The sequence below is a fragment of the Nannobrachium achirus genome (genome assembly GCF_963921795.1).
Source record: "Nannobrachium achirus genome assembly, chromosome: 11".
Classification (NCBI taxonomy): Eukaryota; Metazoa; Chordata; class Actinopteri; order Myctophiformes; family Myctophidae; genus Nannobrachium; species Nannobrachium achirus.
The window spans coordinates 61318552-61454211 of NC_137820.1; the positions used below are offsets into that span (position 1 = coordinate 61318552).

The window sequence follows — 135660 nt, forward strand, 5'->3', positions numbered from 1 at the left end:
ATGTGGTATTTATCTTAACCACTGGGCTATTGGGTCGCCCAATGCACTTAGCTCCTGCTATTTCCTTCAGGTGCTTTCATTTGTTATATACTACTAGCCCTTACCCGTTCAAAGATATGAGCTCCGAAATGATGTGCAGTGTGTGGGTTATGGGATGTGCACTGTGCATACAGTATATATGAGGGATGGAAAGTAACTTTAACTGGTGCTTGCATGATAATATGTAGGAGCATCAATGTAAGAAATACCCGTTTCGTTTAATGGCTACAGACACACACACACACACGCACGCACGCACGCACGCACGCACGCACGCACGCACGCACGCACGCACGCACGCACGCACGCACGCACGCACACACACACACACACACACACACACACACACACACACACACACACACACACACACACACACACAGAGCTGGTTAAACATTTTGCCTCATGCTAGATGCAGAATAGATGTGCCTCAAGCTAGATGCAGAATAGATAGTAGATACACCATAAAAATGCTAATATACAGCATACGATTTGTGAAAGTGACAAACGGGCTTCACAGTTATGTCAGGTGTGTTCATATGCTAATGGTGATGCGATTTCAGATCAATTGCTCCAGCCACTGAGGAGAAACGCTGTTTCAGACAGACAGACAGACAGACAGACAGACAGACAGACAGACAGACAGACAGACAGACAGACAGACAGACAGACACTCACTCACTCACTCAGACATTCGCAAAATTATAGTATAGATGTACAGTAGATCTAATGTGTCTCTCATGAGCATCTGGCACTAATCCTTCTACAGCTAAATGGATGAATCAACGCCATCCAGCATTTGGGGCCAGACTGGTCTGCAGAAGACACATAGGGGCCTTTTCCACTGGCAAAGACCCGGTTTGGGTTCTTTCTCCCGCCTATGGGATGGCAACTTTCTTATCACTGACGTGCCCGAAGGAGTAAACTCTATGCCCGACTACCAACAGAATGGCTGGAGGATGATTTTTGTGCTCCTCCTTTCGGATGTATCATCCAACATTTTACTCCAGTAAACCGTGATGTTAATAAAGATCAATGTTGACAGCAGGGTTCGAGTTATGTGGGGACCAGTGGGGGCCATAGATAAGGTCTGGGACCCCATAGTCAAAAACCCCTATGGCGTCTCTTTTTTTTCCCAAGTGTTTTTTTTTTTTCTTTCTTTTTTTTTTTTTTTTTTATGTTCCATTGGAAGAATTTATATTATTTATGTTAACTAGATATACTAAATAAACATGTTAGACAGTAAGACTGAACAATGACATCACACCGTTTAATCCTACTATTAATTTTATTATTATAAATCAGGCGCATTTAATGTGGGGTGTGAGTCTTCCTTTACCGTCCGGGTTATAACACACTCGCTGCAATGGTTCCTACCTTTCCCCCAGGGCCGAGGAGGCCCTGGATGCAGACCTACCCAGCTGCGTGGTCTCGCCATGGCCTGGGCATGGGGTAAGCTAGGAACCACTGCATCGAGTGTTTGTTCTAGCCACGGCCCGGACGGCAAAGGAAGGCGGACACGCCGGACAGCAACAAACAACCAAACAAAACAACGCTGTCTTCTGAGCAAGACTGTAGCCTTAGTGTGCCTGTGCCCGTGACAATGTTTTTTTTAGTAAATAAATATGAACCCGACCCGCCTTGTTTTGAGAAAGAAAAATACCCATTTTAGCCGACTTTATGCTACCAGAACGGGAACTTTTGGCTGGATGGCTCAGAGCTCAGATGGAGGAATTGGGAACTGGAGGCTGAGCAATAATGGTGAGTTAATATGAACAGAAAAGACTGCCTGGAGTTGTCAACATAGCCAATGTGAAGCCCCAAAGACACCCGAATTAATATTGTGAAAGGAAAAATATGATTTAATATAGGAAAATACTCGTTTTGGCCTACTTTATACCCGAAAAATATCCGATTTAATATGATTTAATATAGGAAAGTACCCGTTTTAGCTGACTTTGTACCCGCAAAATAACCGATTTTTTTTCCGCCGCCGCCGAATTCTGGCGGCGCCGAGTATAACTCGAACACTGGTTGACAGCTATCTTGCTGAAAGGCAGATCTACTCGTTGGTAAGTTTCTTTGTTCAATTAACAATTTAATTATTATTTTAAATTTTTATAACTTCATTGGACAGTAGACTGACCGGAAATGGGGAGAGAGATGGGGAGTGACACGCAGCAACGGTCGTCGGGATCGGGATTCGAACCTGCGACACGTTGTCAGAATGGAATTGCAGCCTAAGGAAAATGATACGGCTTGTGATGACAACGTTGTGCTGTCATTGTCACCTATCGCCAAAATAAAATGCCTGGGTTTCCGAGGCTAACCTCACCCAAACAGAGCAACGGATACGTTTCAAACCAAATAGGTCTTCCTCAGCATATATGTATACTGTATGTAAGCCTTATGTTCAGTCGCACAATTGGCTTTGCGCTTATGCAGCCAATCCATCCCTTCATTAAAACTTCACGGAAGAAAGAAGCATTTCAATGGACCAGATGTTTTCTATGGGGAGGCCTTATACAAATTGTAATTATATTAGCCACTTGATGTTGCTCAAGTGGCTCATTGAGGGCTTGTTAAAAGCCTAGCAGACAATTAATACTATGACACTTTTATATCTAAGCAGGAATAGCCTTTGTCTACTTGGATCAAATCCACACTTAAGACTGAAGAAAGGCAGAAAGGCAGATGGGTTTCATGGGGAAAATTAAAGCAAATAACTCTCATCCAGATTCAGAAGACAGACAATTCTCAATGAATTGTCAATTGTCGAAACTGTTACTTTTCAGAAAATGGAAAAAAATAACCTGTGTTCCAATGGATCAAATTATGTTATTTAGTCATTAGCACTTTTTAATACTTTTCATTGGTTCAATATTTATAAAACCCATTGACAAACGTAACCACTTTCAAAAGAAAAAAGAAAATCGAAACTAGTAGATCTACAAGCTCACAACATGTCGCATTGTGGAGCATTGTGAGCTTGTAGATCGGTTATTTTTCTACTTGTGAGTGACACTGTAGTTCGACGGTATAGGGCATTAACTTACCACTGTGGGACCTTTAGTTTTAGTGGCGTGTATATGTTAATCTCGGACACTGCATGGTTTTGTATTGATTTTAGATTTTATATTGCATGTTGTTTGGTGCCAGTACTGCGTTTCTCTGTCTTTCTCCATTAGTCATTATGGTACTGTGTGCATGGGTAAAGTGTCTTGTTTCATCAAAGTAATCTTGCCATATTGGGGAAAAAAGGCCTTTTCCCTAATTCCAGTCTTAGAATCTGACTTTTTATTTCACAACACATTCCCCCACATCCATTGGGATTTATGGGGCGAATGAATGAGTGTGGCAACAACAGAGTATTTGGTTTGGAACAGACCCATCTTGTCTCTTTCTGTCATTAGTGGCATTGTCCTGCATCAGATCATGTGTCCCTATCCAAATCAGGTTCTCCAATAGCCTCTTCTGTTTCTTTGTCCCATGATATTTTTAGCCATTTGAATTCATGTGTACTGTAGCTACTTTCTATTTGTATAATAAAGTATGTTGTATTTTTGCACTATAAATGCCTCTTGAAAATCCTCCATGTTTAGGGGAGAAATACTAGGTCACATTACACCTTGTTGAACATTCTATGCATTTAAGGGCTCATCACACACGCACGCACTCACACGCACTCACACGCGCGCGCGCGCGCACACACACACACACACACACACACACACACACACACACACACACACACACACACACACACACACACACACACACACACAAGACCTTTTGAAGGAATAAACCATTGTAAACTGAATGTTTTAATGGAAGGGGTCTTCAACGTGTTTCAGGCCAAGGACCCCATAGGAGAGAGAGAGATGAAGCAGGGACACCCACTACATATAGTATACAATTATGTTGAAGATTAAACTTTTTCATAGATGTCATAGTTACCTTCATAGACTTGCTTAACAGCACTATCATCAACATTGTGAGTTTGTATAGATCAGACATTTTCAACTAATGTTCAACTCAGAATAGGAGTGCTAATGGGTTGAAGTGTTTAATGTAAAAAAAATATATCATATTCTTTATCCCACAATTTTTTTTTATACATTTTTCATCCAGTGCCAATTGCCTAGCCCTAAAACGTAATCCTGGGCGCTACTCTCCCTCTGCCAACCTGGGGAGAGCCCCGAACTGAGCTCATGCCTCAATGCATGAGGAGTAAGCAGGCCACTTCTTTTTACCTGACAGGGGAGTTTCCCTGGTTGGACACAGCGCATGGAAGGAACATTTTATTCCAACCAGTTCCTTTCCCCTCCATCAGGTGCCCTGGCTGGCCAGGGGGAGGCAGTATAGAGACCAGAATGACTGCAAGTTTTTTGTGAGGGTCTCCATAACTGGTCTGATATACATCACTGGCCAGATGGCCAAGACATGGCGCGACCTCAAGGTTGCTTGTCGCCCTTAGACATCTTACTGGTAGCATCAAAATCAGTTTAACCTCTTTAAGCCTATATGAACATAGGTTATTTGAAAATAGCAGATCTACAAGCTCACATTACAATGTGTTGTGAGCTTTTTTGGCTAATGTTGATGTTCATGGGCTTGCTAAACTGATTTTGATGCTATTAACCAATTTAGCTGCATGGGGACCCTCTGGAGGCTGGACTCATGGACCCCTGGGGGTCCTCAGACCCCACTTTAGACCCCACTTTGACAACCAATAAAGTAAGCCACAATATCATGCATCCTCCAGCTTTAATTTCTGGGGCACATCTGGGCAATCTGTCAGAAAAGGTTATTTCATTGAAACCTGGAAAGCACAACAAAAAGAGAACACGTTGCCAAAGTTGTTCCTGTATAAGCAATAAAATGTTTTCTAGTTTCTAAACCATTGGTTCTCAAAGTGGGGTCTGGGGACGCCCAGGGGTCCTTGAGGAGGTTACAAGGAGTCCCAGCAAAATGTGTTAATACATATTAACCCCTTTAATAAAGATCTGTGCACTATAAATTACATGGGAGTCTATGGAGATTTTATGGCAATAATGCCATTAGAAGGCATATTTAATTTGGCAGTAACTGAGTTAAACAAGCTACCAAAGAGTTAAACAAAGACCATTTTTATATGTGTTTGTTTTGCTATTTTATTCACTGAATAATAACATGAAATAATACAATGTCTAGTCTACCTGTCTACCTGAGGAGATTCAGCTCAAACAGGAGAATGCAGCTCTACTGAGTAAAGCCTGACAAGGGCGACATCAGATTTGTTTTGCTTTGAAGCCTATTTGATTTTTTCATAGGCATGTTGCATATGTATATATTTTTATTTTACTATTATACATTTTTACTATTTTTACTTTTTTACTATTGAGAAGCAGACTGTTTTATAGATATAAATCCGATAATGCTGCTATACATTCCCCGTTTTCTTTAACTGCTTTTATTATATTTTGACTCTTGCTTGGCAATGTAAAAAGATGTTTTCTCATGTCAATAAGCCAATAAATCACCTTTGAATTGTATTTGAATTGTGTGCCATTACTTTTTGCATAGCTTTTCGGCGTCAAGCCTTTCTCAGCGTGGGAGGAACTTATCAAGATAATATCATAATAATAAAACAAAGCTTCCGATTGTTTTGCTAATAGTGATGGTTGGTTTAATTGTCTGGCTGTCATTGCCTGCGCAGTGGGCACAGTCAGATATAGACAGGCTACAGGGGGCGCCGCTGCAGCTGCCGCGCTTTATTGGACATAAAACATTTTTAAATATATGGGCAACCCAAGGGGGGCACCCTCAGCCATTATGGGCACCAGCCGGCCCTGCCCTTTATCCCTATTTCATATGTTGACTATTCAAAACTAGCAGATATAGGTCTACAAGCTCACGAGTTTGTAGGCTTGGCCTACATCTGCTATTTTTTTTTTTTTTACATTTTTCAAATATTTTTGCATTAAAAAAATTAAAACGTTTTAGAACCAATGTTCTAACTTCTAAACCACCCCACCCCATTGTTAACGGCTATTCAAGAAACTGACACCGACGTGCGTAAAACGCGCGCAGGTGTGGAGCCGTTAAGTGCAGCCCACTAGTGCATGCATGTGATTTGTGAGAAAATCCCCTGCTGGTCTGACGGTCTGACAGACAGACAGACAGACAGACAGACAGACAGACAGACAGACAGACAGACAGACAGCTTCCCTCCCATAAGAGCCACTTCTGCGCTCAGTAGGAACTGGGGGGGAAATGTCTGTTTTCTGTTAAAAAGTCTACAGCAGCTGCCTCTTTCCGTGACCGTCGCTTGTCTTGTCCAACATAGAGGAAAGGAAACACAGTGGCGTAAAGTCGAACTTCGTTATCTCCTGTTCCCTGCTGACGCTATCAAAGGAATTGACACATTACGGAACACAATTGACAAACTCCTGAACAGCATTTCATTCCGTGTGCTTCATTGTACCGTGCGTGCGCCGCTGGAACTTCAGAGACGAGCTGCAACTATCCGCTCCGTGCGGTCGCTTCATCAGAATGCTTCCACTGCTCTTTAAACCCAACTGTCACAAACATTAGAAGCCGAGTTTGGAGGAATCATGTCTCAATGTTAATCTGTAGAGACTAGATCGACTGATCGATCATTCTTTCTTCTCCAGAGGAATTTTATTTTAATTGACAGACTCTTTTTTTTTTTTTTTTTACGAAATGGGAATACACTTGCATTTGCTGCTTTTGCAGTGTTTTGCTTGGAGTTTTGTGTGCAACGCGGTGGCTTTCGTTGAGGATCCGCCTGCAGCCGGCAGGTCGGACGGGTACTGCGGTCGTATCCTCCGGGCGCAGACCCAGGGGACTCGGAGGGACGGGTACCATGAGTTCAGACTCAGAGTGGAGGGGGACCCGGAGACCTACCAGCCCGGTAGCACCTACAGGGGTACGGTTCAAGTACTCAAAATGTTTAGTAAAAGTATACAGAAATACTCTGCTACAAGTAAAAGTCTGGAATTCTACATTTACTTGAGTAAAAGTAGCCTACAAAAGTGTTGTTATTAAATTGTAGCCTAGGCCTACATAACTAGGCTACCAAAAGTAGAAGGTATAGCCTACACAATATGCAGAATGTCCCATTTCACAAGCTTTCAAATGTAGGCTATACATTATTTTTAAATATCAGGTCTACAAGCTCACAATGCCTTGCCTTGTAGTTGAGGTTATATGTTTTGTCATAATAATCAAAACCTATAAAGTTTTCAAATAAATGTAGTGTAAAGATACAATATTTGGATTTGAGATGTAGTGGAGTAGAAGTAAAATTATTGAAAATTAGAAATACTCCATTAAAGTAAAAGTACCTCAAAAGTGTACTTAAACAGTGTACACTTTTCAACCTGTCTTCATATAATAGGTCCTCACTAATGTTCATGATAAAATAGCACAATTATTTTTCTATTCAGTCTGGGTCTCATAGGAGAGCTGTCAAATCCTTCCTACCGGTGACATCATCGTTTGACAAAAAGAAAATTAAATCATATTTTTGAAAAAAAAAAAAACGATTTTTATTATCACGAGAACAATGGCTTCCACTTTAACATTGCAACTTTTTCAGGAATAGAAAGCCTGCAGTTTCTATTAGCTTGCATTTCCCATTGATGATGTCACCGGTAGGAAGGATTTGACCCACCCACAGCTCTCCTATGAGACCCAAACTGAGTAGAAAAAAATTGTGATATTTTATCATGAACATTAGTGAGGACCTATTATATGAAGACAGGTTGAAAAGTGGTGGAGTGCCCCTTTAAGTACAGTACTAGAGTAAATGTAGCCTACTACACCGCAGCCCATACTGCACTTTGGTGCTTAAAATTTTTTTTTTAACATGGCTTTGTAAAATGCAATGCACAATAAAACCTCTGACAGTGTACAAACAGCATAACCAAATGGACGACCGGACGGATTACACATTACTTTCTGAAATGTGTTTGCTTTTCATTTTAATGTGTGTTAAGCAGAAATGTTGCATACTGTAGCTCTAACAGCAGCTGAAGGACATTATCTGTCACTGTGTTATCTTTCTCTCTCTCCCTCCCTGTTTGTTTGGGTTTCCTCCTCATGCTCCCTACAGGGAGGGGTTTGGCCTTGATAGGGGCCACTTAGTGATATCCTTTCTGACCTATATTTCTTCTTCTTCCTGTCAGTGGATGAAGATAGCTACACGAAAAGATGCTGTCCTACACAAAAATGTCATCATTTACACCAGGGGTCTTCAACGTTTTCAGGCCAAGGACCCCTTACGTTGAGAGAGAGATGAAGCACAGGGACCCCCACAACCTTGTCATAGATTCCATATCGTTTCATCGTTTGACAGCACGATCGTCAGTGTATTTTGGATTCATGTCAATTTGTGTTTTCAGATATTCAACCACTTGAACTGTCAATACTTCTCCCCTCTACACCATCCTCTTTGCTGAAAATACTTCTCCCCTCTACACCATCCTCTTTTCTGAAAATACTTCTCCCCTCTACACCATCCTCTTTGCTGAAAATACTTCTCCCCTCTACACCATCCTCTTTGCTGAAAATAGACGATCTACAAGCTCACAACGCCTCGCAGCGCTATTTTTGGCTAAAGTTCTCAGAATCTGGTTAAGAATCGGCTAAAAATGAGATTTTTCTTTTTCTTTCTATCAAACAAAGATTTGGAGGACCCCCTGTAGTAACTCTGAGGACCCCCTAGGGGTCTCGGACCCCCTGTTGAAGACCCTTGATTTTCACAAATCCGTATCAGACAGTACACTCAGTTGGGCGTGAACTTGAAAACCTTTCCAACTTGAACACACATACTAAAGGCCTAATTGAGATTATTTAACGTTATTTAAGGCATTTTCACTACCTTGTGGTGGTCTGGTCACATCTTACAGTGAAACATGTCTTCAGTCCAGTGAGTCACTGCTGGAGTGATGGCTTCACAATTATTAAAATGATAATATTACTACAATGGATGGAGCGTCCAGATTATGAAAACGTGGCAGTGTGCTTCAATCTTTTTGTGGCTAAATCTATTCATCACAATTTAGCCATTTAATATTTGTCAAATAGCAAACTACCGTACAGTTTACTTAGTTTCCACATGACTTAGTCAGAATGAAATAGTTAATCTATTTTGTAAAATTATAAATTATTGTTTTACATACATGAGCAGCTCTCAGTAATTGACTAACATGCAGGGTGTGGCATATACTGTACTGTACACAGTAAAATACTCAAGTGTTAATTTAACTATTTGGTTAAATTTGTACACTTGTCTTCGAGTGAAATCAACACTTACTGTATATTATACAGTGTGCTTTCGTTAACTTCTGTTATGCCTCTGTCATTTCTAAGGCAATTTACAGCTCTATTTATACAGCAACAGACTGAGATGTCTTGGCACCTCCCCCTGCGTGTTACAAGAAAGAAATCAAATGGTGTGAATCTTGTGACACATGGGAACCGAGTGTCTCCACTGTGGATTTCAGACTTTGTGGCCAGCCTGTGATGTCAGTCGTTCATGACATACTGTATGATGCTAGGGATGAGACGATATGAAAATGCCATATCACGATTATTGTGACAAAAGAAATCGCGATTTACGATATTATCGCGATAATCAAAATCCATTATCCTGGGGCGGAACATTAATTTTGCCAAAAAATAGCAGATATACAAGCTCACAACACGTTGTGTTGTGACGCGTTGTGAGCATGTAGATCGGCTATTTTTTGGCAAAGACATTTGATAGTGTGGGGGAAAAAAGACTGTATCAAGTACGTATATTATAAGTACCTTTTACCAATTTAAGTGGTACCGGATAATGCAGCTCGGCAAATAAAATGTGAATTAGACCCATGTGCAAGACGGAGGACGATATCAAATAATTAAATCTCCACGATACAATTATCGTGATCGCAATATAGGTCCCATCCCTATATGATGCATGACTCTAAGTTTGGTTAAGGTTCTAGCCTGATCACAGTGCCATTGGCTTCCATTGTAAAATGAAAGTATTTCAAAAAGCATAAGATATATTTGAAAAACAGGTGCTAAGTGCAGGTGTTTCTGGTGCCTACTTGGAGTGCAGGGTTTCCTGCAGGAAAAAGTCTTGACCAGGGGGGGATCATTTTTTGATAATTAATTAATGAATTCGAGTAATTAATTCATTTAATTTTTAATAATTCTTATTTTTGCCCTATAAAAACACATGAATGTGCCCATGATGACGGAAAACACAACTACATGCTATCATCCACATTTATTCAACATTGAATAACTACGTTTTTCACAGGACAGTGTAACTTGTTTTTTTTTCCCCCAGGTTAATCAACCAGCACTCGTGCCATATAAATAGAAGTCTACAGCACAGTAAAAAAACAACATTGGTGTAAAGTAACTAAGTAGATTTACTTAAGTAGCCTACTGTACTTATACTGTACAAAGGAGATTTTCAGGTATTTGTACTTTACTTCGTTGTGAGTAAATGAGAAGAGGTCTCTCTCTCTCTCTCTCTCTCTCTTTCTTTCTCTCTCTCTCTCTCTCTCTCTCTCTCTCTACGCAATCTACGACTCGCTGTGCAGCTGTGTCACTGTCAAGTTGACCTAGGCTCGGCTCTCAGAGAACTTCAAAAGAAGTTAACGACCGTCAATTAAGCAGCTGCATGCGCTGCTCTGCCAGTGAGGCACAAGTAACTTCACATGGCTGCCATGTTTGAAAGATAGGGTTGGTATGGGGGTTAAACATGCAATTTCGCGATCGCGATCATGCCTAGTACATTGTTGGAGGTCCAAAAAGTTTTTTTGAAAAAAAAAAAATTTTTGAAAAAAAAAAAAAAAAAAATTTTTTTTTTTTTTTTTTTTTTTTAGACCCTTGGGGGGGCGGGGGGGTTTTCAGGCCGGGCGGGGCGCCTGGCCTGTAAAGTGCTGCAGGAAACCCTGGAGTGTGCACAACACATTTGGTGCTGATTGGTCCAGCAGTTTGTCAGATCAGCTCAGGACACAGACAGACAGTAATCTTTACACACAACTAGACTCCTGCATAGCCGTAAAAAACAGCATTGTATGGTGTCACCTTGTATCCTACAGAGTGTCCCTTATACTTAACTGTGCGCTGTGTTGTGCACTGATTTATTGCTGATCTACAAGCTCACAATGCATCACAATGCAACACATTGTGAGCTTGTAGATTGTGTTGTAGAGTGGCTATTTATTGTGTGCGACACCGGGACTTAGTTGTAAGTAAGTGTATCAAGCCTCTACATCTCCATTGGTTTTTGGTACTTTATTTATTCCTAATCCATGTTACTGTTTACTCCTATTATTTATTTATCGTATTGGTATTGTTTTGCTGTATCTGTCAGGGAGAGATGCAACACAACGGTAACAATAAAATAAATGAAACACAGCACAGATACATCTGTGTGTGTGATATGTCCTGCGTTTCACTGCAATGACAACTGAATTTCTCCTGTGGGATCAATACAGATAATCTATTTATCTATCTTATCTATGGTGTCACCCTGCGTCCAACAAAGTGACCCTGTAACACACACACACACACACACACACACACACACACACACACACACACACACACACACACACACACACACAGATGTATAGACTAACCTATAGACCTTTCGTGGGGAATCCCTTTAACCCATGCTATGTGTGTTGAATAATGCAATGCCAATAGTAACATGCTGCGTTATATCTTCTACTCACAGTGACGCTCCTGGCCTCCAGTCCTTCCTACTTCAGAGGTTTCACACTCATCTCTCTAAAGGAGGGCAAGGAGGGAACCACAGACGATGACTACGCTGGCCAGTTCCAGGTAGGGCAGGGGTGGGCAACTTTGATGATGGCGAGGGCCACTATATTTCCACCTTCACTCCAGAGGGCCACAATGCATATTACTACGTCCTACTTTGTCATTCTAGTATCTCATACAAAAGAAGCAAAAGATAGCAGATCTACAAGCTCAAAACGCATCGCGCTGCGATGCGTTTTGAGCTTGTAGATCAGCTATTTTTTGCTTCTTTTGAATTGGAATCCTGAATCATTTTTTATTATTTTTGAATAGGAATCCTGAAATGTTAGCCTACTTCCAGACCCTGAATCGCTAGCCACACCCCTTTAATTTTTTTGTTTCGACGATTCAGGTCTAGAATCGCTCTCAATGAGGAGGCCTGCCTCGGTTGAAAATCCAAACGGGCGAATCAGCGTCGTGAATCAGCGTCTTGTGATCAGGGTGGGTGGGGGTTTCCCAGAACTCATGTGTGTTTCCAAGTACACCAGCGCCGCCGCCGTACCGCACCGCACATCGTGTCGCGGTAAAATGCGGTAAATTGCGGTAAAATGCAATCGTATCGATCTCGCTATGAAACACCAGTAGCAGGCATGTTATGTTGTGTTTGATTACTAGTTCGTAGTGCTCCTATTCTGACTGTTTCTTTGGTTAGCAAGTAGCACTAGCAAGCAACAGGTTAGCCACTAGCCAGCCAGGCACACATAACAACACTATGTCATGTGTTGGTCGGTGAACCAATCGCTGAACAGTGTCTCATTTTGGCAACGCCCAATCATCCCTGCAAACGCCGTGGGCGGAACTGACTTCAGACTGAATAATGAAGTGAAACGAAATGTCAATTCAGGCTGAGTGTCAGGCTACTGAAATGTAACATTTTGATTTAATTTCAAAGACATTTAGTTATACACTCATGTTAACTTTATGAACCTAAATACAAATACAAATACATTGGAAATAAAAAAAATACATTTTAGTAGTACTATACTAGTCATTAAGCTACTAAAATTGACTGACGGAATTAAAGCAGGTCATGTTGGAATTGTAACAGCTGAAATCAGTAATATATCAGTATTCCGGTATTAACCTGCGGGCCGCATTAAGTGAAGGTGGGGGCCGCATGTGGCCCCCGGGCCGCCAGTTGCCCATGTATGAGGTAGGGAATAACACCTGGTCACTAGATGGCCACTAGATGGCCACCCTAGAACAGTGGTTCTCAACCTTTTCAGGCTGCGACCCCCACCGTTGGGTATCCGCGGGTATCAGGCCTGTTGCAGGACTCTGGTTGGAAGGCCATTCAGAGGCAGGTGGGGGCTGGTCGTTTTGAATGCAGTCTCTAAGAACAGCTGAGCCGCGCAACACCAGGAACTGGATGGAAACATGCCAATGAAGCTCTATTGAATTAAATTGATAAGTCCCAGAAAAGACGCGCAGTGATTGGCCAGTAGTCACTTTGACTGGCAGCGTTGCCTCGGTTTTTCCGGACGTCCGGCCTCCAGTTGTTACACGTCGCTCCAATAAGCTGCAGTGCTGGATGAGGTATCTAGCTTTTTATATCTTTACCCAGGCCTGCTACTGGTGGTCACCCAGTGGTATATTGCAGCTCATGCTACATACAAACATACAGTACATACATAGACAGATAGTTACATACAAACGCATTCAAGCATTGGAGATGGTTGTCACCGCTCAAAAAGACCAGACATCCAAAGATGCATGGTAGCGCTTGCCAACGTTTAAAAAACTGGACAAGGACATGCAGTGCCTCAATATCACCAATTTATTTTGGATGATAAATACATTTGTGTTATCTATCTGTATAACCCAGTGCCAGGTGTGTGGAGTAGGCCACCTACTGTACTTGTTGACAACCATAATTACGTTATTTAAAGCAGACTGCACACAAAGTAAAATACAGTAGCACAAGTTTTTTCCAATGTGTACACAAGGTTAGTAATTGGGAAAAGCGCCATACTGGGGCAATGGAGCTAGTGAGGACCATAACCCAGCAGGGATAGGCTGTGCTTCGAGAAAAATAAATCTGTGTACCCACCTGATATCATTTATCTGACATGTTCTAATGCACACAGGACTCTGCTCTGCTGCTTCTTGTTGTAGGGGGTAAAGGAGTTACTGCGGTCTGACGCTACACACAGCTCTGCTGGATGAAGAAGCTTCCCATAGATAGACTACAGAGTTCTCCTGTTGCAAAGTGGGGGGGGGGGGGGGGGGTTGAGATAGAAGAGAAGAGGAACTAGTTCTCTTATTTGTCGAGTTCTTCTGGGGTGAGACAGTTGGAAGCATCATGTCATGCATGCCTCCAGCTGAGAAGTGTATTTCTCCAGTGAAGGGAGAGCAGGAAATAGTGAGGATGGGTGGGTGAGCAGGATGGTGGGGGGTAGTTGTGTGTGAGAGAGAGAATGTGATCTATTTTGTTGAGTATTAGCTCTGCTCCTATTGAGCTGGAGAGCTCCTGAGGAGAGAGAGAGACAGACTTCCTCAATTACCGCCTGCTCAGTGTAAACAGGAACACACATCTCTACCTGTTTTCCACTCCCTGGCCAAATTCTTACCAAGTAGAGACTGTGGAAACCTCTTTTATGTGGCCACAACAACATCAAGAGGGCGATGGGTTGGAATATTAGTTCGATTTGATCGGAGGAGTAATGGAGGATCTTGTTTTACAGAACATTTGGTAATTCTCTTGCGCCTAATACAGAATGGACATCAAATGCTACAGTAATTATTCAGCCCATTCATCCCGAAGCTCAGCCTTTGAGCTGCACTTTTTTTAAGCCAATTTCAGGCAAACAGTATGGAACATAACTGAAATCGATCATGGCTCTGTGTTGCTTAGATGCCCCTCAATATGTGATATGATTACAATTTGGGCTAGACCGCGCTCACAATTTGTTGTAAAATGGGCCCCTACAGCACATTTTGGAAGCCAATCATAACCAATCAGAAGGGAATATAAAAATAGGAATGTTGCAGATTCCATCTCTGGAAACAGAGATGATGTGTACCGATTTGTGTGAATTTTGGATCGTGGAAATCGGCTTGGCCTATTTGTGGAGTCGCGTCATGTTTCATTATTGGACCTACAGCAGGGGTATTCAACTAGAGTAGGCAGGGGGCCACAATTGTAAAATCACTTGAAGTCGTGGGCCATGAGACTGACAAATGAACTAACCGTTTGACCGTTGTTGTGTGCTATATGTCTGATAGGACACAACAATGGACATGTACGGTATGTCCAACATGGTAACTTATTAGGGCCTGCTTCATACTGCATTCATGCATTTTGATGTTTTGTGTGCCAGTCCTTTATAGAGCACAGGCTTATATATTGATATTAACAAAAGAGTAGATATTCAGTAGATATTTCAGTTTGTTCTGCATGGGTCATTGGCATGGAAGTGTCTTTGCGGGAAGAGTATTTGAAGTAGGTTGGCAAGGTGAAGTGTTTACATGTTTGTATAAATGAAAGGTTTTTGCTTTGTTTTGAGCACCCATCTTTCATCTTCTCCATCATCATGATGATGGAGAAGATGGACACAATCAAGGTGAATTATTTCTTAGGGGGAAATTGACAACATCCACTCAAGACCTATCCTCGTAAACCAGCCTCCTCCAGAAATCTACATTTTCATTTGCTTTGAAAGCAAATGCAATTGTAGATTTCCCGGGAGAGGCTGGTTCAAGTGGCTACTCAAGAAAGACCCAAAAATAGTTTCAATTGAATGGATGAACACCAAACCTCTTTGCCGAAAATAGCCGATCTACAAGCTCACAACGCCTCGCAGCGCGAGGCGTTGTGAGCTTGTAGATCTGCTATTTTTGGCAAAAGTTCTCAGAATATGGACACTAGGGTTCAAATGGTTAATATGAAAAAGGAGAAAAAGGTTTTTACCACTCAAAGATTTGGAGGACCCCCTGTAGTAACTCTGAGGACCCCCTAGGGGTCTCGGACCCCCTGTTGATGACCCCTGGCCCTGACCTACAGCATATGAAAGCTGCTACACAGTTGGTGATAATCAATAACAAGGACGTCTGTTTCGTATGAAGAAAGTTGAAGGAGGTTTTTAGAACATCCACTTCGTCACATCAGGAACGCAACGCGCCACATGGCTGCCAACTTACTAGGATAGCTTGATTTAACTAATTGAAATTCAATCCATAACAAACATGTCCGCCCACTCGTCTCCACTGGATTTCCAGTCTCTGTACTGTATGTCTCAGTGGGCCTCCTTTGAGAATGAGTCACAAGCAAGCAGAAAAATTATTCTCATTTTGTCACTTTTGTGTACTCTTAATTACTTGTACAGTCTGCAAAGTGTTCTGTATCCCATCTCCACAAAAGACTGTATAACACTGAGGTATTCTTTATTCCACCTCCTGAAAGATTGTAGAACATTGATTTACACTTTACAATTTAGGTATTTAGCAGACGCTCTTAATCCAGAGTGACTTACATTAAGCAGGTAATACATCAATACAATAAGCAAGATAATAAGCAAGATAACTCATCAATACATCAACAACAATACAACAATTGCATAGGAATATCAATCTAGAACAATACTGTAGGTAGACCACGCAGCTAATCAGTAAAAACTGTAAAACCTAAAAAATGCTATCTACAGTAGCACTAGCTTTCATGTATGGTCATCGAGGGTAGGCGAGTGCTACAGTAAGTGCTATGGGTTTAGGTGAAGTCTAAAGAGGTGAGTCTTCAGTCCACGGCGGAAGCGAGTGAGTTTGTAGTTCTAAGTGCGACAGGGAGTTTATTCCACAGTTTGGGGGCCAGGAGGGCGAACTGTCTAGGCCGAGTGGATTTTTGACCTGGGGTTATTGCGGCCGTTAGGTCGCAGTTTAGTATCAAAACCTCCACCGGCCGTCCGTCCGTCGGTCACACGTCACACCTTTGCCCTGCTCATATCTCATCAGTATGACATCACACTGCTGACATCAGTATGACATCACACCGTACACAAATGACCCTTATATAAGACCGACAAGAAACAGTGGTCTAAAACAGTGGTTGCTATGGTAACCAGTTGGTTGCTAAGGTAAAAAACATGGTTGCTATGGTAAACAGTTGGTTGCTAGGGTAAACAGTTGGTTGCTAGGGTAAGAAAACATGGTTGCTATGGTAAACAATTGGTTGCTAGGGTAAACAGTTGGTTGCTAGGGTAAAGAAAATATGGTTGCTGTGGTAAACAGTTGGTTGCTAGGGTAAACCGTTGGTTGCTAAGGTAAAAAACATGGTTGCTATGGTAAACAGTTGGTTAGTAGGGTAAACAGTTGGTTGCTAGGGTAAAAAACCATGGTTGCTATGGTAAACAGTTGGTTGCTAAGAGTGTAATAATTGGTAAAACAAACTTTTGGCCTATTTGTGGAGATAAGCGACCAACGGTCGCTTATCTCCCGATTAGGGAGTCTTACTGGTGAATAGCGTTATGTATCCACCTCATTCAAGACTTTATAACACTGATGAAGTGTTCTGTATCAAGTAGAGGGAAAGGAGTGCACTTTGTGTTACTAGAGAGTAACACAAATATAGTGCAGATCCGACCGATATGTCTGAGTCATAGTGCTGGGGTTGGGGTACCCGTTGTACCCTGTCCCTTTGTGCCAGCTGTCTGTCTACCTGTGTCCCTTTTATGCCCATACATGAAGATATCTGTGTCAGTCCTTGTCCCTTTGTGCCCATATATGGATATCCCTGATGTCATCAGTATACTGTACTATAATGCCCATTTACTGTATAGGAGTTCCCATATTGGTTGTGTCGGCGGTTCTGGATAACAACTTAACGGCGGGCACCGCACTGCCTCGAATTCTACCCACTGTGCACGCCGAGTTTGAAGTCCATCGGTCCCATACATGCACATGACCATATTTGGGCATATCAGTCGGACCTTTGGCTCTGGACAACCAGATCTCTGTATCTATATATGGAGCTGACTGATTTGTTTGCGGCTGATGCCGTGACGATAACACATTGAGTTAGGGAACACACTCCATATTTGGGCGTAGCTGAATTAGGATCTCACTCCATTAGATTAGGGCAGGGCAGGGATCTTCAACGTTTTCAGGCCAAGGACCCCTTAGCTGAGAGAGAGATGAAGCAGGGACCCCCAGATTCCATATAGTTTCATTGTTTGACAGCACAATCATCAGTGTATTTTGGTTTCATGTCAATTTGTGTTATCAGATATTTAACCACTTGAACCGTCAATACTTAATAAACTTAATTGACCTTTCTGCTATTTTTGGCTAAAGTTCTCAGAATATGGACGTTAGGGTTAGGGTTTAGTGGCAATACTGCTACTGCATGTGCATGATATGAGTGACTGCAGGGATAATAATCTAAATTACCCCAATGTATCAAACTCAACATGCATTATCAGAGTGGCTCAAGTAACAATATTAAAGAAAAATTCAAGGTTATATTTGGCAATTTTCTTGACTGTATTTCCCCCAAATCTTTGTCTAGTTTTGCAGTGTCATGATACTGTAGATTGCAGGTTGGTTGCTCCAAGTCCAGCTCTCCTCTCGTTTTGGTTTCTCTTTGTCAGTTGTTTCTGGCATGTCCTCTGGAATGTGCCCGCCTGTTATCTCATTGACACGCAAAACACAAAGAGAAGAAAACCTTTCACACATTAATTTTGACAGCCACACACAGAGTTCCTGGTTTATTCTATGTTCACCCTTTATTTCACTCAGCCATTAAGACTTGCATTAATGCCTTAGACCTGTGTGCGTGCACGTTGGTGCATGCGCTCTTGCGTGCTTGTGTACACTATAGTGGAGTAGATGTGTGTTTTTCCCATGCCATCATCTTACTCCTTGAGACGGTGTGGTACATGGGTCATATTTATCTAGGCTAGTGACATGTTATTGCCCAGGGAGACAAAACGGAGCTTGTTTGCCTAAGTGGAGTGCTAAGCACTCATCGGATATTATCTTCTTTTTAAAGCTATATAGCATGGGTCTTCAATGTTTTCAGGCTTAGTTGAGAGAGAGAGAGATGAAGCAGGGACCCCCACAACATTCTCATAGATTCCATATAGTTTAATTGTTTGACAGCACAATCGTCAGTGTATTTTGGATTCATGTCAATTTGTGTTTTCAGATATTTAACCACTTGAACCGTCAATACTTAATAAACTTGACCTTTCACTCACATTCTGCTCTTTTTCCACTCTACACCAAACCTCTTCGCCGGAAATAGCCGATCTACAAGCTCGCGCTGCGAGGCGTTGTGAGCTTGTAGATCTGCTATTTTTGGCTGAAGTTCTCAGAATATGGACACTAGGGTTCAAGTGGTTAAAAGGAGAAAAAGAGTTTCTATCACTCAAAGATATGGAGGACCCTCTGTAGTAACTCTGGGGACCCCCTAGGGGTCCCGGACCCCCTGTTGAAGACCCCAGGGTTCTGAGTTTAGCCGGGGATAAACAAACACAATCAGTTTGAAGTGCCTGAGCTAAAGTCGTTCAGTACGTTTTTGAGAGATTCAGACTATTGCATAAGCCCAGCAACACTATATATACTGCTGCCCAGAGGATCTTTAACCCATTTAGGCCTGAGCATATTGACTGCTTTAGCTTTTGAAAAATAGCAGATATACAAGCTCACAGCGCGGCACCGAGTGCCGCGCTGCGAGCTTGTAGATCTGCTATTTTTGAAAAAGTCGTGAAAATATGTGCAAATCTTTGAATATATGTATTTTCAAAGCAAACGTTTGTAACTCACATTTTGCTTCTGGGTGGTCCCCGGAACTAGATATTTTGTAATGGGGGGTCCGTGGCCAAATAAATATAATTTTGGGGGTCCTTCACATGAAAAGGTTTGAGAACCACTGACATAGTAGTCTCTCAAGAACAGACTAGCTGAGCTCCAGTTAAGTGAAAAGGACCTTTTCTTTGACGATGGCTGGCCAGATTGCTGACATAGAAATATAGGTTTTTTTAAAAATCACACCCGTGTGAACTGAGCGGTGGTCGTGGAGGCTGCGCAACAGCAAAACAAATATATAATAATAATTATAATTATAATAAAAAAGATTAAATAAATATTTTTAAAAAATATTTAAAATAATAATAATAATAATATGGGGGGGGTGCTTGCTTGCGTGTGAGAGAGAGAGCCATCCATCCATCCATGTCACTCAGGCCACCACTGGTATTGCAGTTGATGCTCAGGGCAGACTAGACTCAACAGCACCTCTCTGGTCACCAGGGGTACTTAGGCTACATACGGACCCACCCACCCACCCACCCACATACATAGACGGATACACACACGGCCACGCTATGGAGACGGTGTGACCACCGCTCAAAAACCTTAGAAGGATTCAAAATTCAAATAGCAGATCTACAAGCTCGCAGCGCGGCACTCGGTGCCGCGCTGTGAGCTTGTATATCTGCTATTTTTCAATAGTTAAAGCATAAAATAATGAAACACAAATTGTGTACCCGTTCTGAATGGGTTAAGGAGACAGACTGAATGTACTGAATGCACAGCTGAAATGACAGTGACCTTGTGTGCCAACAATAGTTCTCAAACAATAAGCATTTCCCCAGCTTCCAGCTCTGAGATAAACAACTCAAGATTTAGCACCAATCAAACACGCAAACACACACACAAAAAAAACAACATCACCACCCAATGCTCATTTGCTGCTCGTTGTCCTTTATGGACATGTTTATGTTCAGACAAGCAAGGGTGTACTCTACTGGTGCCATAGTTTTGTACTTTTTCTGGTTTTCATGTGTCTATAGTTTGACGGTAATTCATTAGACCCACTGGTGTGGTTGTTATGAGCAATTATGTATTCCCTTTGTATTTTGGGTTTCTTCCTCGAGGCTGCCACCTTGTGGGCCAAAAGTGCCGAGCTGACATCATATAATCATCCCCTCCCCTTTTACCATTCACCCAACACTGTGGGTGTGGCTAACTTCAGCTGGGTTACTACCCACCATGACAACCAGGCATACTTAATGAACTGGTGGGTGTGGCCACATAAAAACCTAATTTTAACTCTTTCTGTACACTTTTTTGGAAAAGAATCTTCCTCCTAGTATAATCATAATACCTGATAATCATGTTTTAGGGGGGGGGGGAATCATGGCACCCCATCTTTAATGTCTTTGATTATATCCAGGGCCTATATTTGTTATTGTTAATACAATTCTTATTCTCTTATTCTTTGATGCACAAGGATATAAGAACTTTGGCCAGATCAACCCTGCGGTTAACTAGATAGAGGATTAGTGCGGTTCTTTGACTATATAGATCAGCATGCTGGCTTCAATGTGTAACTTGCATGGTAGATGTATTTTATTGTTAGGAACTTGGTGTGTGTGTGTGTGTGTGTGTGTGTGTGTGTGTGTGTGTGTGTGTGTGTGTGTGTGTGTGTGTGTGTGTGTGTGTGTGTGTGTGTGTGTGTGTGTGTGTGTGTGTGTGTGTGTGTGTGTGTGTGTGTGTGTGAATAATTACATGCTAATTTATGTAAACTGGATTGAAAGGGCTAAAGAAAACGTAATAGTTTTGTTGTTACAGTTTGCCATTTTGTCCTTGTCTGGGGGTCACAGTCATCAGCGCTCAAGTCATTTAGGACTGCAACGTCTGAGCAAGACGTCAACAATGTATTCATGCTGTTCTCTTTGACAATAGCCTAAACAAAGAGAGTGAAAAAAATCACACCCGTGTGAACTGAGCGGTGGTCGTGGGGGGGGGGGGGGGGGGGGGGGTGCCGCCTGTGTGTGTGGGGTGAGTGTGTGTGTGTGTGTGGGTGTGTGTATTGCAGTTGATGCTCAGGGCAGGCTAGACTCAACAGCACCTCTCTGGTCACCCAGGGTACTCAGGCTACACCAGAGGCTACATACAGACACACATACATACATACATACACGGATACACGGCCACGCGGTGTGACCACCGCTCAAAAAGACAGTCTGGAACTGAAGATGTGCATGTGCAAGAGCACACGCACGGTCGCGCGCACAGTATATACACGGTTACATGCTCACTGGTTTGAGTAATATACAGCAAAACTGCAAAAAAGAAATCAATTAAAATAATTACATAAAAATGTCAGTGTCTTTAAATCAACCTCCAATGCATTAAACGGGAAATAAATTCACTGTCATTAATAGTAAAAATACAGACCTGGGAGCAATGAAGTGCCCACTGTGCCCTCCACAGACAATAAAATTGGACATTACTGTATTACATTGCATTGTAAAACAAGATCAGTTTATTTTTCTTTTCTTTTGTTTTCAAAATGAAAGCCAGAAGGTATGAAGGCTTTTGATGGGTACACACAGAACACACAGTTACAGATTACTTTAGAAAGGGGCTTAGAGATGTACTGTAGCACTACTGTGGTCATTGGATGGATGACACAAGCTGTTAGCCTTGATTTATACTTGGTTAACTTGTGCACTGTGTCACGCATGGAAAATAGCTGTGACCCATTGTGAGCTGGTAGATCGACTATTTCCGGTATGTATCAGGATAAGATGTAGATTTCCTTTGTAAAAGCACATACACGAGAGTGTCGTCTTGGTGACGAATGGTGGACACAAGGGAGCTGGGGTTAGGTTGTAATTTTGGGACGCATCATCAGCAGTGTTCTCTTGGTTCTTGGGGTGTTTTGGCCTTTTAACACTATACACCCTCCCCAAAGGCGACCAGCTACAGGGTGATCAGACCTGAGCTTTCGTCCCATGCCCAAATAGTCACGAGAGTCGCCTTGATGTTGAATGGCGTCCCACGGCACTATGCATGGCAGGGGGGGTCCTTTTCCCTGATTCAAGCCTAAGCTTCTTTCTGCTGCCTCCAGTGCAGCTTTGATGGCTGAGCGCTGACTCTGGCCTCTGACTCCCAGGTCTGCAAACAGCTAGGGATCATGGGACAATATGAAAATGTCATATCACGATTATTGTTACAAAATAAATTGTGATTCACGATATTATCGGGAAAATCTAAATCCATTAACCTGGGGCACAACATTTGCCGATCTACAAGCTCACAACGCGCCGCAACGTGTTGTGAGCTTGTAGATCGTCTGTTTTTTGTCAAAGACATAGAGAGTGAAAGGAATACTGTATCAATTACATACTGTATATAAGTACCTTTTACCAATTACAGAGGGTTTAAATGGTACCGGATATGCAGCTCCGCAAATAAAAGGTGAATTGATCCCAGTGCATGACGGAGGACAATATCGCGATAAATTAAATCTCCACGATACGATTATCGTGAGTGTTTTTTTATCACGATAAACGATAATATCGCTTATTGTCCCATCCCTACAAACAGCCTGGCGGTAGATCTTGCCACACAAAGCCTCCACTGGGTGGACATCGACTAAGAATAAGTCAGTTTTTATATGATGTAATAAGGTGGCCCCAAGATCTCAGCATTGATCTGAAGTGATGATGTATGTATAGGCCTTTATTGATTGAAGGTTCAAGGCAACATGTTTGTGCCACAGAGGCTTCTATCAAGACAAGAGAGTTCTCTCACTTCAGGGGGTCTTCAAATGTTGACGTGACATTTCAGTCTGTCTGTCTGTGATTGTGCGTTCTCCAGAAAGAGTTTCACTCGCTCTTCGGACCCAGAGGTTTGATTCACTGCTGGGTAACAGCTTTGCATACAAATACAAAGCTGCAATGCATGTGCCGCCACAGGGACGTGCTGGCCATTGGGAAAAGCGGGACAACTCCCGAACGGCCGGTTCATTCCCTGCCGGTCCAGGCCGGCCATTAGGAATAAAAGTAAAAATAAAATGTTGGCCTTCGTTCCATTTTGGGGGCTCGGTGGCCAACAAAGTAAATCGTCACTGTCGGGCAGAAACTCCCAAGTTTCAAATTTGTCGATTTTTTTCTGCTTCATCATATAAGGCCGTCGCGCAAAAGTAGTGAAAACAGCAGATCTACAAGCACACAACGCCTCGCGGTGAGAGGCGCTGTGTGCTTGTAGATCGTCTGTTTTCACTAGTTTAGATCATTTTTAAAATGATAAATACAAAACAAACGGTTTTGGACATACAAGGTTTCCACCTGACAACAACGAAATATAACTCATGTAATTGGCCCCCTGCATGGCTTGTCACTTGTCATGATCTGAAATGGCAAATCTTTGAGTAGCAGCAGCGCTATAGAGAGAGATCTCTCTCTATAGCGCGCAATGAGGGCCTCTCCAACTCTTTTTCCCGGGCTGAATCAGGGGCCCAGCACGTCCCTGCGCCACACATTTCTACACGCACGCACGCACATGCACAACCAAGTTAATATGATTCTAATTGTTGATTTTCTCCAGAGATCTTTACTCTGTCCATCTCCCCCCTCTCCCTCTTTCTGTCTTTGTGTGAGCTTTTGCATTTGCTTTAGCAGACATCTGTGTTTACCATCTCCGCTGACAAAGACAGTGGGATGAACTCTTGACACTCACACAAGCACCTACACGCACGCACATGCATAGACATACCAGCAGTCGCAATTAAAACTTAGACTCATATACATTACTATGCTGTCTGTTCATTGCCTTCTCTTCACTTCAACCCTCAGTCTCCAGACGGTCAGAGACCAAACTTTAGGGACTGAAACTTAACCACTTAAATGTTGTATACTTTGTTGTGCAGTATGTCAAATCGTGAATCTAGCAGATGTACACACAATGTGTCACATTGCAATGCATTGTGAGCTTTTTAGAAATTCTATTTTCACCAAACGTTTACCTATATTTGCAGAATAAACCGTAACCAATTCACTGATTGTCAAATCCCGCCCCATTCTGCTCTGTTACTAAGTAGTACAAATTACCCTGGCCAGATTGTTTTTATAGTGGCAGTGAATGGGGGGAGGGGGTATTTTCATTGCCTCATTATTGCAATTTAAAGTACCAAAGGAAAAACATCTAGGTGATATTAATAAAAAGGGAAGACAAAGGTACAGTAGCTACATTGCAAAACAGGGGGTTTCCCCCGAAAATATATGTTTAACTTTTAATTTGTTTAATCCCAGTGGGACAGAATCACCATGGCAGATTCTTTTATAGTGGAAGTGGATGAGGGAAAAAGATTTTTCATAGCCTCATTACAGCTATATAAAGTACCAAAAAAAACACATCTACGTGATATTAATAAAAAGGGAAGAAAAAAGTACAGTAGTTACATAGGAAAACAGTAGTTTCCCCCCGAAAATATATGTTTTAACTCATTCTGTGCCAATGACGTCTCTTGACGTTTTTTTTCAAATGCCCTGGGTGCCAATGACGTCTCATGACGTCTTTGGTGTTTTTTGTATAGAAAAAAAAATCATTTTTTCTTTTTTTTTAAGATGTCAAAATGACCTGAGATCAGAGAGATGCTTTTCTCTGTTTGTGTGTTGGCTCCCTCGTTTAGCTGATTGAGAAAATGTGTGTTCATTCTAGTGGATGGACACTTTTTTTGATTCAAACAGCTCTATCTCTGGAACCATTTGTCTGATTGACAAAATTATTTTTGCCACTGAATCACAACAACTGTGTCTGTTTCTGTGGGGGAAAAAATTATAAAAAAAAAAACATATTTTTTCATTGCATAGTAAAGAAAAACATACAAAACAGTGGCACAGCTACCTTGGAGCCATTTTGGCATTTGGCACAGAAAGAGTTTAATTAGTTTAATCCTCTGGATCAGGCAGAGGAGAGAAATAGAAAGAGAAAGTGCAGTGCATCTTGGGTAGGAAGATGACAGCCAGCCTATAGTTCTACTCACATAATAGGCTGGCTTTCGTAATTCTGCCCATTTAAAATATATGTACCCAATCGAAACTCTTAGTTACATTGATAAGGTCCATGTGAACTAGTCTGTTGAAGCTTATTCATTATAATGAGCGAAATCGCTATCACCTCGCAGGGCCGTACTGCACGCTCGCCGTATTCCACAGTGCGCACCGTGGTGGAAGAGCTGAAGCAACATTCTCCCACTGCAGAACTCCACCCCCGATAGCAAAAAGTGAATGATTTTTTCTGGTTGGCCAGTCAGGGAGTCTCAGGGACCAATCAGAAGGCTGACAAACGGTGGATTCTGCGTTTGGTGGTATACTGTAACAATAAATCACTTTCGTTAGTTCAAAACCGAACAACAGCATTTAAATCAATTTTATATCCAATCTGTGATGATATAATTATTTCAGAAAACATATCAATAAGCTAATCAATGATGATTAATCAATTATCTTTAACACCCAAAATCCAGATCTGATCCTCTCAGCTAGGGATTAAATTAACTCTTTGGCTTAGTGCAGGGGTCCTCAAATACAAATCTTGAAGGTCCAGAAATATTTTTTTGAAACAGGTCCGGGTCCGAAAAAAAAGGCGAAGGCGAAATAAGGCGGATACATTTATACAGTATGTACTGTATGTATGTATGTTTATTTTATAATCATTAGAATTGTTTATTTTAATTATTATTATTATTATTTGGAACTTTGGAAATCTCAGTTGGAACTGTTACCCCTGCTACCCGATGCTGGATAAGCGGTTGAAGATGGATGGATGGATGAATGGATAATTATTTATGCATGTAGAGTAGGCTACATTATTTACATTTATTGTGTAGCAATAAAACACTGGCTTATAGTTTAATTATTGGAAACTAAAGAGCATGAATGCAATATTAGGCTTGTCGTTCAGAATGGAAAATAAAGTGAAACTTAGCGTGAGGGGGAGAGGATTACTTGACATTCAGTTGACACACGTACTGCACAAGCCAGACTGTGCTTGTTGCAATGTCAAATGGCCAGTCAAATCAGGGTTAACGAGTCATAGTTATTAACCTAACACAGCCTAGGATAGCTGGCAATAATATGCGACGACACATCACATTGTTAAAGACGCATGATCACGCATCGCGAGTTTCGCGACCATTTCTCGTCTAATGCAAGCAGTTGGAGCCTTACATCGTGGATATTAATGTGTTGCTGTTGTCCTCTCCAATTGAACAGCCAAAGGTAGAAGATCTCTAAGTTATTAATCCAGTGGGAGCAATGGTTTCCAAGAGGTTTTAGCAACTTTTTCAGGCAGCGAGCGGCATGAGTGTGTGGAGAGGGGAGGGGAGGGGGGAGCAGCATGGAGAGCGCTGCTTCGGAGGGAAGGAAAACCTTTGATCTACAAGCCCACAGCACGTTGCACCCGCTACGCTTTGTGGGCTTGCAAATTGGCGTAGGGGTGTGTCTTGTGAGCCTGTGTACGTGTTTGAGCGAATGAGCACATACACACCCACGCACACACAAACACAAATCACACACAGTCAGTCCGATCGTCAGATACAACTGTGCGGAGATTTCTCAGAAATGTGCCGCGGTCCGGACGGAGGTGCGCCTGGGTCCGGACATGGACCGCGGTCCGCCTATTGAGGACCCCTGGCTTAGTGGATTGACATTTTTTTTTTTTTTTAAGATTTGTTTTTGGGCTTTTTTTTATGCCTTTATTCGATAGGACAGTAGACTGACAGGAAATGGGGAGAGAGATGGGGAATGACATGCGGCAAAGGTCGTCCGGATTGGGAATCGAACCGGCGACGCCAGCAGGCATCATAGCCTAGTATATGGTACGCACCTTGACCACCAGGCCAGCGGGCGCCCCAGTGGATTGACATTTTAATCGTTATCTTATCTTTTATCAAGATAAAGACACTCGAAATAATCGCATCGTGGAGATTTTAATTTAGCATGTATTGTACTCTGATACACTAGTGACTAGGATGAATAAGCTTTTGTTGGCATTTTAAGTTCCAAGCATATTTTGATTATCACAGTAATATCAAGCATTTGTTTTGCACGAAAAACACTCCTCCAAAATAAAAACAATCAATCAATCCACTGAACAGAACATCAAAATGTGAATATTAATTGACGAGAAAGTCCATATCGTGCTTTGAAGATTAGATATCTGTTACAGCAATTTATTTCCCTGTGTGTTTTAATCCGTTAAAAAAAGTAACCTAAAAAGTGTCAACTCTCTCTTTAAAAAAAGAAAACATATCTCTGCCTTCTCATACAAAATTCTGCAAATTGACCCATTTTCTTTATTCATATTTAGACTACTAGCCTTAGTTTGTGTGGATGTATGCAAATAGATTGAGCCTGTGGCAAAAGTAAAAATGATGTCTTACTATAGTTTTTATTTTAACATATTGTGGTGGTAGATCTCGGCTTACACATTCAAAGAAAAAGTGCTCATTATGGGCTTGAAAAGGTTGGTTGTAGGGATGGGACGATATGAAATTGTCATATCCCGATGATTGTGACAAAAGAAATCGTGATTTACGATATTATCGCGATAATCAAAATCCATTATCCTGGGGCAGAACATTGCCAAAAAATAGCAGATCTACAAGCTCACAACGCGTTGCAACGCAACGCGTTGTGAGCTTGTAGATCAGCTATTTTTTGGCAAAGGCATTTGATAGAGAGTGAAAAAAAGACTGTATCAAGTACATATATTATAAGTACCTTTTACCGATTATAGAGGGTTTAAGTGGTACCGGATATGCAGCTCAGCAAATAAAAGGTGAATTGATCCCAGGGCATGATGAAGGACGATATCACAATAAATGAAATCTCCACAATACGATTATCGTGAGTGTTTTTTATCACGATAAACGATAATATCGCGTATCGTCCCATCCCTGGTTGGTAATGCAAAGTGTAAAGCACTTTGGCTAAAGGTGCTCTGCAAATGCACCATTTACTGTAACAAAGTATTTATATTTATATACCCAGTAAGCTTAACATAGTTGAAATAGTATACAATCCAGTGCCATTATAGATCCAGAGAAGTATTTTTCTTACATTATGTCTAGACAGCAGCTCTCTTTACACTTCCAGTGCAGGTTTCCTATCAATTTGTCATATCTTGACTCTGATCTAATTCTATTTCTGTGTGTGTGTGTGTGTGTCTCTCTCTCTCTCTCTCTCTCTCTCTCTCTCTCTCGCTCTCTCTCTCTCTCTCTCTCTCTCTCTTGCTCTTTTGCTCTCTGCATGTCTCTCTGCTGTCATCTCTCATCCTTTGTTTGCACCTAGACTTAACTGTCAGAACCGTAGTCTGGGAAAAACAGAAATATACAGCAAAATGAATAATGAAGTTCGTGGAAGTAGATACAGAGATACCGAGAAGATGAGGTTGGGGGGGGGCGGAGTGCGAGTGAGGGTGCGAGTGAGTGAGCTTTAGACCTGTCACCTATTATTACATATTGCCTGTTGCAATTATTTGAGATAATCGCAATTATTTTCCCAAAAAAAGCAAACATTTTTAGAAAATAGTAGAAAATAGCCGATCTCTTCCGTGTTGCATCACGACAAGTTGTGGGCTTGCAAATTGTTTCCACTATTAAAAAAGATTGATAGACTAGACCGATACCGATCACCCATCAACTGGAATCAGTATCTGCCAATACCGATATTCCCGATCACAGCGTCAAATCCATAAATTCTTCTATTAATTGTGTTACTGTAGCATTATATATTTAATGATTCTTCTTACAAAACATTGACATTGTATATTAAGTATAAACATTAGGAGATTGCAGGCTGAGGTCCTTTAGTGTCCAATTCAACTTGTAGGAGTTGAAGCTGATGTTACATTCAGCCCACAGACAAATATTTTGAAAATAGCTGATCTAGCTGGTAGATCGGCAAAGCCGATACCGATCAAAGCCAGTAGAGGCATTATCGGCCGATCACGATCACTCACCGATCAATCTGCACATCTCTACATGTGACTAATTTCTTTGTTTATATAAAAGTTATTTGCCATTTAGATTTTTTGTTTACGATGCCTTAATGCTACACAGGAATGCAATTCTAGAATCATGACACCCCTTGCGTGCGTGCGTGCGTGCGTGCGCGAGACAATGTGTGACAGGGGAATGTGTGAAGTGAAGGATCGTTGTGAGTCACATAAAAAGTGTCTAGAGAGAAGAGAGAGCTGTTGTCTGTCTTTATATCCTGTCAGACTGCAGCTGGAGCACATTGAGTAGAAGGTCATTGTGTGTGTGTGTGTGTGTGTGTGTGTGTGTGTGTGTGTGTGTGTGTGTGTGTGTGTGTGTGTGTGTGTGTGTGTGTGTGTGTGTGTGTGTGTGTGTGTGCGTGTGTGCGTGTGTGCGTGCGTGCGTGCGTGCGTTTATGTGTGCATGTGTGCGTGCACACGTGCGTGTGTGAGACTATTTGTCTGACAAGGCTCAGGTGCAGAAGATGGGTTTGATAGGTTTTAAATATACCAGGCTGACATATTATTCTATCCAAAGTCTAACTCCGGGGCTGAGCGTGTTCCTGGGGGCATGGGGAGGGTACAGATAAAGCACGATCGAATCCAACTAAGCCTCGTAGCCGGCAATTTCCAAAGGATTCCGAACACTGTAGCGTTATTACTTTCCTCTCAAAAATGTTGTGTGCCCATAAGAAAGCTGTCATCACTGCTGCTCTGCCACGAGCCTCTGGATCTGGTGCCTTTCATACACAATATAAAGTTTCCATAACTACTGCTCCTAAAGCCAAAGGCAGTATGCTCTGTATAGCTTATTTTCCCACGCTGCATCGTGTTGGTGGGATTAGATTTGCGGCCTGTTCACACTATCTGTGGGACCAGGAATGAAGAGTCAGGAAGTGTCTGAATAAACTACATGACGTTTGGCGTCTACACAAGCCAAATGCAACAGTTGTGCTTATAGCTCTATTGCTGTGCTTCAAATAAACTCTTGACTACAGTATGGAGCCATTGCCAGTGGGGATGGATTCCTGTGCTTTCCACTGAAGGACAATTGACCATCAATACCCAATGGATAGAACACTTCCATATAGAGCTATTTCACTACATTCATAACCTTGCTCAAAGACGGCTAAGTTACGGAGGAGTTCAGTGATGCCTTGATCAATACTGTCTTCACCAAAGGAAAAGATAGAAGGGTCGGCCTCCTCTCTGCAAAATACCAGCCAACTGGGCTAATTTGATGTGTTCAAAGTAGTTAAATGGTGCATTCATATAGCGCCTTTATCCAAGGGGCACATTACATTTACACACCAAGCCTGGGATAGAACTGGGAACCCTTCGGGAATCCTCCGACCACCTAACCCTAACCCTAACCTCAGTAAAACTAACGCTGGTGAATGCTAACCTGGTGAAATGCTAACCTGCCGACGCTGGTGAATGATAACCTGGTGAAATGCTAACGTGCCGATGCGGTCAATGCTAACCTGGTGAATGTTAACCTGGTCGGACTAGCGGGAGGTCGAACCAATGCGCAGTCCCCGATCTATCCCTAATTGTTTGATTGACTGTGTTTCAGTCTCTTCTTAAAAAAAACTTGGTCTTTCTTGACCCAACCAATGCACTTATTAGAGTCGCAAAATATATTATAATGAATTCTGACACGGGGGACGTTTCCACGCTTGTTTTGTTGGACTTGATTTGACACTATTGATCGTAACATTCTCATCAATAGATTATAGCATTGGGTTGGCATATCTGGGATAGGGCTGTCAACTGAGCTCAGACATCAAACATATAATTTTCCGAATGTCTGTCTGTCCGTCCGTCCGTCCGTCCGTCTGTCTGAGTGTCCGTCTGTAACAGTGTTTCTCCTCAGTGGCTGGAGCAATTGATCTGAAATCGCATCACCATTAGCATATGAACACACCTGACATAACTGTGAAGCCCGTTTGTCACTTTCACAAATCGTATGCTGTATATTAGCATTTTTCTGGTGTATCTACTATCTATTCTGCATCTAGCATGAGGCATATCTATTCTGCATCTAGCATGAGGCAACATGTTTAACCAGCTGTGTGTGTGTGTGTGTGTGTGTGTGTGTGTGTGTGTGTGTGTGTGTGTGTGTGTGTGTGTGTGTGTGTGTGTGTGTGTGTGTGTGTGTGTGTGTGTGTGTGTGTGTGTGTGTGTGTGTGTGTGTGTGTGTGTGTGTGTGTGTGTGTGTGTGTGTGTGTGTGTGGGGGGCGTGGGGGGGGGGTGGGGGGGGGTTGTCTGGCCCTGTTACAGATGTTGTCCAAAAATCATGCAGATCGGTACACAGTATCTCTGTAGCCATTAAACGAAACGGGTATTTCTTACATTGATGCTCCTACATATTATTATGTAAGCACCAGTTAAAGTTACTTTCCATCCCTCATATACTGTGTGCACAGTGCACAGTGCACACCCCATAACCCACACACTGCACATCATTTCAGAGCTCATATCTTTGAACGGGTAAGAGCTAGTTACATTAGAATTTTGGTCTTACAAATTGGCTGATTCTCAATTGTTATTCTATTATATTTTGCATAGAAAATGGTGCACATGCATACAATGTCAGAAGTGGTCAGTATATCCATAAGAGAGCGCTCCCTGCAGATTGTCAACTGTAAGCCGCTGTAGCTTTGTGTGTGTGTGTGTGTGTGTGCGTGCGTGCGTGCGTGCGTGCGTGCGTGCGTGCGTGCGTGTCTGTCTGTCTGTCTGTCTGTCTGTCTGTCTGTCTGTCTGTCTGTCTGTCTGTCTGTCTGTCTGTCTGTCTGTCTGTCTGTCTGTCTGTCTGTCTGTCTGTCTGTCTGTCTGTCTGTCTGTCTGTCTGTCTGTCTGTCTGTCTGTCTGTCTGTCTGTCTGTCTGTCTGTCTGTCTGTCTGTCTGTCTGTCTGTCTGTCTGTCTGTCTGTCTGTCTGTCTGTCTGTCTGTCTGTCTGTCTGTCTGTCTGTCTGTCTGTCTGTCTGTCTGTCTGTCTGTCTGTCTGTCTGTCTGTCTGTCTGTCTGTCTGTCTGTCTGTCTGTCTGTCTGTCTGTCTGTCTGTCTGTCTGTCTGTCTGTCTGTCTGTCTGTCTGTCTGTCTGTCTGTCTGTCTGTCTGTCTGTCTGTCTGTCTGTCTGTCTGTCTGTCTGTCTGTCTGTCTGTCTGTCTGTCTGTCTGTCTGTCTGTCTGTCTGTCTGTCTGTCTGTCTGTCTGTCTGTCTGTCTGTCTGTCTGTCTGTCTGTCTGTCTGTCTGTCTGTCTGTCTGTCTGTCTGTCTGTCTGTCTGTCTGTCTGTCTGTCTGTCTGTCTGTCTGTCTGTCTGTCTGTCTGTCTGTCTGTCTGTCTGTCTGTCTGTCTGTCTGTCTGTCTGTCTGTCTGTCTGTCTGTCTGTCTGTGTTCACATGTTGAACACGATCCTTTTCCACTAATGCAGTCAATATAAATGCTATCCAATATAATGGTTAGAATATCAGATTATCTACATGTCAACTAACTGAACTGCTGTCTTAGGTTAATAATGTATTCGGGTCATTTCATGTAGCTTGCAGCCAATTCCAATATTATATAAAGGCCACATTCCCCAAACTAATACAATACATTAAATCATCTATTTGAACCCTAGTGTCCCTATTTTGGGCATGTCATAATAGGCGTAAACCTTTCGGTGAAGATTATGGGGAAAATCACACCCGTGTGAACTGAGCGGTGGAGTCTGTGCGCGTGTGTGTGTGTGTGTGTGTGTGTGTGTGTGTGTGTGTGCGCGTGCGTGCGTGCGTGTGTGTGAGTGTGAGTGTGCCTTGCCTGTTCTGGCCTGGCCTGAACAACAGCGCCCCTCCCTTAACATGTGTGGTGAGAAAAGGTACTACACCGCTTGAGGCTACATACAGACCCACCCACCCACATACATACATACATACATACATACATACATACATACATACATACAAACAAACATACATACCTACACACACGGCCACGCTATGGAGACGGTGTGACCACCGCTCAAAAAAATAAGGCAACCAAGGATAGACCCCTAAGGGACGCTGGTCAATGAAGTGCATGGCGTTTAAGTAGTTACAAATCATCTCAACTTTCTCCACACCTTATTTCTGTGTCAGAAAGCAATGGCAAACTCTGTGTCATGTATCCCCAGTCTCTCTCTCTGTCAGATCATCGTTAACATTTGTCCTATTTATCCTATTTTTATCTCTTTTATTCTGTTTGCTGCTGCTACACACAAGTGAAAATCTCTACTTGCATACTGTATATCAGGGGTCTTCAACGTTTTCAGGCCAAGGACCCCTTAGTTGAGTGAGAAATGAAGCAGGGACCCCCACAACCTGTTCATAGATTCCATATAGTTTCATCGTTTGACAGCACAGTCATCAGTGTATTTTGGATTCATGTCAATTTGTGTTTTCAGATATTTAACCACTTGAACCGTCAATACTTAAATAAACTTGACCTTTCACTCTGTACTTAGGCTGCCCTTTTTTCCCCTCTACACCAAAGCTCTTTGCCCAAAAATTGCTGATCTACAAGCTCACAACGCCTCGGCGTTGTGAGCTTGTAGATCTGCTATTTTTGGCTAAAGTTTTCAGAATAAGGACACTATAGGGTTCACATGGTTAATATAAAAAAGGAGAAAAAAGTTTCTATCACACAAATATTTGGAGGACCCCCTATAGTAACTCTGAGGACCCCCTGTTGAAGACCCTTGCTGTATATCCTATCCAGGATCATTGGTGTCGGTATTTTGATTATGTTAATGTGACCACATCTAATAACCTGACTTTCGCCAGATGGTGGCAGCATTGCGTATATAACGCTCTGCTTTACCATCTGGGCTTGCTCGGCCAGAGTTGATAACACTCGTAAAGTCCCGGGCCGGACCAATCAGCGGCAGCTATGGGCGGGCTCTGAGCGGCTCTGAGCCAATAGAGTCTGATTGCAGACCACGTGGAAACCCAGGAGGCGGATTCTGGGTGCAACGTCATGCATGAGGCCAATATGAGTGTATGGAGTTGGCACTCTCAGACTGTGATAGAAACGGCCACATCCAATCACCTGCTACAGAAATTCAAAAAATGGCCCGCCCCTTACATCGAGTCTGCCCGAGAGAGCCCAGATGTAAGGCAGAGCGTTACGCACTGCTGCAACTATCTGGCGAAAGTCAGGTTACACATCTAATGCATTCTTGAACCAATCTTAAGTTCAATATTAATTGAACCTGTCCCTCCTTCTCTTCTCCTCCCCAGATCATTGATGAAGACGACACCCAGTTCATGACCAACTGCCCCCCTGCTGTGACAGAAAGCACCCCCCGCAGGCGCACCAGGATACAGGTGTTCTGGACCGCCCCACCCACTGGGACCGGCTGTGTCATTCTAAAGTGGGTTATTGTCTACTTTGTTGCCAATGCCATAGTAATGTACTTACACTTCTAATCTGAAAAGATGCATGGTTCATCTTTTCCCTATTGGTGCAAACCATTATGAATTAATGGGGTGATAGATGATCCAGTGGAGTGCCCAGGATATCAGCCATGCATTGGATGCTGCACAAACCTTCATAGAATATGGCCCCTGTTGAAGCAGTAGTTTTTGTTTTGTAACACTGATTATTGATTATAGCAGTGGTCCTCAACCTTTTCAGGCCGCAACCCCCCAAATAATCATATTTTAACTGGGGACCCCCTCACCCTACGAGCACTAAGAGTTGAGGCAACAGGCTATTAGACTAATGTTAACTCCATATACAAATACAAAACAGAAGAAGTACAAAACTATGCTACCACATCTTTAACCATATTGTAGAAATGCTATTTCCCGTCCCAAACTTCCTTGAGTCCTGCCAGCCACAACCCATGACTGACATAGCCCTGTGTAGGCCACCCGACCTGGCTCAGGGGAGCACCCTTTTCTAGTTTGAATTGGATTGCAAAACATTGGAACAGAGTGAACTCTGTGTTTAGCCCCTGGCCCATAATACTTTGACGGCCATGCCATGATGGACACATTAATTCTTAATGTTGTTCTCACAAAGAACACCTCGGGCTGTTGTGGAATTAGAAATGAAAATCGCTAGGTAGAAAGGGAGAGATAGAGGGAGGGAGGGAGGGGGAGAGAGAGAGAGAACAGTACAGAGGGAGGGAGTATGGTTTTGAGTGAAAGCGAGCGAGAGAGGGCAGCAGATAGATTAAATGATATACTGACACTGGTACTTATAAATAATGTATTTTACTCGTGATGACAATGATTTATGATTGTACAACCATAACACGGATAGCAATTTGATGCCGTGCTACGATTGCCTTGCTTTATCAATATTTTGTCAAGTATACAGCAAGTGTGATTCAGGCCACCTCAGTAAACAAACAAAGCTCGCAATGCTCTCCCCTACTTCACCGCAAGCTGTAGCCTCGAATACAAGATGTGACCATGAGATACTGTATATCAGTGAAAGAGCTTCAAATTTTGTGCTTTAACTATTGAAAAATAGCAGATATACAAGCTCACAGCGCGGCACTCGAGCTATTTTTGAAAGATCATGAAAATGTTTCAAATCTTTGAATATTTCAAATTCTTCTACGTTTTTTTTTTGGGGGGGGAGGGGGGGGGGGGGGAACGATGTTTCTATGTCAGTGGTGCTCAAACTTTTTCATGTAAAGGACCCCGAAAATTATATGTATTTGGCCACGGACTCCCATCTCAAAATTTGGATCACAAATGTTTGCTTAAAAAATACATATAGGCCTATTCAAAGATTTGCACACATTTTCACGAGTTTTCAAAAATAGCACATCTACAAGCTGTGCCGCGCTGTGAGCTTGTATATCTGCTATTTTTCAATAGCTAAAGTATAAAATAATTAAGGCCCCTCCACCTTGGGCCCTAGCAACTCAGTCCCCCCCCCCCCCCCTTGTGATGCCTCTGACAGTTAGTATAATCGGTCCATCTCAGTCTTCTGTCTATCTCACACCTCTCTTCTCATTTCACACCTCAAAGGGAAGACATAACCTCTTTGTTAGACACGGTAACTCTTCCTGACTCTCCCTTACCTCCGCTCTTTGACAACATAGACTGACAGCTGTTATTTATAATATTTGTCTCACAGATGGCATACAGCCATTCATTCCGCTGTTTGTTTTTCCTATAAATCCAGCCTTGCGTAGGCGAAAACATCTGCTATGCAAATCTCGGCTCATATTGCTGTCATGTTCGTCAGCTTACAGCTTCAGTATTACCTCATAGAAGCTGCTCTTCGTCTCTCTACCTCTTCTTCTCTCTTGTGGACTCATGTTCGGTCTCCGGCTACCTCAATCCCTCACTCACATTTTCTCTCTCTCTCTCCCCAGCTCCCTCCCTCCATCCATCACTCTCATTCTCTCTGTCTCTCAGGTCAACTGCCTCTTCTCTGTTGCTCTCACTCCCTCGCCTGCACTCTTTAATAGACAGACATCTTGTCTCTCGCACCGTAAAGCACACGTTTATCAGCTTAGTTCCAGACACGTCAAGACTATAACTCCAGTTACTTTGTCATTTTTGGGTTATTTATATATCGTCGTTGTCGGGTGGAAACCTTGTATGTCCAAGACCGTTCATTTTGTATTTATCATTTAAAAAATGAACTAAACTAGTGAAAATAGCAGATCTACAAGCACACAACGCCTCGCACGCGGTGCGAGGCGTTGTGTGCTTGTAGATCGACTGTTTTCACTACTTTTGTGCGACAGCCTTGTATAATGAAGCAGGGCTTTACTTGGTGAAAAAACTTTTAAACTTGGAGATTCAAGGTTTCTGCCCGACAGTGACGATATTTAACATAATGGTTTATTGCAGGAATCCTTGAGGTTGTAAATAGACCTTTTTCAGAGCAGACTTTTTCATAAACAGTAAACACTGCTGAGGGTAATGGCATTAGTTGTGGTTGTGCTTCATGTTATCATGCTGGCAATTAACCCATTTAGGCCTGACCTATAAGTTTTCTGAAAAATATCAAATATTATTCAAAAATTAAAAAAACAAATATGTTGTTACACACTGTACAGTACATGTACTGTACACAAAAATGTGTTCCCGGCTTGATACATACCAAAGAAAAGTTAAACTACAAAAAAAAAGTAACTATCATTATTGGACGAAGATCTGCCAATTTGAACGTTGTTAATGTCATTGATGAGACAGTGGATGGCACATTTGTAAAAACATCAGTAAGTGAAAGACAGAATTTTCTATAGAAAAGTGACACTCGCTTAATTGAAACCCATTCGCTTTATTAAAACCCCATGATTTTTCAGCCAGTTAGATCTCACCAAAAATCTTTTGCGTGTACATGATGTGCCTCTATCCAACATCCTCAAATGTACTTGTGCATACGCAGGTTGATTGACAGTTTTTGTGCACTTTCTGTGTGCGTAATCCATTCTCTGTGTTAGGTCTGATGAGCTCAGGCCAAATCTGATCTTTGATCTCCGGAAAAGCCTCTCTTTAGGCTAGACAGAGAGAGAGAGAGAGAGAGAGGTAGAGAGAGACAGAGAGAGAGAGAGACCAATTTCGGTGTTGTTGTGCAGCAGTCCTCCATCTCTTTATGCTTTATGCTTTAATTCCTTCCAAACCTCCCGGGCCAACCATAATGTTGTTATGCCTTTCGGCCTCTGTGTGCTCTTTGACAATTGCGTCTTACAACTGCACTCTTTTAAAGGGATATGAAACACAAAATCACCTTTTCTATAAATATATATTATATATATAATAATTGAGTCACTTGTGATAGGGAGCGACGATATGGTTAAGTTTGCCCATAGGTGTGTGGATTCAGAGCTTTCTGCTGTCTCTGTAGCCATTTCTGTGTATTTCTAGTTTCTGGGTAGAAAATAAATATTTGGCGCCACTCATTACATATTTGATCTCTGCATTCCATTAGTTCGGCGTGACGTGGCATATCTAATTAATATTAACGTTTGTTTTATATAGATTTGTATCAAGGGGGGGCGTGGTTTCACTGTATGCTACATTCAGCCTGAGAGCAGAGCCAGTGACTCCGTCAACAGACCGCCCAGTTACACTGTGGTGGTGTGGTGCACTGGTATCTGCGTTTCCTGGTTCTCTCTCACAACACAAGTCAAGTCACAAGTCAGACAGTTCTTTAGATTTTAGGGTAGTTACCACTGTGTGTTTACATGCCGTGGCCCGTGGAGAACGCTGTGCGCGCGGCTGCTGTCTCGACCGTGGGGCAGGGCTGTTGCTGTTCGACTCAGTAGTGGAAAGTAACACTTACATGTTGGAAGTATATTAATATTGCGTTGTAGAAACACCCTGTTACAAGTAAACATCCAGGATTCAAAATGTACTCGTAAATGTAAAAAATAGACGATCTACAAACTCACAACACGTCGCGAAAGTGTCGTCGGCTATTTTTTGTGCATGTGGACGTTGTGTGTGTGTGTGCGCACTGTAAACACACACACACACACACACACACACCACACACACACACACACACACACACACACACACACACACACTACACACTACACAGTCAAGAAATAGCCGACAGCGTTGGCGTCCATTGCATCAGCCTCCGGTTCTCCCCGCGGATAAGACAGCTCGACGTCCACACACAGAGCACGGCGGGAGAACGTTTAAAAACCATGCATAAAAGCTCAGACAGCTTGTTTGTAAAAGACTTGCACATTTTTACCGGTAAAATATACTGGAGTTGCAATATCTTTATCGTTTTTCCACCTGCAGTGCCTAGTTTTAATTATGGTTTCCGAAATGCAAACAGCAAGTGCGGACAGCTCAGTCACTCTGTGGCTCCTTCGTGTGTGATAATGATATGCAGTATGCATGCATTTTTTTCTCACCTAAACAGGTTTTTGCACTTCTTTTCATTACATTATTTCCCCAAGCTTAATTGTGTTTGATAATGTTAATAATAAAAAAATAAACCCCTAAAGGGTGAACCAAGTCATACACGAAGCAGAGGTCCTGCTCCACCCTGAAGGGTTCATATTCCAATAATGTCCATCTTACATTATCCTGCTTATTACACAGCTACTTACAAATGAAATCAATAATTAAGTAAAACATTATTATATTGGCCGGACAATGTTCTGTTATACAGATGTAACAGACCACAGAATGCCTAGATTGAACGTTCAAAGTCAAGTATTCAACAAAACATCTAATAAAAGAGTACATTTATAATGGATTCTTAGATTCCCAACTCTATGTTTGAATATAGACTGGATTTGAACAGGTATTTGCTGGAAACTCTGCTAAACATTTCTACTACAGCACTTATTTTATTTCCATTGTGACAGGAACAGCGAGTCACTTTGATATGCTCTTTGACAGTACATTATTCTAGCACTGCTTTCATTTTGGGAAGCTTGGTTTCATTTGAGCAGCTGTATTGTGAGACACTGTTGCATTAAAAAGCATGAACAATGGCAGCAACAAGAACACACCTCTTAAAGAACTGGAAGGAGGATTAAGCTTAATTTATAATCCATCGAACAATGCTGTCGATGACAGATCTACAAACTAACACTAGCCTCGTTTACATGCACACGTCTCTTCCAATCTGATTAAAATAAACCTGATTGAAGGGTGAGATCAATCCGATCTGGTGTTTACATGTGCCCACTTTTAAATCAGGTTAACTGTGTACAGTGGTGGAAAAACTATTCAAGTATTTACTTAAGTAAAAGTATCAATACTACAATATAGAATAGCTGAGGCCAAACTGGTCAAAAATCATCAATTTGGTGCACTTGGTGAAGAGTTTCTGATTTTTGGTATGGTGTTAGGTATGGGTATAAGGTTTTCAAAAACCATCGCAAACAAGTTGGGCTCGCCCCCTAGTGGTCTGTTTGCAATGAATCAAATATTAGATATGTGAGTATATGGTTCAAACCCCAAATAATTGATGAACGAGATTTATCAATGGATTCTGTTACTATTGGGTATGATAAACAACATACTAAAAATTCAGGAAAAAATAACTACCGGAAAGGCACCATTTTCAAGATGACGTCCACGATGGCTGCCGGGAGCTGAAAATGACTATAAACTGGGTTTGAATGTGTAAAAAAATCATAAAAAATATGCACTTGGTGAAGAGTTTTTGAATGTTGGCATGGTGTTAGGTATGGGTATAAGGTTTTCAAAAACCATTGCAAACAAGTTGGGCTCGCCCCCTAGTGGTCTGTTTGCAATGAATCAGATATTAGATAGGTCAGTATATTTTAGACCACTAGGGGGTGAGCCCAACTTGTTTGCGATAGTTTTTGAAAACCTTATACCCATACCTAACACCATGTCAAAATGTAAAAGCTAGTTACCAAGTGCATATTTTATATGAATTTTTACACATTAAATAGGCATTTTTAGCTCCTGGCAGCCATCGTGGACGCCATCTTGACAATGATGCCTTTCCGGTAGTTATTTTTTCCTAAACTTTTAGTATGTTGTTTATCATACCCAATAGTAACAGAATCCATTGATAAATCTCTTTTATCAATTATTTGGGGTTTCAACCATATACTGACATATCTACTATTGAATTCATTGCAAACAGACCACTAGGGGGCGAGCCCAACCTGTTTGCGATGGTTTTTGAAAACCTTTTACCCATACCTAACAACATACCAGAAATCTAAAACTCTTCACCAAGTGCCGATTTATTATGAATTTTTACACATTAAAACCCAGTTTATAGGCATTTTCAGCTCCCAGCAGCCATCGTGGACGCTATCTTGAAAATGGTGCCTTTCCGGTAGTTATTTTTTCCAGAATTCTTAGCATGTTGTTTATCATACCCAATAGTAACAGAATCCATTGAAAAATCTCTTTCATCAATTATTTGGGGTTTGAACTACGGACATATCTAATATTTGATTCATTGCAAATGGACCACTAGGGGGCGAGCCCAACTTGTTTGCGATGGTTTTTGAAAACCTTTTACCCATACCTAACACCATACCAAAAATCAGAAACTCTTCACCAAGTGCACCAAATTGATGATTTTTGACCAGTTTGGCCTCAGCTAGAAATACTGTATGTACTCGAGTAAAAGTATGAAAGTATTGGCATTTAAATTTACTACCAAATGTAGGCTACCAAAAGTAAAAGTATAGTCCTACAAGCTTACAACGCGTCACTTCGTGAAGCGTTGTGAGGTTGTAGATTGGCTATTTTCAAATAGCCTAAAATATGTATATTTTATAATATTATAATTTATACCTGCAAAGTAACTGTACATACAGACACTCACGTGCGTGCACGCGCACGCACACACACATAGACACACACACAGACACACACACACAGACCCATTTGTAGGCAGCTCACTACTAAAAATACTATTTTTCATGGTTTGACACACAGACAGACATCTGTGTGTCCATATCCATATATACTGTATAATGTATATCAGTTGTGTTCTTCAATTTCATGGCCAAGCAGTCAAAGCTATATGGAGTACACTGTGCCACTTATAGATGTATGTGGCCAATACAACAGATAACATGGTAATATCCCATCATCCTCTCTGGAACGGATGTTCTGTTGGCATATCCAATTTTTATGTTCTGCTATCCAATTTTTATGTTCTGCTATCTGGTGCAAAGTGTTTCTGGACCGAACACAGCAGAATGCAGCAGACTGTCATGCAGAGACTGTTGAATTCAGATTGTGTAGGGCCATGCATTACTGTTGTGCACATTCAGAGTCACTGAGGAGGATCCGTGAAAGGACGCAACCTAGTGTTGGTAGTCCCTATACATTCACACCCTCTTTACTGAGTTTTATTTTGACCTCAGTAAAAGACATGAAAATCACCCTGGAAGATTCAAAATGAAATCCCCTTTTAACCAGTTTCTATTTGAAGCCATGTTGAGACAAAAAAATAAAAGGCTATGTTTCAGTTCTATGTGGAGGCTATGCAAATATGTTTGGTATATGCCAAACATAACACCTACCTCCTAGGTAATGCCTACATTCCCCTCAACTCCGCTCTCCCCTCTCTGCATGGACATCGGTTAGGTTTTATGTCACAGCTGCGTGATAGCGTGTCACGAGGGGGCAGAGAATACCACACGGCATCTGTGAAAAGATGTGCACTCCAACTCCATCATGACACCCCAAGGAACCCATTACCTTTGCCTGTCTGGGAGAAAACATGCTTCTGGGGCCGGGGGGACAGACAAGAACTGTGGTATTAGTCCTCTAATTCCTCCCTATTGTCTTATCCTCCCTTCCTCACCGCTTTCCTGTCGATTTATCTCTCTCGCTCTCTCTCTCTCTCTGTCTGTCACTATCTGTCTCCAGGGCCAGTATTGTCCAGAAGAGAATTATCTATTTCCAGGACGAGGGCTCCCTCACCATTCCACTGTGTGAGAAAGGTAATGACAGCCGTCCGTCACCCACCTGCCATCATTGCCCATTCGCAGTGTTATGCTGGTCTGCTTGTCATCTGTCCATTATCCCTCTGTCATCCCTTCTTTAACCCATTTATAACAGGTACACTGTATTGTGTATCATTGTTTGATGTTTTAACGATTGAAAAATAGCAGACATACAAGCTCACAGCGCGGCACCGAGTGCCGCGCTGCGAGCTTGTAGATCTGCTATTTTTGATTAAGTCGTGAAAATGTGTGCAAATCTTTGAATATATATATTTTCAAAGCGAACGTTTGTAACAAAACTTTTGCTTCTGGGTGGTCCCTGGAACTAAATATTTTGAAATGGGGGTCCGTAGCCAAATACATATCATTTTGGGGGTCCTTCACATGAAAAGGTTTGAGAACCACTGACATAGTAGTCTCTCAAGAACAGACTAACTGAGCTCCAGTAAAGTGAAAAGGACCTTTTCTTTGACGATGGCCGGCCAGATTGCTGACATAGAAACATAGGTTTTTCAAAAAACCTTAGAAAGATTCAAAAGACACTTATAGAATCGGGTCAAAATTCCAAATTTCACGATTTTTCAAAAATAGCAGATCTACAAGCTCGCAGCGCGGCACTCGGTGCCGCGCTGTGAGCTTGTATATCTGCTATTTTTCAATAGTTAAAGCATAAAATAATGATACACAAAATGTGTACCCGTTCTAAATGGCTTAATACCTTTCATAAAGGCTTTCAAAAGGAAGTGTCAAATTATGGCTCGAAGCAACAACAACAAAAAAATTGCATAGTCAACTACAAAATTCAGTGCTATAGATCTCCTGGCATGCTCTGTGGAATTTAAAACACCCCAATGAATCTAGCATGGTGCAGGCAGTAATGCTTTTATGTTCCCTGTGATTTTATAGTGGAGGGCAACACTACGTCAGCATGGGAGATGTGCAGGCTCCTCAGATAAACACAAAAGAGTGGCAGCAGGACACTTCCAGCTACCCACACTGATTGCTCACAATCACTGAGGCATTACAGTGTTCTTGCACAAATGGTTTTATCAAGCACTGTACCTTGAGGGACCCTTTAATTTCAAGAAACCTTCTCCAACCAATCCAACATAGTTTTGCAGAGTATTGTGGAAGCTAGTGAAGCTGAGCCGCCGTTAAACCAATCCATCTCATTGTGCATGGTTTATGAAAGAGTGACCGTTCTATTCTCAGATAAATGTAACGGTCTGTTTTAAATTAAATGCAATATGACACTAAAAATGTGTTAACACAGAGACTCAGGCTTAACATATTAAGGTCCTGTTCACACAACGCCCACACTTCTTCAGAGTTAGATTCAATGATTTAAAATCAAACTATTTAAAACTATTCAGGAAAGAAATTAAATCTGTGTGAAACGTGCCAATAGTGCAGGTTTTTTAAGGGAAAATGTTATTATTATGTATATAAATAACTAAACACTGTGATTCTCTAGCAAATACATGGGCATTATATTTCAGCATACTGTACTGTATATGGACAAACTCGCACCTTGACATGAACACAGAGATTACACACATTTATCGATAGACCAAGAGTAGCTTTATGGCAGCAAGAGCCGCTGATACAAACGACCTACGGCCTGGTCGCGACTTAGGCCACGACTTGGAGGTCGTAGGTCCCGGTTCTGGAGGTTTTGCGCGATCTCGGTCGTAATTCAGCGACCTGGGAAGTCCGCGATCGAAACTCTACGCTTGCTAAGGGAAGGGACGCGAGTTTAGAAACTCTACGCTTGCTAAGGGAAGGAGCGCCGCGATCGAAACTCTACGCTTGCTAAGGGAAGGGACGCGAGTTTAGAAACTCTACGCTTGCTAAGGGAAGGAGCGCTCGTTTTCAACAGCGTCGGCAGGTTAGCTACTCAGTGTCGGCAGGTTAGGGTTAGGGTTAGGGTTAGGGTTAGGGTTAGGGTTAGGGTTAGAGTTGGGGTTAGGGTTAGGGTTAGAGTTGGGGTTAGGGTTAAGGTTAGGGTTAGAGTTAGAGTTGGGGTTAGGGTTAAGGATAGGTTTTGGTGCACCTCGCGCGGTCCAAGTGACTACAATGGAGCGCTTCCTACCTCCGGTTCAGCCAATCACAAGCTTCAAAAGGTTGAATAGCGCTGCTGCTCTAGAATATTCTGCAAAAAGACGGCCCGGGGACGACCGAGGTGGCGCAACCACGGCCGGGGGTCGCGAAACTAGACCGGCCGCGACCTAACAAGTATGTACCGCGAACTACGACCTCCAGAACCGGGACCTACGACCTCCAGGTCGTGGCCTAGGTCGCGACCAGGCCGTAGGTCGTTCGTATCAGCGGCTGTCTCTCCTTTATGGAATGGAGAAGTCCCTTCTTTTTCATTTTTCTCTTAAAATTGCTGAATACAATGCACAAGTACTCAGTATCCTTATAATCGACAATTTGCATTGCAAAATGATTCCATACCGATTATTTGCATTGTAAAATGATAAGATATGAGCCAAACGGTACGATATTTTGCCGTTTGCATATCGATATAGTAGATTGTTGCAAATTAAAATCGATTTTTCGATTCAGTTAACTATATCGTTATACCCCTACTAATAAATAATGGACCTCGATATGAAAACGGTTGAAAACCACTGGTCTGTGGTATGGCTGAATTGTTATGTGTACTGTACGTGTTGTCTCTCTGTAGAGGCTGTGTTTGGTGCGGCCACGGAGAGTCCTCTGTTGGAGTGCTGCGCCTGTGGAACAGCAAAGTACAGACTCACCTTCTACGGGAACTGGTCTGAGAAGGTCCATCCTAAAGACTACCCCAGTGAGTTCAAAAGACGCACGCACACACACACACACACACACACACACACACACACACACACACACACACACACACACACACACACACACACACACACACACACACACACACACACACACACACACACCTGTGTGTTCTTCTTAGAACCATGTATCACATACTGTAGGGGCCTTTTTCACCGGCAAAGAACCGGTTCTGGTTCTTTCCCCCGCCTATGGGATGAACCAGAGGTGTGCTTTTCCATCGAGAACCGGAGTTGGTTCCCGAACCACAAAATCCTTGGTTTTTGTTGTTCCAGAGCCAAATCCTTGGCTCTGGTTCAATCTGGTGGAAACGCAAGCCGGTTCCCAAGAACGAACCAAGGTTCCCAAGAAAGTTGAACCGGCACTGGTTCTGGAACCGTTTTTTTTGCTGGTGGAAAAGGCCCCTACTGTAGGATAGAGAAGCAGTAAGCAGTGTTTACAAGGAGCCTACTGAGAAGCTTCAAACACATTTTGTGCCAAACACGAGTTTTCGCCGTATGTGCCCCTGTGCCCTAACCCTAACCCTTAATCAAAAATAGCAGATATACAAGCTCACAGCGCGGCACCGAGTGCCGCGCTGCGAGCTTGTAGATCTGCTATTTTTGATTAAGTCGTGAAAATGTGTGCAAATCTTTGAATATATATATTTTCAAAGCGAACGTTTGTAACAAAACTTTTGCTTCTGGGTGGTCCCTGGAACTAAATATTTTGAAATGGGGGTCCGTAGCCAAATACATATCATTTTGGGGGTCCTTCACATGAAAAGGTTTGAGAACCACTGACATAGTAGTGTCTCAAGAACAGACTAACTGAGCTCCAGTAAAGTGAAAAGGACCTTTTCTTTGACGATGGCCGGCCAGATTGCTGACATAGAAACATAGGTTTTTCAAAAAACCTTAGAAAGATTCAAAAGACACTTATAGAATCGGGTCAAAATTCCAAATTTCACGATTTTTTCAAAAATAGCAGATCTACAAGCTCACAGCGCGGCACTCGGTGCCGCGCTGTGAGCTTGTATATCTGCTATTTGTGCCAAACACAAGTTTTGGCCGTATGTGCCCCTGTGCCAAACACGAGTTTCCCAGGTTGGCCGTTTTTGGAGGAAAAAAAGCACTTCCTACTTCCGGTTCCGGCATGATCGCGATCACGAAATGCATGTTTGACTCCCAGAACAACTCTTATCTTTCAAACATGGCAGCCATGTTTGTTTACATTTGAAGAAAACACAATAGCCTCTATCTTTTGAACGCCTGAACGGATTTCCAAGAGGATTTTTTTGTCTGAAAGCTGTGAATAGCGTGCACACGTGTGGTGCCTCATCCGTGCATTTATCCGTGCTTGACCCGTGCACATCGTAATGTACACATTAAAAGGTAAAATGGTGGCAGTTGAAGACATTAGTGGATTTTAATCCTGGCAGCAAGCTGCATTATAAGTCATTTTGTGCATGTTGTGTCCCAGGACGAGCTAACCACTGGTCAGCTCTGATTGGAGGCTCACATTCCAGAAGCTACGTCCTGTGGGAATACGGTGGTTATGCCAGTGAGGGAGTCCGCCAGGTTGCTGAACTGGGTTCTCCTGTCAAGATGGAAGAAGAGATTCGACAGAAGGTAAGACCTCAGCCTCCTTAGATCTTTACGCTCACTCTGTCCTAACGAGACCTAAATACTCATTGTTTATTAACCACATGAACCCTAGTATCCCAAATCTGGTGCCAACATTCAGCCAAAATAGCTCATCCACATGCGTACTACTCATTGTGATGTGTTCTAAGCCTGTAGATTGGTTATTTTCGCTATTAACATTCTCAGCCATTTACAATATGCTTGTGCGCCTATACTGCCGGGAATATTATTAATTTTTCAGAAACACAGTAGATCGCCCTCATATGCATGAAATTATTCTAGGCTGTAGTCTATATAATGTACACTAGATGTCGCCACCGATTAAGGTCTCTGGCGATTGCTAGAAGGCCTCAAGTTAGCAGCCTGTCCATCCACTTACCATTAGCGTTAGCATGGAAGAGCGCGGGACCCGTGCACGCCATACGCGCGCTTGATGGTCTAAAAAAACGTAGCGACTATGGCCTTAGATGCGCAATAGACGCACAGACACTTCAAACCGGATCAAAATCCGACGTATTGATGCTGAGATTTAGCGGTGATGCTGTAATGGCTTCCAATGTAAAACAATATGGTTGTTTACATGGGAGAAACGCTCGATTTCCGGTTTCCGGCGATGACGTCATTTCCATCGCAAATTCATTGCTTAAGCTTATATGAACCTAGAAAGGTCAGTTTTTGCTCTAAAAATGTCAAAAAAATACCAAAAAAATCAGAAAATTATCAGAAAGGCGACGTTTGGCGATCTGGCTGCCTCAGCCCCCCCCAAAATGGCGATTTTTGGCGATTTGGCTGTGAATCAGTTAAGTCCAAGGGATCGGTCTGTGTGATTGTGTGTGTAAAGGACCCCTGCTTATCTGTTGGACTGACTTTGAACTGCAAAGATGTGAACTGTTTTTGAGCCATATATGGAGATCTTTACATCATGGTACTGACATCACGGACTTGCCTCCAAGGACCATGATAATGTGCACTGTGCTAACTTAATAAAAGTGTATTAAGTACTCTGACAACAAGTACAATGGCTAATCTGAGAACGGATGTGTGTGTTTTTTTTCTTTTTTATGAAAAAAGTCTTGGTAGCATTGGCACATAAAAATAAACATTTACAGAGTAATAGGAGTAATAAAATATGTTATGTGCCTTGAGATTTGGACATTGTTCCCCTGCACTAGACCAAGGTATTATAGACTATTATATTCTGTAATGTTCTTTAGTGAAGACAAATCCGTACTTACCCAAATGACATTAATATTATCTGTCTGGATAGACCGGCCCATGCAGCCAGCTTATAGATTCCCATTAACCAATTCACAAGAACAAATTGATTCAAACTGTCACGTTAAAAAATGAAACCTTTTTACAACCAAGGGGTTAGTAAATGTCAGTATCATGTAAATGCATAATTTCCATCCCTTAAAGGTTGGGATTAGATGGATTTCAGTGTGTAATATGGGGTCAACTGGCGTGAGAATCGCTGAACTAGTAAAAAAAAATAAGAAAAAGAAAATGCCAGTACTTAAAAATAAGTCGTTGTCGGGTGGAAACCTTGTATGTCCAAAACCGTTCGTTTTGTATTTATCGTTTAAAGAAATGATCTAAACTAGTGAAAACAGCCGATCTACAAGCACACAACGCCTCGTGACAGTCTTGTATGACGAAGCAGGGCTTTACTTTATGAAAAGCATACACATTTCTAACTTGGAGATACAAGGTTTCTGCCCGACAGTGACGATATATGCTGAGCCAAGAGAAGATCAGCAAAATGTCTTCATACTTATAAAGTCAGAGAGCATGGTATCTGCATTGCGCTTCTCATCCTCGTCATCAGTGCACAGAGAGTGGAGGTATGATGGTTATTATTGCTTGCTGGGTCCCTCCACCTACTGTTAATGCGTGTTGTCAGAAGCCATTACATCACAGCTTGAAGTTAATGAGGGGGTCTGATGAAATGAGGAATGTAAATTGTGGCAAACGTGCATCTGCGTGTACGCACATTATCCTATCTCACACACACAGTTTTTTTCCGCTCTCACAATTGGTGGTTAAGTGGATGTATTGGCAGTGGTGTGAAATTCCCATTTCCACTGACGGTATGGGGCCAGGCATTCACATCCAGAGAGTGGGCTTTCTTTTGTACCTATCCCATCATTATCCATTTCATTAAACCAAATGCATATCTGCAGTAGAGCTTCCGTAGAGCTTGCTGCTGCGTGGTTAGCTGGTCTGTTAATGGTATTTGAGGCAAACACCAGCAAACCACAAACTCCTTTTTAAGTGAACTGTGCCTCCAGGGATCATGTGTTTATTTGACGCATCCCCTGGATCCCTCCCTGAGAGAATGGGCTACAAGCTGAGCTCTTACAGCTCATCCGCACTGCACGCGAGCGACACGACGCCCCCGCGAAATACTGTCCGCCATTGCGTTGCGACAGCTGCCTGAACCAATCAAATAAACAAATAAATAAATAATAAAAATGGTTGGGGGGGGGGGGGGGGGGGGGGGGGGGGGCGGGACATGGCCATATACCTCTATGGACATCGCCGGGAAACCTCGCTCAAATAGAGACTCTGTGAGCGAAAACCGGAGGGGTGGACGACGTTGCGTCGTGTCAGGACGTTCTCATTGAAACAAATGTATTTTAAAGAGATTGCATCGCTCGCGTCGCATCGCGTGCAGTGCGGATGAGGTGTCAGGCAATGTGTGTGTGTTGTGTTAAGATATTTGGGAGAGGAAGTGTTTGTGTACTCTGCTAATGCCTGTGTGTGCGTGCATGTGCGAGTGCGTGCCTGCTCTACACTGCTGCGTTTTTTTGGGCCGAATATGGGAAAAAAATTCGGAGCGCGTGAAGAAAAAAACCAACCTCATGTCGTGTCAATCACGTTTGCACACTGCCGCCCGTTTTGTATTTATCAGGGTTAATTTTTTCAGATTTTCTTGGCCTGAAAAATGCTTTCGAGGATTTCGGATTTCCAAAACGCAACGAAAACACGCAGTGCAGTGTGCAACCAGCTTGACACACCAGTAAGACTCCCTAATCGGGAGATAAGCGACCGTAGGTCGCTTATCTCCACAAATAGGGCAAAAATGTGTTTTTCCAAAATCTTCCTGATCCATGTTGAGTGTAGACATACTGTGTAGTGATTTTCGTGATTTTAGGGCAAAATCTGTAGGAGCAGTGTCCAAAAATGTGTTTTTAAAAATCGGCCTGAAGGTGGCGCTATATGGGACAGATTCATGTTGATGGGATGAGTGTAGACATACTGTGTAGCGATTTGCGTGATTTTAGGGCAAAAACTGTAGGAGCAGTGTCCAAAAATGTGTTTTAAAAATCGGCCTGAAGGTGGCGCTAGAAGAGGGCCATGTGAGAAATGAGGGGTGGGGTCTCCGCGTTGCCTTGCCGGACGAATAGGTACCGGCCCCGGCTCTCCCGGACGCTCCTAGCCCGAGTTACGGCATTTTATGTGAGCTGCAGTGGAGGGGGTCCTCCACTGGGGGCGCCACCACTTTTGCATCCGTTCTGGAGCACCAGGAGTGGGTGGTCCCCAGGAATTCCCCGTGAGCAGCCCCGTTGGGGTGGTCATTTGGTCATTTTTGCACATTTGGTCATTTTTTACACCTGGGGGTCCCCCAAGGACCTGGGGGTCCCTGGAGCTCCGGGGGTCCTTGGAGGTTGTAGTTTGGCAGGTAAGGAGTGTGTGTGCAAAATTTGGCATGGATGGGGGCAACGGTTGTGGAGATATGAGCGGGGCAAAAGTGTGACGTGTGACGTGTGACAGACAGACGGACAGACGGACGGACAGCCGGTGGAGGTTTTGATAGTAAATGCGACCTACGGTCGCAATAACATTGAGTGTGGCCTAATCTAATGTACAGTATATGCTACAGTATACTGTGTGTGTGTGTGTGCGTGTGTGTGTGTGTGTGTGTGTGTGTGTGTGTGTGTGTGTGGGGAGGGTGCGTGTTTGCTCTGTGCCATGCTCTCTCCTAGAGTGCTGAAAGGTGCATCATAGCCGTTTATAGCTGAACAATAGTGTGTTCTTAGTGGTCTGACAGTCGGGCGGCTGCCTGTCGGTTTGGGTTTAGGCTGTTATATGGAGACACTGGAGACTGAAGGACAGGCCTAACTCCTCTCTTGGCCGGCCTTGTCTTGTCTCTGGCACTAAACACCACCCTGACACAAAGGAAATGTTATGTGGAATGAGAGGGTTTGCCCGAGTGTACTGCAGCCTGGAATGTAAGCCATTGTGCTGCAGACTCACCGACATCATGACTTGAGTGGGCCTTCTACCAATGGAATGTTGGGTATTAAAACAGGGGTCTTCAACGTTTTCAGGCCAAGGACCCCTTAGTTGAGAGAGAGAGAGATGAAGCAGGGACCCCCGCAACCTTTTCATAGATTCCATATAGTTTAATTGTTTGACAGCGCGATCGTAAGTTTATTTTGGATTCGTGTCAATTTGTGTTTTCAGATATTTAACTACTTGAACCGTGAATACTTGATAAACTTGACCTTTCACACTGTACTTAGTTTGCTCTTTTCCCCCTCTACACCAAACCTCTTTGCCAAAAATAGCCAATCTACTGCTATTTTTGGCTAACGTTCTCTGAATATGGACATTAGGGTTCAAGTGGTTAATATAAAAAAGGAGGGAAACTTTTTTCTATCACACAAAGAATTGGAGGACCCCTTGTCATAACTCTGAGAACCCCCTAGGGGTCCCGGACCCCCTGTCGAAGACCCCTGCATTAAAAATCTAAAAATAATGTGGGGTTCTTCATCACTATATGGAGTGCAACACACTTTTATTGTGACATGTCCCAATAAACGTGAGGCAATGTGAGGTGCTGTATGTGCGCTTATACTGTATAGATCGTCTGTTTTCAACAAATGATTGGCCCAAAATTGGAACCCCTTGGTAGTTAACTTTTGCAACCCAACAATCGTTGTACTTTGGTGTGTGTGTGTGTGTGTGTGTGTGTGTGTGTGTGTGTGTGTGTGTGTGTGTGTGTGTGCTTGCATGCGTGCGTGCGTGCGTGTTATTTTTGAGTAGATAAAGATCAAAGAGAAAACACACTTTAAATACGTTCATTAAGTTAAACACAACGCTTGTGTAACTAGCAAATTTAGCTGTCACATTTTTACAGCCAGAGTGAGAACACAACAGGAACAAAGAGATGAATATGCAGCACATTCTTTTTTAACGAGATGGACAGTCTGGCAATTGTAGACAGAGTGGGCCGTAATTATGAATAATGACAGTAATGTTGAAGATAGCCTTGTTTTAACCCATCCAGAACGGGTATATATCATTATTTTATGCTTTAACTATTGAAAAATAGCAGATATACAAGCTCACCTCGGTGCCGCGCTGCGAGCTTGTAGATCTGCTATTTTTGAAAAATCTTGAAAATTTGAATTTTGACCCGATTTATAAGTGTCTTTTAGAATCCTTCTAAGACTTTTTGAAAAAACCTATGTTTCTATGTCAGAAATCTGGCTAACCATCGTCAAAGAAAGGGTCCTTTTCACTTAACTGGAGCTCAGTTAGTCTGTTCTTGAGAGACTACTATGTCAGTGGTGCTCAAACCTTTTCATGTGAAGGACCCCCAAAATGATATTTATTTGGCCACGTACCCGCATCTCAAAATATCTAGTTCCAGGGACCACCCAGAAGCTAAATTTGAGTTACAAACGTTTGCTTTGAAAATACAGTATATTCAAAGATTTGCACACTTTTTCACGACTTTTTCAAAAATATCAGATCTACAAGCTCGCAGCGCGGTACTCTGTGCCGTGCTGTGAGCTTGTATATCTGCTATTTTTCACTGGTTAAAGCATTCAATAATTCTAGGCCTAAATAGGTTAAAAGGGGGGAGGGGGGTGCATCATTTCATGATAGGCCTATATTTTGAGAAGAGTCACGCTGAATGACCAGACCTACTCAGAAATAAGTTATTGAAGTTGTTAAATACTGTTGTTTCCTGTTGAGGTTGGCACATTTCACCCAGGTTTTTTCATCTCACTCACTCTTCACTTTGTCTGCTGACCTCACTCAGCAACGAAACAAACAGAACATAAACAAAAATAAAAAAAAATAAAACAATCCACAGGAGGCAAGCAGTACCCCATGATGTGAACTAGAGGTCTTCGGACCTGCCCGAGATCCGAAATTACCCGCGATCCGAACCGCCCCGAGCCGGGTAACGGGGCCGTTTTCGAGCTTTTACCGCGGGGCGGGCCGGGGCCGGGGCCGTCTGCCCCGGTTCCCCGGGTATCTCCTGTTACCCGAGTGGAGCCGAGACAGGCCGAGATTGAAGTGAAAGCGAACGCAACAACTGCACCAAATAGATAACGCCACACGATGGCACTAAAGATGCAGCATGTAATCTGTTGCATTGGTTGTGAGAACTGACTCACTCAGTCACAACAACACTGACTGTATCAGTTGGATTGTTATTATTATCAAAGATATTAACGTAACGTTTTGGTTAACGGTTTACAATGGAGTTGTCATTGCGTGTTGTCATGCTCTGCAGAGCAAAATGGACACTCAAAGCAGAAAGATATAATGAACAACACATGCGACAGAAAACGATAGCATTAGCATTTGCTAGCCAAAGAAGAAGGAATAAAAACATGGATTTATTTGTATTTACAAACTGTCCGCATTGACTTACTGGTCTGGGAAAAGATCATCTTTTGGCGAGAGGCACAGCGCCGCTGACAGCAACAGCAGCACCGTGGCGACGTTAGGTAAGAAATATGTCTGATACAACTCTTAATATAATAACGTTGGCATTCTTTCATTTCGGGGCGACAGGTTCGGGTCTCGGATCTCCCGTTCTGCTCGGGTTTCGGATCCAATTTTTCTAATAACAGGCGGGGCCGTTCGGATCGGATCCATCACGTCTCGGGGCTGATCGGGTAACGGTTCTCAAATTCCAAATGATAGACGGGGCCATATGGGTCCGGGTCCATTTCCCCCGGGTCCTTTTGGGTTTGGGTAGTTCAAATTGGACCCGTGAAGACCTCTAATGTGAACTGCAATCTAGTTTCAAATGCACTACATTGCAGGCGAGAGTGGGAAAAAATAAGAAGACACGTGTGACATGTGTGATCTGGGCCGCTTGCCCCAGGAAATCTGCCAAGCTCAATAGACAACGGCGGTATATACAGTAGGGAATAGTAATCTTACAGTAGTGGGCGACAATGTGGTTATACATTAATAGATGTGAAAGAAGATCATGTTCTCTACTTGTGGAATAAGACAATGATCTCTATTTGTGGAATAAGAGCAGTGCCACTGATATCTCACACAGTACATAAAAGGTCATTTTCATGCAGAACATAACAATATTTTCCGTACGCACTGCTGAGAAACACACCACAGTACAGCTTGTTCCTTCAATTAACTCAGTCAGCGTGCACTTGGAAGAGGCTTGCTGTGAGGGGAGAAGGGAGAAAGTTGACACGGGTCAATAATCCCTGTCTTAGCGGAGAATCTCAACCATCCAGGGGAGCGATCAGCTGTGGTGATGTGAGGACAATGCCTTAAGAGATGAGATACCTCCATTACAAGCTTGAACTTTTGCTTTCCTAACTACCAACGGCCTAGCCTCGCGTAGCCAGGCTAACTCGTCTGCGAAGAGAAAAGCCTGGTCAAGATATGAGGCAGAGACCGTTCTAGGAGGTGGGGCTGAATTTTCCTGGAAGTTGTCTTTTTTTTCACAGTGCGGTGTTCCTGCAAACGTATTCCCCGCTGGAAAAAAATCTGTTCTACTTCTCCCGCTCCGTCGGTTGCGCTCGCAATAAACAATATACAAACAAGAACATGGATTCACCTATTAACTCATTGACTGCCAAGGCCCGAGTTTCCCGAGTTATTACAGTAGTCCCAGGCTGCCACAGCCCGAGTTTCCCGAGTTGGAAGCCATTTTGAAAAAAAAAAAAAAAAAAATCAACATTTTTTTTTATAAAGAAATGTCTAAAAATGCCTCAAATGTATTAGGCATGATCGCAATTGCGAAATTGCATGTTTAGCCCCATAACAAACACATCTTTCAAAATGTAAAAAATGGCTGTTTTGTCTGACTTTGAAGGCTTGTATCTCATGAATGCCTGAACGGATTTCCAAGCGGATTTTTTTGTTTGAAAGCTGTTAAAAAGTACTACACATATGGTGCATGATCTAGGCATGGGCGTGCACGATCCGTGCACTAAAAATTGATCCGTGCACTAGAAATTTAGGAAGGTGGCAGTGTTTGTTTTGTCTGACTTTGAAGGCTTCTATCTCATGAATGCCTGAACGGATTTCCAAGCGGATTTTTTTGTTTGAAAGCTGTTAAAAAGTACTACACATATGGTGCATATATGGTGCATGGGCGTGCACGATCCGTGCACAAAAAATGTGTCCGTGCACTAGAAATTTAGGAATGTGGCATCCTGGTACTTGGCGGCCATCTTGAAAAGGGCATTCAATGAGTTAAGAGCTACAATCTTTGTGTTTGTTTCGCTGGGGAATGTAAACAGACCCGCACCACATGGCGTAACTTCCGTTAAACGCAGCACTTCCGCCACTTCAGCTAGAACCAAACGGAAGTCATATCTTGCCCAGGGTGTCAACAGCCTAAGCCATCCATGGGCAGCTTCACTTAATGCGGCCCACAGCTTGATATCGAAATACTGATATATTATTGATTTAAGCTGTAATAGAGCTCCGAAGTCCTGACGTCTGCCGCTAGATGGCGCTATTACCCAGGTTCACGTTGTTATTTTTTGTATTGATAACCCCATAGGGGAATCTTAGATCACATCGTATAAGGAAACAAATCATCCAGACATTTCTGTTAGGGGAATGGCTCTGCATTGCTTATGATATTTATTCATACTAGCCCTTACCCGTTCAAAGATATGAGCTCCAAAATGATGTGCAGTGTGTGGGTTATGGGATGTGCACTGTGCACACAGTATATGAGGGATGGAAAGTAACTTTAACTGGTGCTTGCATGATAATATGTAGGAGCATCAATGTAAGAAATACCCGTTTCGTTTAATGGCTACCACACCACCCCCCCCCCCCCCCCACCCCAGCCCGCCCGCCCACCCGCCTGCGCACACACCCACCTGCCTGCACACACACACACACACACACACACACACACACACACACACACACACACACAGAGAGCTGGTTAAACATGTTGCCTCATGCTAGATGCAGAATAGATGTGCCTCATGCTAGATGCAGAATAGATAGTAGATACACCATAAAAATGCTAATATACAGTATATGATTTGTGAAAGTGACAAACGGGCTTCACAGTTATGTTAGGTGTGTTCATATGCTAATGGTGATGCGATTTCAGATCAATTGCTCCAGCCACTGAGGAGAAACGCTGTTTCAGACAGACAGACAGACAGACAGACAGACACTCACTCACTCACTCACTCAGACATTCGCAAAATTATAGTATAGATTTGATATAGCCTCATTCTGGAGAAAATGTAGTTAATTCTGCCGGAGAAAGGCGGAAACTACATTTCCAGGACACGGTTTAAAATCACTGTTCCCTACAAGCCGCGTTCATGGGAAATGTAGTCGTTGGGTATTTGTTTGACTCGATTCTAGCGTTTATTGTGTTACTCTTTGGGTAAATGTGTACATTTCCACCTTTAGTCGATGCTTCATATCCATATGAGTAAAATTGCTGACATGGTGTGTTTATCTTTGGAACACAGTTCTTATTTATGACGTGATCTAAGATTAAAAAAAATAACAATAAACCTGCTACTGTAGCGGCAGTGACGTCTGACTTCTTAACATTTTATTGTTATTTTTATGTCCAATGTATTTGTATTTAAGTTAATAAAGTTTACATAAGTATAACTAAATGCATTTGAAATTAAGTACAAATTATACTTTTAAGGATTCCAATTCAAAAATAGCAAAAAATAAAACAGGATTCCAATTAAAAAATAGCAGATCTACAAGCTAGTAGCGCGAAGCTTGTAGATCGGCTATTTCTGCTACTTTTGTGACATAGAATGACCAAATAGAACATTAATTATCATTACGTTTAAAAAGGTAAAATAAGAGGTTTCTGCCTGGAGTGAGCGTGGAAAAATAGAGGCCCTCTCCATCATCAATGTTGCCCACCCCTGGCCTAAGCCCTGACACAAGACAGACAGACAGACAGACAGACAGACAGACAGAGACACAATCACGCAGTGCCGAGGGCAGCTGAGAACACTCACTGTGATATAAAGATACATCCCTGAGATATCTTTCTTACTTGGCAGTCCTCCACCTGTGGCATACTGTGATAAGAAACCCAAATCCATCACGTACTCGTTGTTCAGTCAGAAACATCATATAAAGTACTTCAGTCAGATAACTCACAAATGGATTTGAAACCAACAATAGCTTGAGAACATTGTACTTATAAAATGCGAATACAAATGTGAATATTATATTTGATCTTGGCTTTCATGGTAAACTGCAACCTTCAGTCGCAATTACTCCCCTGCTCAGCACATCAACCGGAAAGAAAAAAAAGCAAAGCCTACTGGTGGTGGGTGGAGGAAACAAAGTGCATACTGTACAACAGGGGTCTTCAACGTTTTCAGGCCAAGGAACCCCCACAAACTTTCCATAGATTCCATATAGTTTTATGGTTTGACAGCACAATCATCAGTGTATTTTGGATTCATGTCAATTTGTGTTTTCAGATATTTAGCCACTTGAGACGTCATACCTAATAAACTTGACCTTTTACTCTGTACTTAGTCTGCTCTTTTCCCCTCTACACCAAACCTCTTTGCCGAAAATAGCCGATCTACAAGCTGCGAGGCGCTGTGAGCTTGTAGATCTGTTATTTTTGGCTAAAGTTTTCAGAATATGCCCGCTTATGTTCAAGTTGTTAATATAAAAAGGATTGGAAGATTTGGAGAACCCCCTGTAGTAACTCTGAGGACCACCTGTTGAAGACCCCTGGCATACAACATTCAGTGACCGCAAGAGGAAGTACAAAGAATCAGCTGAGTTAAAAAGAAAACCACCAGTTTGATCAGCTGCTTGACACGTCACATACAGTACATCACATCACATACAGTACATCACCTACATAGACACGTCACATACAGTACATCACATCACATACAGTACATCACCTACATAGACACGTCACATACAGTACATCACCTACATAGACACGTCACATACAGTACATCACATCACATACAGTACATCACCTACATAGACACGCCACATACAGTACATCACATCACATACAGTACATCACCTACATAGACACGTCACATACAGTACATCACATCACATACAGTACATCACCTACATAGACACGTCACATACAGTACATCACATCACATACAGTACATCACCTACATAGACACGCCACATACAGTACATCACATCACATACAGTACATCACCTACATAGACACGTCACATACAGTACATCACATCACATACAGTACATCACCTACATAGACACGTCACATACAGTACATCACATCACATACAGTACATCACCTACATAGACACGTCACATACAGTACATCACATCACATACAGTACATCACCTACATAGACACGTCACATACAGTACATCACATCACATACAGTACATCACCTACATAGACACGTCACATACAGTACATCACATCACATACAGTACATCACCTACATAGACACGCCACATACAGTACATCACATCACATACAGTACATCACCTACATAGACACGTCACATACAGTACATCACATCACATACAGTACATCACCTACATAGACACGTCACATACAGTACATCACATCACATACAGTACATCACCTACATAGACACGTCACATACAGTACATCACATCACATACAGTACATCACCTACATAGACACGTCACATACAGTACATCACATCACATACAGTACATCACCTACATAGACACGTCACATACAGTACATCACATCACATACAGTACATCACCTACATAGACACGTCACATACAGTACATCACATCACATACAGTACATCACCTACATAGACACGTCACATACAGTACATCACATCACATACAGTACATCACCTACATAGACACGTCACATACAGTACATCACATCACATACAGTACATCACCTACATAGACACGCCACATACAGTACATCACATCACATACAGTACATCACCTACATAGACACGTCACATACAGTACATCACATCACATACAGTACATCACCTACATAGACACGTCACATACAGTACATCACATCACATACAGTACATCACCTACATAGACACGTCACATACAGTACATCACATCACATACAGTACATCACCTACATAGACACGTCACATACAGTACATCACATCACATACAGTACATCACCCACATAGACACGTCACATACAGTACATCACATCACATACAGTACATCACCTACATAGACACGTCACATACAGTACATCACATCACATACAGTACATCACCCACATAGACACGTCACATACAGTACATCACATCACATACAGTACATCACCCACATAGACACGTCACATACAGTACATCACATCACATACAGTACATCACCTACATAGACACGTCACATACAGTACATCACATCACATACAGTACATCACCTACATAGACACGTCACATACAGTACATCACATCACATACAGTACATCACCTACATAGACACGTCACATACAGTACATCACATCACATACAGTACATCACCTACATAGACACGTCACATACAGTACATCACATCACATACAGTACATCACCTACATAGACACGTCACATACAGTACATCACATCACATACAGTACATCACCTACATAGACACGTCACATACAGTACATCACATCACATACAGTACATCACCTACATAGACACGCCACATACAGTACATCACATCACATACAGTACATCACCTACATAGACACGTCACATACAGTACATCACATCACATACAGTACATCACCTACATAGACACGTCACATACAGTACATCACATCACATACAGTACATCACCTACATAGACACGTCACATACAGTACATCACATCACATACAGTACATCACCTACATAGACACGTCACATACAGTACATCACATCACATACAGTACATCACCCACATAGACACGTCACATACAGTACACCAGTAAGACTCCCTAATCGGGAGATAAGCGACCGTTGGTCGCTTATCTCCACAAATAGGCCAAAAGTTTGTTTTACCAATTATCAAGACATACGGGCAGTTGACAGTTTGCCATGGTTACTCATTGAAGTTGAATCTCCATATATGGAGATAACCTACGCATCACACTAAGTCTGACCTCACCAGCCCATATTTGGGCATGAGCAACTTATGTCTCCATATATGGAGATATGATGACATCACACAGTCCTCAGCCGATGATGTGGCGTGATGTCATACAATACACAAACGAGCCCTACAGTATAAAGGGGCAATTCTTGCCAGGAAAGAAGCTTTTCTTCGACTCAGACCTTATCGCCAGGGTTGGCTTATAGCAGCTGTCGGTAGGACCATAATATATGGATTCTGTTAGTGTGGATCTCCTAACAGGGCATCATCTGGGATACAATCCCTTTTATGCCCATATATGGAGATCCCTAACAGAATCCCTTTCATGCCCATATATGGAGATCCCTAACAGAATCCCTTTTATGCCCATATATGGAGATCCCTAACAGCATCCCTTTTATGCCCATATATGGAGATCACTAACAGCTAACAGAATCCCTTTTATGCCCATATATGGAGATCCCTAACAGAATCCCTTTTATGCCCATATATGGAGATCCCTAACAGAATCCCTTTTATGCCCATATATGGAGATCCCTAACAGAATCCCTTTTATGCCCATATATGGAGATCCCTAACAGAATCCCTTGTATGCCCATATATGGAGATCCCTAACAGAATCCCTTTTATGCCCATATATGGAGATCCCTAACAGAATCCCTTTTATGCCCATATATTATGGAGAAATCCCTGCTCTGAGTATCTGACATCAGTGTGATGTCACCTGTTTATGCCCATATATGGAGATCCCTGCTCTGCGTATCTGGTTGCTATGGTAAACAGTTGGTTGCTAGGGTAAAAAAACATGGTTGCTATGGTAAACAGTTGGTTGCTAGGGTAAAACCATGGTTGCTAAGGTGGTTGCTAACGTACACTAACAGACCAGCAACAACAGACTGTTGCCACAGCAACGTACACAAAGGTTTGTGTACACATGTGGTGTGATGTCATACTGATGCGGAGATATGAGCAGGGCAAAGGTGTGACGTGTGACGTGTGACCGACGGACGGACGGACGGACGGACGGACGGACGGACGGCCGGTGGAGGTTTTCATAGTAAACTGCTCCCTGACGGTCGCAATCACATCACATACAGTACATCGCCCACATAGACACGTCACATACAGTACATCACATCACATACAGTACATCGCCCACATAGACACGTCACGTACAGTACATCACATACAGTACATCGCCCACATAGACACGTCACATACAGTACATCGCCCACATAGACACGTCACATACAGTACATCGCCCACATAGATCTACACGTGTGTTTAACCCTCTGGAGCGTATCTGCCTGAACCAGCTTGCAGGCTACGCACCATTTCTTTTCAGAGAGGGTAGCAAATGAAAACGTACAAAGAGCAACTGGACAAGGCTCAACATGCAAAAACCTGTGGGAAAGTATGTGTGATGAAGTTCATTTGAGCAAATCCCCCAGGCACACCTGAACGTACTCCACTCCAACCCCAGCAGTTGATAACCACAGTCAGGGACGTCACAAGGTCGGGGGAAAGTGGACTGAGTTACTAGGGCCCAAGGTGGAGGGGCCTGGAATTATTTTATACTTTAGCTATTGAAAAATAGCAGATATACAAGCTCACAGCGCAGCACCGAGTGCCGCACTGCAAGCTTGTAGATCTGATATTTTTGAAAAGTCGTGAAAATGTGTGCAAATCTTTCAATATATGTATTTTTTAAGCGAACATTTGTAACTCAAATTTTACTTCTGGGGGTCCCTGGAACTAAATGTTTTGAGATGGGGATCCGTGGCCAAATACATATCATTTTGGAGGTCCTTCACACGAAAAGGTTTGAGCACCACTGACATAGAAACATACTGTTTTTCAAAAAACCTCAGAAGGATTTGAAATATTCAAAGATTTGCACAAAATTAATGTTCACGATTTTTCAAAAATGGCAGATCTACAAGTTTGTAGATCTGCTATTTTTTGATAGTTAAGGCACAAACGAATGCATAATAACGCGTTCCCAGTCTAAATGGGTTAAACCCCCTCCCCCTATGAAGAACATTCATGGGGGGCCCCGCAGTGAATCCTTGTACCCAGGGCCCAGAAATTGCTGCGACACACCCCTAACCACAGTTCTGCCTTAATTTGAAGTCATGGTCTCTTTTAAGTCCTGGCAATAAAGGGCACTCACAGGTTCTGACATGCCAAGTGCTTGAGTAGTTTAGTCAGTTCACTACGACTGCCAAAGTAAAGCGTGCCTACTGCTTGCATACAAGAATAAATAAAGTAGAAGTGCACACTGCACAGAGTACGTATTAGTTGACACTGTGAAAACAAATACAATTTTGAGTTTTATTTTTTCGTGCCAAGAATGATATTTGTGTAATCTCAGTTAGGAACAAAGTGTGCTCAGTAATTTTAGTAAATAAAAGAGCACTTTTATTATTTTGTTATGAAATAAAGTACACAGTTTTTTACGTCCGTTCTCCTCCTTTTTAACTTTTCGAGTGCTCGGATCTCTCCTCTCTTTTTCACGTTTTATCCCACCGATCCTAGAAGCACCCACCACACGTTTTTAACTTTGCTGCTATACCTCCTGTGAGCACCTAGTTTCTCTTGTTCTTCGCAATAAAGAGAGAGCACTGTTGCTTTCTCATCCACGACTGATGGAGGGGAAACGCCCCAAAGATCCACCCACCACAGTAAAATTCCACCTTTTCTGTTCACAACCCCGCTTACAGTACAGTATATGGGACACTAAATTACATGGCACACTCTGTTACATGGCATATCTAATTATGGATTACTGTGAAATGTCACACAGCCCAGAATATCGTAAAAGTCAAGGTGGTGAAATGTGAAGAGCTACTGGTCAAGGAGTAAAATCTCAACCTTTTTAACCCATTTAGGCGTAGAATAATTGAATGCTTTAACCAGTGAAAAATAGCAGATATACAAGCTCACAGCGCGGCACCGAGTGCCGCGCTGCGAGCTTGTAGATCTGCTATTTTTGAAAAAGTTGTGAAAATGTGTGCACATCTTTGAATATATGTATTTTCAAAGCGAACGCTTGTGACTCAAATTTTGCTTCTGGGTGGTCCCTTTAACTAGATATTTTGAGATGCGGGTCCGTGGCCAAATAAATATCATTTTGGGGGTCCTTCACATGAAAAGGTTTGAGAACCACTGACAGAGTAGTCTCTCAAGAACAGACTAACTGAGCTCCAGTTAAGTGAAAAGGACCTTTTCCTTGACGGTAGCTGGCCAGATTGCTGACATAGAAACATAGGTTTTTCAAAAAAATATTAGAAGGATTCAAAAGACACTTATAGAATCGGGTCAAAATTCTAATTTTCACGATTTTTCAAAAATAGCAGATCTACAAGCTCGCAGCGCGGCACCGAGTGCCGCGCTGTGAGCTTGTACATCTGCTATTTTTCAATAGTTAAAGCATAAAATAATGATACACAAAATGTGTACCCGTTCTAAATGGGTTAATACCATGTCACACTGGATGGCGAACAGGGACGAAAGAAAAAATCCATGGTGCACCTAATTATAACTGGCTCTGAAATGTCACATACTGTACAGCCAAGTAAGTGTGATCTTACATGATCAGATAGCAAAATGTCATGAGCGCTCGGCCGGAGAGCACGGTGCATTACATTTGAAGTGGAAAAGTGTGTTGATAGGTTGATTTGATTAACTTGTAATGAGTTCAGTGGGATGTGACGGACCACAACATAAAACCTCAGAGGTGCAGTAGAACGAGTGCCACGGTGTGAAAACCTGCTTTGAACCTAGGATTGTCACAATTATTACATAATCGTCTAATCTCAATTATTTGAGGTAATCGTAATTATTTTTGCGTCATTTCTTTGTATATTTAAGTTATGTGTCACGATTGCCATGTGCAATTTCAAAGCATAAAAGCCAAACAGAAATGTGATTGTCAACGACAAATGCACAATTAAATCGTTATCACAATTATTTGGGTGACAATTAATCGTCATGTAAAATGTCATAATCGTGACAACCCTATTTGAACCGCCAGCAGCCACCACGGCCATAACTAACCTTTTTGTCATGCATCCAACAACTATTTTTCAAAAGCGTCACTCCGGTAAGATTCCTCTGGGAAATATCTATTGTGACTGTTATATGACCTTTGAATAAACCTTTGGGAGCAAAAGGCCCTTCCTCTCTCTTTTTTTATTTTGTTTGTCCACCTGAACCCCAGCATGTCTATTCTTGGGGAACAATCACCTAAAATAGCAGATCGTGTTGTGAGCTTGTAGATCGGCAAAGGGATTTAGTGAGATGAGGAAAAAATGGTCCAAGTACAGTTGTAATTCAGGTCTGTTTTACTAAAATCACACCTGTGTGAACTGAGCGTTGGAGGCCTGCGCACCTTGAGGTATATGCAGGGGTTGAGGTATATGTAGTAGAAGTAAAACTATTGGAAATACTCAAGTACAAATACCTTAATGATCTAGTGAAATTCCTCTGTGTGTGTGTGTGTGTGTGTGTGTGTGTGTGTGTGTGTGTGTGTGTGTGTGTGTGTGTGTGTGTGTGTGTGTGTGTGTGTGTGTGTGTGTGTGTGTGTGTGTGTGTGTGTGTGTGTGTGTGTGTGTGTGTGTGTGTGTGTGTGTGTGTGTGTGTGTGTGTGTGTGTGTGTGTGTGTGTGTGTGGTCATAAGAGGTATTGCCAGGTTACAGACATACACACATAGTCAGCCAGCCAGCCACGGGTATAGCGAAACAGATGAGCGGTCTTCCACCACTCAAAAATAGAGGGTTTAAGTGGTTAACCTTTTAAAATGAAAAACGTGTGCCGAGTGCTAAAATGTGCTGCATTGATGTTAGCCTGGCATGACCAGACTAACATCACTGGGTAGATATTTAGTCTGGAATCCGTATGGAACCTGTATTTCCAAGGGGTGGATACAAAAAAATGCCCTGGTGATACAGCTGTCCCATATTTGCAGACTGGGTCCTGATTGGTCCCTCACAACTTCGGAGGGAGTGAAATCCAATCAGAACTGAGCGGTGCCAGACCAAATCTGCCAGAGCAAATGTTTTGTTGTTGCATTGGCAGATTGGTCTGGTTTCCAGGCTACATTGCAGTCTCTAAAGACAGCCGGCAGCATTTGAACTTGTATGAGACAGTAGTCTGAGTGAACACTGGCGCCAGGAGGTCATTACCCAGGAGGTCAGTGCAGGCCTGTGTGCCTTTATGACCTGTCGTCCCGTTTGGTCAGGCTGGCATGCTTGCTGTTTCGGGGTGTAACACTACTATGGTCATCAGGACATACATACAGTCAAGCCCTCAGAACCACTAGTCGGAGGCCTTAGGGTTGTTTTGTGCTAATCAGTCTTAAAGCGCCAAATTTTGCACAGATGTAGCCCAGGGCATGCTTTAGTGATTTAGCGAGGGCGCCCTAGTCGGCGACCTTCGGGGTCGCCTCAGCGGCCAAATCAAGTTAGGCTCCCTCGCTGCTCAAGACTTCCGCATTTGGGCACCCACATTTGGTGCTCAAATCAAGAAAAATTATATTTTCATTGAAATCAATAGCTGGGGGCGGGGCTGTCCTCTCCAAATATTACATCTCTATGCACGCAGTAGGTTTGAGCCTAGCCATATTGCCCCGGGCTAGTACGTACCCATCATGCTTCTCTGGGGAGTCCTTTAGGTTAAATCCTTTGTGCTGTACCTTAGGGTCAGAGCTTCTTGTTGGAGCAACACTGTTATGCGACAGGGTTGAAAATGTAAAATATGTCGCTACGACCTTCACCGGAGCTCTTGATAACTTTATTGACTCTTTTCATCTCTTCTTCCTCTTCTTTTTTTCTTTGTTCCTTTCCCCACCTTCATCCCTTCTTTCCATCTTACAGCTGCTTAACTGACTGACTCCTCTCATACATTCACACCCTCTCTCTCTCATTGTCTCAGCCTTCTTCTCGTTGTTTATTCTCTATCTGTTTTGAAGACCTCATTTCAGGGAGATTGTCACAGGAGGTGTGTGTGTGTGGGGGGGGGGGGGGGGTCGATGGAACTATCCTTCATCTCTGTGCTTAAAACATTTCACAGGAAAATGCCACAGACCCCCCTCATACGGGTAGACAATCACCTACACGCTGGCTTGACACGCACGCGCGCACATATGCACGCGCGCACATATGCACGCGCGCACACACACACACACACACACACACACACACACACACACACACACACACACACACACACACACACACACACACACACACACACACACACACACACACACACCATGTAGTCTCTGTCACCTGTCAGATTAAGAGGGAAGGAAGTGGTGCTAAGAGAAACATTCTCTCTCTCTGTGCGTAGAAGCATTTTGTCAGGCTATCACAGAGTACCTGCTGCAGTTGTCAACAGTTGCTTTGTTCAGTCTAGGAAGTTGTCTTTCCATTTGCTTGGCAGATTGCAAGAGTGAAGGTTTTAACATTCTCTCTCTCTCCTCCACAATCTGCACTTCAGATTCAATGACTCGGCATCCCGTGTCTCCAGCATGGTTTGATTACACTACATTGAGTGTGTGTGTGTGTGTGTGTGGTGTGTGTGTGTGTGTGTGTGTGCGTGCGCTCGTGTGTGTCATTTACATGTTTATGAAAACCAGCAGTTTTCATAAACTGAAGGTCGTATGACATGTTTTCCTGAGTTTGACCGGTATGGCTACCAGAGTAATAATTCAGCCTGTCTGTTGTTACAGTATATTAGTATGTTGGTCATGTCCATCCATGGTACAAACATCAGAAATGTGCATAAAATTGAATAATGTTGGAGACAACAATGAATTATGCTGTTTTGCATATTCAGATTTATTTTGTCCGGCCGGGGTTCTTCAGTCATGGTCATCAGGGACATAGGCGATTTTAAGGGGTGTCCTTGGGTGCACTTGCACCCCCTGGCCACCAGGGGTGAATTTCCACAGAGCAAAAAAGTGTCTGTTATTTAGCTCTCTGGTGTTGAAAAGCCCTCTCTCTCTCTCTCTCAAGCAAACCAACTCTACCCAACTTTTCTACTTAAGTTAAAGTATGGTTTATGTATGTTTTGTAATATTATAATTTATAACTGCAAAAGTAACCACAGTTTTAAGATAAATAGAGGAAAAATACAATATTTGGATCTGAGATGTAATGGAGTAGCCTAGGCCTAGATAGGCCTTGTAAAGTACTGGAAATTGGACATACTCAAGTAAAATACAAATACCTACAAGTGCAGTCAGTAGGCCTATATCAAGTAAGTAAATGCATTTTACACACAAGTTGTTGCAAAATAAGTAAATAAATCATATAGATATATGCTCATGGTGTCTAGAAAAAGCACCCGTTTTTGTTTGTATTGTGTTTAAAATTAGGTAAATAAATCTTAGAAAACCATTAAAACAACAGGATAAACTGTACAAATCCTGGAAATTTTCGCACGCGCTAGCGCGCGTGCATGAGGAACCCGTCGGTCTTGCACCCCCTGATAGAAGAGGCTAGAATCGCCTATGATCAGGGACCTCCTAACATGGCTGGCTTTCTATCCAACCATCTATTATCTAATACTGCTGGTTTTATGTCCTACCAGGACCTCTAGTACTGTTGGTTATCTGTCCTAGAAAGAAAGACATCTAGTACTTCTGGGTATCTATTCTACCAGGACCTGTATTGCTGGGTCTCTCAAAAGGTAGGCTACTGCAGTTTCTTTACCAGGACCTCTGGTACTGCTAGTTGTCTTGTCTTTACCAGGACCAGTATAGCCCGGCACCTTATAAGACAGTCGTTCACTTTGTGATACAGGCACCAAATTTTGCGTAGGGTTTCCTCTGGACCTACTTTTTCCAAGGAGCAAGTTGGCCACTCAAAGAAGGGATAGAATGGTATTCAGCTACCCTTCTGAAACTGCTATCATACATTTTCTCACTCCTGGATGTCATACGAACAAAATGATACCACATATGTTTTGTCCCTCTTGCCCATGGACTATTAGCCCTATTCACGGCCCGCCCACCTACTTCCGTTTCTCAGTATCCCCCGGGTGCTGACTTGACAATTTAGAAGGGGAAACTATACTGGACTTAAAGCCAACAAATCGTTATTTCTAACGAAAAAGTAAATTATAATGCTTTGTGCCGTTTACTATCTTGTGTTCTTGATCATGCTAGCCGTATTTTATACTTTACTATTCGGAAATTGCATTAAATTTGCGATTTCTTTGCTAACTCTATAGGCTTATAGTAGGATTTTCCCCTTCAAAACGGGACTTCAGCACCCGGGGGATGCTGAGTGGGCGGGTCGTGAATAGGGCTAATTATGTGAAAGCCCCCAGTACACCACACATGGAAAAATCTGGATGGACCTGCGGGACAGCTTCACAGATTGAAATAACCTCTTAAATACTTAGGGTGGGCAATATATAAATATCGTTGAGACGATACAATGTCTCCACAATATGCCTTTTCAGAGATATCGTATATATCGTGATACACTGAGGGAGCCTTATGAAAAATCCTGTTGAATTGTTTATACAGAGATTCATTGCAGAATTCATTTAAACCTGCATTTTGGTCTAAATTTGTGTTTCTCAAACTTTCAACTGTCAATGTCTCCCCTTAACTCTGACAGTATACAAATGAAACCAAACGGACCTGTAAGGGTCCATTTGGTTTCATTTGTATACTGTCAGAGTTACATACTTGTAATGATCAATTTAGACCTCCCAAAAAGAACCCAGAGAGTCCCTGGACACCACTTTGAGGACCACTTTTTTTCACCTTGTACTGTGGGGCATTGTACTGTTAAGTCACTTGAAAAATAACCATAAAAACCAACCCGAAAAAGAATCGTGATAACGTGTATCGGGGAAAATATCGTGATATTGTATTTTTCCATATCGCCCATCCCTATAAATACTGTATATAGGCCCATAATTTATTAACCGCAAAGTTTATGTACAGTATTGTGTGTGCTTTTAGTGTATTATGTACTTGGGATTCTCTGAGAGATGCTTTTTGTGAGATTATCATCTGTGTTTTGTGCATAATTTGCATTCGGGAACACAACAAAGCATATTTTGTGTCGAATCTATAAGCGACATCATTTCCCATTATTATTGTGCTGGCTCTAACAGTTTTTGCCTCGTAATAATACCTGCAGACGCAAGTTTACAATTATTGAATCCACTCACACATACATACCGTTGCTCGTGTTTATAGCGATTCTCTGCCGGTCTCACATTTAAAAGAGGACAGAAGAAATGGGTTAGAGAGGGGAGGATTTACATTTTAATGATTCTTTGGATTCATAATGTATTCATCTATTTTGAAAGAAAATAGTTACCGGTGGTATCGTTTGTAATGACTTGCCCGCTGTGCATTTGTATCATATAGGCAGGGGCGTCACAAGGGGGGGGAAAGTGGGACTGGGTTACGAGGGCCCAAGGTGGTGGAGGGGCCTTAATTATGTTATGCTTTAGCTATTGAAAAATAGCAGATATACAAGCTCACAGCGCGGCACCGAGTGCCATGCTGCAAGCTCGTATATCTGCTATTTTTGAAAAGTCGTGAATATTTGTGCAAATCTTTGAATGTATGTATTATTTTTGCTTCTGGGGGGTCCCTGGAACTAAATATTTTGAGATGGGAAACATAGGTTTTTCAAAAAACCTATGTCAAAAAGTTCAAAGACTTGCACACATTTTCAAGCTCGCAACGCTGTGAGCTTGTATATCTGCTATTTTTCAGTAGTTAAAGGACAAAATAACGCGTAATAATGTGTTCCCAGTGTAAAGGGGTTAAGCCCCCTCCCCCTATGAAGAACGTTCATGGGGCCCACAGTGAATCCTTGTACCCAGGCCCAGAATGTGTTGTGACACCCCTGCATACAGAGAAAGATACAGGGTTTCACACCTCAGCTCCTATCTCCATATCTATTAGTTGCCATTGTTTTGAACATGAAACCGCCTTTAAAAATGAACTTGATGCCCCGTTGTAGATTTTAAACCCTGTTGCATTCCTCTCTGCCAGAAGGCTTCTTTTTAATCATATTCATATACCAATAATCTTCAAAATACTATGGAATATATAAACCTTTTGGTTTATTGTCTATGATGGTGATGATACTGGTGTTTTCAGCAGTGGTGGAAAGTAACTAAGTAAATTTACTCACAGTAAGTACTGTACTTAAGTAAATTATTTTGGTATTTGTACTTTACTTGAGTATTTCCAATTTGGTGTGGCCCGGCCGTGAGCTAAATTAACACTCAGAATCTTTCTGTTTAGAGCTGAAAGTGAATGAAAAATAGGAGACAGCTCTGACCAACACCCACTCGATAAGCGGGGGGTTTGCAGCATGCACATGTTTTTTGTGGTGGGAGTCTGTATCTTTGAGGCTTTTGTACGTTAGGGAGTTATATAGTGCAGTGCTATCCATCAATATTGTGCTTGTAAGAGACTGAGGTAGTTGAGTTAAGAAGTTCCAAAGGGCAAATGCACACACACACACACACACACACACACACACACACGCGCGCACGCACGCACACACACACACACACACACACACACACACACACACACACACACATGCACACGCACACACACAAAGCTTTTGGCGGATGACAGATGGACGGACCCTCACAGCCGACTCTAATTGGCTGAAAGGTTCAGACGGGCCAAACCGAGGGAGGAAGCTGGACACGGAGCTGGAGATGAGAGTAGTGGCAGCCCAGACATTTCTTTTCTCTATTTGTATGATGATCAGGCAGAGTAGTGTTCTGAACAGAAGGAGGGAGACGGGGAGGATGGAAGAATGTGTTTACAAACACTGCAAAGTTCGGAGGTCAGAAGAGAACACATGGTGTTGTGAATGTGAGTACATGACAGCCACAGCCTCACTCTAAAGTCGGGAGGATGCCAAATAACACAGCATCTCTCTGATCCACCCTTTATGTCTGGATTGTTCTGTTCATTTCTGTTCTATTCTGTCCTGGTACTCTGTTGTGTTCCATCCATTGTTTAGTAGGGATGAAGACCTAAACAAGGGTAGCTCGATAACCCGATAACAGATTTATTGAGTACCCGGTATCAATAAGCTTTGGGCTTATCAAGCTTGTTATCGAGCATAGCGGCCCATCGTCCATGATGTCATGTTTAAACAATCAAGACAAGAGGCGATCAATTATACATTATTACAGTACTATCCATAATATAAAGCCATTTAACACTTATGCACACTAATGAATGATGTTTTAATGACATTTGTTACTTTTGTCAATTGTCATCTTCATAGATGATGGTCAGCAACAAACTCACAACTGGCCAATAAAAAAAGATACCAGTTATGTTCTGAATTTGTTGTCTCATATCTTTCCACAAAATATTATAAAATGCTCAATAGTAGGCTCGATAAAAGCCCGGCTCAATAAGCAGGATCGATATGGTGCTCATTATCAATAAAAAATTAACGAGCTCCATCCCTATTGTTTAGATGTGGTTTATCTGTTTACACCAGGGGTCTTCAACATTTTCAGCCTAAGGACCCCTTAGCTGAGAGAGAGATGAAGCAGGGACTCCCACAACCTTTTCATAGATTCCATATAGTTTCATCGTTTGACAGCACGATCATCAGTGTATTTTGGATTCATGTCAATTTGTGTTTTCAGATATTTAACCACTTGAACCGTCAACACTTGGTAAACTTGACCTTTCACTCCGTACTTAGTCTGCTCTTTTTCCCCTCATCACCAACCTCTTTGCCAAAAATAGCTGATCTACCAGCTTGTAGATCGGCTATTTTTGGCTAAAGTTCTCAGAATATGGACATTAGGGTTCAAGTGGTTAATATAAAAAAAGGAGAAAAAAGATTTATATTACACAGATTTGGAGGACCCCCTGTAGTAACTCTGAGGACCCCCTAGGGGTCCCGGACCCCCTGTTGAAGACCCCTGGTTTACACTATTGAACCGAGGAGGTGGAGAGTTGTCAACTCTAACGATTCAAAATGGAGTCATAATGCTGTTTGTATAATGGGTGAATGCTCAAATCACCTTGGCTGCATGGTAGCCATTATTTCCGTATAACAAGGCTCCTCCAGTGAAATGGCTTTTATTACCGTTACAAATGGATACGCTTGCAGAGTTTGGGCCCTAAACTGACTGGTATAATGGTTTGAGTAAATGGGGTTTCTAGTTGCCTTCCAAATGCAGTTGCATTGATGCATAAATGCCAGTTTACAACCAGCCACATAAAAAAACTGTTGTCCATTGTTGTTATTTTATGGCTTAAGCTGGCTGGCTGAACATCAGACATATCATATAGCATGATATAGTTTTCCTCTCTTTTCACAAGCTTGTTCTTAGAATAGATTCCTGACATTGCAATAAACCTCCACCTGCTCAGTGTTATCGTTTAACTATAGCTATAGAGGACCTGGAATAGTAGTTGACATTGCCAATTAATACATCTACTGCCGGGTATATCAATAATGAATTCAGTAGATCCTTCTTTTTTCTACATTTTTATACCACGATTTTGTAACCCATTTTTCACCCAGTGCCAATTGCCTAAGCTGTAATCCTCTACGCCAGGGGTCTTCAAAGTTTTCAGGCCAAGGACCCCTTAGTTGAGAGAGAGATGAAGCAGGGACCCCCACAACCTGTTCATATATTCCATATAGTTTCATCGTTTGACAGCACAATCATCAGTGTATTTTGGATTCATGTCAAAGGTGTGTTTTCAGATAGTTAACCACTTGAACCGTCAATACTTAACTCATTAAAAGCCAACCCCGCGATGTCGCGGGAAAAGTAATAGAGTATCTATAGTGCCATCCACGCGATGTCGCGGGAAAAGTAATATATTACTGTAACGGCGAGTAAAAATACCTAGTACAATGGCCGACGCTCCGGAGACGAAATCCGCGCTGATTTGTCATCATCACGGCTCCACGAGCACACAATAGTCATCCCATAACATTGAGGTGGACGGCCGATCTCATCTTTAATGTCCATTATCTCAAAACTACACTTTAGAAGCTAGGATGGAGGCAGATGCTCGCTTATTTTACACAGTTATAAAAGCTCCCGGTCGGCCATTACACAACTCCACGTGGACACGCATCGGTTCCGGCGCACGATCCGATGACGTCAGACCGGAAGTACTTCCGGTCTAGACTTCTGGCCTTCAAAATAAGACAGCGGCCGTTAATGGGGCCGGGAGGGGGCACTCTGGACCCCCTAATCCGTTAATGTCCTGGGCTCAGAATGAGTTAATAAACTTGACCTTTGGCAGTTACGGTGTTGAGCTACAATACTACATACAATACTACATGATCGAGCCAAGGTGGTGATCCAAGTCGAAGAACGAACACACACACACACACACACACACACACACACACACACACACACACACACACACAGATTCATAAACTATTAACTCATACAATACTCAGCCCCACTGTCAGACTAGCCTCGTAAACCGCCCTCTTCCGGAAAGCATTTTTATTACGGAAGTTGGACGTTTACTAGGCTACTGTCAGACTGCCCTTATGGTTTCTTCTTCTACTTCAAGGCTGTGTGAATATATTATTTCTCTTGCAGTACATTTTCTACATGGCCTCTTCAATTGTGTTGGGCTTTTTGTGTCTTGAAGTGGGATGTTTTATGACCGGTGGAAATGGGTTTGTTTAAGACCCTTAGCTTACGGGTCTGTTACTCCAAAGACACCGAATGTTCCAAAAAAGTACAGTTTTGAGCATAGTTCACAAGTTCTAAGTCAAAGGAACAGTGGTTACACTAATGAACACATTTGTCAGAGGGGGTTGAATAATTTCGAGCAAAACTATATCTATCTAATCTATCTATCTATCCTTTAGCTGCCACACGTTTGAGATAAAGCCATTAACCGCTTGTTCTTGGCTCATCTGTATGTATGTATGTAGCTAAAGAAATGTTATTCAACAAGTGACCAGTGAACCAACTTTTAATCATTGTACTGTAGCTGACAGGCTGCATAAGCCTCAAGAAGTTTTCATGTGCAGTAATTAAAGCAACACTTCACCGATTTTCAACCCTCTGCTCATTATAAGAGGGCACAATTTCTCTCTGCCCACTCTGTGCTGTGAGAAATCTGCCCACCAATGACATCCAAGGTCCCAACGCAGATGTAGAGATGAAATAAAAGAAGACTGAGAGGTGAAAAGGATTCCAAGTGTGAATTACACCTGATTAGATCCATCCAAACAAACTAATTATATTTATATGGTGAGCAGTAACATGTAAGATTAAGAACATACCGGTAGTCACTCAATGTTTTTCTCTTATCCTCCCCTCTGGTCATTCATTTTTATGGCCGGTGGGGATATTTTTTTATCCCTGCTTCTGGTCTGGTTTTTAATTAATTGATTAAATTAAAGGATGTCAGTGAAAATATTCCATTTGTTAAGTCAAATTCAAATTGAACAAACAAGTGTGCACCCATGGTTTGCTACTGAAGTTGAGCAGGATAATTGTGACCGTCAGGTCGCAGTTACTATCAAAACCTCCACCGGCTGGCTGTCTGTCTGTCTGTCTGTCCGTCAGTCTATCAGTCACCCATCACGTCACACTTTTTACTGAAGTTGAGCAGGATACTTGTGACCGTCAGGTCGCAGTTACTATCAAAACCTCCACCGGCTGTCTGCCTGTCTGTCTGTCCGTCAGTCTGTCAGTCACAAATCACGTCACACTTTTGCCCTACTCATATCTCCACCACCGTTGCCCCTATCCATGCCAAACTTTACATTTCTCACATGGCCCTCTTCCAGCGCCACCATCAGGCCGATTCTTGGACACTGCTCCTACAAATTCTGCCCTAAAATCACACAAATCGGCACACAGTATGTCTACTAGTGGTGCGCGGGTCAGTTTTTTTTCATAACCCGCACGACCCACAGCCCGCACGGAACGTAACCCACCCGCGCCCGCGCCGCAGAACAATATACAAATGAACGAATCCGCCCGCCCCGCAACCCGCATTTAAAAAAAAGATGGTATATCATCTCCATAGCTCATCTTTATATAGGCTACGGCTCTTCTAAGTAGGCCTACCCAAAGTCGCTTTACAGAAACGTTTACAGTAGCACAATATTGTCATGGGCTAAATAAACAAACGTGTTGTTCAATTGGGGTTTAGCCTAAAATACATTCATTCAAAGACGTTCATTCTCTCTAAATCGCCGGGCATCGTCGGAATGGCGGTTTTATGTCAATCATATTTATACAGCGCCTCGCACTTTAAACAGACGGACAAGACGGACAATATTAAATCCTGTTGGTTATTGATTAATTAATCACCAGATTGGAGAGATGGGAGCGACTCGAGGTATAAGCGTGGTTAGTTAATTCAGTCAAAAAATCCGCCTCACTTGCGAAAGTTGTGTTTCAAATCGTATCCGTTAATTGACTGGCTGGTTGTATAACTTAACCGACACATATATAAACGGACTTGTGTGGATGACAGAGACATATAAGTGAAATCCTGATCAGCGACATGCGTTGAATTGTTTGTGCATCTTCTCTGCTGTGCTCACGTTGTGTCAAATGTTGGCAAGATGTGGTTCGCGGCCCCAACAGGAGCGGAATTGGGACGGTCCTCGCACCTATAAGGAACGGAGGAGAAACCTCGCTCCTCTCTGGCGCATTTTAAAACTCGCTCGCTCGTGCTCGTATTCAAATGTTGTATTCTTATTCTTATAGGCAGGCCTACTCTAGGCCTAATAAAAGGCAAATAAGAACAGGTGATTATTCTTATTTATTTTTTGCACGTCGTGAGAGTGGTGATAACCCGCCCGCCCGCGGCCCACCTGACAAAGGTCTGAAACCTTGACCCACCCACCCGCTTGCGGGCGGGTTGGCGGGCGGGTGGGGGCACCGGGTCGGCCCGCGCACCACTAATGTCTACACTCATGTCATCAACATGCATCTGTCCCATCTAGCGCCACCATCAGGCTGATTTTTGCAAAACACATATTTGGACACTGCTCCTCCAGATTTTGCCCTAAAATCACCCAACGCGGTACACAGTATCTCTAAAGTCCGATCGTCAACATGAATCTGTCCCATTTCCCATATTCCCTCCTGATTGGCTACCATTGCCTTCCAAAGTTTGTGTGTGACCTGATGGTCGCTTATCTCCTGATTTAGGGAGTCTTACTGGTAGTATGTTTTTTTAACTCTCTCTCTCTGTGTGTGTGTGTGTGTGTGTGTGTGTGTGTGTGTGTGTGTGTGTGTGTGTGTGTGTGTGTGTGTGTGTGTGTGTGTGTGTGTGTGTGTGTGTGTGTGTGTGTGTGTGTGTGTGTGTGTGTGCGTGCGCGTGTGTGTGGCACATGAGCGCATTAATCATCTCGACACAGCTTTAGTCACACACACACACACACACACACACACACACACACACACACACACACACACACGTACTGTATGTATGTATACTGTGTGTGTAAAGATAAGAGTATGTGGTGATGCAGAGACAGCGGTCTCCAGACTGTACCTCCCATTCTTTCATCTCATGATGAAAGGCTTCACTTTGTAGTTGGCTTTCCCTTTGGATCAGGAGTGACCTGCAGTGTTGACCTTCAGTAGTTCCATCACATTTCTTCAGCTTCAAACAGACCTGCTATTTCCTTAATTGATAAATATTGACCCAGCTCAGGTGGTCCGGGCATCTAGGGAGGTCCTCACCGCATGTCCCACTGGGAAGAGACCCCGGGGCAGACCGAGGGCCAGATGGAGGGATTACATCTCCACACTGGCCTGGGTGGGAACGCCTCTGGAATCGGGATCCCCCAGGATGAAGTTGCTAATTTTGCTCTGGAGAGGAAGGTTTGGAGCTCTCAGCTGGAGCTGCTGCCCCCGCGACCCGACTCCGGATAAGCGGTTGAAGATGGATTGATGGATGGATGGATAAATATTGATGTTCTTTGCTATCTGCAATGAATATCAATTTTTTTTTTTTAACCTTTTCCATTTTCTAGAATTTAGATCATCTTGAGCACAAGATGCAGGGACAATCTAGACAAAGAAAATCACCAGACTAAACCAGGGGTCTTCAACAGGGGGTCCGGGACCCCTAGGGGGTCCTCAGAGTTACTCCAGGGGATCCTCCAAATCTGTGTGATAGAAACCTTTTTTCTCCTTTTTTATATTAACCACTTGAACCCTAACGTCCATATTCTGAGAACTTTAGCCAAAAATAGCAGATCTACAAGCTTGTAGATCGGCTATTTTCGGCAAAGAGGTTGGTGTAGAGGGGAAAAAGAGCAGACTAAAGCCCTTTGCACACAGGCGCGTTTAACCGCACGGATAAAACGGACAATATCATTTTTTGAAAAGAAAACAATGATTCTCTATGACCTCATGCACACCGGCTCCGAATTAGCCGTGCGACGAGTGGCTGCCGCCGTGCGTTTTTTTCTCGATCGAACCCAGTTCGATTCGTGCGTCTTGTCGCATGCGGTAAAAAACTCATCACTCCTTTTATGACTCCTTTTTGGATCCGCAGCGCCGATTCCGCACAGCCTTGCACACCAAATCCAATGCGTTTTATTCATGCCGCAAACGAAAAAAACGCAACTGTCCTGTGTGCAAAGGGCTTAAGTATGGAGTGAAAGGTCAAGTTTATTAAGTATTGACGGTTCAAGTGGTTAAAACATAAATTCACATGAATCCAAAATACACTGATGACTGTGCTGTCAAACAATGAAAGAAACTATATGGAATCTACAAAAAGGTTGTGGGGGTCCCTGCTTCATCTCTCTCTCAACTAAGGTGTCCTTAGGCTGAAAACGTTGAAGACCCCTGGACTAAACAAACCCACACTGCCAGATAGCCTAACAAACGGTTTCACTGCAGTGTAATTCTTTTCTATTGACTTGCTGATAGGAGAGCTTTGGCCTCAAGTGAAACCAATCTCTCCAGGACCATGTCCTTTGTAAGCGTGCCCCATGTTGAAGACCTTGTTAAACATTTATGATCGTGGAGAATGCATCACAACAGTTGAAATGAACAGCATACTATTAATCTCATTCATCACTTATGCATAACTTGTTTATGTTTTCTCCGTCTGCCATCACATTCAGTATGACAACACAGATTTTGGTTTAATCAAATGAAAAACAAGTCTTTGTGTTTTGTTTGGATTTGTTTCAAAATAGGCTTTCAGAAATGCACCAACAAATAATGAACTCGAAAAGTGCAGTTCATGATTTTAGGCAGTTTTTTGGCCAAACCCTGCACACTCTAGAAGTCATAAATCAATCGGAATGGAATATGAAAAGTCTGATTGACCTTGATCATGTAGACCAGGGGTGGGCAACTTTGATGATGGCGAGGGCCACTTTATTTCCACCTGCACTCCAGGGGGCCACATTGCATATTGCTATGTCCTACTTTGTCATTCTAGTATCTCATACAAAAGAAGCAAAAGTGCGATGCGTTTTGAGCTTGTGGATCGGCTATTTTTGCTTCTTTTGAATTGGAATCCTGAATCGTTTTTTGTTATTTTTTAATTGGAATCCTGAAATGTAACATTTGTATTTAATTTCAAACAAATTTAGTTATATACTCATGTTAACTTTATGAACTTAAATACAAATACATTGGACTTAAAAAAAAATACATTTTAATACTACTACCGATCATTAAGCTACTAATATAGACTGCCGGAATTAAAGCAGGTCATGTTTGGGATTGTAACAGCTGAAATCAATAATATATCAATCAGTATTCCGGTATTAACCTGCGGGCCGCATTAAGCGAAGGTGGGGGCCGCATGTGGTCCCCGGGCCGCCAGTTGCCCATGTATGATGTAGACTCCAAAGAGTTGACAGAATAAGTAGGAGTAGTAACAAAACGTGTTTTAAAGAAATTGGCAGAAAGTCTATAGGCACAAATAGGCAGGGCCTCTACCGTGTGTGTGTGTGTGTGTGTGTGTGTGTGTGTGTGTGTGTGTGTGTGTGTGTGTGTGTGTGTGTGTGTGTGTGTGTGTGTGTGTGTGTGTGTGTGTGTGTGTGTGTGTGTGTGTGTGTGTGTGTGTGTGTGTGTGTGTGTGTGTGTGTGTGTGTGTGTGCGTGCTTGCGTTGGTGGACAAATATATTTGAATTCAATAGGGCATCACCAACAGTTTGTGTTGCAAAGAGAACACAACGCTCGCTAGCCTCCATTGCATGTGCTCAATGTGCTTGATATTTTAATTGTGAATTTGTATTCATTAACTCACCCACCGCTATTTTTAAGACCCTTCTAATGGTCCACACCGCCAGGATTTTGCCTACCTTTAACGTGGGCGCGCGCGCGAATCCATTGCGCGATGGTTCACCGATTGCATTCACAATACGATCCAGGCACGGTAAGCAACAAAACACAACAGCCTGCCATTTCCCAAAGCGAAACCTATCGAGTCCAGCGTGGCCGTTGTATAACATTATACCGGATGGGATTTTGGCAGACAGGATACAGGCGTCGTTGTCCCGCCCCCCCCCCCCATTTCCGTTTTGGAAGATCTGGATCCGTTTTTTGTGAATAGGGCCCTTCCATAGAGCGCTATGGACGGCGAATCGGCGATCATACTTTTTTGTTTTATAGTTATTAAAGCTAATTGATAACTCGTCATACTCGTCATAAGCAGAGTGGACCCATAAATATAGCTCGTCAAACTCGTCCTATGCAGTGGTTGAGTTAACTGCACTCAATAATTGCTAAGACGTGTGACCACACCTGTTGCTTTGGTTGACAGCTGGTAGTTATTGAGTGTTGGTTAGTAATGAACTGTTTGCCATGTCTCTCCTGCTAGCTGGCGAGTGCATCAATGCTCGAAATGGATTATCATGAGGTGTGTTGTTTTCGAGAGCTGACCACGACACGCTCGCAGAGCGTGCGCGATCTGTGAACGGTCGTGCACAATGGCGACATTGTGGCGGGCAACGCCGATAAACACTGTTGTTTGATGGCGGTAAATGTAACACCTTCCATCTGACAACCTCTCCTCCTCGTCCCCTGCTAATGTCTGTCCCTTCTCCTTTGATTAAAACCCATTCAGAACGGGTACACATTATTGTGTAATACACAATAATGTGTACCCTGTGTATTATTATTTTATGCTTTAACTATTGAAAAATAGCAGATATACAAGCTCACAGCTGCGAGCTTGTAGATCTGCTGTTTTTGAAAAATCGTGAAAATTTGAATTTTGACCCGATTCTATAAGTGTCTTTTAAATCCTTCTAAATTTTTTTGAAAAACCTATGTTTCTATGTCAATCTGGCCAGCCATCGTCAAAGAAAATGTCCTTTTCACTCAACTGGAGCTCAGTTAGTCTGTTCTTGAGAGACTACCATGTCAGTGGTGCTCAAACCTTTTCATGTGAAGGAACCCCAAAATGATATTTATTTGGCCACGTACCCCCAACTCAAAATATTTCGTTCCAGGGACCACCCAGAAGCAAAATTTGAGTTACAAACGTTTGCTTTGAAAATACATATATTCAAAGATTTGCACACATTCTCACGACTTTTTCAAAAATAGCAGATCTACAAGCTCGCAGCGCGGCACTCGGTGCCGCGCTGTGAGCTTGTATATCTGCTATTTTTCACTGGTTAAAGCATTCAATAATTCTAGGCCTAAATGGGTTAACCATCTGCAGACACATGTGGATGATGAGGCCTCGGTGGAACTTCACCTTGCTCATTACTGATGTGTGAGGTGTGTTTACCGCACGTCAGCGGTCTGATGCAAGTTCTGTCCCTCTTCATTACAGAGCTTGGATTGGGTTAAAGTTCAGGGACGTCAATGTCACTGTAAACAATTACTTTCAACAAATACCAATTATGTCTTGTGACAAGATAATTATAGTCCAGATGACCAGGAACCAAAGAAGTCCACAAGAGCTTGTATTCCAGAGTTACTTACCATATACTGTACTTGTGTTTTCGTCATTGTAAGTAATTAATATTTTCCAAGGCTGCTTCAAGAAATCCTGCTGGGCTGGGCTGGGTTTGTGTACAGAGACCGGAGCCTGAATAGCACATAATCACCATCAGAAATGTATACGGTACAGTATGTACTGTATGTATATTATGAACTCCCTTTAAAGACCTACACAATGAAATCTATTCAGCTTGTAATGCAAGGAGGAGTTAGAAAATATGTGATTTGACCATAATCGGTGATCTTCTATGTTTAGCCAACTTTTTTGAGTGTGGGAAATGCTGGACACACAAAATGTATATAACATATAACATTCTATTATTATTATTATTATCTTTTTTTACATACCGGTAGTTGATTCCGTTAATGATCTGTAGTTGCTTTAAAGGTAAGGTAAGTGATTTCACTTAAGTTTCAGTTTTCATGTAGGTGCAGGCGGGGGCCTTCCTCCAATCATGATCAAGTGGGGGCGGGCATTGGTTTCGCGTAAGGCCATGATTGAAGGAAGGTCCCACTCTATCCTGATTGGAGGAAAACCTGTCACCCAACAGTTTTGGTGGAGCAACTGAAAATGCTTTTTTCTCCAGTCCAAATATGGACCAAACACTCTATAGTAACTAGTACTATCCGAACATAGACCCATTTTGTTATTATTATTTGAATAAAATGAAATCACTTACCCTACCTTTAATTTATCCATTTGTTAACTGAGAGTTAAACCAGTAAGACTCCCTAATCGGGAGATGAGCGACTGTCGGGTCGCATACACAAACTTTAGTAGCCAATCAGGAGGCAATATGGGAATTGGGACAGATCCATGTTGATGTAGCAGTGTCCAAAAATTTGTTTTGCAAAAATTGGCCTCATGGTGGTGCTAGAAGAGGGCTATGTGAGAAATCAGGGCTGAAGGTTGTGGTTTGCCAGCCAAGGAGTGTGTGTGCAAAGTTTGGCATGGATAGGGGCAACGGTGCCCCGAGATAAGAGTAGGGGCAAAAGTGTGACTTGACGTGACGTGACGTGATGTGACGTGACGGACAGACGGATTGAGCGACAGCCGGTGGAGCTTTTCATTGTAACTTAACTCTGAGAGTTAAAGTAACACTCTTTACAGAGTAATATCAGTTCCTTCTTCACCAGCGTCACTGTGTGGCCCTCAGGGGCCCTCGGGCCAGCTAAACTGTCCACTGCTGTCAGCAGAATGCTCCTGACAGGTCAGAGGTCTTGATGGAACTCATCTGCCCTGGCTGTATTAACCGCCATCCCGTCTCTCCCTCTATCTCTGTCCAAACATCCCCTCCAGCTCATCTTGTCCATTTAACAGGAGCTCTGGGAAGGGCTTACCATTTGCTGTTCTCCCTTTTTCTTTCTGTTTCTCTCCTCCTCTCACTCTCCTCTAAACAGCCCTTGCAGTCTCTTTCTTTGTTCATTCCAGCGGTCATAAACACAAATCCCTGAGAAGAGTAACTTTATTCCCAGGGCAAAAGCAGGGCCATGGAATTCATCACCAGCTTTGACTGAGCGACCACCCGGCTCGGCCTGAGGGCAAAGCAATTACTGGACTTTCACTCACACTGTGACCCCCACCTCCTCTTCTCTCCTCTCCATAACACTCTACAGCTACTCCCTGTCACTCCACCCCCTCCGTCTCACTATACCAGCTATCATCTCTCACTGTTACACCCAAGTTCTCTCTTCTCTTATCAGTCGTCTTTTGCCAAACATGAGTGCATTGCATAGTAGACTGTAAAAATAAGTATTTTCATGAAGTGCTGGCAGGTAGCTCTTGCTCTCCTCCCTCTCTCCCTCTCTCATTGTATATCTAAACAATATATTTGTAATAACACACTCGCTGTCAAGCATCCCCATTCAACATATCTGGAGTTGAATTGTTTTCACCTGACTATTATACTATGTTCTATGCGCAATGAAGTTATTGTAGCAGCAAAAGCTGTGACTACACTGTAGTTGTACAGTAGCTACCCAGCCTGTTGTTAAAACATGTTCAAACACAAACTGAGAAGTTGTTGCAACTTATGATGATTGATTCATGAATTTCTTGTATCTTTGGTGTTTGACAACATCTTGTAAAGTTTTTCCTCTCTTATAACTTAGCATCTCGGTTGGAAATGATTCAATGAAACCATTGAGGCTGGCTTGTTTTTCACATAAACACTGCTGCATTGTACAGGCTTTTCAGAAAGACATACAAGGAAGAAGACATAGAAGTCCTAGAAAAGTATACATTTTCCTCTTGACACAATAAGGAAGTGTACTGTATAAGATTTGTCTTTATACCTGTGTTGGTATATAGACAATGTATGCTCGAGTTTCGTTACTGTATGTACTGTACTTGAACATGTATACACCAGGGTTCATGCATGTGCTTTGTGTCCATCATTGTGATATTGTAAAGACGTGCGCAAAAAGCTCTATGCCTAAAACTGTCCACTCTCCAAGCACGACATTATTAATTGCAGCTTTTTGATATTTCTGCAAGAGACGGAGAATTTTGACAAGACAAAACACAGCAGTCAGTGATCCATGCTGACTAATGTGACAGTGTTTCCCCAGGTGAATATGTCACACATTATATCTGACACTGCTGTGATGGATTACCTGAGCCTCAGGTTAATGTGTGCGCACACAAAAGGAGGCAGGCTCCTGTGCACTCCCTGACAAACAAATACAAGTGATTATCTGAACAGAAGCAGAGGACATATGGTACACCGTACCTGTGATGCCTACTACAGTGTGCTCTACTACTTCACTACTTTTGTGCGACGGGCTTGTATGATGAAGCAGGGCTTTACTTTGCAAAAAACATACAATTTTGAAACTTGGAGATACAAGGTTTCTGCCCGACAGTGACGATATGTATGGTTGCACATAGGAAAAGACAATGAGCCAAGCTACACACATGCATACTGATAGTATGGAAAAAACATGTCACATTTTGTGCATGGACAAAGTGAACAGTTAATAACAGTTAATTATATCAAATATTATTAAAGAGACATATTTTTATTCCATGATAATTTTCATGAATTTTCATTTACATTTTCTAATCTTATTTAGCTGCATAGGATACCATTAGTATAAGCTAAACACGATGGCTGCGTACCGCACACGTCAAAACACCCACACCCGTTATTGTCTGTGTACTGTACAAACCCCAACTCTGGTGGTGCTAGGCATGCACTGGCGTTTGTCAACAACAATATTCCTATTGAATATGCCAAAAAAGATAATTTTGGCATATGAGGAATGAAGTTGCATGGAATTAATATTCGGACTCAACTAGAGTCAACAAGGTGTTCTCCCTGCAGCACGCAGAGCAAGACTTCTGTTGGCGCCAAACGGCGTCTTAGCAAGACGCTGAAAGAATCTCAGCGCGTCTGGGCAAGACGCTGAAAGAATCTCAGCGCGTCTGGGCAAGACGCTGAAAGAATCTCAGCGCGTCTGGGCAAGACGCTGAAAGAATCTCAGCACGTCTGGGCAAGACGCTGAAAGTGCTGCGCTTCATAAGTAATGCAATTGCACCTTCTAGTGGTCAAAAAAAAAAGAAAAAAAAGAGGAGAATCCCCTTGTGGGATTTGAAGCGACTGCCTCTGGATTCCCAGCTACACGGCACTACCTTTCAAGCCACTATCCATGACGGAGCTGACCAGCGTCAGCAGTTACTGAGGTTAGGATTTGGGTTAGGTTTAGGCATAGTTTTGAGGTTAGGGTTTGGGTTAGGTTTAGGCATAGTTTTACTGAGGTTAAGGTTAGGTTTAGGTGGTCGATCATGTTACCTCCATGTTGCGTTAGAATCCACATTGTCAAAGATAAAAACACAAAAAAAGTGGATTTCGTCAGCCAGGTTTCGCTAGCTCGGTCGGTAGGGCAGCATGGCTATGATCACTAAGACGGGGGTTCGCTTCCCACCCAGGGAGCTAAGTATTCGAGTCGGCATGTGTCGGCGCATACGCATAACACTCTCTCTGCGTGTCTCAGCTAGACGCTGAAATCATCCCAGCGTGTTTGGAACTGACGCCTTTGGGGACATGACCCGGCGTCAAGGGTGAGACGCAGTAGGGGTGAGAACGGGCTGTTTTTATTTAGGTGCCAGACCGCCGTACTCGTCTTTGCTCGTCCTTTTGTTTTATTGCATTTTTCACTAGTTAGCGATCAGCACCATCTTGTGTTAAGAGTGGAATCACAGCTGAGAAGCAACGTCAAAAACGTCATAAAAAATCACCCTTCCCATTCACTCTGTTTATTTTTGGAGCTGTGTGGAGCTCCCTATACGTGGCCGTGTGTGTGGGTCTGTCTGTCTGCGTGTCTGTAGCCTGCAGTAACCTTTTCTGACCACACATGTTAAGGGAGGGGCGCTGTTGCACACACACACACACACACACACACACACACACACACACACACACACAGCTCCACTTCGAACAGAGGTTCGATTTTTTAACTAGAACTTCTTTTTCTTCACTTCCTCATTTAGCCTCGCCTCTCTGTATAAAACAGAGGATTTACACAAAGACAACTTGATAGATAGGGGAGTTAAATTGCAGCACATTTCCAAGAAGACAGATTGGTATTCATGTTGTCAGCTTTATAAGACAGTGGTTCAACGACATGAATGCATAAGTGTACTGTACTGGTGAGTGAGTGTGTACAATGTATGTGTGAATTAGCACATTTTAACCTAAGCTACTTTGTGTGTGTTTGTGCAGTGGCGTCAGTTCATGACTGGCAAGACACCAGTCATGTTGCCATACCTTAGCAACAGGCATGATACATTTATTTTAAGAAGTACATTTTATTTGTTTCCCCCGTTTCTACGGTTTCTTGGGCTGGATATGGCGGCCTGGAACGGTTGTTCAAGTTCAGCTAAACTTGGCATGTTAGTAAATGTGCCACAATTAACAATAATGCATTGCACCTGTGCAGCTGACCTACGGAACCTGGGAATATACCATCTTGTCAAGATGGGGAGAATAAAAGTGTGGGGAATATAATTATAATACCTTGTTAAAGTGACCATTTTGTTAAATGTTGCATTTGTAGTTATTTTACTGTAATTTAACAACATAATAGCCAGCACAGATAGACAAAGAATTACAGCAGCATTGCTCATCCATCTGTTCCATAACGTCTGTGTAATTGCATTTAGACATTAGAAAACCTTTCCCAAAGTCTCCTGGCTCGTTAGCCTTTATTAGGATGGGTAGAAAGACATGATGATGTGTGGGCCAGGTCCCTCCAGCAGAACTCTTTTCCAAAGTGAGGGAGTGAGACTTGGGTAGAGCGGAGATCAGTTGGGGATTTGGGAAGATCTTGATCTTGTTCTCTCTCTCTCTCTGTCTGTCTGTCTGTCTGTCTCTCTCTCGATTTAACTGTGTCTGTCTGTCTGTCTGTCTGTCTGTCTGTCTGTCTGTCTGTCTGTCTGTCTGTCTGTCTGTCTGTCTGTCTGACTTGGTCTGTATGCCTCTCAATCTTCTTGTATCTCTGCGTCTCATGCTCCAGACAAGCTGAGATATCCGCCGGTGTTATTGCGTTGGTGTTTATATCCAAACTCTGTGGAAACAATTAGGAGATTTAAAAGATAACTGAGTGCAGAACCAAGATGATGGGATGGTGAAATGATTTATTAGCAACTACATTTGAATTTAGTTATCAGCACATGTATTGAGAGATGTAATTGTGAGACTAGTATCTGGTTCTCTCTTTCGCTGTATCACACTGCAGGTGACTTCATGTCACTGACTAGGATCTTAAACCACATACAGTATCATCAACGTACTGTACTTATCTGTTGATTGATACTTGTGTTTGCCTCTCTTTCCATGCAGCTGTGCAGTTGGCTGTAGTGTTCCATCACCGGCTGCGGCTGTCTTAATGTTTTACCCCGCAGAGAATGAAAGGCAACTCACTAACAACCAACTATTCTCTAGTCTGAAGGAGAATTACCACAGTGGAATCCAATTACTGTACCAAGAACTGTGAGGTGTGAGTGTGCGTGTGTGGCATGCTGTTGGGACGTGTCACTATGACCACCCCCTGAACTAAAATATTCCTCCTCCTAACCTTTTCAGCTTCTCACTTGCTGCTCTTATTTATCTACAATCAGGGGCGTCACAAGGGGGGGAAAGTGGGACTGAGTTACTAGGGCCCAAGGTGGAGGGGCCTTCATTATTTTATACTTTAGCTATTGAAAAATTGCTTCTGGGTGGTCCCTGGAACTAAATGTTTTGAGATGGGGGGGTCCGTGGTCAAATACATATCATTTTGGGGGTCCTTCACATGAAAAGGTTTGAGCACCACTGACATAGAGAGAGGTTAAAAAAAATTCTCAAGATTTTTCAATAGTTAAAGCACAAAACAATGCATTCCCAGTCTAAATGGGTCGAACCCCCTCCCCTCTATGAAGAACATTCATGGGGGGGGCCCGCATTGAATGCTTTTACCCAGGGCCCAGAATTTGGTGCGACACCCCTGTCTACAACACATCTCCAAGACAGCGTGGGCCTGTCTTCTCTTCCTGGTCCCAAGCCGCCCGATCCGTAGTTCCTCCTATGTTATGTCCTCTCCTTTGCTTTTCTCTTCCTCATTAACTTTCCGCGTCCTCGTTCCTCTCCCCCGCTGCGCCTCCCCTCAGCGCCCCATCCTGCCTCTGTCTCTGCCATCTTCATTAAATCTTTTCATTTTGTCTGTTCTGCCTCCGTCCATCTCTCCCCTGCTTTTTCAGCGAACCCATTCTTCAATTTCTCCTCCCCTCATCCCTCTCTTTCACTCCCTTTTTAGATGCGGGACGACGTGTGCCTGTCATTTTTCTTCCTCTTTACTAACCTTTGTTTCATCTCCATCTCGTCATGTCATCCCTCGCTCTCGCCTCTCACTCTGTCTCCCCCCCCCCTTGCTTTCCTCTTCCATCTCTTCTTGATGGAATAACAGATTATGTCCTGAAGCATTGAGGAAAGTATATTGATGCAAAATAAGCAAAACAGACTCTGTTGGTGCATGTGCGCGTGTGTGTGTGTGTGGGTGTGTGTACAGTATGTGATCTTCAAACGTTTTGTCTACCAAATGAACAAGTCCATCTGTCGCTATATCGTAATGTGTTGTTCTTGTTTGTCTGCCGTATTTTCTTTTTCTTTGCTTCTTCTTCTGTGTCTTGTTTTTCGGTCTCTTATCTGCCAGTTTTGTGTCTGTGTCTTACTGTCTGTGTGTCTTGGGTGGTGGGGGAGGGGGGGGGCAGTCAGATGGAGACAATGGATACTCATTTAATTTAGCATATTCAGAGTGTTCAATTGGATTCTAATCAGCTCCTTTGCCCGAAATCCATCATTTACTACCCTGCTATTGGCGGGAAAAGTAATGTCCACGGCATTCTTATAGAAAATCCCGTGTGCCTGTCCATAGACTGACCGTAATGGTGGAGAGAGAGAATGAGGAAGATACAGTAGAGTGGTTTAGGTTTGTGTGAGGTTAGAAGAGAGCTGGGTTCTTTTGCAGTTTTAGGTCTTTACAATAGCACAGAGATGGACACAAAGCCCCTTTTCGACTGCAGTTTTAGCACCACACCACACCACACTATACCACACCACACCACACCACACCGCACCACATAAAAATATCTACATTTTCCATTACACAAAAGTATCCCTATCGGTAAGAAACAAATTTACCCTTTTAACTGTGATTATAATACATAATAAATTTGTATTACAACTATCCTAATTATAATGCACTATAATAGATTATAACTGTGATTATAATACATTATAAAGTATTAATGTATTACTATGATAATTATAATATACTATAATAGATTATAATAGTGGTTATAACACAATATAATCTATTATCATGTATTACAACTATATCCTGGTGGTCTAAATGAAAAGCCAGTGAGTGATCAGTCATTATGATGTGTTTGGCCCTGTGTGGCCTAGCTCAGACCTACTCTAGAGTGGATACTTTTTAGTACCCTGTTTAGTACCACTTTCACACCACTCTACCAAGGACCTTGTAGTGGAAAACCTCACACAAGTGGGCGGTGTGGTGTGGAGTGGTGTGGAGTTGGGCCAGTGGAAAATGGGCAAAAGCACGTTGTGCAGACGAGACAGACGGCCATTATGACACGACTGCATTGTCCTGATAATGGATATAATTTGCCAGCGCTCTCTGGCTTTTTAAGAGCGGAGAAACACTTTGGTGTCTTTAATAACAGTGATCACCCTGTGTCATGGCGATGTGTCATCTTGGGCCCCCTTTAATTATCCCTTTCTTTATTGCGTTGATGCATTCTCTTATTCTTTCTCTCATGCGCTCTGTCTTCCGGTGTTGGAAAAAGTACTCAAATGTTTTACTTGAGTAAAAGTATCAATACTGAAAGTACTCTGTTAGGGTGCCCTCACACCAAAATACCTAGAGTGGAATCCGCCAATGCATTTCAATGAGAATGGAGCGTTTTTTCCAGAAATCCTCTTCTGGCAAAAAAACGCTCCATTCTCATTGAAATGCATTGGCGGATTCCACTCTAGGTATTTTGGTGTGAGGGCACCCTTACAAGTAAAAGTCAAAAATTCAAAATGTACTTGAGTAAAAGTATGAAAGTGTTGGCATCAAAATGTACTTAAAGTACCAAAAGTAAAAGTACCAGTAAGACTCCCTAAATCGGGAGATAGTAAATCGGTCGCATGTAAAAATCGGCCTGATGGTGGCGCTAAATGTGACAGATCCATTTGATGACATGACTCTAGAGTCTAGACATGCTGTGTACCGCTTTGCATGATTTTAGGGCAAAATCTGTAAGAGCAGTGTCCAAAATGTTTTAAAAAATCGGCACTAAGGTGGCGCTAAATGTGACAGATCCATGTTGATGACATGACTGTAGACATACTGTGTACCGCTTTGCGTGATTTTAGGGCAAAATCGGTAGGAGCAGTGTCCAAAAATGTGTTTAAAAAAAATCGGCCTGATGGTGGCGCTAAATGTGCCAGGTCCATGTTGATGACATGACTGTAGACATACTGTGTACCGATTTGTGTGATTTTAGGTGCAGTGTCCAAGAATGTGTTTTGCAAGAATCGGCCTCATGGTGGCGCTAGAAGAGGGGCATGTGAGAAATGAGGGGTGGGGGTAGTGGTTTGGCAGGCAAGGAGTGTGTGTGCAAATTTTGGCATGGATAGGGGCAACGGTGGCGGAGATGTGAGAAGGGCAAAAGTGTGACGTGTGACTGACAGACTGACTGACAGCCGGTGGACGTTTTGATAGTAACTGCTCGCAACAAAATGTTTGAAAATAGCAGATCTACAAGCTCACAGCACGACATGTTGTGAGCTTGTAGATCGGCTATTTTCAAATAGCCAAGATATAAAATAGTCCTAAATTGGTTTATGTATGTTTTATAATATTATAATTTATATCTGCAAAGTAACTTAGTAACTAAAGTTTCCAAATAAATGTAGTGGAGTAAAAGTACAATATTTGAATCCCAGATGTAGTGGAGTAGAAGTAAAAGTATTGTAAATTGGAAATACTCAAGTAAATACAACTACCATAAAATTGTACTTAAAGCTATACTGTGTAAGTTGCTCAACTAGTGGTCAGTAGCGTCCGCGTCTTTCGGCCGTTTTTCGCCGCGGACCGGGCCTCACACCCCCGCGTCACCCCCGCGTCTGCCTCCACCTCACCGAGATCTATCTTTAGAGGGGTCCCTGGTTCCTGTGCGTTCAGGCATTCCGGAGAAACGGAGTGTTTCACCCGAGTATAGATAGAGACACACGGGCGCCTACAAATATGGCCGCCCTATTGTGATAGCTAGCGACCCCACTTCAAGATGCGCTGTGATTGGCCGGCAGTGTATAACCCTCGCTGTGATTGGCCGGTAGTGTATGATGACGTAATTTTTGCGCGAAAACCGGACCCCGGTATCATAGAAAACATATAAAGAGAAGGCTTCAGAAGCTGAAAATAACGGAGTGGGTGTTCTAAAACTTTAGCGATTTAAGAGTTAGGACAATTTTAAGATTTGTTTTATAAAAAAAGTTACATGGTATAACTTTAAGTACAGTACTTAAGTCAATGTACTTAGTTACTTTACACCACTGCTGTCTTCTTTCTTTCTCTCATTCTGTCACTCATCTCTCTCTCTCTATCTCTCTCTCTCTCTCCTCCCCCCCCCCCCCCCCCCCCCTCCCCATCTCTCTCTCTCTGCAGGGAGAGGAAGTGCTGACTGTCATTAAGACCAAGGCCCAGTGGCCAGCATGGCAGCCGCTCAACCTGTGAGTATGGTTTGGTTCAGCCAACAGTTGGACTTATAGACCACTGATTCTCAATCTGCGGGTCGGGACCCCCAGGCGGGTCCCCAGATTATTTTGGGGGGGTCCCCAGATGATTAGCTTAATGTGAAACATTGTTTTCTCACTCAACAGTAAACAAACCAACATAAAGTTCAAGTGTATAGAGGGTATCTAACAGTAAACAAACCAACATAAAGTTCAAGTGTATAGAGGGTATCTAACAGTAAACAAACCAACATAAAGTTCAAGTGTATAGAGGGTATCTGCACATTTCTAAAGTGAAAATGTAATTACTTTCATGACCCTTTTAATACCGCTAAAAGTCAATGTCAAATATTAAAGGCAGAAATTGTGAAAATAGCCGATCTACATGACATGTAGATCATGTAGATCTGCTATTTTCACAATAGAACCTTGTTATACAAAATGTAATGCCTCAACTGTGTAGTGTTCGTCAGAGTTGGGGGGTCCCCAGTTAAAATATGATTATTTTGGGCGTCACGGCCTGAAAAGGTTGAGAACCACTGTTATAGACACAGCCACTACTGTGAGATCCCTCAACGATCCTAATTTACAACATGTAAATTAGTGCTGTTCAATTCTGAATTATGATGATGTACACCATTTTAACTTAAGTTAGGCAGATATATATATTTGTATATATTCTTTTGTACAGAAGTTAACAAAGCATAATTAGCATTCAACAGTGAATAAATTAAAACATTAGTATTGACTTCCTCTTTGTTATTCTACAGTATATTATGGGACTTTGTTTGAATATTCATAAATGAAAAGGACCCTATGACCCCAACTGTGAAGTAGATATGAATCAATTTGTGATTTATCATGTTTTCTTTCTCTCTCTTGTACGCACACGCACGCACGTGTGTGCGCGCGCGCACACACACACACACACATATAGTATCTTTAGCCAAACATCTGTTTAATTAGCCCTCCTGGCGTTGTCTGTCATTTGTGATATCGTCCCACTATTATCTTTTACTAATGAGGACGGACACACACACACACGCACACACACACATGCACAAAGTTGTCAGGTTGGTCTGACAGCACAGTCCTGTGTGTTTATTTGCCAAGCTGTGATTTGTTTCCACATTGAGAGGTTCTTTGGAGGTACTTGAAATGATCTCATGATGTGTGTGGTTGTGTTAATATAGTCAGTATGTTCTAGTCTGAGACTTCAGACAATGAAAAGAAAAATGTTCATCAATAGCACACATATTTATAATTTTCTCCAGGTGATTAGATACCCTTTGTTTTAAGTTTGTTTTGGGGATTTGATGCCTTTATTGATAGGACAGTAGACTGACAGGAAATGAGGGGAGAGATGGGGAGTGACACACGGCAAAGGTCGTCCGGATTCGGAATCGAACCGGCGATGCCGCCAGGCATCCATGCCTATGTGGTATGCGCCCAGACCAGTAGGCCAGCGGGCGCCCCGATTAGATACCCTTTAAAGACAAATTAATGCTCAACGTTAAATACATATTATGCATACAGACAGACAAAGCCCTCTGCTTCTGCGTTGATTTCAACTATACTGAAATCTTATTATGGATTCAGTCGAAATGGAGCAGTACCACTGGAAATCATGGGGGTAGTGTAGCTACGCAATTGCTACGTCTGTTTGTTCAGGCGAGACATGACAAAATACGTTTCAAATAAACAGGGGCGTCACAAGGAGGGGGGGGGGGGGAGTGGGACTGAGTTGGAGGGGTCTTAATTATTTTATACTTTAACTATTGAAAAATAGCAGATCTACAAGCTCACAGCACGGCACTGTGTGCCGTACTGCGAGCTTGTAGATCTTCTATTTTTGAAGAGTCGTGAAAATGTGTGCAAATCTTTAGCCTGGAAGCCAGCCTGTTCCACGATTTGTTTTGTCTCTCCGCATCACAGTCTGGAAATGATTCAGTTGACTCACATTTCTGAACGTCCGTTGTGACGTAGTGAGGACGTTGCTGATTGGGTGTTGTTCCAACGAATCAGAGTAGGGTTAGGGTAGCTACTTCATCAGCCAGCCAATACAGACTGGCGTGTTTGACAGACATCACCAAAGACCAATCGGAAGCCACGGCTGTGTGAATCCCGCTTCTATGTCCCACCTCCCCTTGGAGATAGGAGGCTTTCCAGACTGTGGTGCGAAGAGACAATACAAATCACGGAACAGAGCGAACAGGCTGGCTTCCAGGCTAGCAAATCTTTGTAACTCAAATGTTGCTTCTGGGGGATCCCTGGAACTAAATATTTTGAAATGGGGGTCTGTGGCCAAATACATATAATGTTGGGGGTCCTTCATATGAAAGGTTTTGAGCACCACTGACATAGAAACATAGGTTTTTCAAATATTCAAAGACAAATTTTCAAGATTTTTCAAAAATAGCAGATTGTCCCTTGACTGTCCCTTTTATGCCCATATATGGAGATCCCTGTGGTGTGATGCCAGGGGAACAAATCCCCTTTATGCCCGTATATGGACATCCCTGATGTCCCCATCACTGTGACTCTGTGCCACACTGGCCCAGATGGCCAAGACAGTGATGTGTCAGGGGAACCACAGTGTCAGGCGTTACCGTCCAGTCACGGAGAAGCTGTTCTGACAGTAAACAGTGACCTACGGACGCAATAAAATGCATAAATTAACAAACCTTTTTTTCACTGGCTACTAGTAAAAAGGACATTAAAATACTACAATACTAAAAACACCACTTAATCACCTCTCAAGTCACTTTCAATCTTAACTCATACCCTGCCAAACCCGAGGAACCCGAGAATTTCGCGATGTCCCTCCCTGCCACGCCCGAGGAACCCGAGAATTTCCGCCATTTTGAAAAAAAAATGTTTTGGGACCCCAAAAACGTTAGTAGGCATGATAGCGATCGCGAAATTGCTTGTTTAACCCCCATACAACCCCCATACAACTCAGGTAGCAGACCTCCAAGCTCACAACAGTGTAAAACATAATGGCTGCTATCTCATGAATGCCTGAACGGATTTCCATTCGGATTTTTTTGTTTGAAAGCTGTGAGCAATGTGGACACACGTGGTGCATTATCTAGGCATGGGTGTGCATGATCCGTGCACTATGAATTACATGGAAGTCTATGGAGACGAATGGCAGTTAAAGAGTACGAAGGTATTGTTAAATGGCAGCATATGAGTTAACATCAATGCAAAACCAGTGTAGACAACTGTTCGTCATCATTCAAGATCACTGAACTGTACAGAAGGATAATAAAAAAGGCTGCAACCAAATCATTTACTGGTGCGACCAAATGAGAGAGTTGATTGCACCAGTGCTACCTGAGGAAAGTGAATCTGGAGACCTGCTGAGGACGTCTGATCAGAAATGTCAGGTTCAGCCGTATTGCGTTAACCTGTCCATGCTACACATAAGTTAATGTTTGCAACCATTTCTAATCTACAGTTAATCTAGCTAATACATTTTACTTATACAATAACTTTTTTTTTAAGAAACTCATGATCTGTAGTGTGTTAAGTGTGTTTTGGTGAGAGAAAACTACAGTGTTGTCAGATTCTGTAAGTGAAACAAGCCCAAAAGAAGTGACCAGTTTCGCCACTTGAGCCCTATTAAATCAGCTATTTTCTTGAGAGCTTGCCCAAGCTTGAGAGCAAGCCCAAATAAGCAACTACGCTTCAGAAACAAGCCCAAACAAAAGCATCCCAGCAATGAATATTTACAAGCGACTTTACAGGAAAACAAGTCCAAAGTTGCTTCTAATAAGTACACCTGGCAACACTGGCAGGCTGAAGGCAAATGCAGTACCTTTCAGAAGTAGCCCTGCCACTTACTCATTACTCACGCCATGGAGACTTGAGTTCAATAATATTTTTTTGTTTTTTGTCGCATTCCTAAGACAATAATTTGTAAAGAATAAATGTACCCCATTGATTCCGGATGAGGACCCAAATGCATTTTACTAAAAAATATTATTGAACTCAAGTCTCCGTGGTATGAGTAATCAATAGAAAAAACATCCTTTAACATGAATTAAAACAATGTTCTCAGTTGTAGGGATGACAAGTGATATTATCGTTTATCGTGATAAAAAAACACGATAATCGTATCGTGGAGATTTAATTAATCGTGATATCGTCCTCCATCATGCACTGGGATCAATTCACCTTTTATTTGCCGAGCTGCATATCCAGTACCCTCTATTGGGAAAATGTACTAATAATAATACGTACTTGATACAGTCTTTTTTTTTTCACTCTCTACCAAATCTCTGTTGCGACGCGTTGTGAGCTTGTCGATCTGCTATTTTTTGGCAAATGTTCCGCCCCCAGGATAATATATGTTGGGGATATATTGATCATCGCGATAATATCGTAAATCGCCATTTCTTTGGTCACAATAATCGCGATATGACATTTTCATTTTCGTCCCATCCCTACTCAGTTGTAGTCCTTATCTTAACCCATTTAGAACGGGTACACATTTTGTGTATCATTATTTTATGCTTTAACTATTGAAAAATAGCAGATATACAAGCTCACAGCGCGGCACCGAGTGCCGCGCTGCGAGCTTGTAGATCTGCTATTTTTGAAAAGTCGTGAACATTAGAATTTTGACCCGATTCTATAAGTGTCTTTTGAATCCTTCTAATTCTAGGCCTAAATGGCTTAATGCCTCTCCTCCTGTCTGTCTTTCCATGTGTTCCGTACCCCCCAACCCTCCATGTGTTCTGTACCCCCCAACCCTCCATGTGTTCTGTACCCCCCAACCCTCCATGTGTTCTGTACCCCCCAACCCTCCATGTGTTCTGTACCCCCCAACCCTCCATGTGTTCTGTACCCCCCAACCCTCCATGTGTTCTGTACCCCCCAACCCCTGCTGCTGCTGCTGCCACCAGACGGGCGGCTCCGTCCGCAGAGTTCTCTGTGGACCGTACCCGTCACCTGATGTCCTTCCTGACCATGCTGGGGCCCAGCCCTGACTGGAACGTGGGGCTGTCAGGAGAGGATCTCTGCACAAAGGAGTGTGGCTGGGTCCAACGTCTGGAGACAGAGCTCATACCCTGGGACGCAGGGACGGACAGCGGCGTCACATATGAGGTACCGTATCCGAATGCCAGAAAAGTCGACCTCTTTCAAAGTCGACCCCAAACTCGTTTCCCAACGGGTCTGAGGCCTTTAGCTAGATGCAGAATAGACAAAAATTAAATATTTGCTTCTGGGGGTCCCTGGAACAAAATATTTTGTGATGGGGGTCCGTAGCCAAATACATATCATTCTGGGGGTCCTTCACATGACAAAGTTTGAGAAACACTGATGGCCACATAAGTTTTTTTTCAGAAAATTGTTATGATTTAGAAGACATTTGTAGAATGTGCCTATCAGTGGTTAAGGACCCCCAAAATGTATTTTTGGCCGTGGACCCCCATCTCAAAATAGTTTGTTCCACGGATGGACCCCTATTGCTAACCTTTTTGTTCCAGGGACCCCCAGAAGCACAGATTTGATTTTAGTCTAATCTGTGTCTACCCGTTGGGAAAAGAGTCTGGGTCGACTTTGAAAGAGGTCGACTTATCTGGCTACCCCGTATCCAGGGTTGTCACATGCTTGCGTCGCGGGCAGTGCAGATGAGCTGTTAGTTATATTATGTATGTTGAGTGCCTGACTCAAGAGCACAATAATGGTGCCAAGAGCATCTGCAATGTGGGTTGCATGTTCCCCTTTAACCCATTTAGGCCTACAATTATTGAATGCTTTAACCAGTGAAAAATAGCAGATATACAAGCTCACAGCGCGGCACCGAGTGCCGCGCTGCAAGCTTGTAGATCTGCTATTTTTGAAGAAGTCGTGAAAATGTGTGCAAATCTTTGAATATTATGTATTTTCAAAGCGAACGTTTGTAACTCAAATTTTGCTTCTGGGTGGTCCTTGGAACTATAATATTTTGAGATGGGGGTCCGTGGCCAAATACATATCATTTTGGGGGTCCTTCACATGAAAAGGTTTGAGCACCACTGACATAGTACGTCTCTCAAGAACAGACTAAACTGAGCTCCAGTTAAGTGAAAAGGACCTTTTCTTTGACGATGGCTGGCCAGATTGCTGACATAGAAACATAGGTTTTTTTCCAAAAATCTTAGAAGGATTCAAAAGACACTTATAGAATCGGGTCAAAATTCTGATTTTCACGATTTTTCAAAAATAGCAGATCTACAAGCTCGCAGCGCGGCACTCGGTGCCGCGCTGTGAGCTTGTATATCTGCTATTTTTCAATATTTAAAGCATAAAATATTGCGTCATAATGTGTTCAGGCCTAAATGGGTTAATACTACTCTTAACTCATTTGTAGCCAATCCCGAGAATACTCGTGAAAAAAAACTCGAGTATTTAGAGTGCCGATCCCGAGTATACTCGCGAAAAGTACTGTATATGGAGTAACGCCGGTTCTCCTACCCTGTAGCCGGGTGGAAGGTCCTGGCACGATCGGCCTCGCCGATTCATCATCATCACGGATCCACGGGCACAAAATAGTAATCCCATAACATGGAGGCCGACGGGGAATCGCGTCTTTAATGTCCATTTTCTCCAAACAACACTTTTAAAGCCAAGGATGGCATTAGATTCTCGCTAATAAAACACATGTTGAAAAGCAACGATCCACCATTACACAACCGCATGTTGATGACGATCGCTTCCGGTGAATGACGTCATGGCGTCAAACCGGAAGTGTTTACGCAATGGACTTCTGGCCTTCAAAATAAGACAATGGAAGCGTATGGGAGCCTGCGGGCGGCACGCTGGACATTTAACCCGTTCATGTCTGGAGCACTAAATGGGTTTTAACAGGCACGTGCACACATAGACATCAAAGGGGGCTTGAGCCCCTGTCCTTTTATCCACCTGTAAAAAGTGCCCTCTCCAGACCATGAATGCAGTTTTTACTATGGTGAAAGAAATGCAAATGCCCTCTTTCCATGCCATACCTGAAGGCAGCATTCGAGAGAACTGCCTTGTCCAAACTCTCCTGAACTGGAACAATTTCAAAGCAAGCAAAACTCTACCTTTTGTCACACAATCTATCTGTATTTGTTTGATCCTTGGAATAGAAGGTCTTTCACATTTACCAAATTGTTTTGAAATGACTGCTTTTAATAAATAGCTACAGTATACAGTTTTTCTTGAGGAGAGAGTAAATACTTTTCGGGCCTTGGGAAAATAAAAGGCCCTCTTCCAAATGTGTCGGTTGTGATTTTACGAAGATGGATGTGTTTGTTTACACCTCAATGACTAGCCTTGTGTGCTGTGTAGTGTATACTGAAGGCAAGCTGGGTTAGTGCACTGTGTTCCCTTTGGAATGTAGAGTGAGTAGTCGTGGATCACACCTTACTTATGCAGTAAATACACATTAGTTATTTTTGGAATACATTTTGGAATGTAACACAACCACTGCCCTTTACTATACAGGACACATCCCCCCCTGGATTATTGGTTGTGAGAAGTAATTAAGTCTCAATGTTGAAATATTTACATCATTTGGTACTTAGGAATCCAGATGTGCCATCATAGCTGATTGAAATAATCCTTAACTGTTCTGCTGCCCTTGACGACGCTCACCGTCAGTGAAAGGGTTAATACCATGGCGCCGTTGACGGCGAGGACTGTCAATCTTACTGTATATACAGTAAAGATATTATTACTTACTGTACGTCGCTCCGGTCCCGTCCGCATCGGTAATGTCCGCGATTTGTTTACAACGCACGTCGGGCGTGCACGCGAAGTTAACGTCCTCCATAGTAAATCCATTGAGAGGCCCATAAAGAGACTTCATTTTCTCCAAAAGGGACATTCTTATACAAAGGATGGTCTCCACTCTCCATACATGTACACAAAACAACCCCCTTCCGGCCCTTCAAAATAATAGCGGCGGCCTATGGAGGAAACGGCGTGGCACCGAGGCACCAAGCAAACCTTCAGATTAAGAGGCAGTAGTTGTGTTAATGTATTAAGTGACAAAGTTTTTTTCTGCTCTTGTTCAACTCAACAGTTTGTACAAAATTACCACATTTACAGTACAGTGTTGTGTAGCATTGTTGCACAAACACCAAAGTAGGGATGGGACGATAAGCGATATTATCGTTTATCGTGTTAAAAACGATAATCGCGATAATCACATTGTGGAGATTTAATTTATCGTGATATCGTCCTCCGTCATGCACTGAGATCAATTCACCTTTTATTTGCTGAGCTGCATATCCGGTACCATTTAAACCCTCTATAATTGGTAAAAGGTACTTGATATACGTACTTGATACAGTCTTTAATTTCTTTGCCAAAAAATAGCCAATCTACAAGCTCACAACGCGCCGCGATGCGACGTGTTGTGAGCTTGAAGATCCGCTATTTTTTGGCAAATGTTCCGCCCCAGGTTTATGGATTTTGATTATCGCGATAATATCGTAAATCGCGATTTCTTTCGTCACAATAATCTTGATATGACATTTTCATATCGTCCCATCCCTACACCAAAGGAGTGGTGGAAATGCGAGAGAGAGAGAGAGAGAGAGAGAGAGAGAGAGAGAGAGAGAGAGAGAGAGAGAGAGAGAGAGAGAGAGAGAGAGAGAGAGAGAGAGAGAGAGCGCTTGACTGTCAGACAGAAAGAGATGGACAGTAGAAGCCAGAGACAGATAGGGGAGGAGAGGGTATTGTGACTTCTAGATTTGGAACAGTAAATAATGGAGCCAGATGGAGAGAGAATTATTATCGTCAGTACAATGAATGGAGGTTTCTGTGACTGTGAGAGGCATTTGCATTACATGATAACAATGTTTTATATTGTGGAGATTAAAAAAATGCAGAATTCCCACATAAACCAGGCATTGGAAAGGAAATAGAAATCCATTCTTTTATCATTTTGAGGAGTCAACAATATGTCCGTACACAGACAAAGATTGCCTTGCACTTCAAACAGACAGCAAAAGACAGACAATATTAAATCCTGTTGGTTATTGATTAATCACCAGATTCGAGACGAGAGAGAGAGATGGGGGCGACTCGAGGTGACCGTGGTTCATTCAGTCAGAAATCTGTCTCACTTGCAAAAGTTGCATTTCAAATCGTCTCCGTTGACTGGCTGGTGATATAACTTAACTGACACAAAGTATTTATAAACATACTTGTGTGGATGACAGAGACATTTAAGTGAAATCCTGATCAGCGACACGCGTTGAATTGTTTGTGCATTCTGCTCTGCTCACGTCGTGTGTCTGACTGTGTCAGCGAGCGTCTGCGAGCCGAGGCGCAAATGTTTGCAAATGTGGTTCGCGGCCCCAACAGGAGCGGAATTGGGACGGTCCTTGCACCAAGGAGCGGAGGAGAAACCTCACTCCAAGCCTCTCTGGCGCATTTTAAAACTCGCTCGCTCAAAGCCTCAATTCAAGTGTATTCAAACCGTTATATTCCTATTCTTATAGGCCTACTCTTATTAACATTTAGGCCTAGGATTATTGACTGCTTTAACTATTGAAAAATAGCAGATATACAAGCTCACAGCGCGGCACCGAGTGCCGCGCTGCAAGCTTGTAGATCTGCTATTTTTGAAAAATCATGATTTTTCTTTGCAAGTCTTTGAATATATCTATTTAAAAGCGATTATTTGTAACTCAAATATTTGCTTCTGGGGGGTCCCTGGAACAACATATTTTGAGATGGGGGTCCGTGGCCAAATACCTGTAATTTTGGGGGTCCTTGACATGAAAAAGTTTGAGAACCACTGATTTAGAGGACGGATTTAGAAGTCAGGTCAAAGATCGGGTCAAAGATATTCAAAGACTTGCACTCATTTTCACGATTTTTCAAAAATAGCAGATCTACAAGCTCGCAGCGCGGCACTCGGTGCCGCGCTGTGAGCTTGTATATCTGCTATTTTTCTAAGGTTAAAGCATACAATAATGGTTAAAGTGGTTAAATTCTAACGCGACTCGGGCGCGTTCCAGGTATTTGAGATTTGATTATTCTTATTTATTTTTGAGAGAGGTCAACGGGTCGGCCCGCGCATCACTACTTGCCCTTGTCTGTGGCAAATTCTAGTTTTAGTTTTTACACAACATTGTGATGTTCTTGTTTTGATCATGAAACCCAATTACTGAATGTCGGTCTCCAGGTTTTATTCAGAATAATGTATGACACTGTGGCACATTAGTAGTCCACCAGTACAGTGGTTTCTCAATGTTTTTCTTTTTTGTTTTGTTTTGTTTTTCAAGGACAACCATGACCCTACGGGTCCATTTGGTTCGATTTGTACACTCTTGAGTTACAGACCTGTAAGGGTCATTCCAGGTTAGCTTTTTAAGTGTTTCTGGTAACATTGTCCGCTCATTTGCATGTCCGTGACATTTAAAGGAAGCTTTTAACTTGTCAATCAACCCTAAGTTCACAACATTTTGTTCTCCACTCCCCCTGCACCTGAACATTTCATGTATTTATGAAAGTGGATCATTTCTAAGTTTTCTTATAAATTACAGTTATTACAGATCCATCTTGGCAAGCTGGTTGCCCAGTGACCCTGCCTGTTGTGGCTGTGCTTGCACGAGGACATAGATGTACAGTATGTTAAGCCGGCGTCATAGTCGCCTGGGCGGTAGAAGGCTTTACACCGCGGTGTAGTCTTTTCGAGTCTTTTTGAGTCATGAAACTACAACGTTACATCATTCCTCGCGGTGGAGAGCTTTACACCGCGAGTACCGACACATCTCTCTGTTTTTACTATCAGACAGACAGGCTCTACACCCCGTTCACTGATTGGTCAATCTAGACTAGTCAGTCACGGTGAATAGGACTCCACCGTGGCGTACTATGATGTCCTGCACTTATTTTCTGACTTGAGGTGGAAAGCTTTCCACCGGTGGATAGCTCTCCACCGTACACTCTGATACGGGCTTTACTGTAGATGTACTGTATCACCTGCACACAGTGTGCAAGACATTGAATGAGTGCCATCTACTGGTGTAGATGTAGTGTGGCGTTCCTATTCAAATGTATTAGAGAGACATATATTTATAGCTATATATGCAGTCAAGATAAAGCACATAGTACCCTCTAATTCATATTTAAACAAGAACAAAGGCCATAGTATGTTGTGATTATATGACAGCTATATGTGTTGACACAACCTGATAGTTGATCGGATTCCCAAGGGCTCTATACTAAGGGGACTTTTACAAGTACGAATTGCTCTGTCTCCGCTAAACTGAACTATTGATACAGCGATATTGACACACAGAGACAGGTATTTATGAGCCAGTCAGGAACTTTTTTGGATACGGCTCCGAGCTTGGATTTCTTCATTTTCGTATTGAGTACGAAGCTGTGTAAAAAGTCCAGTACGGAAAATACGTTGATGTCAGCTTGTCAGCTAGTCAGACTGACCGTCGTAGGGGGCCGCTCACGGAAAATAGCAGATCTACGCGTTGCGGACGCGACGCATTGTTAGCTTGTAGACGGACAATACGAGCCAATACAACGTGTAAACGCGATACATGTTTTGGTGACGACACCAAAACAACAACGGGGCTGTACCCGTATAAACATACCCTAAGCCTCCTCCTGTCTACAACCTCACAGAATGTTGTGAGCTTGTAGATTAGATTCTACAGTCAGTTATAAAGTCAGACTGTGTAACCTTTTCAATTAAACAAATATATTATTTTCCCATATGGCTTGTTTGGTGAAAACGGCCTGTTTTCTATGGACCATATCTTACACACAGATCATCGCGGTTGTATTTTTTCTTCTCCGCGTGAAAGACAAGACTTTGAGCGGCCGTGAACGGGAGGCGCGTGCACGGCACCACCGAAAATCTGGTAAAAACAATAGAAAAGATCCATGGCAGTTAATCTACATTAGTTATGGCAGCTAATGTTAATGTGTTAATATGGTGCTGCTGAGTATGTTAAACAGAAAGTTGGATCTAAAACGTACAACAACAAAGTTGAAAGTTAAAGAACTTGAAAGAGAATGGATAATGTAGTGGTTCATTTGTTTTTCTCTCCCCCGTAGAGATTGTTTGACAGCTTAATGGTAGGAGGACACACATTCACACATCATGCACGCACCAGGAAACAATGCCAAAAATCTCTTATTAACCAATTTAGGTCTAGAATTATTTAATGCTTTAACTATTAAAAAATAGCAGATATACAGTACAAGTTCACAGCGCAGCACTGAGTGCCGTGCTGCGAGCTTGTAGATCTGCTATTTTTGAAAAATAAAGATTTTGAATATATCTATTTAAAAGCAAACATTTGTAACTCAAATATTTGCTTCTGGGGTTCCCTAGAACAACATATTTTGAGATGGGGGTCCGCGGCCAAATACCTGTAATTTTGGGGGTCCTTGATAAGAAAAGGTTTGAGAACCACTGATTTAGAGGAAGGATTTAGAGGTTGGGACAAAGATCGGGTCAAAGATATTCAAAGACTTGCACACATTTTCACGATTTTTCAAAAATAGCAGATCTACAGTGCTTGTATAGGCCTATCTGCTATTTTTCAATAGTTAAAGCATAAAATAATGGTTATCTAACGTGACTCGGGTGCGTTTCAGGTCTTTCAGAGTTAAAGAGACAGTACGCATCTGATACATTATGCATGGTGAGATCAAAGAGACGAGAGGGCCCTGACCAGATGGCTGAGTGATGGGACAAACTGTTAGGTGACTCAGTGTCTCCCGTTTGGTTCAATCATTGCACTCAGTTTACAGCATCTCTCAAACAGTGCAGTAAAATGCCCTGCCGTCTCTTTCAGTCTCCCAACAGTCCCACCAACCCTCAGGAGAAGATCAGACCGCTGACCAGTCTGGATCATCCACAGAGCCCTTTCTATGACCCTGAAGGAGGGCCCATCACCCCTCTGGCCAGGCTGGTGGTGGAGCGTATTGCAAGGAAGGTAAGTGTGTGTGTGTGTGGGATGGGCAGGGGCGTCACAAGGGGGGGGAAAAGTGGGACTGAGTTACTAGTGCCCAAGGTGGAGGGGGGCCTTAATTATTTTATACTTTAGCTATTGAAAAATAGCAGATCTACAAGCTCGCAGCGCGGCACTCGCAGCCTTCGCCTGGTCAAACCTGGGATAGCAGTTAAAACGTTACTGCGCGAGCATATCGTCGTTGTCGGGTGGAAACCTCGTATCTCGTGTCTCCAAGTTTCAAATTTGTATGTTTTTTTCACGAAGTAAGCCCTGCTTCATCATACAAGGCCGTCGCAAGAAAGTAGTGAAAACAGCCGATCTACAAGCACACAACGCCTGTGCGAGGCGTTGTGTGCTTGTAGATCGGCTGTTTTCACTAGTTTAAATCATTTTTAAAATGATAAATGCAAAACGAACGGTTTTGGACATACAAGGTTTTCATCCGACAACGACGATATGCTACTGCGTACCCTAGTGCACCTGCTCGGTGATCAAGACTTCCGGAAAATTGGCCTACTTATCTCTGCCAATGGAGGTACCTCCGGCAGTCTTCCGGGTACTTCAAACGCCACTGAGCAACTTGCCTTGAAATGAGGGACGGGGCAGTCCACCCTCTATTACCTCTATGATTTAGGCATGGTCCTTTTCACACCGTTCTCTGTGGAAAATCCCAGTAGATCAGCAGCTTCTGAAATACTCAGACCAGCCCATTTGGCACCAACAACCATGCTACGTTCGTTCAAAGTCACTTAAATCACCATTCTCTCCAATTCCAGTGGTGGAAAAAGTACTCACTTTTTGTACTTAAGTAAAAAGTATCAATACTGCACTGTAGCTGTACTCCGTTAGTAAATGTCCAGAATTCAAAGTGTACTTGAGTAAAAGTATGAAAGTATTGGCATCAATAAGTACTTAAAGTACCAAAAGTAAAAGTACAAAATGTTTGAAAATAGCAGATCTACAAGCTCACAACGCGTCGCGATGCGACGCGTTGTGAGCTTGTAGATCGGCTATTTTCAAATGGCCACCGTATAAAATCAGGCTTAAGTGGTTTATGTATGTTTTATAATATTGTAATTTAGATCTGCAAAGTAACTAGTAACTAAAGTTTTCAAATAATTGTAGTGGAGTAAAAGTACAATATTTGCCTTTGAGATGTAGTGGAGTAGAAGTAAAAGTATTGGAAATTGGAAATACTCAAGTAAAGTACAAATACCTCAAAACTGTACTTAAGTACAGTACTTAAGTAAAAGTACTTAGTTACTTTACACCACTGTCCAATTCCGATCCTCGATTTTTAACTGCAGATCGTCTTGAATATGTGTGCATGCATGCCTAAATGCATTGAGTAGAAATGCATGTTAACATGCAGTTGGACAGGCGCACCTTATAGAATGTACGCGTGCGTGCGTGCGCGCGTGTGTGTGCGCGCGCGTGTGTGTGTGTGTGTGTGTGCCCAGGGAGAGCAGTGTAATGTGGTGCCAGACACAGTGGACGACATTGTAGCCGACATTGGACAGGAGCAGAAGGAAGATGGTACACACACACACACACACACACACACACACACACACACACACACACACACACACACACACACACCTGATTATTGCATAGGCTGTCTGTCTGTCTGTCTGTCTGTCTGACTAACCAACCACAACCTGCAATTACATTACTTGTGTGTGTGTGTGTGTGTGTGTGTGTGTGTGTGTGTGTGTGTGTGTGTGTGTGTGTGTGTGTGTGTGTGTGTGTGTGTGTGTGTGTGTACCTTTCTGTTACCATATTCTGTTTAATGCTAAGCGCCCATTATTACATCCTAGGTATTTAAAGCTGAAGGTCTCTTATCCAAGACTTCAACACTAATGGAGCAGACAGGGGTTATGGGTCTTTCTCGGGCACTAGAGTACACCGTTGATTGACATGTAATTAGTGGTTGCAGGGATTGAACCCGTGACCTTAATTGTGATGGAGCAGTCTCTAACGTTGGACACGGTGGTGTACAACAGACCCTGAATTGTGCTTTGGTGGTTTGTGTCTACTATTAAGAGGCCTGGGCTGTGGTGCAAGAAATTGCCAGTTTTTGTAGAGTTCTTTCCCTGGGTCCCTGGGCTCATAAAAATGTCCTCTTCAACTGATGAACGGTTTGGACCTCAGTCACATCGTTTTATCTCTCATCCCTCCACCTCTCTCTGTCACTGTCTTCCTACTCTCTTTCTCTCTCTGACCACTCTTAGTAGTGGCACAGTGGCTCAATTGTTGTCTTACAGCAAGAAGGTCCGCGGTTTAAACCCTACTGGGCCTTTGTTTGCATGTTCTCATGTTCACGTGGGTTTCCTCTAGGTTCTCTTGACGGTGCCCATGAGCAAGGCTCTATCTAACCTTCTAAAATTGCTAATTCCATTCCTTGATTCTGATTGGATGGTTTCCCTTTAATTGCTGTGGTATGTGAGACTATAACCCACATCTTTAATCAGTTTATATCAAACCCAGGTGCGTTATTTCTTTCCACAGTGTTGTGAAGCTAGACTAGAGAACTTGATTGCAAGTAACAGGTGTGTTGTTTCTGAAGCCTGGCCAGGAACTACTTTCTTGTTGCCATATTAGCCCCTTTTCGACTGCAGTTTTAGCACCACACCACACCACACCACACCACATAAAAATATCTACATTTTCCATTACACAAAAGTACCCCTATCGGTAAGAAACAAATTGACCCTTTTAACTGTGATTATAATACAATATAAATTAGTATTACAACTATCCTAAATTATAATACACTATAATGGATTATAACTGTGATTATAATACACTATAAAGTATTAATGCATTACTATGATAATTATAATACACTATAATAGATTATAATAGTGGTTATAACACAATAGAATCTATTATCATGTATTACAACTATATCCTGGTGGTCTAAATGAATAGTCAGTGAGTGATCAGTCATTATGAAGTGTTTGGCCCAGCTCAGACCTACTCTAGAGTGGATACTTTTTAGTACCACGTTTAGTACCACCTTCACACCACTCTACCCAGGTCCTTGTAGTGGAAAACCTGGCACAAGTGGGCGGTGTGGTGTGGAGTGGTGTGGGGCTGGGCCTGTGGAAAATGGGCTATTCAACCGTTTTAGTAAAGCAATAAGCCACGCGAGGCTTGTGGTTGAGCCTCTTGTGGCTTTTTGCTTCATTAGAGCTGGAGCTGATCCCATGGTTGCTGCTCAGTGGCTACTACATTGCTCCTAATGGTTTGGTTTGGCAAATGTGTCAAATAAATCAATGAAGTGAATAGATGACTACTATTACTACTACCAACTGGCTGGTCTATCTGTGTTGCGTGGAAGGGTAACTGATTCCATTCATAAACCAACCACAAACCTGCTCTCCTCTGCATCTGTCTGTCCCCATGCCTTAAAGTAACTCCAGACAAATATGAATTCTGGTCCTTGAGTCTTTGTGTTTCCATTTTTGGAAATGTATTCTTTGATGTACAGGGAGGGAGTCAGTGTAAAGCGTTCTGAATCAACTGCAGTCGTAGGTAGACTTATAAAGACACGGTTACAGTAGTTGAGCCTACTGAAGGTGAAGAATGCACAGACATATACGTTTTTCTTTTTTATGACTCAATGTTTATTTTGTTTTATATTTTTCACAATAACATCGAACAAAGTACACAGCAACCATAGAACCGACAAAAACAAAACAAAACAAACAAACAAAAAAACACAATACAATACACGTTTAGATTTTTAAGCTGATATCATAGTAGGTTGTCTTCGTGGTTATGATTAAGTTCAAGTCTGAGTCCATGACTACACCAAGGTTGGCTTGGCTTGTTTTAACATGGCTATCTTGACCTTTGTGTCAGATGACACACCAGAGACGTGCATCTACTCCAGCTGGTCTCCCTGGTCGGCGTGCAGCAGCGCTACCTGTGATAAGGGGCGGAGGATGAGGCAGAGGATGCTGAAAGCCCAGCTGGACCTCGTTGTGCCCTGCCCCCACACACAGGACTTCCAGCCCTGCATGGGCCCCGGATGCAGCGCGGAGGAGGAGGGTAAGCATTGGAATGGGACCTGGGAACATTTTTACACCCTCATGGTTAAATTAGAAGTGAGGATTTTGTGTAGGTGTTGGAGTATGTACTGCATGTAGTCATCCTTACAATGCAGCTATTGCTATACACTATTGCTACGGAGCACACACACACACACACACACACACACACACACACACACACACACACACACACACACACACACACACACACACACACACACACAGCCTTAACGAAAATCCAAAATGCTTTACATTGGGCATTATATTCACCCATTCACACACACATTAACACACCACCGGCCGAGGCTACCATGCCACCTGCTCATCGGAATAGGTTGTTATGGGTTAGTGTCTTGCTCAAGGACACTTCGACATTAACTTATATCTCTCTACACACTCTCGGGTACACACACGGTACCCACACACACACACACACACACACACACGCACACACACACACACACAGACACACACACACACTCTTCACATGTTGTCGCAACATGCATCATTTTACTGTATTGCTTTTTTTTTGCTTTCATTTAGTGCTCTCATAGCTTGCACCTGGGAGATTGATAATCATGAGAGCTGGAGCAACGGAATGGTCAATTAATATTAATTTGGGCCAGTGTTAACTGTAACTCTTATTAATTATTCACTTAGTGCTGCTTTATTATGCTACCATTCCTAAGCATTAGTGATTTCAGTCTAGAGAGAGAGAGAGAGAGACCCCAGTTATGTTGGATACAAATCCAAGAGAAATTGCTCAAAGTTTATTCTCCCTTTGTGAAGAAATGTTTTAGTCACCGGTTTGAGTGGAGAATGTCAACAACAAAAGAAGCCACCTCGAAAGCAGAAGAGGCTTTTATTTTCCTAAAATGTATAACGTCGTTGTCGGGTGGAAACCTTGTATGTCCAAGTTTCAAATGAGTACGTTTTTTTGGTAAAGCAAAGCCCTGCTTCATCATACAAGACCGTCGCACAAAACTAGTGAAAACAGCTGTTTTCACTAGTTTTGTATATTTTTTTAGATGATAAATACCAAACGAACGGTTTTGGACATACAAGGTATCCACCCGACAACGACGATCAGGGACGTGCTGGCCATTGGGAAAAGCGGGACAACTCCCGAACGGCCGGGTTCATTCCCGGCCGGTCCAGGCCGGCCATTAGGAAAAAAATAAAAATAAAATGTCGGCCATCGTTCTATTTTGGGGGCTGGGCAGCCAACAAAGTAAATTGTCACTGTCGGGCAGAAACCTTGTATCTCCAAGTTTCAAATGTATACATTTTTTCGCAAAGCACAGCCCTGCTTCATCATACAAGGCCGTTGCACAAAAGTAGTGAAAACAACAGATCTACAAGCACACAACGCCTCGCGGTGCGAGGCGTTGTGTGCTTGTAGATGGGCTGTTTTCACTAGTTTAAATAATTTTTAAAATGATAAATACAAAACAAACGGTTTTGGACATACAAGGTTTCCACCCAACAACGACAAAATTTAACTCATGTAATTGGCCCTCTGGCTTGTCACTTGTCATGATCTGAAATGGCAAATCTTTGAGTAGCAGCAGCGCTATAGAGAGAGATCTCTCTCTGTAGCGTGCAATGAGGGCCTCTACAACTCTTTATCCCGGGCTGAATCAGGGGCCCAGCACGTCCCTGACGACGATATGTTGTTCCTCCCCGCTCAGAGCCGTCGCCCTGCATGATGTCGGAGTGGATCAGCTGGTCGGCGTGTAGCGTGTCCTGCGGGATGGGGATGCGGTCCAGGGAACGGTACATCAAACAGTACCCAGAGGACGGCTCCCTCTGCCAGATCCACACAGAGGAGACAGAGAAGTGTGTGGTCAATGACGACTGCTGTGAGTTCTAGGGATGTGTCATGGTGTGAGTGAGTGTCCATGCTTCTTTGCATGCACACACACATACTGTCAGGGGTCTTCAACGTTTTCAGGCCGGGGACCCCCAAACTGATGGGGAGACGGAGCAGGGACCCCCTACCACCTCGTAGGGTGGGGGGGTCGGGGCTACGACTTATTTTTTTATTTTAAACATGTACAAGTTACAGCGAGCAGGGTGGGCCGTACCACTACCATTTCTAAACATACTACTTATTAACTGAGAACCAAAACATACTACTTATTAACTGAGAACCAATGTCAATAATATCAACAATCTGTCAATTGCATAGTAATCATGTATTCAAGCTATTCAAAATGGATAGAATCATGATTTATTTGTTAACATAAATGTGAAAAAAATAAATAAAATAAAAACATTTTTTGAAATCTTTTTTTTTTTTTAAGCAATTATTTCGCGGACCCCCTGCAGTACCTACGCGGACCCCCTAGGGGTCGCGGACCCCCTGTTGAAGACCCCTGTGTACAGTATATCTCTGCTGTCGGACTATAACCTCCTAACTCCAAAATGTTAATTTTCTGGAAAATGAGCTCAAGTGGAGTTAGGAGGTTTTGACCGAAGGGCTTTTTACCACTTTTCATTGGTTCAATATTATTTTAACCAGACATAAAGGGTGTTCAATAGCACATATTGATGAAAAAAAGAGAGGGCCAATCGGGTGGAGTTAGCTGGTTTGGCAGAAAGTGTGGAGTTAGGAGGTTTTGTCCCAAGCACTTTCCATTGGTTCAATATTATTTTAACCAACACTCAGATGTAAATGGTGTTCAATAGCCCAGATTTATGCCCAAAAAAAAATCTAAAATGGAGTTAAGAGGTTTTGGCCAGACAGTGACGATATACTATATACAGTATGCTGTAAACAAGCAGAAAATGTGGTACTTTGCGCTGCATTATCAGCTCCTTCCACCCCTCTCTCCCTCCATCTACTATACAGTATCTATCTCTTTCTTTCTTTTTCTCTCTCTCTCTCTTTATCTCTTTCTCTCTCTCTCTCACTGAATGAGCTCTAGTAAGATGTCACACAACCTCTCTCTCTAAGGTGCCGGCCACACAGAGCTGGATATTTCTGAAGCTAGTCATTTCTTTGTGCGGTTGGGGCTTGCAGCCACATGAAGCTGGACATTTCTTTGTGCGATTGGGGCTTGCAGCCACATGAAGCTGGACATTTCTTTGTGCGATTGGGGCTTGCAGCCACATGAAGCTGGACATTTCTTTGTGCGGTTGGGGCTTGCAGCCACATGAAGCTGGACATTTCTTTGTGCGGTTGGGGCTTGCAGCCACATGAAGCTGGACATTTCTTTGTGCGATTGGGGCTTGCAGCCACATGAAGCTGGACATTTCTTTGTGCGATTGGGGCTTGCAGCCACATGAAGCTGGACATTTCTTTGTGCGGTTGGGGCTTGCAGCCACATGAAGCTGGACATTTCGGCTGCAAAACTGGATATTTTTGAAACTGGATAAATAAGTGAAGACATTGAAAAATATCCGATTCATTGGATCTGTGTAGGAATGGAACACGGATATCCAACTTTACTGTGTGTGTGCTTGTCCCCCTAGTGGAGGTCTGGGGACTCAGATTATTTTAGACCTAGATATCTTTGTCGTGTGGACCTAGATATTTTTCTATGTGGATATCTGAAAAACCGGGATATATGAAATATCCAGATCTGTATAGCCTAGGCCTAGTCCTCTCACTCTCCTTCTCCTTCTTTTGGTCAATGTGTCGAGTTGACTAGGACCACCCTCACATAAATTATTAGAGTGTGTGTGTGTGTGTGTGTGTGTGTGTGTGTGTGTGTGTGTGTGTGTGTGTGTGTGTGTGCGCGTGTGCGCATGCGTACATGCGTGCGTGTGTGATTATATGTTCCTTCTCATAGCCCCCAGTAGCTGTGTGGTGACAGAGTGGGGAGAGTGGGACCCCTGCAGTGTCACCTGTGATCTGGGTATGAGAAGGCGAGAGCGCATGGTGAAGATGCCTCCTCTAGATGGATCCATGTGTAAAGCCGAGGTGACTGAAGTGGAGAAATGCATGATGCCAGACTGCCGTGAGTAGAAATGTATTGGATATCACTATGCCTTTACCAGGGAGACGATCTCTGATGTGACCATTACTTCAAGGTGTGATGCATGGTAACACAATGATATGACGGTACTAGAAACATTAGCAAAGCTTTTCAAAACAATTCAAAAACATGTTTCCATGCATAGTAAACGTGCGCTGGTTTGCAGATGCCATTCCGTGTATGTTTTCACCGTGGTCGGACTGGAGCGAGTGCAGCGTGACGTGCGGGGTGGGCATGCGCACGCGGCTGAGGATGCTGAAGTCAGAGTCGTCAGACTGCACGGAGGAGCTGGAGCAGACTGAGAAATGCATGCTGCCTGAGTGTCGTAAGTCAGTGCTTCTCAAACCTTTTCATGTCAAGGACGCGTTATTGGAAATGACACCCGAGCTCCAGGGAAACCCCGCCCACCGAAGCTTTTGATTGGCTGAAGCGGAGCTAGGGAGCGCTCCATTGTAGTCGCTTGGACAGGGCGTTTATCGTGGGCTTGCCCAGGCCTTACGGCCTGGGCATAAATATAACGATTGCATTCACCACGGCTTCGTAACTCGCGCGGCGCTCCGCCGGCCGCGCGGCGCTGGCCTTCGCGCCGCTTGCAGTGTCGTGGACAATCGAGCAGCTCCGCCTGGAGCTCGGGTGTCATTTCAAACTAGAAATACTGTTCCTTCGAAACAGTGTGGGCTCGATTCCAACCCAACAAATAGGATACTTTAAGGTACTGTAAGGTACAGTACCCTACAGTATTGTACTGTACCTTACTATACTGTACTGCACCTTACTGTACTGTACTGTACTGTACTGTACTGTAACTTACTGTACTTTACTGTACTCTACTGTACTTTACCTTACTGTACTTTACTGTACTCTACTGTAACTTACTGTACTTTACTGTACTCTACTGTACCTTACTGTACTGTACTTTACTGTACTCTACTGTACCTTACTGTACTGTACTGTACCTTACTGTACTGTACCTTACTGTACTGTACTTAACTGTACTCTACTGTACCTTACTGTACTATACTGTACTGTACTCTACTATGCCGTACTGTAACTTACTGTACTGTACTCTACTGTACCTTACTATACTGTACTTTACTGTACTCTACTGTACCTTACTGTACTCTACTGTACTTTACTGTACTCTACTGTACCTTACTGTACTGTATTGTACTTTACTGTACTGTACTTTACTGTACACTACTGTATCTTGCTGTACCTTACTGTGCTGTACGTTACTGTACTTTACTGTACTTTACTGTACACTACTGTACTGTACTGTACCTTACAGTACTGTACTTTACTGTACTCTGCTGTACCTTACTGTACTTTACTGTACTCTACTGTAACTTACTGTACCTTACTGTACTGTACTTTACTCTACTCTACTGTACTGTACCTTACTGTACTTTACTGTACTCTACTGTACCTTACTGTACTGTACCTTACTGTACTGTACTTTACTGTACTCTACTGTACCTTACTGTACTATACTGTACTGTACTCTACTGTGCCGTACTGTACCTTACTGTACTGTACTCTACTGTACCTTACTATACTGTACTTTACTGTACTCTACTGTACCTTACTGTACTCTACTGTACTTTACTGTACTCTACTGTACCTTACTGTACTGTATTGTACTTTACTGTACCTTACTGTACTGTACTCTACTGTACCTTTCTGTACTGTACCTTTCTGTACCTTACTGTACTTTACTGTACTCTACTGAACCTTACTGTACTTTTACTGTACTCTACTGAACCTTACTGTACTGTACATATTCTATGTGTTCTAGATCTACATTTTTGATTCTGTGTTTGGGAACCAGCAACTGTCAAATGGACTCCAACTGTAGTGGAGTATATTGAGTGCATATACATATTGGCTAACAATCCCAGATCACATCTGTCCTCCACTATGTCTATAACCAAGGCGTTCTTCTATGTGGCCACTCCAGACTGAGGAGTGGAGCATGGCTTTTATTGTGTTTGTGGATCTGACTTGGAAATGCATTGGTTTTGATATCTCCCTGACAACCAACAACAACCACTAATATGGCTGACTGTCCCTGCGGGCTCTAGGATATATGGCTATGGGATTTACATCCCATCGCCCGGACTTGATTCTTGATCACAGCTGTGTAATCAGTAGAGTGGAGAGGGACATTTATTTATAGTTTTAACTATAACTATAGTTTTATACATCACACAGCTTAGATATTTGGATCAAATCAGAGAGCAGACCTGTGTGAACGCATTGATATAAATAGCATATCTGAAGTGTGAATATTGCAGCCACAGCGCCTTAATATAAACATGGGTCCCTTTCCTCACTAAACCCATTGGAAATGCATTGGGTGCTTAAAGTTAAACATTTTTATTTTTTTATAATTATACTACAAAACATTTCAAAAAGAAAAATACACGCACACTTGTCCTCAGTAAGCTGAACACATAAAAATTTGAATGGTGTTGAAAGGTGTAAGCGTTTAAGAGATGAAGCGCGCCAAAGTTTTGAGGATACTGACTAGTATAGAAATAAATAAATAATGAAGATAACATACGTGTGCTCGCCTTCCAGGCGAGCCCACAATAAGGCGTCAAGGACCCCCAGATTGACACCTGCTAGCCAACAGACCCCCATTTTAGAAGATATGCCAGGGACCCCATAAGAGAAGATTTGTATGACTCTTCAAGTCATAAAGTCATATGAGATTTTTATGATGATTCAAGGACCCCCAGTTTGACATGCATTAGGCTACGGACCCCCATTTAATGGCTTTTCTACCTATGAGAGTGTCGTAACTCAAAATTAGCCATAGTGCTCTGTAAAATCCATAGTGTTAATTCCACTTGAAGTTGACCTGTTTTAAGTTATTCCTCTTTCTCTACACACATAAATCTCCATGGCTACCACTTGTGCTTAAATGATAACGTGCAACAGTTTTTCACTGTGGAAATGGCATTCGTTGATTGATTGAAGAATTTATTAGAAGTTTGCAAAAAAGTACAGTTTCATGACAGTACAAATCACTGGTACAAGGTCAACTAAAAGGAGGTCCTAGAAAGCCGAGGCGTATTTCCACAGGAACCACACTTTAAGTATCTCATAATTTCAAAAGCAGTAAAAGCATAACATCAAATACAAAGGTTGAAAAAAAGGGTGGGGGGGGGGGGAGCATGGGGGCTTCGTCTATTTACAAGTCACGGGTAGCAGCCGCCTGAAGGTGACTTTTCATACCGATTTTGAAAGAGGCTGGGGATTTGCTCTCCTTTAAGGCTTGTGGAAGGGCGTTCCACATGTTGGTGGTATAGCAGGAGAACGAATTGGAGCCTTGTTTAGTGTTCTACAATGATGATGATTAGTGGAGCTGCCTCTGGTGTTGTGATCGTGAACATCCTTGACCTTTAGGAAGTAGTTTGTCAGGTACATGGGTATCTTGGAGGTGTAGTGTATCTTGTACAGATAATCTATTTTCGGTGCATGACACCAGTGAGCTACAAAATATCAAATATCAGGCTTTTTGCCCCCGATTGCAGCCGTGGACTGCATGGTGTCGGAGTGGTCGGAGTGGTCAGAGTGCAACAAGTCGTGTGGAAAAGGACACGCCATCCGGACCCGCATGGTCAAACTGGAGCCAGAGTTTGGGGGCAGCCCCTGTCCCGAGAGCGTCCAGAGGAAGAAGTGCAAGCTCCGGAAGTGCCGCACGAAAACCAAAGAGGAGAGAGGTGGAGGTGGAGGAGGAGGAGGAGGAGGAGGAGCAGGGAAAAGGAGAAGAAGGGGTAAACAACAGGGGAGAGATGCCGCGGTGGAGGCGCAGCCAGGTCAGTGTTGCTTAAATATATTATAAAAATATTATTTGCTAGTGATTAATACTGTCTTTGATTGCTTTTTATATTGATCTGCTGTCTTCATGATGAATATAACTTTGTAGCAGCCACTCTCTCTTTGATAGAGATCGATTATTAATCCAACTACGTTGTTTATTGCGACCGTCGGGTCGCAATTACTATCAAAACCTCCACCGGCTGTCAGTCAGTCTGTCCGTCACGTCACACTTTTCCCCCTACTCATATCTCTGCCACCTCATTTCTCACATGGCCCTCTTCTAGTGCCACCATGAGGCTGATTCTTGCAAAATACATTTTTGGACACTGCTCCTACAGATTTTGGCATAAAATCATGCAAAGTGGTACACAGTATCTCTAAAGTCATGTCATCAACATGGATCTGTCCCATTTCCAATATTCCCTCCTGATTGGCTATGACTGCCTTCTAAAGTTTGTGTATTCGACGTGACGGTCGCTTATCTCCCGATTAGGGAGTCTTACTGGTAGAAGTGGTTCCAAAACGTTTAACTCGAGACGCAAAAGTGGTCCGTGATCCACAAATGGGTCCCGACCCACTGTTTGGGAACTGGTGGTTTATAATATCCGTTTCTATCATGTGTCCCTGCTACCCCCAGGTTGCAGGATGCAGCCGTGGAGCAGCTGGACGGACTGTACCAAACCCTGTGCCGGGGGGATCGAGGAGCGCTTCATGTTGGTGAAGAAAAGAGCTAAGAGCACTCACATGGCTGTCTGTAAAGACAGGAAGGAGATACGGGCCTGTAATGTACATCCCTGTTAGGAAGAGCCACTCAGTTGGGGTTGGGGTTGGGGAGGGGGGGGGGGGGGTTCCGATATTATATGATTATTATGAGTTATCAAAATGATGTGGTTTCATATTGATGATGATGGTGATGAAGATAATGAATGTTTTAACCCATTTAGAACGGGTACACATTTTGTGTATCATTATTTTATGCTTTAACTATTGAAAAATAGCAGATATACAAGCTCACAGCGCGGCACCGAGTGCCGCGCTGCGAGCTTGTAGATCTGCTATTTTTGAAAAGTCGTGAACATTAGAATTTTGACCCGATTATATGTCTTTTGAATCCTTCTAATTCTAGGCCTAAATGGGTTAAGGCCAGGCAAAACAGTGGGGAGCGATTTAGCTTGACACCAAGTTAATGGGGAATGTGAAGTGGGACTGGTTGTAAGAAAGTCCTCTAAGGTTTTGGAAAAAGGAGGAGAAACGAGAGGAGTTAGAGGAGGATTAGAGAAGACAGAAGATAACGATGAAGAGGTGGAAAGGAATGGGATTGAAGAGGATTACATGTTAGTCAAACTATTGTAGAAGTTACAGTCCAGAGCAGAAATAGTACAGTACATAATCCTTGCACTGTAAAATACCTGGCTCCTTTTCAGGAAAGTACATTTCAATGCCCCAGCATGGCCCACATTATGACCGTCATATTTTCAGTACAGTAGGTTTAATTATTTTGAACAAGTGGGTGGGGAAAATGGACAACAGAGGACTTTGCAGAGATTTTGCAAGTCACAGATAAGTTACTAGAGTAATGTCACATACAGACTAAAACTCTTCCTCTGCCTTCATTCACATTTAAGGTTGTCAACCTTTTTAATTTCAAGGACCCCCCAGTTCGGTATGCATTTGGCTACGGACCCCCATAACTCAGAGCGTGTGCAAAATGGAACAATTTGCACACACTCTGAGTTACAGACCCGTAAGGGTCGATTTGGTTATTAACTATCAATACTTTAGCTGGGGACCCCCTGGAACCCCTTCAAAAGACCTCTGGGCGTCCCTGGACCCCACTTTAAGTTTGAGAACCAGTGGGATATATTTTTTCACCACTATGGTTGGGGAAGACAAGCCCTTGTTTTTGGTCCCTCAACAAGGCAGGCGTGCCGATAGCAACCGCTTGAGCCACGGCAGAGCCAGCCGCAAGGAAGTGGTCCTCGTCGCATTCCAGCGTGCTACAGATTTATACCAAAACCTGGGACCTCGTGGTACTCTCATCAGTCGGAGATGTTGGAATAGCTGTGAAGAGTTGTGAGGGAATCCTGAAATGATTAGTCCCTCCCTGAGATGTGTAGTTGCCTACTTAGACAGACACCCTTAAGGACAGAAAGAGTCACAGCCCCTAAAGCTGCAATCCATACTTTTGGAAAATTGCTACTACAAACTGATCATGCAAAAGGGAACTCCCGCTTGGCCGAGGGAGATATTGCGTTCATGAGCTTAAAGGCAGTGCTATTTGTCAACCAGTGGGTGCCCTACCCCAGACACCAGGGTAGAAACGAAAGAGTAGGGAGACCACTGCAGATGTGCTAGTTATATTGTATTATTATACCATATAAATTGGTCACAGTGTAAATTCCAGATTGCAGCTTTAAACATTACAAGACATGCCCTGGCGTAAAGTTGTATAATGTATACCAGGCATAAGTTAGTTTGTATCACTACTATGTAATCAACACTTTTACATGACACTTCTGTGTAAATTACTAAAACACTATCACACAAATACTCAGACATACTATATAAATACATGTGTTTTATACATTTCTTTATACTATATACTGTACTGTACTACTGTTTTCCTGTTGTTTGAGCACTAATGCTAGGGTAGCCGTTTCACTCAGCACATTAATCAGCTGAAAGATGATGTACAGAAAAGCCTGTAAATGAGGCCTTTCAAGGTAACAAGACAAGTGCTAGTGAACTTGCTACAATGGAAAAGCAACCAATTACAATTATGTGTCATTGTCAGTGGTGGAAAAAGTACAGCTTTTTTACTGAAGAAAAAGTAGCAACACCATAATGTAGAAATACTCTTTCACAAGTAAAAGTCCTTGAGTTTTATTTTACTTTAAATTTTTGTCAGACCTTTTCTAAAATGGATGATCTACAAGCAGTTATGTCTGACGAGACAAAGTATAAAATAGAGCTTAAAGGAGTAGTTCAGCCCCAAAATGACCTTTTTTCTATTGAATACTCATGCCATGTAGAGTGTAGACTTGAGTTCAATAATACTTTTTTGTATTTGTCGCATTCCTTAGACAAAAATGTGATTATAGTAAATGTACACCCATTGATTCCAGAAGGGGAACCACATGCATTTGGGTCCCCATCCGGAATCAATGGGGGTACATTTATTATAATCAAATTATTCTCTTAGGAATGCAACAAAAAACAAAAAATATGATTGAACTCAAATCTCCATGGCATGAGTAATCAATAGGAAAAAAAAAACATTTTGCCGGTGAACTACTCCTTTAAGTGGTTAATGTTAGTTTTGAATTCATCTAAATCTACAAAGTAACTTAAGTTTTGAAATAATTGTAGTGGAGTAAAAAGTGACATATTTTCCTCTGGGGTGTCGGAACTATAACATATTGAGAAATGTACAAACTCTACTCTAGTAAAATAATGGTCATTGTGTAAACTCTTCCCACACCTCTGGGGTATCTAAACTGTACATACAGTAATGTCTGAGCCTCTGAAGCCAAGCTGATTGTAATAAAACATGTTGTGAATTGAATTCACCAGGTTAACCATAGAGTAGACTGTTTTATAATGACTTGGTTGGGGTTAAAAATGTACCATAGTGAAATATAATGTGTTTCAGAGCATTGTTACTGTTAGAGACAAAGTGACTTGTTTTTCTTCTGCTGTCTGCAGTGCTTTTTTTCAAAGACTAGGTTGCGTATTATACAGTAATATCTATGTATTTTGATAAGAATTTCACTTTCAAAGTCATATTTAGTTCATTTGACTTTTTCCCTTCATGTTTACTGTTCCAGGCCTATTCCTTTCTTACCTTTCTTAGCCTCCATACTGTACCATGTGACCATGCTTTTTTTGTATTAAACAAAACATTGAGAATCGTAATGTCTTTGGTCATTATATTGAGCTATACACTCTAGCATTACTGAAAATATGTAGATGTAGTTAATTGGATTTCCATGCATCAGACATCAAATGGCCAGACATCATACTGTACATTGTCACACACAAAAATAAAACATCTTGGCTGTCCATGTTTTTATATTAGAGTTCTCAACAGGGCCCTTGCTGGGCTGACCCGAGGCCCGGCCAGGCTAATTAGCATACATTTTAGGCCCGAAAACGTTAAGGTCGGGTAGGTTTGGGTTCGGGAAGAATTTGAGAACTTTATAGGACATGACAGTGCTTCTGTTGTGATTACACTTTGCTTCCACTAGATGGAGACAAAAGAATGAGAGAACCTTTGCACAGTCAGGGCTCAGGGGCGCTTCTGGCTGTGTTGCTGTTGGCAACAGATTCAACCACAATACATGTGTTTCAGAAAGGAGACTGGATTTGGATTCCTTGCTTGTTTGTTTATGTGTTTTTGTTTTGTTTTTGTTTCTTAGTTTTCAAATGATTTGGTTTATCAGAGAGTGTGGACAGCCAGGGGATACTTTTCAAACTACAGTACGTGTTCAGTGTGATCATGAATAATGAATGCAGAGCAAAGGGGAATAGCTTTTTATCTACTAACGATCAATTATGAATGATGCTGTGCAGCACACCCGAGTAGTGGATTGAAGTATCAACACATAATGTCACCATGATACAATAGTCACACAGATTAGACATTGATTTCTACCAGCAGCTTCAGGCAGAAGAAGCTCTCTGGGACATCTGTTTCACCAAGACCTTAGAAGAGACAAAGGTTTACCTCAGGACAAGCTAGACCTGACCTTTTGAAGTGATTGTTTTAGAAATATTGATTTGATTCTCTGTCTGTCTCTCTTTCTCTCTCTGCCTGCCTGCCTACCCAGGGGCGTCACACCAAATTCTGGGCCCTGGGTACAAGGATTCACTGCGGGCCCCCCATGAATGTTAACCATTGAAAAATAGCAGATATACAAGCTCACAGCGCGGCACCGAGTGCCGCGCTGCGAGCTTGTAGATCTGCTATTTTTGAAAAATCGTGAAAATGTGTGCCAAGAAACCTATGTTTCCATGTCAGTGATGCTCACACTTTTTCATGTGAAGGACCCCCCCCATCTCAAAATATTTAGTTCCAGGGACCCCCCAGAAGCAAAATTTGAGTTACAAATGTTCACTTAAAAAATACATATATTCAAAGATTTGCGCACATTTTCACGACTTTTCAAAAATAGCAGATCTACAAGCTCGCAGCGCGGCACTCGGTGCCGCGCTGTGAGCTTGTATATCTGCTATTTTTCAATAGCTAAAGTTACTAGGGCCCCTCCACCTTGGGCCCTGGTAACTCAGTCCAACTTTCCTACCCCTTGTGACGCCCCTGTGCCTACCCATCTGTTTTCTATATGTCTGTCTCTCATCTTTCTCAGTCCTGTGCTCTCCTCGGCGTCAGTTCAGCAAAAGCTAGGGTATGGCAATGGGAGTCCTCATGTGCACGCCAGCAGGGTTTTGTCAGTTTTTCTACGGTTTCTTGGGCTGGATATGGCAGCCTGTAACGGTTGTTCAAGTGCAGCTAAACTTGGCATGTTTAGTAAATGTGCCACAATTAGCAATAATGCATTGCATCTGTAGCTGACCTGCGGAACCCGGGAATATACCATTTTGTCAAGATGGGGAGAATACAAGTGTGGAGAATATAATACCTTGTTAAAGTGACCATTTTGTTAAATTTTACATTTTAGTTATTTTACTGTAATTTAACAACATAACAACCAGCACAAATAGACAAAGATACATACATGGTTTTATATATAAAAGTAACTTTTATTTTCCCCCCTGGACCCAGGGTATGGCAGCTGCATACCCCTGCCATACCAATTTGACGCCCCTGTCTCTCCTCTGTCTACATATTGACCTACTGTATACTGTGCTCTCTCCATGCTGCTCCTTCCCTTCTACCTTGGTGCTATAATGTTAGGAACTAGAGGGTCGCGGCCCTTCGGGCCGCTCACATCTAGTTAAAAAAAAAAAAAAAAAAAAAAGTAAAAAAAAAAGAAAAAGAAAAAAATAAAAAAAAAAAGTTAAAAAAAAATTTAATAAAAAAAAAAAATTTGGGGGGGGAACTATTGTGGCGGAACTATTGTGCCGCAGCACGTTTCCGGTCGGACATATTTGACGGCCGGACGCACTGGAGAGAAGTAGGTGTTGATGCCTTTCTGTTGGAGTTGTTGGCACATCCCCCTCCCTGTGCCTGGGGGAGTGTTGGAATGTTGCTGCAGGCCCCATAGCCTGGGGGGATGGGTGTGGGAGCCAATGAAGGGCGGTCACCATGGCGACGGGGGGCGAATTGGGCTGGCTTGGCTTCAAGCATGTCCGTTTTGTGGAGGCTTCATGTCCGTGCTTGAAGAGGCTTCATGTCCGTGCTTGAAGTGGGCGTGGCCTCTAAGCCACTTGTAAATATAAGATGGTGCTCTGCAACTAACAAACATGTTCGACAAGACTTGGGTTTTGTCTGTGGCTAGATTTTCTTTTTTACACACCATTATAATTGTTCTTATTTTCATCATAAGAACAATTACTGGATGTCAAGTGTCCAGGTTCTCTTCAGAATATGTATGACAATTTACTATGGCACATTAGGAGTCCACTATAGTGCCAGTGGTTCTCAAATATTTTATTTGCAAGGACCCCTACTATAACACTGAGTGTGTACAAATGGAACCAAATGGACCCTTATGGGTCCATTTGTACACTCAGTGTTACAGACCTGTTATGGTCATTCAGGGCTATATCTTCATGTATTTCTGGTAATATTATTGTCTTCTCATTTTGTATGTCTGTGACAAAAAAATATGTTTTACAAAATGTCCACTACAAGCCAACATGGCGACGACCCCTGTTTACCACTATTATGCTCTGAGTCCAACTTACAGAATAAGCGAATGGCAAATAGTCTAATTATCTTCATACAATACCCCAGGTCCACAGCTATAAGCTACTGTTACAGTCCTAGTCGTTCTGTTGTACCCAGCAGCTCTCTGTCCTCTCTTTCCATAATTCCCTCACATCTCAACATGGTTCCTGTGGTCCTGGGCCTGGTCTCCTATCGCTGCCACTGCTTATCAAGGTTCTATTGCTGAAACTACAAAGTACATTATGAATGGAAGATGACCTCTGGGATTATTAGACCCCATGGTGAAACACAGGGACCGGGCTTTCAGATAGGGAGGGAGGGAGGCGTACTGTATGGATACCGAAAGGTGTTACATTATCTGTGCAACGAATGTCGGTGTGTGCTGGGGGAGGGGGATGCGCATTTGCAGATCACAAACAAGTCCATAACTCACTGAACGCCGTGACAGGAAGAGGATAGATGGTGATGCCATTAGCATGCAACAATACAGCCTTTGTGTGCGTGTGTGTGTGTGTGTGCGTGCGCAGGCGCGTCGCACCAAATTCTGGGCCCTGGGTACAAGGATTCACTGCGGGCCCCCCATGAATGTTCTCCATTTAGACTGGGAACGTATTAATTATTATGCATTATTTTATGCTTTAGCTATTGAAAAATAGCAGATATACAAGCTTGTAGATCTGCTATTTTTTGAAAAAGCGTGACAATTTGTGCAAGTCTTTGAATATTTCAAATCCTTCCAAGGTTTTTCAAAATATTTAGTTCCAGGGACACCCCAGAAGCAAAACTTTGAGTTGGGCCTACAAATGTTTGCTTAAAAAAATACATATATTCAAAGATTTGCACACATTTTCACAACTTTTAAAAAATAGCAGATCTACAAGCTCGCAGCGCGGCACTCGGTGCACTCGCTTGTATATCTGCTATTTTTCAATAGTTAAAGTATTAAATAATTAAGGTCCCCTCCACCTTGCTTGGGCCCTAGTAACTCAGTCCCCCCCCCCCCCCCCCCCCCCCCCCCCTTTGTGACGCCCCTGTGTGTGTGCGTGCGTGCTTCTGTGATTGTGTGCGTGTGTTTGTGCTGGATTCCCCCTGGCGGTGTTGTGGTTGGAGACTAAGTGACCCTGTTTGCGCTCTTTGAACTAAGTGCTGCTTCTTGCTAGAGGAGTGAACTCAATACCCCCCCCCCCTCCCCCCATCATTCTGCCTAGCTGTAAATCAGAGACGGATCAAACAAACACACATGCACGCACTCGGGCGCACACACATACACACACAGGGAATAGACTCCATTAAGATGAGACTGTGAAAGTGGAGCAACATACTGTAGAGCATTGGATTCTTTGTTAATGAGTTCCCAGACAATGTGAACTAAGGAATGGATGGATGGATGGATGGAAGTTATCTATTAGCAGTGTATCGATTCATTTTAACAATGATAGCCTACGATACGCATCACGACACATGGTTGACGATACGATACATGGACGATATATTGGTTCATGGTGATACGATACAATTCGATTCAATGATTTAAAATCGATATAGTAACTATTTAGCAAAGAAATTAATCTGTGTGAAACATGTCAATAGTTTTTAAGGGAAAAATCTATTATTATGGATAGAAATAAGTAAACACTGTGATTCTCTAGCAAATACATGAAGCAACACATGGACAATCCCACACCTTGACATGAACACAGAGATTACACACATTTATCGATAGACCAAGTAATGAAACCCATCTTTTTCATTTTGCTTTTTAAAATTGCTAAATACAAGGCACAAATACTTAGTTTCCATACAATCACTTATTTGCACTGCAAAACAATGTGATACTGTTTATCTGCATTGTAAAACGATACCGATATGATACAAAGCCAAAAGGCACGATATATGCTTTTGCATATCGATATAGTAGATCATTGCAAATTATCAATCAAATACATTTTTCGATTCAGTTATATATCGTTACACCCCTAGTATCTATCGCCTGTTGACTATTATAGTTTATGCCTGGATTGCAGGGCAAACATACTGGGCAAGAACTCACTATGTCCCTTTGACCAGTCTCAGACCTTTGGACTTAGCATTGGGTTTAAATTGGGTTAAACTGTAGGTTGATTTGAATGAGAACGTGGCTTTACCCCATGTTTTATTTATTCTGCTTGTGTAACGGAATGATTTCACCTACAGACAACATGTGGTGTCCTTAGTGCTCTCTGGGAAAAGGGAATAGGGAGTTATTCAAAGCAACAGAGTGTGGGAGTGTATTTAAATTAGCTCACACTGCTACCCACCTACACATCAGCATAAGCAGAAAGAACAAACAATTCGGTTATTAACTCTTTGTTAACGGGTAGTTAACCAGTTGGCAGAAATAAATACAAAACTCCATAAATATACTGTAGCACCTGTAGAATGTGAAATACATTCACACACCCACTCACATTCATTCATACACATTGTGGAGGAAACCTTGTGAGGCACCATCTGGCTAGGGGTTAAGTGTCTTGCTCAAGGCCACTTCAACATGCAGCCTAGAGGAGCTGGAAATCAAACTGGTAACTGGCTTGCAATCCCAACGCAGCCGCTCCACCAGCTCAATGATGATATAGCTCAAAGCTATAAGTAATTCTTCTTCCACTTGGTTTTTGATCAAGTGTTGTACTGTAATAAGGAGGATTTAAGTTGGCTCTTTCAGAAAGTGTTCGTAAAGCGTTCATTCGTATGAACTTAAGGGATGGTGACCACTTTAGAGAGCAGCACTGAAGAGGGATTGTTTGTAGCCAGGACACATTCATATTACGTATTTACGGTCAGGAATAGGACCACATGAAACTTATGTAACTGTTACTCAGAAGAGCTACTGTAGGCTTGTTATGGGGTGTGATGACCACCAGCTGCTGTCATCTAGGGTAGCTGACTGTTCTTTTTCAGGTGGTGGTGCTCATTAGAGTAACCTGGAACAGCTGAGGATCCTGTGTGTGCCCACCCAGCCTGCTAAACTCTAATCTCTCCTTGCTTCTCCTCACAGCCATACTGTATATAGACCATGTTCACTTGCCGGCAATGTTTGCATTTTGCATTGAAAAATCAAACCCAAGTTTGAAGTGAGCGGTGGTGCGTGCGTGCATGCGTGGCCGTGTGTAGCTGTTCATTTCAGGGTTGCGCGCGTGTGTGTGAAATCTATTGTGTTCTAGATCTATAAATTCTATGTGTTCTAGGTCTATATTTTTACATTCTATTTGTTCTAGATCTATGAATGCTGTGTTCTATATTTGCGTGTGTGTGTGTGTGTGTGTGTGTGTGTGTGTGTGTGTGTGTGTGTGTGTGTGTGTGTGTGTGTGTGTGTGTGTGTGTGTGTGTGTGTGTGTGTGTGTGTGTGTGTGTGTGTGTGTGTGTGTGTGTGTGTGTGTGTGTGCGTGCGCGTACATGCATGTATATTTCAAGGCTGCTCAACAGCACCTCTCTGGTCAAAGTCCCAGGTCATATATGTTACCTGTGTAGAGGTCAACACAAGTAAAATGTACTTCTACTGTACCTGACTGAGTAATAAGTCAAGCAACAGTACTGTGCTTAAATGACTCTATCCACCCTGATTAACCTTTTTTTAGACAAAAAAAACAAAGCCTCACTCACTCAGTCCACATCAGGATCACATGACTGACAGCATAATTAACATTTTAACTCCAAGTCCTTATGGTGCCCTTCAAATAGTATAAAATACTCCATCTCTTGTCTTTTCTGGTGTGATTGCTCTCTCCCCCCTCTCTCTTTTTCTCACGCATGCACACACACACACACAGTTTACAGTTTACAGTTTAGGCATTTAGCAGACGCTTTTAATCCAAAGCGACTTACAATAAGCAGATAACATCACAATAATAAACAAGATAATAATGTCAGTACATCATCAACAATATAACAAATGCAAGTGGATATCTATCTAGAAAAAACACAATATAATCAAAGTTCTAAAAAACAAAAACAAAAAAAAAAAAGAAAATGCTAACTAGCTTCATGTGTGGTCATTGATTTTTTCTGTAGTGCTAAGGGTTTAGGTGGAGTCTGAAAAGGTGAGTCTTCAGTCCACGGCGAAAGCTAGCGAGTGAGTCCGTTGTTCTAAGTGCGACAGGGAGTTTATTCCACAACTTGGGGGCCAGGAGGGCAAACTGTCTCGGACGAGTGGATTTTTGCCCTGGAGTTTTTAGCGAGGGTTCTGTCAGCATCCCTGTGTTGGCTGATCTAAGTGAACGGGTGGGGGTGTAGGGGTTGATCAGGTTTTGGAGGTACGGAGGAGCCATACCTTTGGCTGCTTTGAAGGTCAGCATCAGTGTTTTGTACTCAGTGCACACACACACACACACACACACACACACACACACACACACACACACACACACGTGCACACGCACGCACACACACACACACACAGTGTCACACACACACACACACACACACACACACACACACACACACACTTCATATGCCCCACAATAAGCAGCAGCTGATGACCATACAGTAAATTCTCCTTTGATGTATCCTCCTACACTACAGTACAGCTTTCCAGTTTCACACACAATGTGGGCATAGCCAACACACCTACCAGAAATTAATCCTTAAATGCACTATGATGATTGCATGTACCGAGACAGCCATTGTAAAGTTCCTCGTGTACTTTACCACCACTGCACTGCTGTTCACTCCTACATTAGAGCTATAATAGGCTAGCAGCTATCTTTGATGCACCTTCTGGTTGCTTAGGCGATAGGTGAGGTGAATGCATTTCATTTGTGAAATAGTTCCTCATTGTGGTGAAGTAGGAGAGCAGGGTTCTACTTCCATTGAATGTGTCTCATGGCAACGTCCGTAACTCATCTTGGGATCCCGTGGCTCCTGCAGCGCTTTTAAGAAATTCACTTTGCCGCAATATCTCTCTTGCACCCAGCCAACTGCTATCAGATGTGTGAAAAATAATGTGTGAAAAATATCCATCTAGCGATGCACGCCACAGTTAATTCACAGCCTAGCCTGTATTTCATCACTGGGCAAATTATTAAAATGATTAGAGAGAAGGTTAAACAGTTTGATGCTGCTTTGCAATTTGTTTGCTCCCCAGGGTGTATAGGCTTGCCTAGTCATGTTTCTTTTGAATTTCCACCATTACATTTGTAAACTAAGCTGGCACAAGACAACACAGTTTTAAGGCTCTGACGTTGGCTGCCCCTTGAAAGAGGACTTGAAATTTGGACTGGAAACAGTGCTCTATTCATTTAATTGATATACAGTACAGACACACTCAGTTGTCTTGGATTGCATGAAGTCACTGTGCTTATATCAAAGAAAATTATATGAATTTCTGGAATGCAAATGAAACCCTGTGTCTATATATTCTTCAAAAAGCTAGAATAAAGCATCTGTGTGTGTTTTTAGAAACCAGAGCAAAAAATAGTATTTGCTGTAAATGTGAAATGTTGAGGGTGTAATGGTCTGAGTTCCGAATACACCGAATGTTACAAATGCACCTCATTGTTCCTGAGCGATTAGAAAAAGCTCTCCCAGAAGTTCTCTCAGAGTTCTCTCAAACTGGCACTGAAACAATAAAGTTCACAACAGGTCCTGTCCTCTACAATCTGATTTGGGATGACGGCAATGCTGAATCAACCTTTTCACTTATTGCCTTGTTCTCTGTATGCTGATCTTCAACTCTTTCAAATTCTTTGTGAGATTTAAAATGTTATGCATTGTGAGCTTGTAGATCGGCTGTTCTCTGTGAGCCGCATCGTATCTCATAAAATGTCATGTGAATCATAGAATCATGAAAATATACTTTGTTCACAGTAGCTTTCATTTCGGATTCACTTTACACTTACATTAATCAGTTGAGACTTGTAGACCATGCATAACAGCTGTTGTGTTAGAATGAAAGAAGTCATCAAAAAAGAGTTATCAGTTATCAGGCTGAGAGCTGAGTGTTCTTCCCCATGCGGGAAACGTGTGTGTGTGTGTGTGTGTGTGTGTGTGTGTGTGTGTGTGTGTGTGTGTGTGTGTGTGTGTGTGTGTGTGTGTGTGTGTGTGTGTGTGTGTGTGTGTGTGTGTGTGTGTGTGTGGGGGGGGGGGGGGGGGGGGGGTATATGCAAGTACAGTAAATGCAAATAGAGTTTGGTATATTTCAGCCTCCTTTATATTATATTGTTACCCCAATTGTTATGTTTATCCCTTTTTCTACCCAATTTAGTCGTTACGCCAATTGATTCCTCCCCACACACATGTCTGTGTTGTCACTGCTCTTGTATCCTAGTGACTCACCTGCCAGTGAGGAGCCCCCACCAGGAGGACGTAGAGCTTTAGTCCTACTCCTCCCGCCCAACACTCCCCGCTAACAGGTGCCGCCTCAGCCTGTAGGAGTGTGCAATGACCAATATCACACACACTCCCCACCCTGCTTCCCTCCCCCGAACGTGGGCCAATTGTGTTTGTGTTTGAGTAGAATAGGATAGTCCCCACTCCTTGGGGTGTTTTTATAGGCTATGCACACAGGTGAAATTTGGCCTCTGCATTACCCTTCCTATAACAACTAGGAGCAGTGAGCAGCCATTGGATTCTACGGCGCTCGGGGAGCAATTAGGGGTTAAGAGTCTTGCTCAGGGACACACGTCGACATTGCTGGCCTCCTGGCCTGGAATCATACCTGGGACGACCAGGGGCTCTGTCTCCCCAAGTGGGCTCACTGATGATCACTCAGCTATGGTCGCCCCATAGCTGTAGATGCTCGACAAAGCCGGGTGCACCATGTGGATTTGAACTCACAACCTCTGTGGTGGGCATTGGTAAAAGGGACTTTTACCAATGCGCTACCCAAGCACCCTCACCATCCTTATAGAGCGTTGCAGCGGAAGTGGATTCCTGGGGTCACTTAATATTCCCCATTCATTTTCGCCATAGACTTTTACAAATATATTTATAACAATTATGTTAAGCCTCGAACCAAGCCATCCAGGATGGAGGTGAATCATTATCATATAACCTTTGATCCTCTGTGAAAACATATTTTAATATTACATTATTTGATATACTACATTTAATAACTACCCGTTGTTTAGCTATTTTCAAAATGTTCTTTTCATAGAAAAAAAGGTTATATGGTCATGATTCACCTCCATCCTGGATGGCTTGGTTCGAGGCTTAACATAATTGTTATAAATATTTTTGTAAAAGTCTATGGCGAAAGTGAATGGGGAATATTAAGTGACCCCAGGAATCCACTTCCGCTGCGATGCTCCATTATATTGAGATACCTGATGAAGGTCAGTTGGACCATAACAAACTCGCTATAAAATACCTTTTTGTTGTCTGTAAGTGAAGGCGGCTTGCGGGATGACCGGGATCTCCTCCTTTTTACTCCAATAGAGTCCGACTGCAGTACTCAGAAACCCAGTAGGAGGCGGGCCTTGGAGGAGGCGGGCATTGGAGGAGCTGGAGGCGGATTAGAAAGGTTCATAGTATCCAATAGAATCATGGAGGAGGCGGGCCTTGGAGGTGTCCATTTTTGAGACAGATCCACTCGCTCTGCCTTTTGTGCTCGCTTCCGGCGCTTGCGACCGACGACACACATATGGCTGAAAACAGAAGACCTACAAGCTCACAACGCAAGCAAGCGCAACGCTTTGTGGGCTTGTAGATCGGCTGTTTTCGCCACCCAACACAGCCACGGTGCCCAGTCGTTTTTAGAATACTACAACGACATGGTTTATTAATTCTTATTGAACACAGGAAAATAACACGTTTCTTTAAGAATATTATTAAAAGAAACTATTTACTATATTAATAATATAGTAAATAGTTTATTTTAATATAGTAATAATAATAATACAGTAAATAGTTTCTATATTAATAATATAGTAAGTTTCTTTTAATAATAAATCAGCGGTGAGAGACACCCCGGTGGTCAGCAGCGAGGCCCCCGCCGCTATAGCCCCGGCGGAGCCGTTGAGCCGTTGACCGTCACCGGCGAGGCGAGGTGACGGTCATCGGCGAGGCGAGGTGACCATCGGGTCTCCCGGTGGAGGGTCGACGGATCCCCGCACGGTAGCCGTGAGTCAGCCGCCCTGCGGGGGTCTCTCGCCAGTCGCCGCCGACCACGATCAGGGTGGCTGACTCACGGCTACCGTGCGGGGATCCGTCGACCCTCCACCGGGAGACCACCACTCACAGACCTCCGCTGCGGTCACCCCCGTGGTCGGTGGCGAGAAACCCCCGCAGGACGGCTGACTCACACTGGGGTCTCTCGCGGACCACCGGGGGGGTATCGCCGCTAATATGTATTATTACGTTATTTTTCATTATTAATAAACGTTTTCTTTTTTTGTAAAGTTATTTTCCAGTGTTGAATATTGAAGAGTCATTTTCGGCAATAAGAATGAATGCAATGCCAATACAGTTATTTATTATTAAAAGTTACTTTTCATTATTAAAAAAAACGTTTTATTTTTTGGGAATGTTTCTGTGTTCAATAAAGGTTTGAAGAGGAATTCAAAGCCCACCTGGGACAGAGCAGCGTGCACGTGACATTATTGCCATGATTCTATTGGATACTATGAACCTTTCTAATCCGCCTCCCGCTTTTGAATACAGCTCCTCCAATGCCCGCCTCCTCCAAGGCCCGCCTCCTACTGGGTTTCTGCGTACTGCAGTCGGACCCGTCTCTTTTACCTTGCTTCTTGTGAAACACTTTTTTGGAGCGGTGAAAGCGCTCCCAATGAACAGGTATGTCCGTGGGTATGTGGGTGGGTGGCTGGCTGGGTGGCTGGCCGTGTCCGTAGCCTGGCAATACCTTGAGTGGCCACACACAAAACACTAGTTAAAGGAGGGGCGCTGTTTTGTGCAGGCCAGGCACACTCACCACTCACTCACAGGCACAGTTTACACTCACTCACTCACTCACATAGGGTACAGCTGCTCAAATTCACCGCTCCACTTCGAACCGAGGTTTGATTTTTTCTCTCACTCTGAGTACCAAACATACATGCACGCATGCACACACTTTTAATATAAAATAAATCAGTATTATATGTAGAAATATTTATTAATAACATCTGAATAGACAATTTACACAGTCTGCCATGGTTTCATAATACATTTTGTGTTTACAATAGGATTATCTCACATCAAAGAAAAGCTTTAAAAATCTCACAAAAAATGTTAAGCTCACAAAAGTTATGCATGCACTGTACCTAAAGAAGAACACAGAACAAATTATAATTTGCAATACAAAGTCAAAACATTCTGGTGCTATCTTGAATTTAAAATAATACAATTTTTCCCCTGTACTAAAAAGAAATATCCAGGTAAGGTTAAAGCAGTGGTTCTCAACCTGTAATCTGTTTTTCCAAGTAATACTTTTGAATATTTAGAAATTATTCTTCTCTTCTGGGGGTCCCTGTCACAAAATGCTTTCAGATGACCGTCCGCGCCCCCCCCCCCCCCCCCCCCAGTCAAATACATAGGCCTTTTCATTTGGGGGTCCTTGACATGAAAACGTAAAGAAACTTGGCGTCTGGTGTCTCTGTAACATTTGTTATCAATAAAATCATTGGCACAACACAAAAGCAATAATGACTTTAAACTGAACATCATTTGCCACATGAAGTTCTTTGGGTTCTAGAACATTAACACATCAGTCAAAAGGGCATGAGTCTTCTTTTGATGCTTTGAGGAGCATGATGACGGGTGTCCTCCAGGGGTCCGTACTAGGTCGCCTCCTTTTCTCGCTCCACGCCAGATCTCTTTGCCAAAAATACAGTAGCCAATCTACAAGCTCACTACATGTCAAGTTGCAATGCACTGTGAGCTTGTAGATCTGGTACAGTATGTTTGCAGAATGTTGTTGCAAATGGTCGCCTATTTTGTCATGCCACCAAATAAGGATGCTAGTTTTCATGTGGTTCACATGATATAAGCACAGCAGATATGTTTCTTGGTGGGCTAAAACAATTGAATTTGTTGCCAGTTCTTTACCATAATCATTACGCCAAATCATTCAAAAATCATTGGTAGTCATTATTACCTACTAACGATGGCCTCCGGCAGTTAGAAGAATGAAACTTTCAGGAAAAGCAACGCACCAAACCGTTACAGAGCAAAGACAACCGGTAAGCTACTGCAGGGTTTTCTATTATTGTGACCATAACCTTTCTTTACGGAAGAAAAAAAAAGATTTGACATGCAATAAATAAAACATGTCATTTTTTCATCCCAACCACAGCTTTTCACACTCCTCCTCACTCTCCTGTCCTTGGGGGACAACAGCTCAGTGAGAACCTCACACAAATAATAGAAAATGTACGGAAACGTATCAGTCTCCATGGATTGCAGTTTTCTCCTTTGGTACACTTAATAATGCTGCCATACATACATTTATGATGACAACACGTCCCTTGGGGTCACACGCGTACTGTACTGTACTGTACATGTACTTGCGTTGCGACTCGAGAGAGCTGGATTGTTCCAACACAACTCAACTGCCACTGGAATGTTCAGTGAAATGACGACCTCTCTACTATGGCAACTAGGGATGGGACGATACGCGATATTATCGTTTATCGCGATAAAAAACACTCACAATAATCGTATCGTGGAGATTTAATTTATCGTGATATCGTCCTCCGTCATGCACTGGGATCAGTTCACCTTTTATTTGCCGAGCTGCATACCCGGTACCATTTAAACCCTCTATAATTGACAAAAGGTGCTTATAATATACGTACTTGATACAGTCTTTTTTTCGCTCTCTAACAAATCTCTTTGCCAAAAAATTGCAGATCTTCTATTTTTTGGCAGTTGTTCCGCCCCAGGAGAATGGATTTTGATTATCGTCATAATATCGTAAATCGCGATTTCTTTTAACACAATAATCGTGATATGACATTTTATATCGTCCCATCCCTACTCTGCTATGGCAACACGCGGTCCTGTGGGTCATGCGTTGAAACGTTTTGTCTGCTGGGCGGAAGGAAGCCTTGCATTTGCCTTGTCCAAAACTATTACTCTTCAGGAAAAGAATCTGTGTAAACTTATGGATCTAATGATATTATTTAGTCACTCCTGTGCTCTTGTTAATACTTTTCAATTGTTTCAATAAAACCCACAGACCCAATTAACCAGTGAAATAGCAAAAATAACAGATCAAATACTGTAAAAAGGAAATTGAGAGTGACACGCTATTGTTGAATGAAAATCCGACATCTTTCTTAGAAATTAACATGGAAATTAATCAAATTTATGTGAGCATACTTTTACTAAATGCATATCATGATGATTAAAAAAAAGATTTTAAACTAGCGATTGAAAACAAAGTGTTTATGAAAAGGTTTACTAAGTTAATGAAATCAAGTGTAAAGTTTGTCGAATCCTCATAGACTTTGAACATTGAGCTTAAAGTTTCTGGACACCAATAGAAGGTGAAATAGCAACATGTGCAGGGCCATTATTAAGCCCCTGATACACGTAGCAATTTTTTCATCAATATCAACCAGCAACGACCAGAGGCGTCAATTGGGTATGGCAACTTCCATACCTTGGCTAAAGGGGGGGAAAAAACATGTACTTCTTAAAATAAATTCATGCCTGTTGATAAGGTATGGCAACATGACTGGTGGTCATAAATTGTCATTGGATTTATCTTTTTGAGTCTTCACCCGTGCAAGACACCACTCATGTTGCCATACCTTATCAACAGGCATGAATTTATTTTAAGAAGAACATTTTATTTTTTCCCCCTTTAGCCAAGGTATGGAAGTTGCCATATCCAGTTGACGCCTCTGGTCATTGCTGCTTGATATTGATGA

General features: G+C 42.6%; 1 protein-coding gene across 2 annotated transcripts; it reads left to right on the plus strand.

Moving 5' to 3' along the window:
• Positions 1–6744: 6744 nt before the first annotated feature.
• On the plus strand, positions 6745–117765 carry LOC308293503 (spondin-1-like; the record flags this gene model as incomplete). 2 transcript variants are annotated; one of them, XM_080736066.1, is made up of 16 exons in its annotated part: positions 6745–6970; positions 11792–11898; positions 34903–35036; positions 42982–43055; positions 45748–45870; positions 47355–47503; positions 92051–92115; positions 97032–97233; positions 104934–105074; positions 106553–106628; positions 108963–109151; positions 110845–111015; positions 112951–113118; positions 113303–113461; positions 116676–116960; positions 117602–117765. In XM_080736066.1, 16 exons carry the CDS (start codon positions 6745–6747, stop codon positions 117763–117765), a joined length of 2433 nt encoding a protein of 810 aa, XP_080592192.1. The 2 variants fall into 2 exon arrangements, with proteins under 2 accessions (XP_080592192.1, XP_080592193.1); XM_080736067.1 differs by having other exon boundaries at positions 116676–116870.
• Between the last annotated feature and the right edge of the window lie 17895 nt (positions 117766–135660).